Here is a 127,661-nt window from a genome sequence, read left to right on the forward strand (position 1 = left end):
TTGTACTAAGGAATGTTTTGTTTGCTAAGTGAGAAAATGTAAGTAATGTATATATACACATACATGTACATTTATATACACTAAAATTTGTCAGTGCCCCTTTAAAATGGTGAAGGTATTTAATTAGCTAAGTTTGTAAATGGGGCCAACATTATTCAGCCTCCTTAAAAATTATTGTTAGGATTTACTAGATTTATAAATAGAATAATAAGATATGTAAAGATAACAAAAAAGCCTAAAGGAGAATTCAGGTTTTTGAATTTGTAATATTAATAAACTCCCTCTCCATCTTTAAAACCAAAAATAAACCTTCTTAATAGTCTCCACTGAAAACAAAAGTCATCCTCAAGGGCACCAAAGAACAGAAGCAACAGATTCCAGGGCGGCTAATTCTTCTGGGAGAAGCAATCAGAGCCCAAACAAGCAGTCTTGCCAGGGAGGGCCAGGCTGGAGGCTGAGCTACATGAGTGAGCCCAATGTGGAAAAGGGAGAAGATGAGATGGGCAGGATGGAGGGAGAGAGGAGATGCGAGTAAAGGGTTAAATCAATGGGATTCTGAGAGGTCTGAGTGACAAATCAAAAGGAAAAGGCCTCCCCAAGGTGATTTCAGGTACTACCACTCATCTTTGGACCCCCTTTTTCATTATTCAGGGCATTCCAGTACCCATTCGAATGGCTTGTACTGTCATTGCCAAGCATTCTTCCTTTTAACGCAGCCGCGAGGCTGACTGCATCACCAGGGCCCAGGTTTGGCGAACCCAGGGTCTCTAGGCAGAAAGCTGGATGTTGGCTGGGTTCTGCAGCTCTGAACTGGTACCAGGTGCTGAAGCTGAAAGGCGCACAGGTTTCCTAGGGTTTGCTATGAACCAGGCACCGTGTTACATGATCATCTCATTCAAACCTCATGAGAACTCTATGGGAGGGTCTCAAAGTCACCTGGCTAATTAGCTGGACCTCAGAAGCCAGCCTCTTAGCCGCCATGCTTCGTGGCCTCTCCATGATGAAACTTGCTCCCAGAGACCTCACCCCAGGGCTGCACAGTGGCAGATCTGGGCCTCAGTCTACTCACGGATAAAATGGGAATAATGTATCCTACAAAGGGGACAGATGTACCAGGGCCTACAGCAGTGTGGGTGTGAGGGAGTGAGGGTGCACAGTGGGACAATCCAGAGGGGCTGCGCAAGCAGATACCCACATTTCCTGCTGTGTTGTGGGCTGCAGCACAAGAATGTGTTATTGGCAAGGGGGCACTAATTTATTTTTTTCCTGAAACTTATTCACTGTTAGGGCAAATCCGTTTGGAAAGGGTCTTATGGCCTAAAGAGAGGAGGAAATATTCCTGGTTTTGCTGTTGTTTTGGAAGATTCCGTCCTCCAAGCCCAACAAGGCTAGTGAAGAAAAGAAAAACTATCGGCCCCTCACTTACTCATCGTTCCATGAAATTACTCCCGAATAAAGTGGTGGCAGAATGAGATATTGTGCTCTTTCTTGTGCAACTGAACTTGTAGACTGAGCTGCATATTTTACAAAGAATATTAGCAAAGAGAACACAGCAGTGTGTCAACAGAGAAATATAGCATGATCAAGGGGTATTTTTTATAGAAATGTGAAGATGGTTCAATATTAATAAATCTATTAATATAATTTATTCTAGCAAATAGACTACAATAATGGTCTAAAAGAAAAATATACCCTGACCAAGTGGTATTTTTTACAAGAATAAAAAGATATATCAATATTTTTAATCTATTAATATAATTTATCTTATTAATAAGTAATAGGAAAACCCACACAATATTATTAAAAATATATAAATACATTTGATAAATTTAATATCCTTAACTAGGTTTTTAAGAATCTTAGTAAAATAGAAATGATAGTTTCATATGATTATTTTTAAATGTCTCAAACCAGCCTCAAGCATCATAGTTCAAACAACTTTCTAAAAATAATCCCATTAGATAAAGAACAATCAAAGATTCTCACTACCACAACTCATATTGGCATTGTTCTGAAACTCCTCGTCGACTTAATTAGGAGAATGCATAGGAAGAGGTATAGGTATTAGAAAGGAGTTAAAATAATCATTATTTAAACTTAATATGATTATATATTTGGAACCCCCCCCCCCCGCAAATCCATTTAAAATATTAAGTGAGTCCAGGAACATGGCCAATAGCAAAATAAACATACAAAAGTCAATAGCACTCCCATCAAACATAAAACAATTACAAAATGTAATGGAAAGGGGATTTATTCATAATATCAGCCCCCAAACCCCATAAAATAACTAGAAATAAACTTACAAAACTGTGCAAAACCTTTAAAGGGAAAAAAACTTTACCAAAATAACTAGGAATCAGTCTTGGACCTAAATATCGTGAATAGAAACATTCGACATTCCAAGTCCACCTATTTTTCGCAAATTCATGTAGAAATTTACACATTCTAATTTAAGATCTCCAAAGACCTTAACTTAAAACTCACCAAAGGAATTGTATAGTATATTTGAAAAATAAGCCTATAGGCTTTTCAGGAAAAAACTGAAAAATAAATTAGAATGGTGCTTCCCATTTATTAAGATATATTACAAAGGTTTAGAAATTAAAACAATACTTACTAGGACATAATAGATAAATGATTGGCAAAACTGAATAGGAAAATGAGAGCCACTAAAGATGATTTTTCCAAATCATTAGAAAATTGCTGGATTACTCAATAAATAATGCTAGGACGATGTCCTATCTATAATTAAGTTAGATCCATCCCTTACAAAATACACTGAAAGTGGCTTAAATTTTAAGTGAAATTATAATGTACTGCAAAATGTTCCCAACCCTTGGAATGGGAGTAGGATTGCTAGAGAAAATACACAACTAAGAAATGGTCACGAGGTTAAAGATGAAATATTTAGGATATATTTATACTAAAAAAGTATTTGTTGTTATCTTAGCTGAGTTCTTTAAAGAAGCAAAACCAGTGAAACCTTATGCATGTAAATCTGTAGAGAGATTTCACTCAATAAATTGGCTCATGCAGATGTAGAGGTGGCCACGCCTCATGTCTGTAGGTCAGATGTCTCCTGACTCACATAGCCATGGGACCAACAAACCCAAGATTGCCAGGTGACAGACAACTGGCTCAAGGCTGCAGAGGCTGATGAAGCCCAAGATCTGCAGCTTATATGGAGGCTTCTGGTTCAAGTCCCAGGAACTGTAAGTTAGATAATGGTGAGCCAGACCCAGCAAAACTCCAGCAAGCTTTGCCAGAATGTCCATATGTATTGGATGCAGACCATACCCCTAAAAAACTCCCTTTCAACAGATTGGCTGCTCATAACAGATCTCGTCAGCGAAGTGATTACATTATATCAGAGCTACGAAATAGAAGCTGACTACATCGCTCCATAACTGCCAAATCACACCATAACTGCCAAACCTCTGGGAATCATGGCCTGTTTGGGGTCAAGAGCACTGGCACCTCTCATCGAAACAACTGCAACAGCCTCCCAAATTGTCTTTCCAAATCCACTCTTTCCCTCAGCAGCCACAGCGGCCACACAACTTCAGCCATCACAGGTGTTTATCTAAAATGCAAACTTGCCGGGTGTCCTGCATTTCTATTTGCTAAATCTAGCAGCCCTGGGTAGGACAGAACTTCCTAAGGAAAACACCCAATAAGCATGAAAATAAATTTAACTGATAATCAAATGAATGTAACTAAAAACACTAAAAGGTACACAGGGCAATTATTGCAACTTACTAGGAAAAGGTTTTAAGACGATGAAAAACTGCATTGCTGAGAAAAAGGCCAGAAAACGTGTGCCAAGGAATTGTTTCCATCCAAGCCGTGCACTTGCCCATTCTCCTGTGAGATGAAGGGCTGTCCCAGGAGAACTGCCCTGGGAAGCTTCCCCTCCAAGCTGCAGTCCTGATCTTGTTCCTTTTGCCCTCTAAACTTCAAGAACATTTCAAAGGAACGCAATCCGAGTCCCGCGAGGGTGTTGACACTGCCATCTGAACGTGGCTTCACTCGGCCCAGAATTCTTCAGGGAAAGGGCAGACACGGAAACACAACTTGGCACCTGCTAGACCTGCATGGAAGAAAAACCAAGAGCCAGTGACTTCCCGCTTTGATATTGTTGTCAAATAAAGGCTTCTATGACTCTGTGGTAATTTTAAAAATTACCTAAAGGCGTTTTCCCCCTATCAGATGAGTGAGCAATATGAATTGGCCAAATCCAGTACTGGTGAACATGTGAGAGCATCGACGGGACCGCTCTCGCTGACATCACTGCACTTGCTTTCTCAACAGTTCCAAATCTCGGGGGCCTGGCTCTGATCATCTGCATCCCCACCCTCCAGTTACTCCTCAGCCCACTGCAGTCTGACTTCTACCACCATGTCACCTCTCAACGGCTGACTTGTCTTATGAACTTCTTTATTGCCGTTCACCTTCTTCTGGAAAGACTTGCTTTCCTCACCTTCCACGGCCCTCACACCCCTGTTTCCTACCTGTTTCTCTAGTTACTCCTTCACAGCTTCCTCCCTGTCCATCTTGCAAGGTAGTCGAGAGGCGCCAGACACCAAATCAGTCTAATTAGAGCAAACAGGCTTTATTGGGGTGAAAAACCCAGCCTGGGCGAAGTCCCACAGTCCACAGTGTCTGGGCCGGGGGAGTTGTGCCCCAGGCTACAGGGGTGGTGCTTATATGGCCAGAGAACATGTGACTGGGCTGTTTTAAGTCCATATAACGTAGTCAGGGATTGGGAGATACAGGTATGTCCCGGTTTCTGGAATGTAAGGTGTCTTTCTGGTTCCGGGTATATTCGTGCTGGGTGCAGAGTGGCAGGCCAAGAACAAAGCAGGCACTGAGCCAAACAGGCCGTGAGCAAAACGGGCCGTGAGTAAAAGAAAGAAAAAAATTTGCAAAGCTGCTGACAGGTTACACAGCCAGATCTGGTCAGCTCCGCAGGTGTGTGTGGGAGATTCAAGGCCACTGGCTGCTAGTTCTGTCAGCCAGCTCTGGTCAGCTCCACACAGGTGGAGGAGATTCAAGGTCACTTGCTGCTAGAAGCCGGCCTGGCACTGATCCGGCCATACACATCTCTTTAGCATTGGGGCTTCCCCATTTCTTTAGATATTCTCACCCCACAAATCGGAGACTCTGTCTCCTGCTGACATCTGTCTTTAGTAGCTCCAGGCCTACTACTCCAACTATTTGCTGGTCATTTCTACTTTGAGATTCCACATGGGACCTCACGTTTAAAAGACCAAAATGAAAATCACTTCCACCCCAGGCTTCCCTATCTCAAAAGTTTTCACCACCACCTAACCAACTGTTCAAGCCAGACGGCCGGATGCCATTCTAAGTGCTTTCTGTCTTTCTCCATCCACATCCAAGCCCTCATTGATCCTGTCCCTTAGGCATCTCTCCCATCCACCTGCTTCTTGTCATTCGCATTGCAGCTGATTGCACAGGCTAACTGCACCTCTGCCATTATCTTGTCTCCTACAGCCAGGCTCCAGGTCTTAGCTCTCGGTTGTCTCTTATCTTCTTCAATCCTGTTGCAACAACTTGGGGTCAAAGTCACTGGCATCTCACCTGAACAAGGGCAACAGCCTCCTCAGTTATCTCTCCACAGTCACTCTCTCTCTCCCAAACACTCGCACTCGGCACCCACGCCGGCTGTCGAAAGAGACATCTATCGTGTCATTTCTCTGTTTAGAACTCTGCCAGTGATCGTGCCTCCGCACACGACATTTCTGCAGAGTCTGACCTTCTGATGCTTTGTGCTGGCTCTTGATGTGGCTGTCCAGTCTCTCTCTTCACCTTCTCCCATTTTCTCTTTCTCCCTTTGTCTGCTCCCCTCTCTCTCCAGTCTTTTTCCCATTCATCTCTTGGCCTGCTCCATACCCATCTTCCACCGGAATTTGAGTCATCCAACACAAGAACTTCCTGCCAATGATGCTTCCTCTCCTAAGGACGTCCTTACCCCACCACATTTTCTCTCCCATACCAGCCCTCTCTTGACCTGGACATCTTATTTGTTCAGGAAAAGATCCCGGAACTCTCACGTTCATGTGAGGTGCCTCTCGTAGATGCACATGAAAATGACAAAACCTAATGCTAATGAAGTTCGGGGGGACTCCCATTTTTGGTATAAACTTTTTCAGAGCAATTTTTGGTACTTGTCAAAATTCTAAGTGAACAGATAGGGCAATCCAAAATTTCTCTTCTAGGAATTTATTCCTTAGAAAGATGTGGTACACTGGTACATATGAGGGCTGGAGGTACAGGGAATCCAGGGTGGATGATACCTTCAGGACCAAGGGTGTGAGGGACGATGCTGGGAGAGTGGAGGGTGAGTGGGTTGGAAAGGGGGGACTGATTACAAGGATCCACATGTGACCTCTTCCCTGGGAGAGGGACAGCAGAGAAGGGGGGAAGGGAGACTCCGGATAGGGCAAGATATGACAAAATAACGAGGTATAAATTACCAAGGGCACATGAGGGAGGGGGGAAAAGGGAGGGAGGGTAAAAAATAAAAGAGGACCTGATGCAAGGGGCTTAAGTGGAGAGCAAATGCCTTGAGAATGATTGGGGCAGGGAATGTATGGATGTGCTTTATACAATTGATGTATGTATATGTATGGATGGTGATAAGAGTTGTATGAGTCCCTAATAAAATGTAAAAAAAGAAAAGAGGAGAAAAAAATGATTAGGGCAAAGACTGTACAGATGTGCTTTATACAATTGATGTATGTATATGTATGAACTGTGATAAGAATTGTATGAGCCCCTAATAAATTGTTAAAATAAAAAATAAAAAGAAAGATGTGGGTGTCAGCACGTATGGGCCATGCAGTTCACTGCAACCCTGAGTCTGAAAGGGTTTTAACCTGTGGTAGTCCTGGCAACCTAGAGAAACAAATTCATAGGCACTCATATGTGTATTAAAAAGAGCTTTATATAAAAGATCAATTGTATATTAAGAAAACATCCCAGTTCAGTCCAGATCAAATTCATAAGTCCAATATTATCCCATATGTCTGATACCAATCTATAAAGTCCTCTTCAGACTCATGAAACACATGCAATGATGCCAAATGCAGGAAGATCACAGGCCAAGGGGTGGGAAGTCTTTGGATCCAGTGGTGGTGTAAGCATCTCAGCGCTGGCAGGGTCTCCACGTGGCTCCTTCAGCTCCAGGGCTCTGACTGCCTCACCATAGCTCCATCGGGCGCGTCAGTAATGTCTTGCATGGACTGAGTGAGTGTCCTGCCTCCAGCAAGCTATTTATCTCTTTCTTAGGGCAGTGGTTCTCCACCTGTGGGTTGCGACCCCTTTGGGGGGTGGAACAACCCTTTCACAGGGGTCACCTGATTCATAGCAGTAGAAAAATTACAGTTATGAAGTAGCAATGAAAATAATTTTATGGTTGGGGGGTCATCACAACATGAGGAACTTTATTAAAGGGTCTCGACATTAGAAATGTTGAGAACCACGGCCTTCGTGCCTCCAAATGAGGTCATCAAGCTGCAACCTGATTTGCAGGTTAGACTCCACCCCTCCACAAGTTGACACTAGATTATGTAACTACCACAATACCAATTGAGCACTTACTCTGGGCCAAGCTCTGTGTATAATATCCAGTTTCCATTTAATTCTCATAGCAGTCAACTCAATGTTATAGAAGCAACAGTCAAGAGATCAAAAGATACATTGCAAAATAATTTATAAATTATCAAGAGTTTATGAGGGAGCGGGAAGCCATGAGGGAGGGAAAAAATGAGGAGCTGATGCCAGGGGCTTAAGTAGAGAGCAAATGCTTTGAGAATGATGAGGGCAATGAATGTACAAATGTGCTTTACACAATTGATGTAGGTATAGATTGTGATAAGAGTTGTATGAACCCCTAATAAACTGATATTTTTTTAAAAAGATACATTGCATTAGGCAAATCTGCTGCACAAGACCTATTTACAGTGCTGAAAAACAAGGATGTTACTTTGAGAACTAAGGTGTGCCTGACCCAAGCCATGGTGTTTCCCACTGCCTCATCTGTATGTGAAGGTTGGATGCTGACTAAGGAAGACCGAAGGAGAATGGGTGCGTTCGAATTGCGGTGCTGGAGAAGAACATCGACAGGATTGCGGGCTGCTAAAAAAACAAGCCAACCTGTCTTGGAAAAAGCACAGCAAGAGTGCTCCTTGAGGCAAGGAAAGCGAGACTAGGTCTCACGTACTTTGGACAGGTGTCAGAAGAGACCGGTCCCTGGAGAAAGACATCCTGCTGGGTTAAGAAGAGGGGGAGAAAAAGAGAAGAGGACAAGAGGGGTGGACACAGTGGCTGCAAGAACGGGCTCAGGCACAGGAGCAATTGTGAGGACAGCGCAGGACCAGGCCGTGCTTCCTCCTGTTGGGCACGGGCTCGCTCTGGGTTGGAACCAACTTGATGGCACCTGACAAGGGAACTCAGCCAAATTCAGGTTGGTGCAGCACATGAAAGAGGGGACAAAAAAAAAAAGAAAGAGGGGACATACCTGGAACCCCCAGGGCATTCCAGAGTCTCTGTATAGGGGCTTGGAGGCAGTCAGCTGGCTGTGGGAAGGCTGCCTAGAAGACTTGTTTAGATGTTGCATTTGCACAGAAAATGTGTCTTTTTACTTAACTGGTTTGGGATAGCTGATGGCTACTTTAGGGAGGTGTGTCAGTTAGAAGCTGGCAGTGTAGTGTTTACTCAGTGGGCTACAATCCACAAGGTCAGCAGTTCGAAACCACCAGGCACTCAGAGGGAGAAAGAAAAGGTTTTCTACTCCTATAAAGGGTTATGGCCTCAGAAATCCACAGGGCAGTTCTACCCTGTCCTGTAGGGTCACATTGAATCAAAATTGAGTCGATGGCAGGAAGATCACTTAGGATTGGATTGAAACAGCAGGACACCTGGTTTGTTGTCTTTTTCCCGGAGCTGCCGAGGGCGACCCCATCACCAGCCTTCGGTTAACAACAGAGTGCTTGACCGTTGTGCCACCTTGGATCCTGGTACTCTCACTACAAGGGGTTAAAGGAGCCAAGAGGTTTGTATACTCTGTCGTCAGAGCCCACAGGTGGTCGGCTTCTGGCTTCCTGCTTGGCCGTTCTGCCTCCCGGGCCTCACAGCCACTGTCAGCAAGAAGGGAGAACAGATATGGGATAGCAGCTATTGGAATCCGCCACGGGGCATAAAGTGCCCCCCTGGCAGCAGCGCTACAACGCCTCCATAAAAAAACAACTCATAAATGATTACGAGAGGTTCCACGGCTAGCTAGTGACAGGAGAAACTGATGTGGAGGAACTCGGTCTCTTCAAAGCTCCCTTCCAGTTCCGTATCTATCCTTGAGTCGCCCTTAATTTCACCTTGGCTCCCTGAGGAGAACCGGAGGGCAGCTGGGCAGGGCGGTGGCCCTCGCAGGCTGGGCAGTAGCAGTGTGGCGGAACTTCTGCGGGCCCTCGCAGTGGGGCCTCAACTAGAGGACAGCTGAAGCCACCTGGGGACGGTAGCTTATAAACTAGCTTAGAAGCATCTTTTGCTGGTAAATTAACTCAGAAACAAACAAAAACCACCACCTGATTGGTAGCGCTTGGTGAGTTCCGTGGTGTAAATCCTCCACCGTGGCCACTTTCAAGCAAGCACGGGGCCTGAAGAGCAGCTCCCTCATTTCCTGAACGGCTACCCGTCGGCGCTCAGGAGCCTGTCCACAGCAGCGCGACCACCCACTGCTTAGGAGTCTTCCTGTGGCGACGCCCAGAAATAACTGGGGGACCCTTTGAGGGGAGTCTGAGGATCTACCATTGCATAAATGGGGTCTCGGGTCATTATAATTCGAGTATGAAAAAACCAACCAGGCCAATTTTGCATCACAAGTTGAAGTTTAGGTGCATGAACATTTTTAATACACATTCATATTATAAAATATACCGTGCTTTAGATTCATTATTCAAGAGGTATTGCTTGTACGCTTCCTCTGCCCCAGACTGTGCTCGACGCTAGGATACTGCAGTGAATGAAATAAGTTCTTACCCTCTTGAAGCTCACTAGATAGAGATCACCCAGCAAACAAGATCAGCGCATGCTTGTGACATCTACAGAACAGGAACGCCAGGGATCCACAGCAAAAACCCTCACAGGCCAAGAAATCAGGACACAAGCCCCACCGTGGAAGGGCGCAGCAGGGCACTAAGTGAAATTGACACCAGCGCCAGTGGGTGCAAAGATGACAACAGGAAATCAAGTTCATTCCGGGTCACAGGGGACCCATGTGCAAAGTTGTTTATGCCACGAGGTTCCTACCACTTCTATATCTTCATTGACATCTGCTTCCTACGGCCTCCTCACCAGGTCCTTGAAATTCCTTATCTTAGTGGGTCTCTTGGGGCATGCCATTTCCCTCTAATAAACAAGAGGTTGGGTGGGCTGTCAAGTCTAACTCCTGCTACATTCAGATCCGACATGAGCAGTTTCTGGGCAGGGATGAATGATAGTAATGGACAAGAGACTCATGCTGTACATCCACGTCTGCTGAGCCAGCAGCCGCACCCAGCAGGGCCAGCGAAGCTCTCTGCCAGCATTCAAACCCCAGGGCATGCTCCGGGTCAATATCCAGTGGGAACTCCAGTCCTAGATGCACAAAAGGCCAGGAAATGGATAAGCCAACCATTGTAATGACACCAATCAAGTTACTTGTATCACATGTGTGCTTAGCATGTACCAGGATCCCTGGTGGTGTCGTGTGTTACATGCTAGGCTGCTAACTGCAAGGATAGCGGTTCGCTTGAATTATTGAGTTGTATGATAGGTGAATTATATACCAATACAACTTTTTGGGGCAGAGCGGAGATTGGCAGGTCAGACGGCAGTCTTCTGGCTGCAAAATGAATGAATCCAAGGCTGGCAGGCAAGATGGCAGGTAGCTGTTAATAGCTGATAATATCCAAGATTGGAAGAAAATATGTCAGGCTGCTGGCTCAAGTCCAAAGAACCAGCAGTCTACGAGCCAGATGCAAGATTCAGGCCCAATAAAAAAAATCAAGTAAGCTTTTCCACATCATTCACTTATACTGGAAGCAGGCCACACTGCATCATGGGGAGTCATTAGGCCTTAACTGAAAGTTTACTTCCAATGCTTAGTGGCTATTTCAGGAGCCCTGGTGGCAGAGTGGGTTACACACTAGGCTTTAAGGTAGTGGTTCAAAACCACCAGTTGCCCCAGGGGAGAAAGATGACGCTTTCTACTGCCTTAACGATTTACAGTCTGCTCTTTACTTCAGCTGTAGACGTGAGATGACAGAGGGAACGAGATCATTTGGGAAGCGTTGCAATAAGATGCACACCTTGTGCCCCCGACGTGGCTCCACGGCCTACCAGCTACAGAAGTTGGCCTGTGGCAAACATGGCGGCCATGCCAAGCGCAAGAGTAAATATAACTAGAGTGCCCAGGCGAGAAGACTAACCACCGTGGGCACCGGGAGAATGAAACCCCTAAAAACTACATACCACAGAAGCTGCTGCAGCATGTAGCTCATCGTAAGCATTTCAACACTTAGTTGCACACTAAATGTTCTTGTATTTAAAATTAAAAAGATTTAAAGTCTCAGAAACCCAGGCCATTGCTGTGAGTTAAAATCAACCCGATGGCAGTGAGTTTAACTATCAAATCATCGAGAATCCTGTGCCAGACAAGTTGACACAAAATCTAAATGTCCATGATAGCATACATTTAATATAAATGTGGGTAAAAATTGAATATTACCTTGGCAAGCATCCAAAAAGCACTGGAAATATAAATATAATATAAATATAAATATTTCTCTAACACAAGACGCTTTCATTTATGTATCAAGTGAACTTCCTTTTTTCAGTATCTGTTGCAAGAGACATAGTGCTTGACATTATTCCACTCTGCTAATAAATGTGGTATTAGGCACATTAAGAGAATGCAAAATTCAATATTTATTATGCAAAATATGTTCCTGTTTGCAATAACGATTGTATCTCCAAAGTCACCTTCCAAGAAAGTAATAGCGGACATTTGCTAGAACACGTCATTTATATTCTATCAGAATATTTACGTATCTCTAGAGTGTAAGGGAACTGAGCAATTCCTTGAGGAAAGAAATGGCTATTAATTAATTAATTTGAAGTATATAAATACATTGTATTTTCCATTTTCCCTCAGACTGACTTTTAAAAATTGATTGATAATGTTATGACTGGTAAAACCAACTTGCTCGCAGAGAAGTGGTGCTATTGTTACATCAATTATGTATGTATCTCCAAATGTGGAGCTGAGCAATTCGACAAAGAAATAAAATATACACTTTCTAAAATTGGTATACAAAACAATTATATTTTCCTGTTCCTTTTGGCCATCAGGAATAACCTGATATTCAGCTCTTTCGATTGACCACGTGAGGATGTCCCAGCACACTGCCGTCACACTGCCGATGTAGCAGGTCCTGGGCAAAGCGAACAAAAGCGGGACTTCAGAAGGGGCATACTCTTGTATTGGTGTACAATTTCTGATAGCTCCCATTCTCCAGCAGGTATCCAAGGATGGAGGTTTGGAAATATTGTTTCAAGATGCAAAACACTCTCGAAGCTCTGCAAAGGGCCCACCAACAAGCATCATAAGGATTTCTTACTGCAAGGCACAGTCTATTTCCTTTGACGATCTCAGATGTGAAGAACAAAATTACATCTTCCAAATCCATTTCTTACATTGTGAGTCAGGTGGGGGTTCACATACGTGAATATTGATCTTGCACGCACCATTGTGAGCAACTTATCACACTTTCCAATGTCCCTCTGTTTCCCTCCCCCCACCTCTTTTTTCCATCACCTCCCTCTTGTCGAGTATTAGCTTCCTCCTCGCCAGAGTTACCACCTACCCACCCTCTAGCTTATTGCTTCCCCTTTCCACCCTCCCCCTTCAACCTCCCCCTTTCCACCCTCCCCCTTTCCACCCTCCCCCTTTCCACCCTTCCCCTTTCCACCCTTTCCACCCTCCCCCTTTCCACCCTTCCCCTTCAACCCTCCCCCTTTCCACCCTCCCCTTTCCACCCTCCCCCTTTCCACCCTTCCCCTTCAACCCTCCCCTTTCCACCCTCCCCCTTTCCACCCTTCCCCTTCAACCCTCCCCTTTCCACCCTCCCCCTTTCCACCCTCCCCCTTTCCACCCTCCCCTTTCCACCCTCCCCCTTTCCACCCTTCCCCTTCAACCCTCCCCTTTCCACCCTCCCCCTTTCCACCCTCCCCCTTTCCACCCTCCCCTTTCCACCCTTCCCCTTTCCACCCTCCCCCTTTCCACCCTTCCCCTTCGACCCTTCCCCTTCAACCCCTGGTAACCATCAAAGGCTGTTTCTTCTGGATGAAAACCTTTTCTTGACTGCTTTTTTAAATAAGTCACTTCATGCAAGCTTTGATTTTTTTTTTAAACTAATTTTCCAACATAAATTTTTGAGTTAATGTCAAAATTAGAATATAACTTTATGGGATACATTGTACTTGTTTTATACATTGGATGTAGTTTCAATTGCCTTTTTATATATAGGCAAAGTGAAACGGCAACAACTAAGTGAAACACAAAAGTGAAAGCTCAGGGAAGATAAAAGGACACGGATTTCTGAATCCCTAAAGGGGATAGCAAACTGAAGTTCCTTCCTCAACTGTAATGAACCGGAAGACACTTCTTCCATTGAACACTTGAGTGTAACGGCTGCACACCATCCCGCTGGTATACATAGTGCTCAAATTACTAACAACAACTGCTGACGTGGGACAGTGTAAGACTTGAAAAATTAATAATAATCTATAAATCATCAAGGGTTCATGAGGGAGGGGGAAGCAGGGAGGGAGGGAAAATGAGGACCTGATACCAAGGGCTCAAGTAGAAAGCAAATGTTTTGAGAATGATGATGGCAACAAATGCACAAATGTGCTTGACACGATGGACAGATGGATGGATTGTGATAAGAGCTGTATGAGCCTCCCAATAAAATGATTTTTAATTCATAATACATTTGTTCCAAATTCTGCATTCATTTGTTGCTGTATTAAAAAAATAATCATCATAAGAGGAGGGAGAAGGCTCAGAAGTTGAAACATGGCAGACGACACGGACCAGCAACAAACTACGAACGCAGTAGAGGAGCCTCTGGGTCTCATTGGCTCGGCCTGGATGAACGCATTGATGGGAAAATGCGGAACGACCCAGGGCTTCGAGGAAGACTGCATGCTGATGACCAGCATTTAAATATGATCCTGGGAGATGTGGAAGAGACTGTGACGACTATAGAAATTGATCAAGAGATGTATGAAGAGAAATATAAATCAACGAGACGGAATATTCCAATGCTCTTTGTGCGGGATGACGGTGTTGGGCTAGCTCCCCCTCCGCTGAGAGTTGGCTGAAACCAAGGATCTGTTCAGAGGGGAAGAGAGGAGCCTCCTGAATGGAGGCTGCATTCCAAAGAAGTAACCAACGAGTCGTCCTTTCCTGAAATAACTGAGTTTGCAGCTATAAATGAAATGACATTTTAATTTTTATCCCACCCTTCCAATAAATGTAATCACAAAAAGGCAGAGTTCCTTTAGCAAATAATTTCAGAACATTTTTTCTTTAAAATAAATGTTTATTCCACATGGAAGAACACACCAGCCTGTGTGATCGAGTGGTCCCAAAGGGATCAGTTACCAGGCATCAAAGAACAAAAAATCATATCATTGACTGCACACCTCCATGATAGGATCGCTGAAGACAAATGGGTGCATAAGCAAATGTGGTGAAGAAAGCTGATGGTGCCTGGCTATCAAAAGAGATAGTGTCTGGGGTCTTAAAGGCTTGAAGGTGAACAAGCGGCCATCTAGCTCAGAAGCAAATAAGCCCACATGGAAGAAGCACACCGGCCAGTGCGATCACGAGGTGCCCAAGGGACCAGGTATAAGGCATCATGCAAAAAAAAAAGATATAAGTGTGTGTATGTATGTGTATATGTATATATGTATGTGTATATATGTATATATATCATATTAAATGAAGGGGGAAGTGCAGAGTGGAGACCCAAGGCCCAAGTGTCGGCCAATGGAGATCCCCTCATAGTGGAGTTTAGGAGAGGAGATGGGTTAATTAGGGTGTGAGGTAGTATCGATGAAGAACACAGCTTTCCCCCAGATCCTGGATGCTTCCTCCCCCCAACTACCATGATCCGAATTCTACCTTGCAGGGCTGGATAGGACAGAGGCTGTACACTGGTACATATGAGGGTTGGAGGTACAGGGAATCCAGGGTGGATGATACCTTCAGGACCAAAGGTGTGAGGGACGATGCTGGGAGAGTGGAGGGTGAGTGGGTTGGAAAGGGGGAACTGATTACAAGGATCCACATGTGACCTCTTCCCTGGGAGAGGGACAGCAGAGAAGGGGGGAAGGGAGACTCCGGATAGGGCAAGATATGACAAAATAACGAGGTATAAATTACCAAGGGCATATGAGGGAGGGGGGAATGGGGAGGGAGGGGGGAAAAAAAGAGGACCTGATGCAAGGGGCTTAAGTGGAGAGCAAATGCCTTGAGAATGATTGGGGCAGGGAATGTATGGATGTGCTTTATACAATTGATGTATGTATATGTATGGATTGTGGTAAGAGTTGTTTGAGTCCCTAATAAAATGTAAACGAAGAAAAGAGAAAAAAAAATGATTAGGGCAAAGACTGTACAGATGTGCTTTATACAATTGATGTATGTATATGTATGAACTGTGAAAAGAATTGTATCAGCCCCAATAAATTGTTAAAATAATAAAAAAATGTTTATTTTCCTATTTTAGTTTAATAATAATAATAATCATGTAGAAACTGAAACTCTTTTAGAAGCTGAAATTGCCGTATCTGCAGACACCCATAAGTAACAGAAGTGCAGATCCTGCTTTGGGGAGTAGTTCGACTAGAAAGAGGGGCAAGTCATTGTCAGTCTTAGTGAATCATTTGAAAATTCATGTAGAAAATATCTGAATGGTAAACAAAAAAAATGTCCTAGAGCCAGAATAGATTTGTGGGTGTAAACCCAATGCTGAAAATTCTCAACGGGAGTGGTGCATCAGTCTAAAGCTTGTCTGGACACTATCCAGTCTTAAATCTTTGACTTCCCCATTTGCTATGAATGGATTTGGCAATTGGCACGACTCGAATATGATTTATAAACATGAGAAGAGTTCATTTCACAGAGATTATCCATTGTCAAATTTAAACCAGAGACCTAGTTTGGGCTTAACTCATGAACTAGAAACACAAAGAAGTGAAGAAGATCAGGATTGGGAAGAAGTCTTCACAAAATGAATTAGTTCTTAATTTTTAAAGTGGTTTTATTGGAATCCAAGTATGACAAAAGGACAAGTTTTAAAGCTTAAATTGTGAAAAATCCAATTTGTAGAAGGCTATGGAGGACGGGGGTAGCCCCAAACCCATCTGCAGAGTCTCTAGTCAGAGGAAGCCTCTGGCAGATCCCCTCTGGTCACAGGCCAGGGTCTCCAACAGCCTTCCTCTCAGACAGAGATCACTGTAAACTTGATTATGCTGGATCAAACTTGATACTTGGTCAGTTGACCCATTCTAAATTTGTTCTCAGCTCAAGTGTTTCTTGCTTGTTCCACGACAAAAAATTTCTGTCCAGACTTTTTAAATATCAGTGGTAGTCTTTTCTTTCTTACTCACTCTTTATGTTTTATCTTTATATTGTTATTATTTTATCCTTACCACCAAAAAAAGTTATTTATTGGGATATCCCTCACATATCATATAATTTAATCAGATTAAGAAGACCTGTGCCACCATCACCACGTTCAATTTCAGAACATTTTCTTCTTGTGTTCATTCTTATTAGCTCCCCATTTCCCTGTCCTCCCCTGTCATCCCCTGTCATGCCCTAGGCAATTAATCCAATGATTGTCTCTGTAGATTTACATATCCTGAATTGCATATTCAGAAAATCATATAAAACACAAACAGGAAACAAAAAATGACTGGACAAACATAGAAAAGCCTCAAGAAACCAGAAAATATTAAAAACTGAAACAACTATAAAATGGGTCAAAACAGAGATCAAATGCTAAGGCATTACATTATACCCTAACTACCCATAATCGACTTCACAATGCTCTGTGTCTGACAGCAAGACTAATCGCCCCTGGACGGTGTTCAGAAGGGATTCACCAGAGGCTTCATCCATGTGGGGACCCTGCAAATAGATTTTGGGCGCCCACTGTCATCCATAGCCTTCTGTCAACTGGGTGTTCAGGATTTAGACTCTGATATCACTTCCTCCTTCAGATTTGGATTTTATTATTTATGATCCTTGGACCACACCGTTGTGCTTCTTCCATGTGGACTTAATTTGTGCCTCACTTAGATGGCTGTTTGTATTAAGACAAACCTTTAAGATCCCAGACACTATTTTTTAATCATTTTATTGGGGGCTCATACACGTCTTATCACAATCCATCCATCCGTCCATCGTGTCAAGCACATTTGTACATTTGTTGCCCTCATCACTCTCAAAACATATTCTTTCTCCTTGAACCCTTGGTATCAGCTCCAGACACTATTCTTTATGCTAACTGGGCACCGCCTGGCTTCTTCACCATACTTTGCTATCAGACCCATGTATCTTCAGTGATCTCTTCGTGAGGACACGTATCCAGTAGGACCATGTCTTAAGAACTAATTGTTCTTAGACTGGGGCTAGAATTCAGTGGGAGCCCCAAGCCCATTCATATATTTATAGCTTGTATATGTCTCTGTTTCAGGTTAGAGACATTGTTATCATGCCAAATGTAATTTTTGAAGGTTTTCTTGAACTTGTTGCTCGGTTTGACCCATCTTTAGCATGTCACATCTCAAAACATAATAACACGGCAAAGAGCAACCCATCCTTTGTGTCTGAAGAAGTGTGTTTCAAAGCAATAAGGTTAATAAATAATGAGGTTCGATCAACTATTTTCAGTGAAATGTCTCAACATTTTGATGCGTCTGTAAAGGGCACACTAACGAGACTAAGGCAAGTGTGTTACCGAAAGAACTTGTCTGCGGCCATCTGATCACAGAGGCCAAAAAAAAAGACAGAAACAAAATACAAACTCACTGCCATCAGGTCAATACTGACTCATAGTGACCCTGTAGGATCACAGAGAAGAAGCTTTCTGTTCCTGTAAAGAATTATAGTCTCAGAAATCCACAGGGGCCTGTCCTCTAGAGTCGCTATGAGCCAGAATTTACCATATGGCAGTGAGTCTGTTTGATTGTTTGTTTTGCTTGGAATAAACCATGTATGTAGACACTGGAAACCTGGTAGCATACTTTTTTCACTTACTCTCGTATGTCTTCCAAAGGAGCCTGGGTGATGTAGTGGATGCTCATTAGGCTGCAGTCCACAAGGTCAGCGGTCCCAAACCACTAGCCACTACTCAGGAGAAAGACGGAGCTTTCTACTCCCTTAAAGAGTTAGGGTCGCGGTGAGCGAGCATCAACTCGGCGGCAGTGGGTTTTGTATGTTTCCCAAATAGTACAGACACCGCCACTGAGTTGCCTCTGCCTCATCGCGGCCCTGTGGGAGGTCCCCGGGACAACGGTAGGAGTAAAGCGGAGTAGTAGATGAGGTCCAAAGAAACCACAGCAGATATCTTTCATAATCGGTAGAAGGAAACAAACATAAATAGTATTTGATATTAAAACATACGCTGGCTTCCATATGAATATTTAAAATACTGCTTCCGCACTTTCATACCCACTAGAATGGCTGTGATTTTGAAAACAACAAATGTTGGCAAGGAGATGGAGAAACCCTGGCCCACCGAGAGAAGGAAGATCGAGTGAAATGGTGCAGCCACTGTCGAGAATGGTTGGCAGTTCCTCGGCTCATGAAACATCGGGTTACCATGTCGCCCAGCAATTCCACGCCTATGGAGACACCCCAAGAACCGAAAGCATGTATTCAGACAGAAATGTTCCCACAAATGACCCAGCAACACAATTCCCAATAGCCAAAAGGGAGAAACAACGCACCTGGGTAAACAATTTAAAATGTGCTATGGAGACCCAGCCTTTGAGAGCGAAATAATATTCTTCAAAGAAAATGTTCCCAGGTTTCCTCCAAGTGATTTACGAGACGTAACTGCAATTTTCTGAGAAACGGCAGATGCTCAGAAGGTTTGGCTGACACCAGAGACGGGTCATAATGAGCAAGACGATTTGTGTGCAGAGTTGACTCGTGCCCAAAGTCTGTGACAAGAAAGAGACTCACCTGTGACTCACGAAAACCCAGTTCTCTGGGTAAAAAATCTCTCTCCCCCGTCAGACTTTGGAGCAATTGGTATTTTGCCAAACTTAACAATCTCTGTTTGCCGCTCTTGCATATGCGCTTAAATCATTGTCCAGCTCTGCCCTCGGCGCTGGGATTGGCGTCCCCTGTCCTGGGCGCAGTCTCACCTGGGACGAACGCCTTGTTCGTCCAGTGGAATATTAGTTGTCCATTACACGCATTGAAGTGTGGTACATGGAGATTCTAGGTTCCCAAGTTCGCTTGCCCCACCGCGGCGGAAAAGCAGACGGCCTTGAACGAGGTGGACGGACACGGTGGTCGCACAGTGGGCTCCAGCATCCGCCGATGTCAGGGTGGCGCCGGACCGGGCAGCGCACGGGGTCATTGTGGTGGCACCTGATAACAACACCGCCCCCTCTTCAGGAAAAAATAATAATTCCTCAGCGCTTCCCTGACAAATAAGAGCTTTAGCACCAGTAGCCCATGATCCAGGATAAAGTGTAAATAGCTGCTTTTGAAGCCGCCTGGTTCCAGCAACCCCGCGTGGGTCCCACCCACTTTGGGGGAAAGCGATGCAGATGAACTTTGAAAATGGCCTGCCCCACGAAAGAAGCCGTACATTGTATGATGCCATTTCTATGGAACATCCAACACGGGTCCATTCCTGAAGGCAGAGCGCAGACGAGTGCGTGGCGGGCGCGGGCGCGGGGGCGGGAGGGGGGGTGCGGTACTTCATGCTTCCTGGGTGGGTTACCTCTGGGGTGAGGAAATGACCTAAAACCAGGTAAGTGATGCTCGCACAACCTGGGGACAGACTGCCATTGAGCTGTTCGCTGCATAAAGCAGTTAATGCTGATATGTGAATTTTACCTCCATAAGGAACATCCTTTTTTAGAAGTATAAAAGTGCTGTTTCCAGGTTGGGTCGGCCACTGGCTCAACTTGAGAAGGCGTAGCACATTGGTGAAGCCCTGGGCCCAGCGGCCTTGGTTCCAGGGTAGAACAGATCCTATGGATTTTCCACCCATTTGCCTCAGATTTCATCCGTTTGGTTTGTTCCGTTCCACTTGCATCTTCCTTTCCCTCTAGCTCACTGCTGGACGGTGCCTGGTTGCAAAAGCCCTCTCCGTCCTCGGAAGAACTGACAGGAGCAGGTCTGTCAATTCCCCATCCTCATCCATCCTCAGTACACACAGAGCTATGAGGCAATAACCTTGAGATGTTTCCCAGAATGTCCTCCACTTTCCCGGAAGTGGCATCTGATAGGGTAGCACAGGCTGTACTGGAGTGAGGGAGTTACTTTATTGTGCCAACCTGGCTGATAAACACATGTGGAGCTGATGGAAGGGCGGAGAGATAAATGGCCCAATGAGCCTTGCCTTTCCAGTTCTCAGGTCTCTTACTTTGTGATGGTCAGACCAGGTGCAGCTGCTTTAGCCAGTTTCCTGCATCAGCTAGCAAATATCACATCCTGCAAGACATCCCCAAGGAGAAGCCGCATGGACCTACCCCGATGCAGCCCTGGGTGCTGGAGCAGCCGTGTGGAAACCCCTGCCAGCGCTGAGATGCCTACACATTCGCTGACTCGGCTTTCCTCCTGCAGTCGGCATCATTGCATGTGTTTTGTGAGATGGAGGAGGACTTTGTGGATTGCCGTCGGACATATAGGCTAATGTTGGACTTGTGGGCTTGGGCAGCACTGGGTTGGGATGTTTTCTTGATGTGCATTTAACCTTTATATAAACTCTCTCTTATACGTATGAGTTTCTGTGGACTTGTTTCTCTGAAGTACCCAGGCTAACACATTGAGGCTTCACTCCCTCTGCCAGCCCTCCTCTCTCCCTCCGCTGCTTCCCTGCCCCATCAAACACCTAGTGTTGCTGTGGACATTGGCCAGAGAGCCAGCTCCAACTTGAGCATGCTTAGCAGAGCCGACTCCCGGGACTGTCAACGCTGGGAGAACCTTCTCTGTTGGCCTAGGAAGCACAAAACTCAGGGTGTAGCCACACCGGCCTCTGTCCGCTGGGGCTTGGAGAGGACAGACAGCAGGAAAACTAGCTACTTAAGCATGTGGCCTTGGGCAGTCCTGGGCCTGCTCCCAGACAGGGGTGACCAAGAGCTCAAACCTTCTGGCCAGTCCCCAGGGAAGACTCTGCAGGCAAGTACATGAAATTTCTCTGGGGACATGGGGCCAAGATGGTTTGGACTCCATTTAGGTGACCAAGAAACTGGATAGAGGACCGCTCAGGCTCTTTGGCCACAAAGTCCCCCTCTCCCCAACAGCCCCCCACTTCCCATGGTTAGAGTCGTGTGGTCTCCTTGGCAGCCCATCCTGGGGCGGTGGCAAAGGGAATTTACGGAGCACCGTTTCAGAAAGCGCTGCATGTCACAAACGGTCTGTGCCCGGCAATCTCTGTAGCAATGACACCCAGGACACCACCCTGCCCCCTTACACACACACACACGCGTGCGCACACACACGCAGAGCTCAGTTCTACCCTGTGACACAGCGGGTCCCCGTGAGTCAGAATCAACTTGACAGCAATGGCTTTGGGATTTGGGGGGATCTGTGTCAGCAGTTGGGGCACAGTGAAGCCCACAGGGAAAATGAGGCACCATAAAAGCCAGGCAAAGAACGCTGTTCAAATCCCAACACTGTCACTCACTGGGGAGACGATGCAGTGCAGTGATTTAACCTCTCTGGAACTATAAGACAGAGATAATAACTGCATTATCTTACAGGATTGTCGTGAGGATGGCATCGATCCTGCTTGTAAAGAGCTTGCGCAGTGTCTGGTACACAGGACAAAAATCAATAGATGGGACAGTTGTTATTATGCTTGCTGCTAGCTGGCCTATAATAACCCCAAACTGGAGACAACTTAAATGTCTAAGAGTGCGCGGTGAGTTAAATAATCACGTTACGCCCCCTGTACAGTGAGCTTCTGTGTCGCCACCAGAACTATAATGCAGATCCACACTTACTGACAATGACATCTGGCCATGGCTTCTTATTTAGGAGAAGAAAGCAGGTTAAGTATCACTATATCTATTGTGACCTGGTTTTAGGTTTCAGTATAAATGCACATCAATGTCTACAGCCTCTGAAACGTGTGGAATGAGTTTCACCACACCCTGAGCAGTGGTCATCACCGCAGGATAGCTACATGGATGCATCTTTTTCCCTCCTGCTCACCTGTTTTTTTCATGTTTAGTACCGTCGTGACTAAGTGGGACATGTGTAATAAAAATACTAATAAGAGGAAAGATACCATTTGGGACCTAGAACCAGGAAGAACTCCAGGTGAGGTCTGCTCAACGCCAAGCAGAGTGGAAAAGGAATGTAGTGTGTGTGTTAAATGAAACTTCATTGGCTTTGTCCTCGAAGATCATCATGCATCCGTCTATGCCTGGCCACTTTCTGAATGCTGAGTAGATGGAGATTCCACTAGCATTTAATGAGCAGTACGGAGTCTCCGAAACTAGGCCATATCCTCTCATTGTTTTAAGTAAACCCTCAAAGCCATCCTGTGAATGAAGTGAGCGCTATTCTCCCCATTGAACAGATGAGGCTGCTCAGGCTCCCAGAGACCAAGGAATGTGTCCAAAGCCGCTGGGTCAGTTAGGCAGGATGGCCTAAAGCCTGCTGTGGTAACAAGTGACCTTGAACTTTCAGAGGTTTACAGGAACACATGTGTTTTTTTCTCACTCCTGTTATTTGGACCCACAATCAGTGCTCATGGAATCAGCAGTCAAGAAATCAGATGGTTTGCGCTGGGCAAATCTGCTGCACGAGACCCACGAAAGTGGTAAAGATCAAAGATGTCCTTCTGACCCCAACCGTGGGATTTTCATTCCCTTTATATGCATGTGAAAGCTAACGGTGGAATCAGGAAGATGTGAAGAATCGTTGCAGTTGGATGACAGTGAGGAATATTGAAAGTACTGTGGACTTCCAGAAGATCCAACGAGCCAATGTCTTGGAAGTACGGCAGAATGCTGCTTCGAAATGAAGATGGCAAGACTTCATCTCACATGCTTTGCACATGCTCTCAGGAGAGACCAGTGCCTGGAGAAGGACATCAGACGTGGGAAGGCCATCCTCGGCAAGGTGGATGGACACTGTGGCTGCAACAATGGGCTCAAAGATGACAATTGTGAGGGCGTGCGGGACCCAGCAGGGCTCCATTTCTGTTGTACATGGGATCGCTATGAGCCAGCGCCCCTCAACAACACCTAACAACCTGCTGCATGTCACCATGGTCCACGCGACTCACATCTCTGTCATCTTTGCTCCGAGATAATGAACTAGCCCCTCCGTGGACATCGCTAGGCTCGTGATAGACGGAAAAGAGAAAGATGGTTCCCGGCGTGGAGTAGGGAACCAGTGGAGAGGGCTGGGAGGCTGGCCCCAGCACCATAAATTAAGTGGATTCCTCCCCCTCCCCCGAAAAGAACTTGTTCCAAAGGACGACATTGATTCTGCAGCTCTGGGAGATGGACATATCTGATCAGAGCACACGGGAGCAGATGAAGGGGCAGGAGGAGAGAGTGGAGCACAGCCTGGCCCACCAGGCCGTGAGGATGATGTTCCTGAGTAGAGCAGCCAGTCCACAGAGAGAACAACATGGCTGGCCCCACTATGAGAAATGATGCCAATCAGTGACTAAGGGCGATACAGGGGACTGCACCGGAGACACAGTGTGGGAATTGCACCTGACCTGATCCCACCACACCGAGGCAAAGCACTGGGGGAGTGCAGCGGAACAGCAAGGGAATGGAGTGGCAAGGTCCCCAGGGAATGCTGAAAGTGGACTTTGGGGCCAGAGCGTGGTGCCCCAACAGACTGGACTGGAAAATGCACCTAAGGGCCAGCAAACGATCCCTGAACTAACTACAAGCTTTTTCCCTTGTGAAAAAAAAAAGAGAGAAAGATGGTAAGTCACAGCTAGCACCTAAAACCTTTGCTGAAGTGACACCGTCATTTACACCCACGTTTCATGAGTCCTGAGTCTCGCCATGCAGAAATGTGTGATTCCCCAGGAGGGACAGCAAATAGCTTGGAAGCAATGCCATCTACCCCGGTCGCACAGCTGGGGATGCTCGGGAGCTGACAGGTGACAGGGAAGTCATGGGGGTGTAGACTGGAGGTCAAGCTGGGCCCACGGGGCAGTGCTCTGCGTTCACAAAAGTGGAAGCCCTAGTTAGGCAGTGGGAGCCTCAGAAATGTTCATTTCCAGAGAACTGACACCGGTTAAGGAGCCCTGGTGGCACAATGGCTGACCAGAAGGTCAGAGGTTCAAGCTGACCAGCCACTTGGCAAGAGAAAGATGTGGCAGCAGACTGCACCGCCCTGGAAACCCTATGGCACAGTTCTCCTCTGTCCTGTAGGCTCACTGTGAGTTGGAGTTGACTCGCGGCAGTGAGTGGGACCCGTGTTAATTAGAGTCAAAGGCGATCACAGCAAATTGGAGGTCAACCCAGGAGTGTTTGTTGGAAGGAGTACGGGCATGACCACGGGCATCAGATTGGATGTTCTTGGGAGCAGGGCCTCTCCTGGAGGAAGCTGCGCAGAAGTCCTCCCCTTCCCAAGGACATAAGACCCGAGGATCCTGGCTCCTGAGGCCTCTGTGAAGTACAAGACATGGCAGGCTTTAGGGGCGAATGAAAGGGAGCATCTTGCTTTTCCTGCAGAAAAAAGGAGCCCAGGGCCCGTGCAGGCAACATCCCCTCAGGAGCCCTGAGTAGGGAAGAGGAGCAGGCCCATTTTGCAAAGGGGAAATAGGAGGGAGATAGGCAGGGTTATGCGTACACACATGTGTACATATGCACAGAGGGGGAAACCGAAGCAGACAAGATCAGAGAAAGGTCAGGAGGGTCACCCATGGCCCCAAGTCATGTCATTGCACATGACACTTTCACTTGTTTGGGGATTATATTCTGATCCTCACTGAATATGTACAAGTCTATAATTAAGAAAAGTTTATTAAAAAGCAATTTAAGAAAAATCAGTGGGCTGAGAAGTGTCACAAGCCGACTTAAATTCCATTAAACTTCACCGCTAATTCAACCCCTTCAAGTGTCAACAGAAACCAAACTTACTGCCATCAAGTCAATTCCAACTCACTCACAGAGACCTAAAGGGAAGGATCGAATTGCCCCCTCTGGGTTTCCTTAAGAGAGCAGAAAGCCTCTTCTTTCTCCTGAGGAGTGGCTGGTGGGCTCAAACTGCCAACCTTGTGGTTAGCAGCCCAAAGTATAACCCACTGAACTACCAGGGCTACTTGAGAAATTCAATTTGTTGAGCACTCACTCTGTCCAGACTGCAAAGTGCTGCATCTCCCAGACACACCCATGTCCTTGCAGAACTGTCAGTGTGGGAACAACAGACAATCACTGAGTGATTTCGATGAAGTGTTATGGAGGCCCAAGAAATGGAGCACTGTTAAAGCAATTTCCCCCAAATTGCCCAGTGACTAAGTGGCCAGTACCTGAAGAGCCGTGTTCAAGAGTAATGCCTCTAGAGCATAGGTTCCCAAATATATTTGGCCTACCATCCTCTTTTCAGAAATAAAACATTTAAAAATTTTTGCTCAGCACCCTCCGGCAAGGAAAGCATTTGTACTGTACCCCTAACCCAGAATAAAGTCTAGGTATGGCTGTTGCAGTCCCTGCCCAGTCATTCCAGCACCCCCCAGCGGGCAATATCGCCCACTTGGAGAAACCCTGCTTTCAAGAATAATGCCAGGCCTGAATAAAAAATTCTGCATCTGTCACTCAGCTGTGTAATGTGATTGCAGACAAATTACTCCACCTCTCAGCCTGTTTCCCTATCTGTAGGTCGGGTTGCTGTCAGGTTAACTGAGATAATGCCTAGAAAACCCTAAGCTCGGAGCCTGACACACAGTGTGCCTCTGGTATTTGAGAAGCCCTCTGGCACACGGCTCGCAGATCCAGATCATCACTCTTCCCAACCGATCAGGCTGCCTCGAACTAGGACCAAGGTCTATTTGTTCAGTCTTCTGGTTCTGCAAGAAGTTTGGAGGGACCTCGTGTCTCCCCAAAGACAGTGACGGTCAGCAGCAGTCATCTCTAGGACAAGAGAATAGGGAAGGAGGAGTCGAGTGAATCATAGGTCCCTGTATATCCTCCTGAACTGCTTTCAAAATAAAATCATTCACCTGTTAGCTTTTCCGTTTGAAAGTATGCGAATGAAGTTATTTTAACGGTTTGAGTTAATGAACTATTTAGTACCCCTTCAGTGAAAAGCTCTTTCCCTCTGAGGAGCTTTGCTTTTTTTCCCCTGGAAGTCTCGGGACCATCCACATCTGAATCTGTGCTTGCCCCCACCCACAGCTCCAATGACGCAGAATTTCAAGGGGTACGGGGGGAGGCTATTTAATATCACTTCTAATTAGCGCCCCAGGTAATTCTAATAGAAACATGCTTAGGAATCACTACTATATTAATAACTTAACATATCAAGTACTTAGAAATATGACCTTCCCTTCAGTCTACCTTCACAGAGATTATATTACAGTTCAGCAGGTCAAGAGAATCCACCCATAACTGTCATGATTTATTGGACAAAGAAATTATTCACCCTGTAATTCCATTGTCCCACCAATATCACTGGGTGAAAAAACAGCCTAAACTGGTTAAATGAATGGTGGTCTGATTGAATGCTGTGTAGATATTTTTAGATGCTTTAAAGACTGAGAGTTCTTTCCACAGTCAATGGATTAATCTCTGGGACCCGCGGTAGGGTTTGAGTCTCGGCCAATGGCGCTCATGCCCCGCCCCCTCCCATGCTCCGTGGAGACTTGCTTGTAGCTTGAACGCTGTACAGGTATTCGTGGAGCCGGCAGACAGCAGCAGACCAGCAAGAGCGCAGCCTCTGGGGCGCAGCCTCTGAAAACCAGCGAAGGAACTCCCTATGGGTTGAAAATACAAAAAGAAATTCTCTGTGGACGCTAGACTTTCTGGAGCCATGGAGGGTTCCAGTGAACTCCCGAAACTATTGCCTTGAGATAATCTCTGAACGTGAAGCAGAAAGATCCGCTGATGGTGTCTGTAAGCCCAACAGTAGTTTAGCTTCGTAACCGCTGAAAGAGGCCTGTGTTGAGCATGGTACTCATGTACGAACCATCAACATGCGATCAAATGGACAGCAGCAACTTGAAAGAGGAGGGACGAACAGCTCAGAAGATCGTGAAGACGGTTGAATGCCGAGGATGGAATCAATGTTACCGAATCGTCCAGATAGAAACTGCTAAAACGGTGGGTATTTTTGCCGTGTGCATTCTCAAGCACTTGCAACACGCGCTGATGAAGATCGAGGTCTGCAGCCTTCGGTATGAATTACAACTCATGTAAAAAACACCAAAATCCACACCACTGGACGCACAGACAGCATCCTGCAAACTGGAGCGAAGGTGGACATTTTCCAGGATTTCATTTCGCTTGACCCACAGTCAATGTTCATGGAAGCAGCAGTTAAGAACTCCAACAACATAGCTCCTTGGATCAATCTGCTGCCCAGGACCTCTTGAAAGTGTCGAAGAGTCAGGATGTCACTTTGCAGACTAAGGGGCGCCTGACCCAACCTTGGCGTTTTCAAGCAGCTCATCTGCATGGGGAGGGTGGCCCGTGAATAAGGAGGATGGCATAAAAACTGAAGCATTTGAATTGTGGCGCCGGTGAAGAGTATTGAAAGGACCGTGGACTGCCAGGAGATCAAAGAAGCCTGTCTTGGAAGGAGGGAAACCAGAATACTCCTTAGACACGAGGGAAGAGGAGGGTCCTCGGGAAGAGGAAGGCCATCCAGGAGGTCCCCTGACACGGTGGCTTCGACAACGCCGGTAAGGACTGTGCAGGACCAGGCTGTGTGTCGTTCTGCTCTACAGAGAGTTGCTCTGAGCTGGACCCAACCCGATGGCCCTTAGAAGAACAAGTCTCTCCGCACAGCGATACCATTTCGAGGGGAAAACCAAAGAACCCTAATAGATCCCATTGTGCGTGGGTCGCCGTGCGTCCAGGGCTTGACTCGCGAATCACCAGCCGCTAGCAACCCAGATTACGCGCTCAAATTAAAAAGCGAGTGGGGACATTGCTTGACCGCGTGCTCATCCTTCTGCCACGTGTGCAAAAGAAACCACACACACAGGGTACAGACGTGTGTGAATATCTCTCCAAGAAAGCCCTGGTAATATTGTGTGGTTGCCTCTGGGAGGAGGCCCTGGGGGCCAGGGCCAGGGGTGCAAGAGCGCTCTTTCACAGCCCTGGACACTCACCCTCAGTTTTCCATTGGGAGCCATCTGCATGCATTTCTTTTGCAAAACTGAATTTATATTTTACAGCATACTGTCTTTACGTCGTTCTCAACCTAAGAGCCTTGTGCTGAGCTCATTCCTCGGGCTCCCCAGAAGCTCACACCGTTTTGTTTTGTCTTTTTATCTAAGACTTTCGTTCCACTGGGTCCATCGTTGACCTTGTCCACCCACAGACATCTTTTGATCAGACTGTTGAGTCAGACAACCCCTTCAGCACTTAACATTCCAGCCCGGAGACAGCAAGAGTGCACTTGCAGAAGATTCTGTGAATTTCAACTTTAGCAAGGAGCAAGAGGTCAGAAGGGAAAAAAGAAGCGAGAGATCAGGGTGCTTATGTAAGCCGACATTGCTTCTCAAATGTGACGTGCACAGCAAGGTAAGGTGTCCTTTCAGGCTGTGGGTCAGTCTGCACCAGCCTGACTTCCTTAGCCCCACAAGCAGCTGAGAGGGAGTGGAATCTGCAAAGAGAACTGAGTTCCTAGATCAATCCTAAATTGATTGTTTCAAGGGAGGAAAAGGGGAGGGCAAGTAATTATTAAGAATTTAAAATAACTTATGTTCCAGCTATTCCACCCCTGGATGCATAAAGATGAGCAAATGTTCGTGCCAATGTTCACAACTATCTCTTGCCTGTCAGTTTGTCATACTGCAGTGGTTAGGGCAGGTGGAATAGAGAAACAAATCCAGTGACACTCATTTATGTGAAAGAAAGAGCTTTAATGAGATTTTAAGAGCCCCCCCCAAAAAAATAAAATGATTATTTTTCAAAGTAAGAAGCTTTATATCAAGAATTAATTATATATCACACACACAAAAAAACACTCCAGCCCAGTCCAACTCAAGTCCATAGGTCCAAATACTAGTCCAAAAGTCCCTCTTCAGACTCGCACAGTCACAAGCAAAGATGCCAAATGCAGGAATATCACCAGCTAGTAGGTGCAAAATCTGGTGGATCCCGTGGTGGTAGACACAGCTCCAGGGATCTGGCGGGTCTCAGAGCGGCTCATCGCTTGAAGGTAAAAGCAAAGAAAATGAAGGGCCAGCCTCCAAAGAGGCATTTATGCAGGTCATCCCTCCAAAGGAGGTCATCAAGCTGTGAGAGACTAAGCTCCACCCATAGCTTCTTACAGGTGCCAAGTTGGCACACACAAAAAATCACCCGTGCTGCTGTGATGCTGGAAATTATGTCACTGGTATTTTAATATCAAAAGGGTAACTCAAAGGAAACAAGTTTCAGTAAAGCTTCCAGGGTAAGGACAGGCTACAGAAGGAATAGGCTGTTCACTTCTGAGGAATGAACCCCTGAGAAACTTCTGAATGGTGACAGACAGTGTCAAAATGGAATAAGCTGTCCCCTTTGCTGGATTAGCCACTGAAACCCTCCTAAGTAGCAGGGAAACAGGATCAGACATGGTGTTGGAAGGCACTCAATATGACCTGGGAAGAGCTGCTTCCTCAGAACAGAGTCAGCACGCCCATGTGGACTGGGCTGGAGCTTTGGGGACCTTCAGTGCTGATGGGACAGGTCTCTAAACGAGAAGAAAGAGCTGAAAACAGCTGTTAATAATCAGAGGTGAAATACATGAGGTATGAATCTAGGAAATTTTGAAGTCATAAACTATGAGATGGAACAAGTACAGATCAGTATCCGTAGCATGAGTCAGCTGAAATGGAGAGGTATTGGCCATTTTAGATCAATCATATGGTTTACTGTGTCAGGACTGACACATTCAAGAGGAATGGCATCACATCCATCGTAAATGTTAGACTAATAAATATTTCAAGATATGTGTTGAAGTAGCAATGCTGTCTCTTATAGGATAATATCTACACTTTCACCATGAAGTTCACTTAATACAACTATTATTCAAATTTATGCACCAACCACTAAAGAGAGTGATGGGTAAATTGATGAATTCCACCAACATCCTCACTGTGAAGTTGGTCACGATGCATTCAATTGAGAGGCATTGATAATTATTGATGATTAGAATGCAAAAGTTGGACACAGACTCACTACCTTTAAGTCAATTTTTTACTCACAGTGACGGTATCGGACAAGGTAAAATTGCCACTGTGGGTTTCTAAAACTGTTCATCTCTAAGGAGTAGAAAGCCTCATCTTTCTCCCTTGGAATGGCTGACAGTTTCAACTGCTGACCTACGGTTAGCAGCCCCACACCTTGGGAAATATGCCTCTGGTGATAGAAACAAGGCTGGACAGTACACAGAGAGGACCATAGGGCCAGCCCCCCCACAAGACAAGATATGCCTCACTGACCCATATTGATACTAGGGACAACATTGGAGGTACAGTGCGGGAATGGTGCCCAATCTGACACACACACACACACACACACACACACACACACACCTCCTCCACACTGGGTGTGCAACAGAACAGCAAGGAGAGCAATGCAATGAAGTCCCTGGGGAATACCAAAAATAGACTTTGGGTCCAGGAAGTGGCACCCCAGCAGACTCAACCAGAAAACACTCCTAAAGGTCAACAAACAGACCTGGAACTATTTCTAGGCTTTTCTTTTTTGTTGGTTTTTTGTTGTTTGTTTTCGTTTCTTTTGTTGTTTTGCTTTGCTCTGCCTTGTTTTTGTGCTTATTATTTATTGTCACTGCATGTCTATCTAGATAAGTTAAATGGAATAAACAATCTGAAGGAGAAAACAACAGGACCGACAATTCTGGGCGGGGGAAGGGACACAGGAAAGTGAGAGTGGGAGAAAGGAAGTGGGTGTTAACAAACCCAGGGACAACAACAAGTGATCTAAAATTGATGGCGAGGAGGGCATAGGATGCCTGGTAGGGCTTGATCAAGGGCAACATAACCAAGAGGAATTACTGAAACTCTTATGAAGACCTAACATGATAGTGGGGCAGGAGGAAAATAAAAGGAAATAGAGGAAACGAGGAGGCAAAGGGCATTATAGAGGTCTAAATACAGACATATGTATAGGTAAATATATCTATATATAATGACAGGGAAATAGATCTGTGTACACATATTTATATGTTAAGTATCAAGGTAGCAGATGGACATTGGGCCTCTACTCAAGTATTCCCTCAATGCAAGAACATTTTGTTCTAATAACCTGACATTCCAAGATGCCCAGCTTCCTGACATGATGATGACAAAAGGGTACATAGCATATGTGGTGAAGAAAACTGATGGTGCCCAGCTATCAAAAGATATAGCATCTGGGGTTTTATAGGCTTAAAGACAAACTAATGGCCATCTAGCTGAGAAGCAACAAAGTCCACATGGAGCAAGCACACCAGCCTACGTGATCATGAAGTGTTGATGGGATCAAGTATCAGGCATCAAAGACCCAGATCAAAAAAATCATACGGATGTGAAGGGGTGGGAGGCGGAGTGGAGACCCAAACCCTATCTGTAGACAATTGGACATCCCCTTGCAGAGGGATCACAAGGAAGGCAAGAGCCAGTCAGGGTGCAGTACAGTAGTGATGAATCGTACAACTTTCCTCTCGTTCTTTAATGTTCCCCCTCCACTATCATGACCCCAAATCTACCTTACAAATCCAGCTAGACCAGAACATGTACATGGGTAAGATAAGAGCTGGAAACACGGGGAATTCAGGACAGATAAACACCTTAGTACCAATATTGAAACTAGCCATACCCGGAGGGGAAGGGGAAGGTGGGGGTAAATAAGGGAGAACCGATCACAATGATCTACATATAACCTTCTCCCTGGGGGACAGACAACAGAATAGTGGGTGAAGGGAGACATTGGTCAGTGTGAGACATGAAAAAAAAAATCTATAAATTATCAAAGGTTCATCGTGGGGGGTTAGGGAGGAGAAAAATGAGGAGCTGATACCAAGGGCTGCAGTAGAAAGAACATGTTTTGAAAATTATGGCAACAAATGTGCTTGACACAATGGGTATATGTATGGATTATGATAAGAGCTGTATGAGCCCCCAATAAAATGATTTAAAAGAAACAAGGCTGGAGATTAAATAATAGAATTTTGCAAGACCAACTACTTCTTCATTGCAAACATCTTTTTTTTTTCATTCTTATTTTTTATTTATTTATTTTTTTAATTTTAACAATTTATTAGGGGCTCATACAATTCTTATCACAGTTCATACATATACATACATCAATTGTATAAAGCACATCTGTACAGCTTTGCCCTAATCATTTTTTTCTCCTCTTTTCTTTTTTTACATTTTATTAGGGACTCATACAACTCTTATCACCATCCATACATATACATACATCAATTGTATAAAGCACATCCATACATTCCCTGCCCCAATCATTCTCAAGGCATTTGCTCTCCACTTAAGCCCCTTGCATCAGGTCCTCTTTTTTTTTTCCCCTCCCTCCCCTTTCCCCCCTCCCTCATGTGCCCTTGGTAATTTATACCTCGTTATTTTGTCATATCTTGCCCTATCCGGAGTCTCCCTTCCCCCCTTCTCTGCTGTCCCTCTCCCAGGGAAGAGGTCACATGTGGATCCTTGTAATCAGTTCCCCGCAAACATCTTTTTGAGCAACATAATTAGCACTGTACACATGACCTTGACAGACAAAATGTACAAGATCAAATTGACCACATCTATAGGAAGAGATCATGGAGAAGTTCAACATTAACAGCCAAAATCAAACCAGGGTCCAACTGTGGAACGGATCATAAATTGCTCATGTGTGAGTTCAAGTTGAAGTTAAGAAAAAGTAAAACAAGTCCATGAGAGCCAAAATATGACCTTGAGCATACCCCATCTCAATTAGGAGGGTATCTCAAGAACAGATTTGACACACGGAATATCAATGACTGAGACCTGACAAGGTATGAGATAACATCAAGAGCATCATACATTCGGGAAGCCAAAAGTCATTTAAAAAACGAAAAAAGAAAGAAAAGTTCAAAGTGGATGCCAGAAGAGACTGACACTTGCTCTTGAATGTAGCATTGCTAAAGCAAATACAAGAAGTGATGAATTCAAGTCAAAAAAAAGTGATGGAGTGAAAGTTGAACAGAAAAATCTCCACGGGCAGCGTGAGAAAAGAAAAGGAAGTATGATAATGAAATGTGCAAAGACCTGGAGTTGGAAAGCCAAAAGGGAAGAACACGCTCCACATAAAATCTTCAGCTGGAAAAATCAAAGGACAAATTCAAGCCTCAAGTTGCAACTGTGGAGAACTCTGTGGGGAAACTATTGATTGTCTGAGGAAGCATGCGAAGAAGCTGGAAGGAATCACCAGAGGCCAGTACCAAAAAGAACTGGTCAACATTCTGCCATTTCCAGAAGTAGCAGGTGATCAAGAACTGGTGGTATTGAAGGAAGAAGTCCAACCTGCGCTGAAGGGATTGGCAAAAACAAGCTTCGGGAATTGACAGACTCTCCATCGTAATGTTTCCACGCACTGATGAAACGCTCGTTCACCTATGCCAAGAAATTTGGAAGACAGCTACTTGGCCATCCTACTAAAAGAGATTCTTATTTGTACCCACTTCAAAGAAAAGTGACCCAAGAGTATGTGGGAATTATCTAACAATATCATTAATATCACATGGAAGTAAAATTCATTGACGATCCCTCAACATGTGCCAGCAGTCCAGGGAGATGGTAGATTCAGAAGAGGACAGGGCCCAAGGGCTATCGCTGCTGATATCAGATGATCTTGCTGAAGGCAGAGACTATAAGAAAGATGTCTACTTATGTTTTATTGACTGTGAAAAGGTATTCGATTGTGTGGATCATACAAACGATAGATTACATTTAAAAGAGTGGGAATTCCGGACCACTTCACTGTGCTCACATGGAACCTGTAAATGGCCTAACATGCAATTTTGAGAAGAGAACGAGGGGATGCTGCGTGTTTTAAAATCAACGAAGGGTGCATCAGGGTTGTATCTTTCCACCATGCTTATTCACCCTGCGAGCTGAGCAAATCATCAGATACGCGGGACTGCATGAGGAAGAACACAGCATTACAATGGAAGAAGGCTTATTAACCACCTTTGATATGCAAATGACACAACTTTGCTTGCTAAAATCCAGGAGGACTTGAAGCACTTGCTGATGAAGATCAAAGACTGCAGCCTGCAGTCTGAATGACAACTCCGTGTAAAGAAAACCAAAATCCTCACCACTGGATCAATAAACGACATCAGGATAAACAGAGAAAGAATTGAGATTGTCCAGGATATCATTTTGCTTGGATCCACAGTCAACGCTGTCAAGAAGAAGCAGTCCAGGAATCAAATGGTATATTGCACTAGATAAGTCTGGGGTACAAGGCCTCTTCGAAGTGTTAAGGAGGAAAGATGTCACTTGGAAGATTGAAGTCAGATTGACCTAAGCCATGGGACTTTCAATCGCCACCTCTACATCTACAGCCGTACAAGGAGGGTCACTCTTCTGCATCGGTGGGAAACAGAATGATTTATCCCAAGTCTTCTCCCCCAGATAGATGTTAGACTTAGGACACTGCTTACAGCTAATGGTAAATGATTGTCAAGTCACCTCCCTGAAGGCAGTCAGTTGCCAAGCTACAGGTAAACCCACTCCCTGCTGTTAAGGGCAGTGGGCTACTTCTCCCTAAAGGCTTACAACCATTAGCTTGGTCCCTGTAAGTGGGGTTTATACCCTACTGATAATGGTTTCTAGGGAGATCCAGAGAACAGGTCAAACGGGCTCAGTGGCATCCAAAGTTAGGCTGCCATCCTGAATCTAGGATCCGCCCTTCTTGTCACATGTGTACCCCAATCCCTCTTCTTCCTGTTGTGTGTATGTCCCTAGATTGTCCCCCTCTCATTGCTGTATAACCGATAGTACAACCCCTTCCTGTGACGTTTGTCTTTACCTGTAATTAGTGGGCTTGCACTCCCCCCAAAGATATATAGGCCTGGCTTAGCAATAAAGAGATCTCTCTCGGGCTTTCCCCTGGGCCTCGCATCCAGTTCCTTCCTCTCCCGTCCTCGCTCCCCTTCCCTTTCCCCTTGTCCTCCTTCCGTTCCCCCTCTCTCCACGGGGACCACCAAGCGGGGCTGAGGTGAGCATTGCTACCATGAAATGAGTCTGTCTCCATTATTTCAATATCTCTTCTACCTCTCATGCTCTCTATGATTTTAATATAATATTTATATATCTCAACCGTACAATTGCACTTTTGAACCCAAGATTGGGGGGCAGGAGGGGGCTAGCACCTTCCCACCACATGCATCAATTCAAATTCATGCGTTGGAATTATGGTGCTGGCCAAGGATATTGAAAATACTGTGGACCACCAGAAGAGCAAATAAATCCGTCTTGGAAGAAGTACAACCAGAATGCTACTTGAAGCAAAAATAACTAGACTTGATCTCATTATGTTGGATAGGTTATCAAACGAGACCAGTCCCAGGAAAAGGACACGGTACTTAGTAAGGTCCATGAAAAAGAGGAAGGTTGTCAAGGAGTTGAATTGATGCAACGGATGCAACACTAGGCTTAAGTCTGACAAGGATTGTGAGGATGATGGAGAACCCAGCTGTGCCTCCCTAGGCTGTGCATCGGGTCACTGTGAGTTGGAACCAATTTAGCAAACAGTACCTAGCAACCATAATGTCCACTCGTTTGCAGTTTTATTTTAAATAAGCCCAAACCAGAAACAACCCAAGTGCCCATTAATAGCTATATATAAATTATGGCAAACAATGAAATATTAGATACAGATAGAACAATCACTGTCAAGTTGACTTGAACGCATAGCAATCTTATGTATAACAGACGTCCAAGCTGCCCTGCAGGTATTAGCAAAAATAAACTTCAGCAGAAGACAGACTATCAACTGAAATGTTTCTGGGCCCTGCGTCATCCTCAGGTTAGCTAGTATGTGCGTCTTCACCAGGAAGAATGTCCTCTTCCAGTGATGAATTCCTTCTCAGAATGAGACCAATGCAAGCAAGTTGAAGTTCTTCTCCGCAATGTTTTCTTGACCTGACCTTTCGAAAAACGAGTTGGAAAGCACACTTGGCACTTCTGGGGATGAAAAGACTGAAGAGTCAAACCTCGAGTTGCAATAGTGAAGGATCATAGGGCCAAGTCCTGAGCAACGCAGGAAGCATCAAAAGAAGATAGAAAGAATACACAGAGTCACTGCGCCAAAAAAAGGATTGGCTGGTGTTCAACCATTTCAGGAAGTAGTCTATGGTCAAGAAGTGATTGAAGGCCATACTGCACCAAAGGCGCTGGTAAACGTTCCAGGAATTCATGGGATCCCATTTGAGCTGCTTCAGTAAATGGATGGATACAAAGCTGGAAGCAAACACTATCTCTATCAAGAATTCCAGAAGACAGCTACCTGGCCAACCAACAGAAAGAGATCCACATCTGTGCCCATTCCAAAGGAAGGTAATCAAACAGATTGAAGAAGTATCAAACCGTGTCACTAATATCACATGCAAGTAAAAGTTTGCTGAAGATAACTAAATATCAGCTGCAGCAGTGTATCCACGGAGAACTAACAGACTTGGCTATAGGATGAGGGATGTCATTGCTGGGGTCAGTTAGATCTTGCCTGAAAGCAGAGAATACCAAATGTATACGTGTGTCTTATTGACTCTGACCTTCAACTGGGTGGATCCTAACAAATGAGAGCTAACCTTGAAAAAAGTATTAATTTCATAAAATCTAATTGTGCAAAGTCTGGGCATAGACCGAAAGACCACTGTTTGGAGAGCGCAAGGGCACCTGCGTGATTTAAAACGAGGGAGGCTGTGCATCAGGATGTATCCTTTCACCGTAGTTCCTAAGAGAGTTAGTTGATTGTGCCAACCGGCCAATAAACGCAGGTGGGGTTCATTGAAGGGCGGAGGGATCAATGGCTCGGTGAGCCTCGCCTTTCTAGTTCTCAGGTTTCTTGCTTCGTGATGGTCGGAGCAGAGTGCAGCTGCCTTAGCCAGTTCCCTGCTTCAGCTGGCAAGACTCACTTCCTGTAAGACATCCCCAAGGAGAAGCCGCATGGACCTACCCTGATGCAGCCCTGGATACTGGAGCAGCCATGTGGAAACCCCTACCAGTGCTGAGATGCTTACACATTCACTGATTCAGCTTTCCTCCTGCAGTCGGCATCATAGTGTGTGTTTTGTGAGATGGAGGACGAATGTGTAGATTGGTGTCGGACATAAGGGCTAATGTTGGACTTGTGGACTTGGGCAGCACTGGGTTGGGATGTTTTCTTGATGTGCACGTAACCCTTTATATAAAACTCTTATACATGAGTTTCTGTGGATTTGTTTCTCTAATGTGCCCAGACTAATACAGTTCTTCAATCTCTGTCGTTGTCCTGGAGCCCTGGAGACAGAAAGGGTTAGGAGCTGGACTGCTAACCACAGAATCAGCAGTTCAAACCCACGCGCTCCCTGCTTCCATGAGGCTTTCTGTTCTTGTAACAATTCCTACAGCAGTTCTATCCTGTCCATAGGCTCTCTCTGAGTCAGAATTTCCTTGATGTCGGTGAGTTTGGTGGTTTGTTGCTTTGTTTGGTGTGGTTGGTAAGTGCTAGTGAGTTGTTTCCAATGCATAGCACTTAACGAACCACAGGGTCTGCTCCTGTACCATCTTTACCATGTTCAAGTCCACAGCTGCACCCCATCCAGGGTCTTCCGTCCCATTCAGGCTCTTCCTCTTTTTCACTGCTCGGCAACTTCACCAAGCATCATGTCCTTCTCTGGGGACTGCTCCCCACTAATAACAGGCCCAAACGAGAGGAGACAGAGCCTAGCCTTCTTTGTTTCTAAGGAGCATTCTGGCTGTACTTCTTCCAAGACATAGCTGTTCATTCTTTTGGAGCCCGTGATATGTCTCATATTCTTTGCTGGCACGATAATTCAAACACATTGATTCTTTGGTCAGTCTAATACATTACCCGGCTTCCCCCGGATGGAGAGAAAATATGGTGGCTTGGTCAGGCACACCTTGGTCTTCAAAGCAACAGCCTTGCTCTCTAACCCGTTCAGAGATCTTTGGCAGCAGATGTACCCAATGCAATATGTCCTGTCATTTCGTGACCACTGCCTCCCTGGACGACGACTGTGTGCCCAAAGTAAATGAAATCCTTGACACTTTTCATCTTTCCTCTGTTGATCAGATGTTGCTTATTGGGTCAGTTGTGAAGGTGTTTGCATTCTTTACGGTGAGGCATAATCTGTACTGGAGGCTGTCGTCTTTGGTGCTCGCTCACCTGTAAGTGCTTCAAGTCTTTTCACTCTTAGCAAGCAGCGTGTGTCACCTATAGATCACAGGCTGTTAATCCTGATACCACAGACGTCTTCATCTGGGACACATTCTCTGACGATTTGTTCAGCATACAGATGGAATAAGTATGATTAAAGGATACCATCTTGTCTGCCGGTTTGACATGCTGATATTAGCCTATATGTCCGATACCAATCTATAAAGTCCTCTTCAGACTCACGGAACACTTGCAATGATGCCGAATACAGCAAGATCACAGGCCAGTGGATGTAAAGTCCTGTGGATCCAGTGGCGGTAGAAGCATCTCAGCACTGGCAGGGGTCTCTACATGGCTCCTCCAGTTCCCCGGGTATAGGGTCTATCAGCGTAGTGCCATGTGTCTTGTCAGTAGAGCATCTCTCAGGGAGTGAGTAGAGAGAGAGTGTGTGTTTGCCGCCTCCAAGGAGGAAATACAGGAATTCCCAGATATTCAGGGGAAGGCCATACCCACACAGAGGCCTCATTGGTTATGACCCAATTGACAGCCTAGACTCCCTCTCTTCACTCTTAATCCTCTCACGTTCCAAAATGACACCACATTATGTAACTACTATACCACCTAAGGTGCACCTATTGGTCTTTCCCTAGTAAGAGGAAAGAAGAGATAAAAATCAAAGCCTCTCGGGGATGTGAAAAGCCTGCTATCGTGCACAGAGCATGGCACAGTGGGTGATGGCACATGTGGTTACAATTTAACACCTTATTATGTGATCTCCCTTTTGACTCATTTTTAAGTTGTTAGAGTTTTTTATATTTTCTGCTTTCTTTTCAGCTGAGATTTTTCTCTATTTCATTTTGTTACCGTTTCTTTCGTTTTTATGTGTTTTTCAGCATATGAAATCGAGGATGGGTGAATCTATAGAGACAGTAGCTGGATTTGTGATTTCTTGGGGACACAGCAAGGGAGGTTGGGGGAAATGGGGAGCTAATAACCATAGCCAAAGAAAGAAGAAAATGTTGTAAAATTGGCTGTGGTGATGCTTGTACTGTTCTCGGTATGATTAAACTATTAAATTGTACGTCTGTGGATCATGTTCCAATAAAAGGCAAAGCCTCATGAAAGCAATTAATCTCCAACAAAAGTTGATGAGACAAGAAAAACTAAGTGGTGCCCAGCTGTCACAACCAACTTTTCTAAAAGGGGTTACTCTAGAAGGCAATCCCTGGAAAGAATGGGAGAAAAGTGTGGAACAAAATTCAAAATTATTTTTAAAAGTCCAGGCTTACTACTGGTTGAATAGGGACTGGTGGGACCCCCTGAGGCTATGGCCCTTAGTCACCCTTCAGGACTGGAGATGAATTCACTCTCAGGCTCAATTGTCAGTCAAACAAACTTGTAAGAGAACAGTAGCACTAGGAAGGTACACACATCTTAAAACAACTGACCATGAGAGATCACAAGGGCATCACTGACCCCAGGGCAAAGTTCAGAAGGACTAGGAAATAAAGGTGGAATAGAAATAAGAAACAAGGAGCAAATGGGAAGCATGAAGTCACATGGTTGGGATTGCAACCAATGACGTGAAACAAAATGTGTACAAGTTGTCTAATAGAAAAATGATGTGCTTTATAAACCTTCACCCAACTCAAAAAGGGTTGTTTTGCTTTTCTTTGTTTTTAACCTTTAGTTTTATTGTCTATCGATTCTACCTGAAAAGAAAGAAAAGGAAAAGGCTGTTTTTATTTTTTAAAGAATCTTGGGATATTCTGTGGAACTTAGGGCATTATACTTCTCAGTTTGAAGGATATATCCTACAAAGGAGATCCAGCAAGGTCATAGAAAAAAGGGATAAAAAGATAATAAAATTTTTCCACAAATTTTCCCACCTTTGACTCTCCTTCATGTATCTTGATTGTAGTTGTAGTGACAGGATTATATATATTTGTCAAGGTCATCAAATTGTATACTTAAAATCGGTGGGTTTTATTGCAGATAAATTACACCAATAAAGTTGATTTTTTTTTAAGTCAGGTGAAGATACTCTCTCCATCTCTGCCTAATTCTGTAAGTCACCTTCATTCTTCTTTCTCCCTGTTTCTCCTGGCCAGTGGAGTTCTTTCCAGTTCTCTGGCCCCACAGGCAGAACATTCAGCAGCCTCAGGCGCCCAAGGAGAGCAGCTTCTCTCTGAGTCAAGGGAAGGACTGCAGTTGGTCCACTTGGGATCCGTTGTTCCGCTTTCCCTCAATTATTGAAAACGATTGACTAGTCCCGCAGGCACTGTGATCAGCCCGGGCTGCCGTGAAGCCGACTAGACTGTGGGGACACAGACGCGCAAACAAATGAAGACACACTGCCCTTCAGATGGCAAGCAGCTCTTGAAGGAACAAAAAGGGGAGATGGGGACAGAAAGTGATTGAGGATATGCGGCTCTCCTAGATAAAGTAGTCAGGGATAGTCCCTGAAGGTGGCGTGTGAGCAGATATGCAGGCTGTCAGCTCTCCAAAGGGGCGGCTGATGCTCCCAGGCGAGGGAGCACCAGATGGAAGACTCTGAGGCTGGGATGGGTGGCTGATGAAGGAGTCGCCCGGGCAGATCGTGTACGGAGTTGCCAAGGGAGAGGAACTGACAGTTCATTCCAAGTGTCTTGGAAAGGGTCCGGAGCAGCTGCCGCAGAGGCTCGGCTTCGTGTGAGTTTTTAAAACGCTCCTCTGGCTCTTGGGAGCAGGATTGAGTGTGGTTGGAAAGCAGTAGACGGCTCGCCCCGTTGTTGCACATATTGAAGGGACAGTCTGCGGTTCTTAGTGATGGACTGGATGCTGGGGAGGAGGGAGGAAGGCAACGGGAAGAAAGACGGTGTGGGAAAGGAAACGAATGAGTTGGAATCAAGAGTGGTAGAGCAGAGCACCGCTTGCTAACGAGGTATTTCCCACAGTGATTGTGAGGCTGAAGGTGGAGATTCGAGTGGCCACGCGATCAAAGTAATAGGGATCTATTTTAAATGTTCTCTGAGTCTCACTGACCCGGCCAAAGGGAAGGTTGGAGTGGCTTCAGGGGTTCTCAGTGGAAGCGAAACCACTGTGACAGGGTCTTATAGGAATTTGCAAGGGAAGTAACTCATTGCAACGATAACTAGGGGTCTCTACAGGGACCGCACATGTATTTTCTTTAGTGTAGGAGGTCCCACACGATGAACGCTGGCTCCATGCCCCCTTGGCCAGGTACGCAAAAGAAAAATCTATGAAAGTATCTGAGCCTGGAATCTGGCTCCATTTTACGGGCAAACACAAATCCTCTTTTCTATGGTTTTAATATACTTTCCAGGAATGTAACTGAATGAAAACCAAGGGGCTTGATGGATTGGAAATTTACCCCAGGTCACCAGCAGCGTGCTCATGGTTTCTGAGGCGCCACACCATGTGACAGTCTGCAGGGACCGTGGTGGCTTGCACGGCAATACCACAGACAGGTGCAAAAGTTGAACTATGCCCGTCTCTTTGCGGAGAATCATACCCAATTAAAATGCACTTTATTATATACTATGTTGCTTCTTTTAATCAGTTAGGAGATGGTGATTCTAAACACTTTATATATATTAAATGACATACATAAACACCCTCTCCTTACTTATTGGCATAGTTCCCAAAGGCCAAGTTCATTTTACAAAAATCTGCATGGCGTGAAGTGAAGGATGATCACATCAGATCACAGGTGGAAGATGACTATATCATTACACAACTGCCAAATGACATCATTACATAAAGGCTAAATCATATCACAGAACTGCCAGTTACGGCCCGGAATCATGGCCCAGTCAGGATGACATGTCATTTCATACACCATCGTTCCTCTTACCGTGCACCTTTGCCCTCATTACTGTCAGGCACACCTCGTTAATATGCAAACTAGTCAGCCGGCAGATTGTTTTACTGGTGTTGTCAATGCAAAATATCCGACAATGAGACAATCAGTAAGTAAGAAGAGGGTGCATGTGTGAGGGTAAGCTTAAAAAAAAATTACATGAAACCATAGACATTTTTATTAAGCAAAAAATCAAAATATGAAGCTACTGCTTCTTGATATACCCTCCAAATCGGTCTACACACACGTCTGAAGGTGGCCTTTCCATCTCTCCAATCCTTCCCCAAAGAGCTCTGCACTCTTCCATTTATAACACGTCCAAGCGACCATCTTGGCATCCTGGAGAGATTCAAATAGTGTTCGTTTTCAATGTCCTTTGAGATTGGGGACATAAAGGAGCCCGAAAGGGCAATAGCAGCAGTGTAGTGTGGATGGGGCAAGCCTCCCAATGAAATTCTCATAGGATTGCCCTTGCTACCCTCTGAGATTGAGCAGGTCCATTACATGAAACCAACAACATGTATCGGGCAGTAATGAGTGCTGGGGTCCAGGTGAGGGGAACCGTAATGGTTGAAACTGTGTGTCTGCTTGGTTTGGTAATTAGATCATTTAATTTCTCTCAAACTTACTGCCAGAGAGTTGATTTGGAGATAGGGACCGAGGTAACGACCCACAAAACCTACTTCTAGAAAAGATGCAATATAGACTTGTCCGTGCACTGCTGGTGGAAAGGTAGCAAGTGGCCCTGTCTCAACCAAAACCCAGCAATCTGACCCTAGGAGCTTCAAAAACGTCCCCATCCACTGATAGATTCTGACTTGCCTTCAGGCAGTCTTTCCTGTGTGTGTGTGTGTGTGTGTGTGTGTGTGTGTGTGTGTGTGTGTGTGTGTGTGTTGGGAGGAGGGTGTGGTTTGGGGTTTTTTGGGGGGGTGGTAAAATACACATCACATAACATGTGTGAGCCTGCAACGCCATGGCATTCGGTCCACTCACACTGCGGTGCAGCCATCAGCTCTAGCTCCAGAAAATGCCATCCCCCAGAAGGAAAGGCCACCAGACTGAGCATAAACATATTCCTCCCGGGGTTATTTACGGCAGTGAAACAGTTAGAAATCACCTTAATGCCTAACATTCGGGGAGACAAAGACAGCTTCAGCCCTCCAGGGCACTCTGTCTTATCAGAAAAAAAACTACAACCTCAGCAAATTCCAAGACGTGGCATCTTCAGAGTGCCAGGGAATCTCAGAAGCAGAATGGGGTGGGTGCCAGGAGAAACGTTGAAGATTCTCCCCTTCCCCCTGAGAGGAAGGTGTCATTGAGATTCGGGCTGGATGGAGTAGAGAGCATGGTGAGAGAACGATGAGTGGAGAACTGGCTTCTTTAGTGGAAAACTCAATGTGGAGAGGCAGGAAGCGCTAGAGCCAGAAGGGCCTTTCATCTGAACACTGGGGGCGTTTCCAGAAGACAGCTAACTGCAGGTCAGCAGTTTGAAACCACCAGCCAGTCCGAGGGAGTGAGATGGGACTTGCTCCTCCTTTACAGAATTACAGACTCAGAAATTCACCAGGAGTTTCCATAGGGTCCTGTCCTGGAGGGCCATTGGGAGTCAGTATTGACTCAATGGAGTGGGGTTTTGTTTTATTTTGTTTGAGGGGTTTTTTGTTTGTTTGTTTGTTTGTTTGGTTTTTTGGTGTTTAGGAAAAATCACTGTGAAAGCCACATGAACTATGGCAGTGGCTCTAGACACACAGAGGATAATTAGATTGATAGTCACACATGAGTGGGGAATCACATCTATTTTGTTCATTTCTGATGCTCCGTCTTGGAATAAGTATTGAGCTCAGCACGTAACCACGATTAACATTTCTTGCTGCTTATTCTGTCTGGTTCTGATTTAAGTGCATCACTCAGAGTCAGTCACCCCATCCTCTCCACTCCATTCTATTACTATTGTCGTTTTAGATTTCAGAACACTGGTGAAATGTCCCAAGGGTACAAGAAAGGGTCAAATGGCAGAGCCAGGGCTTGAGGCCTGTGGGGCTAGCCCCATGGCGCCCTGCTCTTATACAATGCAGTTAGTCTTTGCTGAAAGGCGGGACACTAACTGAGACGGTCTGGATTGGGCGCCAAGGGTTAAAGTGGGGTGATGGAGAAAAGAGAGAAATGCAGAATGGCTCCCGGGTATCTTGCTCTGATGACTTAACAAGATAAGGAATCTGTTATCTACTGAGGCAGGAGGAAGAGGACAGGACCAGCTTTGGGGTGGGGCTTGGAAGCTAGGGAAAACATTAACATATTCTTGAAATGGGTTTGAATTGCCAGGAGATAAGCAAGTGGTATGTCTGCCAAAATGCTGAGCAGATATTTCCAGCGCTCTGGAGAGAGGGATGAACTGGAATTACAGTTGGGGAGCTGTCAATAAATAGACTCAGTGTCAGGGCTTTGGATGAACGTGTAGGAAGGAAAATTGATGAACCAAACCAGAGCCCTGGGGAACACTGGAATTCAGGGGGGGGGGGGCACAGACGGGAGGAAAAGGAGCCTTCATTGGGGAAAGGATGTCAGTCAGTCAGGTGGCAGAGGGCAAAGGAAGTGAAGCAAAGGGTTGGTGTCTGTGCTGCGCAGAGATAGCGAGAGGGAACTGATGTGCTGTGGCCAGAGGAGGTGTAGAAGAGCCATCTCATTTCAAGGGAGAGAAGAGAGTTAAAGTTCAGGAATTTTACAAACCGACTGTTAAACACAGCCATTGCTTACATTAAATTGTACAGCCATACAGTTAAGTGAATTGCATTTAAAAACAAAGGTTGCAGATATGGAATCTGTAGCTGAGAGTCTCTATGAAGAACTTTCTCCATTGTCATCAGACCAGAAGAGTTGGATGATGCCCAGCTACCAGCACTGAGCATTTTGATGAGGATTCAAGAACATCAGTTAACATTTTCATGTGGACTCCAGACATTCTGGAGCCAGGAAGGTTGGATGAATCCCTGAAACCATTGCCCTGACATAATCTTAAACCTTAAGCCAAAAATATTCCACGAAGTCTTCTTAAAACCCAAGGCGTGTTTAGCTTAACTAATAAAAACTGCCTACTGTTAGTTCTTTTATTTATTTTTTAATCGTTTTATTAGAGGCTCATACAACTCTTATGACAATCCATACATACATCAATTGTGTAAAGCACTTTTGTAGATTCATTGCCCTCATCATTCTCAAAACATTTGCTCTCCACTTAGGCCCCTGGCATCAGCTCCTCAGTTTTTCCCCTCCCTCTCCACTCCCCGCTCCCTCATGAACGCTTGATAATTTATAAATTATTATTTTGTCATATCTTGACCTGTCTGACATCTCCCTTCATCCACTTTTCTGTTGTCTGTCCCCCAGGAGGTAACATGTAGATCCTTGTAGTCGGTTCCCCCTTCCCAATCCACCCTCCCTCTACCCTCCCAGTATCGCCACTCACACCACTGGTCCTGAAAGGATCATTCGCCCTGGATTCCCTGTGTTTCCAGTTCCTATCTGTACCACTTCCAGTGTACATCCTCTGGTCTAGCCAGACTTGCAAGGTTGAATTGTATCATCTATCTGTATATAATTTAACGGTTCATTTCTTGTATTATATATCTATCTTTATAAATATATTTTTATATAATTACTAGCAATCTGGTTTGTCTCTCTAGAGAACCCTGTCCAACACAGTGGGGGGAGCATTTAGGAACTAGAGGAAAGTTGTATGTTTCATCGTTGCTACATCGCACCCTGACTGGCTCATCTCCTCCCCAAGAACCTTCTGTAAGGGGATGTCCAGTGGCTGACAAATGAGCTTTGTGTCTCCACTCCTCACTTCTTCTCCCCTCATTCACTGTCATAAGATTTTTTTGTTCTGATGATGCCTGATACCTGATCCCTTCGACACCTCGTGATTACACAGGCTGGTGTGCTTCCATGTGGGCTTTGTTGCTTCTGAGCTAGATGGCCGCTTGTTTGCCTTCAAGCCTTTAACACCTGAGACGCTATATCTTTTGATAGCCGGGCACCATCAGCTTTCTTCACCACTTTTGCTTATTCACCCACTTTGCCTTCAGCGGTTGTGTCAGGAAGGTGAGCATCATAGAATGCTAATTTAATAGAAGAAAGTATTCTTGCATTGAGGGAGTACTTGAGTGGAGGCCCAATGTCCTTCTGCTACATTAATACTAAATCTATAAATATATGCACATAGATCTATTTCCCCATCCTCATATATAAATATATTTGCCTATGTACGTGTCTTTATCTAGACCTCTATAAATGCCCTTTGCCTCCCAGCTCTTTCCTCTATTTCTCTTGACTTTCCTCCTGTCCCACTGTAATGCTCAGTCCTCCACCTGGGTTTCAGCAATTCCTCTTTGTTACATTACCCTTGATCATGCCCTACCAGGCCTCCCACACCCTCCTCCCCACTGATTTAAATCACTTGTTATTCCCTTGTCCCTGGGTTTATTAACACCACTACCTTTCCCCCCACTTTCCCCTCTCCCATGTCCCCGTGAAACTGTTGGTCCCATTGTTTTCTCCTCCAGATTGTTCATTCAGCCTATCTTATTGAGACAGACCTATGGAGATAATAATATGCACAAAAACAAGACAGAGCAAAACCAAGCAACAGTATACAACAAAACAATGACAAAACAAAACAAGAAAGAAAGCTTGTAGTTAGTTCAAGGATCATTTGTTGGCCTTTAGGATTGGTTTCTAGTCCAGTCTGTTGGGGCACCACGCCCTGGCCCCAAAGTCCACCTTCAGCATTCCCTAGGGACCTTGCCACCCCATTCCCTTGCTGTTCTGTTGTACCCCCTTAAAGCCTTGCCTCGGTGTGGCAGGATCAGATCGGGCACAATTCCCACACTGTGTCTCCGGTGTTGTCCTCTGTAGGGCTATGGGTCAGTGAGGGGCATCATGTCTCATAGTGGGGCTGGCCATGTGGTCCTCTCTGTGGACTGACTGCTCTAATTAGGATCATTGTCCTCATGGCCTAGTGGGCCAACATGTGCTCCACTCTCTCCTCCTCCCCCTTCATCTGCTCCTGTGTGCTCTGATCAGATATGTCCCTCTCCCGGAGTTGCAAATTCAATGCCGTCCTTTGAAATAAATTCTTCTGGGGGGAGGGGCAGGTGTCCACTTAGTAGCTGGGATTGGGGCCGGCCCCCCAAGTTCTTTTACAGAACTACCTATATGGGATCCAATTGACAATAGCAGATAGCAACTTGAAAGATTAGATAAGAACTTTAGGGGACTTTAGGTTTTATGTTAACCAGTGAGGAACAACTCAGAAAAGATGAGCATTGTTGCACAACTCAAAGAAAATAAACAGTGTCAGTGAATTGTACATGCAGAAACTGTTGAATGGCTGTGTGTTCTGCTCTGCATATTCTCAAGAGCAACAACAGAAAGTTTAAAAATTAGAAAACAAAAGCAATATTTCTAAAAACTCATCATGCTTAATCATTTTTCTATTGTTACTAATATCTATGCCCTTGAAGGTCATCGCTCTTTGTGTGTCTGTACAACGCGATGCCACTGTCTATCTCTCCTTAACGCTCTACTCAGTGCTACCACACGGCAACTTGACATTGACCATGGAAAATGTTACAAACCATGGGGTGGTTTACAATGTTTTATTGATGGCCTCAACTTTGGAAAGTAATGGAGAAAACGTTAGTAATGCAGACCCAAGGGGGCATCATGACGAAAATTAGCACAAAATTGATTTTTAAATTAAATAATGAACCAGAACATAACATAGGTGTAATGTTTTAGGACCTAGGTTTTAGCAATGGGTACTTAGATATGACCCCAAAAGCGCAAGCAACCAGAGACAAGATAGATCAGTTGGACTTCATCAAAATTTTTGTGCATCAATGAATTTTATCAGCAAAGTGAACAGATAATTTACAGAATGGGAGAAATGCTTGGGAATCACCTATAATTAACTGTCCAGAATATAGAAAGAGTCTTTGGACCTCAAGGAGAAAAAGACAAAGAACCCAATCAAAAAGCGGACAAAGCCAGGCAGAAACCACCCTCGAGGCCCGGAGAACCCGCAATGGTTTTCAGCAGCAGTTTCTGGGGGTGTCCTCAGGTTGGGCATCGGGAGGACTGCCCAGGGGATTAATCAGCCATGACTGTGAGTCCCTGGGCTGGAACTGAGCAACGCTTAGTTCTCGTACATGTGAGGTCACTACGCGTAGGCAGCAACTTGACAGCGCCTAAGTGGAAGACTAGTGAAAACTGGATCTCTCCCGATTCATGATAAAACGTGGGCCTGGCATGTCTCTGTGTATGTGTTCAGGCAAATACGTGCTTTGGACGCAAGCTCACTGCTATCGAGTCCATGGTGACTCATAGCACCCTCCTAAAGGACAGAGTAGACCTGCCTCTGTGGGTTTCTGAGACTGCAACTCTTTCTTTTTTCCTGTATGTCTTTCTTTTATTTTTTAAAATGTTTTATTAGGAGCTCATACAACTCTTATCACAATCCATACATGCATCAATTGTGTAAAACACATTTGTACATTCATTGCCCTCATTCTCAAAACATCTGCTCTCCACCCAAACCCCTGGCATCAGCTCATTTTCCCCGCCCTCCACCCTCACCTCTCCCTCATAAACCCTTGATAATTTATAAATTGTTATTTTGTCATATCTTGACCTGTCTGATGTCTCCCTTCACCCATTTTTCTGTTGTCCGTCCCCCAGGAAGGAGGTTATATGTAGATCCTTGTAATTGATTCCCCCTTTCCAAACCACCCTCCCCCTGCCCTCCCAGTATTGCCACTCTCACCACTGGTCCTGAAGGGGTCATCCGCCCTGGATTGCCTGTGTTTCCAGTTCCTGTCTGTACCAGTGTACATCCTCTGGTCTAGCCAGATTTGTAAGGTAGAATTGGGATCATGATAGTGGGGGAAGAGGAAGCATTTAGGAACTAGAGGAAAGTTGTATGTTTCATCGTTGCTACATCGCACCCTGACTGGCTCATCTCCTCCCTGAGACCCTTCTGTGAGGGGATGTCCAGTGGCCTACAAATGGGCTTCGGGTCTCCACTCCGCACTCCCCCTCTATTCACAATGATATGATTTTTTGTTCTGATGATGCCTGATACCTGATCCCTTCAACACCTCATGATTGCACAGGCCGGTGTGTTTCTTCCATGTGGGCTTCTGAGCTACATGGCCACTTGTTTACCTGACTGTAACTCTTTATGGGAAGAGAAAGCCTCATTTTTCTCTTAAGCAGCAGCTGGTCATTTTGAACTTTTTTTTAAAATCATTCTATTGGGGGCTCTTACAAATCTTATAAGAATCCATCATACAGTTGTGTCGGGTGTACTGGTACATATGTTGCCATCAACATTCCCAGGGCATTTTTTTTCTGCTTGAGCCCTTGGTATCAACTCCTTTTTCCCTTCCGTCCCACTCTTGAATCCTGGTCCAATTACATATTGTTAGGTGTTGAACTTCTGACTTTGCAGTCAGCAGCCCGACATGTAACCACTGTGGTATCAGGACTCCCTTACTTTGTACTCAAAGAAAGCCTTGCTGACATCGGGTCCATGCCAAGTCCTAGGGACCCCCTGTGGGTTTCCAAGACTGTAACTGTCCATGGGAGTGGAAAGCCCAGTCTGTCTCCCATGAAGCTCCTAGTGGTTTTGAACTGCTAACCACAGACCACAGTCCAACGTACAGCCACTGCATCACTCTTTGTACTAGGGGACCTCAAAAACTGTGTGGGGACATAGAATTACAAGATAATGACTCTTCCCATGGACTTTTGAAGCCCTCTCATATGGCATTGCATAGAGACAAGAGGTACATTGGAAAACAGACTCAGAGAGGAGAAGTGTTAAGCCCTGAGTTACACCACTAGTTAGTGTAAGAGCTAGGTCTCAACTCCAAGCCTCACATGTGCACCTATATGCTTTCTCCTCCATCAGTCTGCTAGTGCACAAGGCTTATAAATCGTTCTTTTTCCTCTTTGGTCTCAGCCGCAGAAGCGAGATGACAAGGGAACATCATCCTTCGGAAAACGTCGCAATCAGACGCACACCTTGTGCCGCCGCTGTGGCGCCGAGGCCTGCCACCTCCAGAAGACGACCTGCGGCAAGTGTGGAGGCCCAGCCAAGCGCAAGAGAAGGTAGAACTGGAGTGCCAAGGCTGAAAGACGAAATACCACCGGCACTGGTAGAATGAGACACCTGAAAACTGTGTGCCGCAGATTCAGACATGGATTCCGTAAGGGAACAACTCCTAAACCCAAGTTCATCTTAAGGATGTCAACACTTAGTTGTGCAATAAATGTTCTCGTATTTTAAAAAAATCGTTCTTTTTCACCATGTGCATAAATCATTTGCATATGTTCATTTGTATATTTAAGATTGCTCAGTACATGGAAGCCAAGAAAGATGACCCTTCAGAAACAGTAACAGGGATAACGTTTCCCTAAGGGTAAGAGAAGTGGGGGGGAGGGGCGGATAGGGAGCTGATCTCATTGATGACTGTATAACCCCATTGGATGGGATCAAACAACAGAATTGTATGCGAATGGATACATTGGATTGTGTAAGATATGGCAAAAGAGAAAATAAGGGTTCCCAGGTGGCAGAGTGGTGGGGGGAGGGGATTAGGGGAGCTGATATCAAATTGTTCAATAAGAAAAAAAATCTTTGGAAACTGATTGTGGTAGCAACTGTATGATACTGCTTGATGTGATTAAACTATAGAATAATCTGCTATCTGTAAGAGCCCCCAATAAAATGATTAAAATAATGATAATAAAATAAAAAGTGGACAAAGAACAACTTGAATATTTCACGAAGGAAGATACACAAATGGCCAGTAAGCAATTTAGAAAGATGCTCAACTGGTGCCTTCCCCTCCCCTCCAAAAAATCCTCAAGTGTAATCAATGCACCTTAATTTCTCAGGAAATCCCACACAGCAGTTACTCAAAAAACCAGGGACATTGCACCACGTATGACATGGCATGGTTGGACCTTAAAAATATTATGACATTGGAGCAGCGAGGAATTACTAAACCCAAATGAAGGTAAAACATGATGGTGGGACAAGAGGAAAGCAAAAGGAAATACAGGAAAGAGCCAGGAGGCAAAGGACATTTATAGAAGTCTAAATACAGGCATCTACACATGCAAATATATATATAACGAGAGGGGAATAAAACTATGTATTCATATCAATATATAAAAAATTAAGGTTGCAGATGGACATTGAGCCTCGACTCATGTTCTCCCTCAACACAAGAACACTTTGTTATAATAACCTGGTATTCTGTGATGCTCACCTTCCTGACACGATCACTGAAGACAAAATGGGTGCATAAGCAAATGTGGTGAAGAAAGCTGATGGTGTCCGGCTATCAAAAGATATAGCATCTGGGGACCTAAAGACTTAAAGAAAAACAAGTGGCCATCTAGCTGAGAAGCAACAAAGTCTACATGGAAGAAGCACACCAGCCTGTGTGATCATGAGGTGCTGATGGGATCAGGGGTCAGGCATCTAAGACTCAGAATAAAACCATATCCAAGGTGAGTGGGGCGGGCATGGAGTGGAGACCCAATGCCCATCTATAGACAATTGGATATCCCCTCACAGAGGGGTCACAGAGAAGAGACAAGCCAGTCAGGGTACAGTATAGCACCAATGAAACACACAACTTTCCTCTAGCTCTTTGGTGCTTCCTTCACCCCACTATCATGACCTCAATTCTACCTTACAAATCAGATTAGACCAGAACATGCACACTGCTACAGATAAGAGCCCACAACACAGGGAATCCAGGATAGGTAAACCCCTCAGGGCCAACAAGGAGAGTAGAGATACCAGGAGGATTGGGGGAGGGTTGAGGGAGAAAGGGGGAATTGACCACAAGGCTCAACCTATAACCCCCTCCCAGGGAAACAAATAATGGGAAAAGTGGGTGAGAGGCAACGGAGGATAATGTAAGATATGGAAATAATAATCTATAACTTATCACAGGTTCATGAGGGAGGGCAGGCAGGGGAGGGAGGGGGAAGAAATGGGAAGCGGATATCAGGGACTCAGTGGGAAGAGAATGCTTTGAAAATGATGATGGCGGCATATGTGTAGATGTGCTTGACACACTGGATGAATGTATGGATTGTGCTAAGAGATGTAAGAACCCCCAATAAAAGTATTTGAAAAAAATAATAAAATTTAATAATAATGAACTAATACAGTAAAACAAGTGATGCCTTAGTTAAAGAATGTAAACTTTTTCAAGTTTTTATACTTTTCAGTATTTTCTAAGTTTCCTTACACCTATGAATTCATGTGAAAAGCAGTCATCATGGCAAAAATTGATCGTGGTATGCTTGCACAATTCTTTTTAATATGTTTAAACCATTGGATTGTATGGTGTGCAAATTATGTCAATAAAAATGTTAACATTTCAAAAAATATAATGACATGAACTGTAAAAATCACTGCACTGACTGAAGGCAGCCACAAAAGAACAAATATTGCATGGTATCTCACTCAAAAACTCACTGCCACCCTGTGTCCCACCTGGTAGTGCTGGCTGCCCTCCCCCCCACAGGGCCAGAGTCCTACAGCAGGATCTGTGTTCGACACTTATGACAGGAATCTTCTGGAACCTTCTGAAATCCTGGGGTCTCCCGGCCCCACACTGCCTCGCTGCCCTGCCAGCCCCTCCCACTGCTGGTTTGTCTGGCCTGCATCTCACTCTGGGTGTCTTGGTTTTTTATTATTTATAAGTCATTTGTATCTCTCAACGCCCATGATAGTAGCTTCAAACTGGAAAAAGAATGAAATAAAAAAATACATCTGGGAAAAAACAACAACCTTACTGCCGCCACGTCAATTCTGACTCATAACAAACCTGCAGGACAGAGTAGATCTGCCCTTGTGGATTTGATTTCTGAGACTGTAACTGTTTTCAGGAGAAGCCTCATCTTTCTTCCTCAGAGTGGCTGGTGGTTTTGAACTGCTGACCTTGTGGTTTACAGGCTGAAACCAAACCCTCTACACCACCAGGGCTCCTTAGCATGACCTCACATACATGAAATATCTAGGAGAGACAGATTCATAAAGACGGAAGTTGATTTGTGCTTCCCAGGAGCAGGTAGAAATAGGAAATGGGGATGCATTGCTTAAGGAGTACAAAGTTTCTGTTAAGGGTGATTTAAAAAAATGAAAGAGGATGGACTGATGGTTGCACAACGTTATGAGCATAAGTAATGCCACTTTGCCATATCACACACATGTCAACGTGGGGAGCATACATGATGTCACTTTTACACATCATACACATAACATGCTGTTTGTGATCCATATTTCATCACGATGAAAGAAGAACTTCAGTGTATCATGGGTGGAGGCATTCCACTGCCAACAGTCCGAACCTGTGAGGAGAGTCTCCCGGTCTTCAAAAACAAGGAGCTCGTTCCACAGTGCAGAACAGCGAGTGACGTTCTGCAATGTCTTCACTGCTTACCTTTGCAACTCTTGAATAAAAGCAAGTCCCAGCCAACATTTACACTGGGCTCATCAACTGCAACCAGCTGTTGGCTAGGATCTAAGAGTTCAGCAAAACTCAAGAACAGCATTGTGTGAGAACCAACCAGCTATATAAAATTGACCATGAAAATGACTTTTATTATGTGTAAAGTATGTTACACATCTTTGATACACATGTGCCACTTCTCAGTCTTCCGGCTAAGATTAGGGCTAAGATGTGTAGGAGCATATGTGTGTTTCCCTCAGAGGGTGTTAGATACTTTCCAGCACAGGACTGAGTCCGTTAGAGGCCGGACTGCCCCACTCCCATGGGCACGGGCGCTTGGTGTTAAGGCAGTATGCATTCCCTGCTGAGGGGCTGGAAGAAGCACCCGCTTCCCCTGAGGCGTCAGAATGATGAATGAGGTGGGCCTGCAGGATCCCAGGCCTTCCAATATGGAGGTGACGGGAGGATGGCCGAGGAGTGCGGTGCAAGAGAGCAGTGGTGACCAAGATGCCAGAGCAATGGTCTGGAGGTAACCGTGACAGGCTGACCCCGGCCCCACTCCCACGGGCTTTGGGGTACACAGATCGTGAAAGAATGAGTGGCCTCCATGTTTAAGTCACAGCGAAAGCAGCGTCCTGAGCCTTAGGGAACAACCTGGCTTTGGTTCATAATAATTTCCGTTTCCTGCATGCAAGGAGAGTGTTGCCCAGTGGTCTGAGCTAGACACTTCAGCTTAGAATTCTGGCTCTGCTCGTGACGAGACGTGTGTGTGACTAGGCAAGCCACTCGCCGGCTTGGAGCCTCCAAGTCCTAAGCTGGAAACGGAGCCCAGATGGCCCCACTCCAAAGACGCAATCCGTAAAGCGCTCCGCTCTGTGCCTGGCGCGGGGTCAGCTTTCTGTGCGCGCTCCTCTGGGCCGTGCCGTCAGTGAAAGGACAGGGCGTGTCATGCTGCTGCGCGGGAGAGGGACGAGGTGGCAGGAAAGCTGCCATTCATAAGGTTCATGATGACTGCCCTTGAACGGCAGGATAAGGAGGGGGAGGGGTGACTCAGGTCCTCGCTACTTGCGGAAATTCCTAGTGTTCCCATTGTTAATTCAGAGGCAAAGGGGGATATTTTTGAAGCCAGGAGAGCGCAAAGAAAGGACCGTCTTCATTGCCTTCACACCATTCCCATCGGAGAGGGGCTGTCGGGCCCCTTACGTCGTTGTCACTGGAGTGCTGGGAAGAAACGCCTTATCTCAGAGTAAGAAAATGCGACCGTGTCTGCTGTCAAGACACACCGGCCTGTCACCTGAGCAAAGGATCGCAAAGAACGGAACACCACTTGCAGTTTGACTCTTCCAAGTTATCTTTCCATTAAAAAATTGGTAAACTCTGGGAGGGAGGAGGGAAGGTGAGGGAGAAAGGGGAAACAGATGACAAGGATCTACATATAACCTCCTCCCTGGGGGATGGACAGCAGAGAAATGGGTGAAAGGTGACATCGGACAGTGTAAGATATGAAAAAATAATGATAACTTATAAATTATCAAGGGTTCATGGGGTGGGGGAGGGGAGAGGGAGGTGGGAAATGAGGAGCTGATACCAAGGGCTCAAGTAGAAAGCAAATGCTTTGAGATTGATGAGGGAAACAAATGTACAAAAGTGCTTGACACAGTGGATGGATGGATAGTGATAAGAGTTGCTCAAGCCCCCAATAAAATGATTTTTTTTAATTGGTAAACTCAAAGGTTGTCTCCTCTATTTTCTGTCTCATTCCATGATTGTTTGGATTTTCAGAGGCCTTGCAGTAATGAAAAAAGGTATCATCAATTAACCTGACCATAAGTCAAATCTTTATGCAATCATTAAATTTTATCTGTTATCAATCTTAGGGTTCCAAGTGTTAATGACAATTGTAAATGAAAGAAAGTCAAGCAACCATTTACATAAAAGCATTAGAAGATGATTAATTGGTGTTTTGCATGCAGCTGTAATCTGTTCTGCACTTCTGGATTTGGGAGGGGGAAAGTAAACTGACATTTACCTATGCTAACCTTCATGAAATTAGATAATGCCCTCTGGCTTCCCATCTACACAGTCACACAGAGAGAATTTTCTTTATTGGGGCCGCACTTCATATTTTCTGGTCTTAAAGGGTATTACAAGAGCAGACCCTTGAAAATTAGGCTGATTTCCACATCATTTCGTGGATCCTTAGGTGTTGCATTCCAAGAGGAAGATACTAATTAAATCTACTCTTAACAAATTCCCACTTGTGTGTTTTTGTGTGATTTGGAGAATATATTCCGATTCCAAGAGGCCTACACTTGCGGTGTCCTACAAAATAAGTCACAGGGCTTAGCTAGAAGAGTGTTTTCAAGGAGGGGGAGGGGGGGACTATCTATGCTGAATAAAACTGATAGCCTGGCAGCTCAGATTCAGTTACGATTGCTGAAGCATGTCCAGAGTGGTTATCTAATGCCTCGGCAGGAATTAGGCCACGTAGTCATACTCTGCAGATAAAATCAATTTGAAAATGTCTTAAATCAAATACCAATCCTGGAGCAATACTCTTGTGCAGGAGAACCAGCTACCAGTAATAGGAAGCCAATTATCAACTATAAACCATTCTGCTCAACTGTCCTGGATTGTTGCTGGTAGAACTCATTACATAGTTTGCAGAAGTTAATTGCTCGGGCTAGACAGAACTGTTTTTCTCTCTCTCTCAACATAAAGATGCTGCACTAACCTGGAGGGGAAAAAAAGCAAAAATCTACAGCAACATCCTGAAAAGAACGGCTCCCCATATCTTCCCACTGTGGCGCAGTAGGGCAGCAGAGACAGACTGGATTCCCATACTAGCCCTGCCGTCTGCTTAGTCTCACTTCTCAGAGTCTATTTCCTCAGCTACAAAATGGGGTGAACAAGGAGGCCTGTGTGGCAGCCTGAAGGTCAACTGAAATCGTGGCTTAATCCTGAACATAGTAGAGTCAGCCAATGCTGGCTAGTGCTGGCCCCTTGATCTTCTGGTGACTGCAACCAAAAACAAAACAAAACAAAAAGGCACTATCAGGGCCATGGCTAATCCACACTGTTGGTACACTTGCCAGGACACTTCTCTTGGGTGGTTGACGGGATAGCGAGCAATGAAATACTTGGCTTCCTCTGAATTGTATGTGAAAGATGGAGGTGGCTGTGGGGGGAGACCAGCCCCCCAACAACTATCACGGGTTCGTAGGCGCAATTGCCTGGCTATAATATATAAAGATCATAGTGAAGTCATAGAGAGTAAGCGAGATAGAAAAGTAAAATAAAGGAGTCAGACACATTTCATGGCCGCATACTCACCTCAGCCTGCTTGTTGGTCCATGTGGGGAATTGGAGACCCAAGGAGAGCGAGGGCGAGGGAGTGGGGAAGGAGGGAAGGAGGACCACAGGAGAAGGTCCCGGTGGAAAGAGCATCTTTATTGTTTTGAGGCTTTCAGAGGTAGCCATTAGTCATGCATATTCAGGAGTTAGGTATGTCACAAGGTAGGTGGTGATCACAGTAAAGTCCCTGAGCTCACAGGTGAGGAAACCCAGTACCTGCACTGGGGAAAGGCATGAGCGGGGATGGGTGCCTCAGTGGGAGATCTGCAGGGAGACAGAATCAACCTTGTGCTCACTTTCAGGCAGCATAGCTGTTAGGGGAGAATCTGGGGAGTGACATTTGTTGGTTTCCCACAGGTGGCTTTTGCTTGTTTCACTTTGTATTGTGGAAGTTTACCAAGCAAAGTGGTTTTCCATTCAACGATGAAGATCCATGTTGATGTGGGGATATTGAGCGCATCTCTCACAATGGAACCTGTCTCTCCTGTTTACCGTTTCCACTCATCCTTCTTGCCTATCCCTTCTTTGTACCCTGGCGAATGCTGCCCTTTGGATTCCATGTGGTTGACTGTGCTAAGGTGTACCTTTTGGTGTTGTTTACTTACATGCCTGTGAATTGTTTCACCAAAAGTTGAGCCACTGAGTGAGTTTGGTTCCAGGCCTGAAGAGAGACTAACAGGCCAGTCTCTGGTGATCCACCAATGGATCTCACATCAGCATGGCTGCTTGTATGTCGTATTTTGCACATCCCCCTCCCTCCCACCCACCCCCATTCTAGCCTGGACATGCTATTGTAAGCTCTTTAGAGCAGTCAGCATGATAACCTGGCACCATCTCGCTCTTCTGGTGTCTGGGCTGTTGGGACGAGGGATCCTAAGTCAGCATTTAGGACTGGATGTTTCCCTGCAGCTTTGATTTTCTTCACTCCTTGTTCTAGATGGGGAGGGACCAATAGCTGCACCGTAGATGACCGCTTCAAAACTTTTTAAGGCCCATGGGAATGGTTTTATAAATCTTTCTCCGATCCATTGAAATGTGAATGCTGATACCTTTCATATAAGATTGAAAAGATGTTTACTCCCTTAATTGAAGTGCCAAATCTTGTCTTAGAGCACTATAACCCATGGCCTAGCTGGTATCTCAGCTAATTTATTCTTTCTCATTCATCTGATAACTTAACTCATGCCTACGCACTGAGTTTACAAAACAGAAAGCCCAAGGAAGGTGAAGGAGCTTGCTCTGTAAAATTGGTGCAGACATGCAACGCACAGATACCTCCTTGAGGAGAGAAAAAATGTGGCCATGGGTTGAAAGCAGCAGTAGGTGGTAGGGCTGCTGCACCTGAGTAGTGAGTGAGTCCAGGGAGTGAAGTCCAAGGAGACAGAGCAGAGAAGAGCTCAAAGGACCCAGCCCAGGAGTGGCCAGTGCATTAGGGCAAAACCCAAGAAGGTGGAGGCCTAAAGGCCAAAACCTGTTTTCTGTTGCTAACAAATTACTACAAATCCAGTGTCTTAAAATGACGTGGCTCGCACTGGGATAACACCAAGGTGAGTTCTTTTCTGGAGGCTCTGAAAGAGCTGTTTCCTTACTTTTCCCAAGTTCTCAGAGTCCCCTCTCCCCATCTTCAAAGCCAGCAACGCTACATCCTTCCAGTCCCTTCTCACTCGAGCCGCAGCCCAAAAAGGTCCACCGTGCAAAACGGTTCTTACTCCAAACTCAACTGCCATTTGGTCAAATGTGACTGATAGGGCTTAGAGAACACAGAATTGTTCCTGTGGGTTTCTGAGGATTTTAACTCCTTATGGGAGCAGAAACTCACCTTTCTCCTACTGAGCAGCTGGTGGATTTGAACTGCTGACCTTGCTGTGAGCGGCCAAATGCATAACCAACTACACTCCCAGGCCCAGATCCACTTCTAAAGACCTATGTAATTAGACTAGGCCTACCCAGAAAATCCCACTCGCTTGTCATTTCATTTTCCTGTGGCGGCTAGCACATTGCTATCTCAAATACCAACAGAGTCAACAGTAGTTTCAACCAAGCTCCAAGGAGGAGACTTGGCCATCCACGGAAACCCTATAGATGGCAATAGAACATTGTCTGACTTGCTTATTTTGGATACATTGCCAGGTGAGGACATTGCTTCGTTTTTGGTCAAGCAGAGAGCCAACACAGGTGAGGGAGGACTCTGGATGGGGTGCCTCGACACAGTAGCAACATCCAAGGATATCTGCCAGGTACTTCAGGAAACTCCTCCTACTTCAAAATCCTTAATCACAACTAAATCCTTTTTGCCATGTCAGGTAATATTCGGAGGTCCCAAGAATTTAGGAGTCAGATATCCTAAGGGCCATTATTCTAGTTACCAGCAGTAAATACAGTTTCAGGGGAGGGAGTCATCCACTGCCACTTGAGAATCAACCTCTGGATTAAGTACCAAAATTCTAGTGACCTTGACTAGGGTCACTGTAGTGCAGTCAAAACCTGCATTGGAGTGGGTTCAAAACAGTGGCCAATCTAAACGGCTAACTCTTGAGTCTATGAGAACATAAAACGGGAGTGGTTAGATAAAGGGAGGGAGAGAGGGAGAGAGGGAGGGAGGGATAAAAGAGGAGCTGATAGGAAAGACTCAGATAGAAAGTAAATGTTTAGAAAATGATGGCAACGTGTGTACAAATATGCTTGATAAAATTGATGTATGGAATGTTATAAAACGAATTAAAGGGGGGGTAGCTGAAAGGGCTAATAATGTAGGGCCGAACAAGTTTTTTAATATGGAAGGAACAGTGTGACTATAGGCTGACGGGAGTGATCTGGTAGAGAGCCATCAATAAACAGGATAGAAAGGGTTTAAGCGCTAAATTAACACGTCTGAATAGCACGAGATAGAACCCAATGCAGAACAGCTTGCCTCCTGAAACAGGGCAGGCAGAGCATACAAGCACAGATGCAGGTAGGTGAGAAGTGGTGGTGGAGTTGATGGAATCTCCTCATTTCTATTTCTAAGTTTGTTGGGGACGGGAGAGTTAGGAGGTAAGGGGCATTTATAGAGTTCTAAAGGCATGTACATATGTAAATATGAGGACATAGAACTACGTACATATATTTATAGGTTTAGTATTAAGGTAGCAGATGGACATTGGACCTCCACTAAAGTATTCCCTCAATGCAAGAATACTTTCTTCTATTAAACTGGCATTCTATGATGCTCACCTTCCTGACACAATCACTGAAGACAAAGCGGGTCCATAAGCAAATGTGGTGAAGAAAGCTGATGGTGCCAGGCTATCAAAAGATATAGCATCTGGGGTCTTAAAGGCTTGAAGATAAACAAACGGCCATCTAGCTCAGAAGCAACAAAGCCCACATGGAAGAAGGACACCAGCCTGTGTGATCACTAGGTGCCAAAGGAAATCAGTTATCAGGCATCAAAGAAAAAAAAAATCATTGTGTGCTCACCTCCATATGATTGCTGAGGGCAAATGGGTGCATAAGCAAGTATGGCGAAGAAATCTGATGGTGCCCAGCTATCAAGATATAGCATCTGGAGTCTTCAAGGCTTGCAGGTAAACAAGCAGCCATCTAGCTCAGAAGCAACAAAGCCCACCAGCCTGTGCAATCACGATGTGTTGAAGCAATCAGGTTATCACGCATCATCAGAACAAATATTCATATCATTGTGAATGAGGGGTATGGAGTGGAGACCCAAAGCCCATTTGTTAGCCACTGGACATCCCCTTACAGAAGGGTCTCGGGAAGGAGATGAGCCAGTCAAGGTGCGATGTAGCAATGATGAAAAATACAACTTTCCTCTAGTTCCTAAATGCTTCCTCCCCCACACCACTCCCATCATGATCCCAATTCTACATTGCAAACCTGGCTAGACCAGAGGATGTACACTGGTACAGAAAGGAACTGGAAACAAAGGGAATCCAGGGCAGTTGATCCCTTCAGGACCAGTGGTGTGGCAATACTGGGAGGGTGGAGGGAAGGTGGGTTGGAAAGAGGGAACTGATTACAAGGATCTACATATAACCCCCTCATTGGGGGACAAACAGCAGAAAAGTGGGTGAAGGGAGACGCCGAGCAGGGAAAGATGACAAAATAATAATCTGTAAATTATCAAGGGTTCATGAGGGAAGGGGGAGCAAGGAGGGAGGGAAAAAATGAGGAGCTGATGCCAGAGGCTTGGGTGGAGATCAAATGCTTTGAGAATGATGAGGGCAATGAATGTACAAATGTGCTTTACACAATTGATGTATGTATGGATTATGATGTTGTATGAGCCCCTAATAATTAAAAAAAGACAAAAAAATTTTAAGATTCTTAAAAAAATAAGATTTGTCTAAGAAAGTAAGAGTACATTCATGGAGGTCTAGACAAAGACATGTACATGCAAATATATATGAGGATGGGGAAATAGATCTATGTGTCTATATTTATAGGTCAAGTATTAAGGTGGCGGAAGGACCTTGGGCCTCTACTCAAACACTCCCTCAATGCATGAATACCTTCTTTTATTAAATTGGAACTCTATGATGCTCACTCTCCCGACACAACGGCTGGAGCCAAAGTGGGTGAACAAGTAAATGTGGTGAAGAAAGCTGATGGTGCCCGGCTATCAAAAGAGATAGTGACTGGGGTCTTAAAGGCTTGAAGATAAACAAGCGGCCATCTAGCTCAGAAGCAACAAAGTCCACATGGAAGAACACACCAGCCTGTGTGATCGAGTGGTCCCAAAGGGATCAGTTACCAGGCATCAAAGAACAAAAAATCATATCATTGACTGCACACCTCCATGATAGGATCGCTGAAGACAAATGGGTGCATAAGCAAATGTGGTGAAGAAAGCTGATGGTGCCCAGCTATCAAAAGAGATAGTGTCTGGGGTCTTAAAGGCTTGAAGGTGAACAAGCAGCCATCTAGCTCAGAAGCAAAAAAGCCCACATGGAAGAAGCACACCGGCCAGTGCGATCACGAGGTGCCAAGGGACCAGGTATAAGGCATCATGCAAAAAAAAAAAAAAGATATAAGTGTGTGTATGTATGTGTATATGTATATATATACCATATTAAATGAAGGGGGAAGTGCAGAGTGGAGACCCAAGGCCCAAGTGTCGGCCAATGGAGATCCCCTCATAGAGGGGTTTAGGAGAGGAGATGGGTTAATTAGGGTGCGAGGTAGAACCCTAATTAAGAACACAGCTTTTTAAGAACACAACTAATTAAGAACACAGCTTTCCCCCAGATCCTGGATGCTTCTTCCCCCCAACTACCATGATCCAAATTCTACCTTGCAGGCCTGGATAGGACAGAGGCTGTACACTGGTACATATGAGGGCTGGAGGTACAGGGAATCCAGGGTGGGTGATACCTTCAGGACCAAGGGTGTGACGGACTAAGCTGGGAGAGTGGAGGGTGAGTGGGTTGGAAAGGGGGGAAGGGAGACTCCGGATAGGGCAAGATATGACAAAATAACAAGGTATAAATTACCAAGGGCACATGAGGGAGGGGGGAAAGGGGAGGGAGGGGAAAAAAAAAAAGAGGACCTGATGCGAGGGGCTTAAGTGGAGAGCAAATGCCTTGAGAATGATCGGGGCAGGGAATGTATGGATGTGCTTTATACAATTGATGTATGTATATGTATGGATGGTGATAAGAGTTGTATGAGTCCCTAATAAAATGTAAAAAAAGAGAAAAAAATGATTAGGGCAAAGACTGTACAGATGTGCTTTATACAATTGATGTATGTATATGTATGAACTGTGATAAGAATTGTATGAGCCCCAATAAATTGTTAAAAAAAAGAAAAGAAAATATTAACAGCAACAAATAAAAAAAGAAAAGTTGGAATCCGAAAAAAAAAAAAAGAAAGTAAGAGTAAACAGAAATATAGGGCTGTCGCATATAGTACAGTTCATTTGAGGTCATGACTTTAAACAGAAGTTTTATCAGCACCTTCAGTTGCACAAGTGCAAGGGCAGAGGTGGTAGAGGTCAACCACAATGGAGTATGGCCAGGCAACAAAGGGTAAGGCAATCAACATGTGCAGCCAAGATTGATTTTTAACAATGGACCACAGACTCTAACCCAGGTGATGAAGTACACTGGGAGGTGAAAAATAAGTCAGATCAACAAGTTGACCAACTGTATACATCTACATATCTGACACCACCATCTAGACTGAGGTCCTCCAAAATGGGGACAGTGTCTTCTCATTCTGAGTACTTCAGCACAGAAACATGTTGGATGGATGGGATATTTGGCTAGCATTTAAGGGAAATTCCCAGCCCCACATCTTGTGATATACAAATTTACTATGTCCTCCCTGCTCTTTAAGAGTTCAAGGAAAGTTTCAATGCTTTTATCAAAACTTATGATGGCAAGTAAAAATGCATTTAACACATAATTCCTGAGCTGAGGTCATACCAAACCCAATGATGCATACACCATTAAAAAAAAAATCCAGATAGTACCTGTACTGACATTTCCCTTCTCCACATCCCCTCAGATGCCTTTAAGGCCCATAGAGGGGTGGTGGAAGAAAAAAGAGACATATCAATGCGAGGCCAGGGCACTAATCCACTCAAGGAGAGGATATTGTTTATATCTCCACAGGAAAGGGAGAGCAGACCTCACCCAGGTGCACCAATCCCTGAGGGCGATGCTCCTGCTCTGAGCAGCCCACTCAGAGAGGACTGCAGGGTCAGAATCAGCCTGGGACATTATGTCCCCTACCTAGATGACAGCGCTGCAAAGGACAGCCCTGAAGATAGTTCAGGGAGAGTAGCCAGTCTGACCCACTCACATGGAGGCAAACCAAGAGGGGAGTGCAACAGATCGGCAATGGGAGCAAAGCCAGTCCCTGAGGAATCCCGATCATAGCATTTGGCATCTCATCTGTTCTGGTTGGAAGTTACTCATAAGGGAACTATACTGAAAGCCTAAAGGTATTAACATTGGTGAGGTGGGGGTGCACCAGACCACTCCATCCCTGACTGCAGAAAAGATCAATGAGGACTTGTAGGATGCAAACTTTTCAGACATGAATGTTGAGAATAGGGCACACATGCTGCTAGGTAAGTGGGACCGGGGATATGGAACCCTGAAAGAAAATGGGATAGTCAGGCTGATGGGAGTTTATCAACTGTGAGCCAGGATATGTTAGACTTGAAACTTCATACTCATTTTAATTGGTGTCCATCTATACAAGATAGGCAAGAATGGGCAATTCCAAGGAGACACAGCAATAGGAGGCAAGGGAAGGGAGACGGAGGAAGGAGGTGAGCACTGAGCCAACAGGGACGGGTAATAACAAGGGTTCTAAAATTGATCGTGAGGTTATAGCATTCCTGGTCCTGTCTGATCAATCAAAATGCATCCAAGAGGAATTAAGAGTTGAACAATGGCTAAGCATGAGAGTGGGGCAGGAGGGAAAAACAGGAAAAGTAAAAATTATATATAGAAGTATAAACAGATATGCACACATATGTAAATACATGAGTATATTTATACATGGTATATATGTAAACACAAAGTAACAGACAGACCTTGGGCCTCCACTTAAATCTTACCTCAGTACTGTTTGTTCTAATGTGTTGTACAATACTTATCTTCCTGACATGACCGCAGAAGACAAAATGGGTGCCTAAGCAAATGTGGTGAAGAAAACTGATGGTGCCTGGCTATTTAATATCTGGGGTCCTAAAGGCTTAAAGTGGCCATCTAACAGGGTAGCAACAAAGCCCACATGAAAGCAGAACACCAGTCTCTGTGATCATGAGGTGTTAACAGGAAAAGGGTATCAGTTCACAATCAATCCAATAGATGTGAAGGGGCGTGGACAAAGTGGAGATCCAAATCCCACCTCCAAGACAATTGGACAATACCTCATAGAAGGGCCACACAAAAGGGATGATAGTTTAGCACTGATGAAACACGGAACTATTCTCTAGTTCTTTAATATTTCCTCCCCTTACTATTAGGGTTTGTTTTACTCCATTAGATCTTGTTAGACCTGGGTAGATTTATTTGTATTATTGATTGTTCATGCAAGAAGCCAAGACAGATACCCGTAACCCTTCAGAAACAGTAACAGCAGTAATGAGTCCGAGGATATGGGGAGGAGGCAGGGTTAGAGGAGGGGGCTAATAGCAAAGATGATTGCATAACCCCACTCGAGGGGAGTCAATAACAGAATTGTAGGTGAATGGTTTTATTGGATGGAGTAAAATATGGCCCCAAAAAAACATTTAAAAGAAAAATAAAATATATTAACAATAAGGCTCCCTGGGGGTAGGGTGGGGATAAAGGGGAGCTGATATCAAGGAGGTTCAAGTGACTGTTTGAAAACGGTGGTAGCAACTTAACAATTATGCTTGACCTAAGTGCATTATGGATTTATTAACTGCACAAGCTCCGTTAAAAAATTAAATTTAAAAATTGTGATGGAAATTTTTTTTTTTAATTGTGATGGAAACAAATCCTTCGGAATGGGACAGGATGCTAAATCCCTACTATGTGTCCATAAGCCAAACCAGGAAATATACCAGATGTAGCCCTAACTGCATTAAGTTTGCCCAAATTTAACACCTGGGCACCATAAAATCTTTGAACTCCCAATTTCATTTTCACCTCACTTGAAGTAAGCTGATAACTGAAAACATGCAAGCTTCCCCAGCAGACAAGAATCAACAAATGCACAAAGAGCATGTAAAATATGTTTTATTGTTCTTTAAAAGGGCTCAGGGGGTTGGTTTGAAATCAGGCTGCATACCTCCTTATCAGTCTGACATCTCTCTCTCTCACCGTATCAAACTGGCTTTAGCTAGCAATACTTCATGAAATCCAGAAGGAAGAAAAAAAAGGTCTAATTCTGAGGGGGAAAAATCCAGTTCTGAGAACAATTAACATCAGTCTGCAATCTCAAACAGAATAAGGGCTTAATAGTTCATGTTGCCTTATACACCCGTCTCCTCACACAGATCCAGGAATGTAATTTTCCTAACTCAGGCAGGCACTGATACTGACTGGACACTGCGCGCACACCCGCACATACACACACACCCTCCCCCCAAATCACAAAACTCACAGCGTTGTCAATGGGAAATGGTTTGCTGTGGTATTGATCAAAACCCTGGGAGTCAGCAGACAGGCAATCTGAGCTTAGAGGGGAAGTTGTTTTGATCTTTAGCCTACGATAAAGGAGTTTACCATCGTGTCTAGAAGTAAAAGCATTTTGGGACAGTACCATCATTTTCATTTGAAAAACCTAGAAACAATTTCAAAAAGCATTGTTTTGTTTTGCTTTCTGGGATGAAGAGAAGAAAATCTGCATGTTTGCATTTAGTTAAAAACCAAAAAAACTCCGGCAATGGAAAATAGGCAGTTCATGTAGCTGGCCAACATCTGAGGTATCATCAGTGTGAGACACGGTCCTGGTCCATCCCTACTGGCCTTGCCTGATCCGAAAACCATGGAAGTTTATGGCTCTGCACAGCAAATTCCAGCAGGACAAGACGACCCCAAAGCTGTATTCAGAGCCTTCGAAGCAGAGCACTACTCTCTATGTACTATTTAGGTGAAAGAGCCTAAGAGCCCCTGATGGTGCCCCTCATCTTGTGTTGTCAGTGCAGCCTGGCCACACCTGCCCCGACAAAGGGGCAGAAACAGCTTGTCTAGATGAGCACACTGAACAAGCAAAGGATCTGTACAAACACGACTACCCCACTGCACAAACAATACAGTCTCCTCTTTGTTACTCTGTGAATTGCTCTCTGTTTCTCTTCTACCCTGTATGGCCTATGGACACATACTCACTAGGCATTGTTGGTTTTAAACCAGTGATTTTTTTTTCTTAATCTCAAAAAGAACCTAGTAAGAAAATAACAAGGCAATCAGTGGTTAAAACTGAACTGTACATATAAGGGGCAGTTGGGAAAATACCCATCACAGGTATTTCTCACGTCTAAAATATTGAGTCTTTGCTCCTCCTCCTTTGACCATTTTCTGAAAAGTCTGAGTATAACTCGGTCTGAAATTAACATTTCGAACTACCAGGATTCTCTAGTGACTTCGTTGACCAGCAGACCCAAGCCAAGCTACCACAGTACTGCGCAGTGCACACTGAGGGCTGGCTCTGCCCAGGTCCTCCATCAGCGATCCCCGGAGTCCTCCTCAGAAAACAAAGGTTGCCAAGTCACCCACTTAGCTTTGTTGGTTGGAAAAGGGAAGAATTCATTTCTCTCAGCTAAGTTTTTGAGAAGAGAGATTCCTCTCTTACAATTCTACTTCCCCACTAATTTACCAAATCCAAAACCAAGGGGCTTTCAGCTACTTTGACTAGCATTGGATTATTTCAGAAAGAAACTAACACAAATACCCTTATCATCAGTACAGACTAAAAACCACCTGGATCATATAATATGTAAATCACTGCTTCTTTTTCTCGCCCCCCCACCCCGCCCCACACCCCAAGCCCCCCCCCCCTTTTTTGGTGTTTTTGTTTTGTTGTTTTCTGTAAGCGCCCAGGTGGGCATAAGGCTGCCAGACTGCATGCACATCTACAACCACGAGGCCTTCTCCTATTCCATCTACAACCTGTATCAGGGAGGGAGGAAGAAGAAAAGAGGGGGTGAACTATACCCTCCCCTCCAAAAATTAAAGGAAGAAAAAAGAAAAGACAGCCGACTGCAGGGAGAGCGATGTGCCTAGCACAATGGAAGCATGTGCCCCCCAACAGAGGGTCTATCCAGGCTAATCTTTGCTGGTTTTCCTTAAGAGACCTACATTGTAAAGGTTGGGGGGGAAAATTTTTTTTAATAATTCAATCCTGGCAGGAATTCAAACTGCAACATTAGCAAGCTCATCCTTCACCAAATTAATCCCCTTTTCCTTTCTCTTTTTCTTTTCTTACACATTTTATTCACGTTATAGAGGGATTTCATTTTTGTTTGTGATCCAATCATCAGGAGTGGTTGAGGAGAACTGAATCCATCACTACTTCAATGACACAGTTAAGATTCCAGATTCACATTTCCAGGTACCAAGAGTTCCCTCCCTCTAAATGCCACAATCAAGCCAGCCTTTGTTGACATCTCTTTCTACTGAACACAGCAATGCCCATTGGTGTCTTTGAAGCGCAATCGCATCTTCGGTCGGTATTTCTCCAGGTAAAGCAGCTGTTTGGAATTGAACGCTCCCCTTCTCTTTCTGAAAATACAAGAATGGCCTGCGTCACTACAATGCAGTATTTTTAGGACCCAAGGCTTTTCCAACTTCACCACACACAGCTGGAAACCAGCATACCTCCCATACCACACTATTTCTTCAAGTCAAATAGCTCATTTGAGGCATCAATTTTTCTGAGCCTTCTGAGAAATCTGTTTTACTTTCACTAGAGTCTATTAACAGTTTAATAAAGTTAAGAATAGTTTGTCCTTAGATATATATTCTCTTCCAAGATCATTACTAAATTCTCCAGATTAGAACCGGCAGCAGAGTATGTGGGATGTTGAAGAAAACAGCATGAAGTGGAAAAGGTGTGCTCAGGATGTATAGATAACTCTCTAAAATACGTCGCTGCTCCCAGAGCTGCTATCATTTGATGCCTTCTGCCACAAATAACCTTTTTAAAAAGGAATGAGAGGGAAAGGGCAAGGTAATGATTGCCAAAGAATTCTGCACAACAAAATAACATGTCCCGTTACTCCAGACTGATGCCAAGATTCCGTGTGGATAGCATCATCTTGATTTTGCGCCAGAAAAGGTCATTGTGGAGTCCTCTGTGATTAGTTGCTCCTCTGTCGATTTTTCCATGCCCCTTAGTCACAGGATCTAAGAATTACACTCATGAAAAGGAACCCAAGAGCAACAAGACCCTAATATCTAGATCAGGCATCCTCAAACTATGGCCCGTGGGCCACATGCGGCCCGTTGAGGACATTTATCCGGCCCACCGGGTGTTTTTGCCCCATTTTTTTACTTCAAAATAAGATATGTGTAGTGCGCATAGGAATTTGTTCATAGTTGGATTTTTTTTTTAAAACTATAGTTCGGCTCTCCAACGGGTCTGAGGGACAGGGAACTGGCCCCCCGTTTAAAAAGTCTGAGGACCCCTGATTCACTTTCAAGATCCCTAGATTCTCAAATGATACACAAGACAGGTTCTATAATTTCCAAATTCGCCACTAACATGAGAAAATCTATAAAGCTGGGAGCCTATAGAAAAATCTAAGTCTCTTTACATTTGCTTTGCTTTTTAAATCTTCAATGTTCTAAGCCAAAAATGGAAAATTATCTTATTCTACAACTGGATGCTTTCCAAAACTCCTCCTGTTTGATCTTACAATAGGTTTTGTGTTTCTGGGCATAACATTCCATACTCACTGTCTTATAAACTGAACTGCATCTTCATACTTCATTCCACATTCAATCAGAGCAAGTGCAACCAGCACAGGTGCCCTGCGGAGAAAAATCCACTTGTAACTATCCACAAATCATCAGAATTAAAAGATTTTTAAAAAAACACCCTAGATTACATATTATCAGAGCAAAACTAAGCGTTGGGCCTCTTTCCTAAAACATCTGATTTTCTACAGTATAATAACTCTACCATTATTCTCTATTCTTAGTAAAGCAGTAAACCCTAACACCATTATTTAGAGATCTTTACTCTTTAAAATGTCGCCACATTAACTCTAAATTTTCTCATTATCATGTCAATCAAAAATTCTTCTCTGAACTCTTACCTATCAGCACAGTAAAATAAATAACCAAATTCATTACCTCAAACACCTCAATATTTTCACCCCAAATTAATTTTAATATCATTTCTTCATTAGACACTTAAAAATGCTAAACTTCTACAACAAAATCCTTTTGGTGAATTAGGAAAGGGACAGAGAATTCATTCCAGGCAGTTTGCTCTCTCTGTCTAGCTATCTATGTATTATTCTAACAAAGGAACAAGTTAGTATATTTGTTTGCTTTTTTTTTTCCTTTTTTTTTTTTTCTTTTTGGAGTTTGCTTATTTTTTAAGTACATTACAGGGCACCAGCTTTGGACCACCTAAGACAGCTTATGTTAAGTTACATTACCCTCAGCCTTCAGAAAAACAGCAAACAAGAGCGCTCAGCAGAGCTAACAGTCTGAGTCACCACTACCTAAAGGCAGCCAGCAGCCTGCGCTAACGTTTGAGTCAAGTGCACATCTTAAATTGGCATTTTATCTGCTGCGCTGCTGCTGAGTGTTTCAACACCAATCCAAGTAATGCTACAGAAAAAGGGTTTTACCACCAAGGTCAATTCTCATTCTTCACTGATCTCCTTTCTGAGAGGGTAAAGGTCACCCATCCGCTCTCTACCTAATAACTTCCCAATCATCTCAGTTCAAGAATAAACCGTGTATAGATTCTTCTTCCAATTCTAAAATAGCTTTAATTTTGTTGCCCATTTCAAAGACCTGAACCTTTGATGACTTGATAGGAGGGGGGGGAGCATACTGAAATAAAACTCTATTTTTAGCTCAAAGATAAGATAATTACATCAGCTTCTTCAAAGCGACTGCTGAACCATCACCTAAACCTATGATGGCATCAGAATCAGACAGCCAGAGACCTCCAAAAAACAATCCATCTTGGGGAATCATTACAGTCGTTTTTTATTCATTTCCTTTCCTTTCAGGCAATTTACTATTTAGTCTTAGAAATGCCAACGTTCAGCTGACTTCCATAAGGCATAATAATGAATTCAGAGACAAAAGGGTAAGAACTTACCGTCCTAATCCTGCAACACAATGCACTGCGACACAGCAACCTGGCTCTTCACGAAATTTGGTTTTTAAGAGGTTGAACCAATCGTCTACTATCTGATTAGGGGGTGGAGCTCCATCATCAAATGGCCAATCCTGGAACGAAAAGGCCTTTGGCATTAAATCAGTATTTTTCTATAAGACTGCCATCCTGATGCACGATGAACCGCACGTAGTACACAGGCAGACCTTTCAGAATTAACTGTACAATTACTGCATATTCTTAAAAACAGTTCTGGTTGCTAAACAGTTCTGGTTGCTACTGAAAAGGAGTCGAAGACCTAAATTCAAGTTTGCCAAATAAATTCATCTTCTCAATGAAATACAGTCTCATAAGCATCTAATTTTACTGTATATGAACCTCTTTGATCAGAGTGATAAGAAGCTAGAGGTCTCTCAAATATCATATGTAATACAAAAGTAATTCCACATAATAGAGAACACTAATTAAAGCCAAGACAGAGGATACAACAAATATAATTTTGGTTTTAAAGTCGACTCTCACAAAGACTATCTCGTGTCTCATTTGGATCTGAAAATATTTCTGGTTATCCTCCAAATGACTTTAAGACTGACAGTTTTTCTTTGGAGAAAGGTTCCTTGTGATTTAAAAAAAATTGTTGGGCGATAAGAGAAAAATACTACCATCTTTGTGTTTATGGATGAAAAAAGAAAAAACAGGTGCCAAATATTCTTAAAGCCCCACCTAAGCTAATAATACCCCACTTAACAAATACAATGTCACAAGATGAGATACTGAACAAAAAAATCTGTTTGCCTTCTTTGATTTAGGCTGTGTTTCAATGAAGACCAATCCTGAGCATCTTTGCTGCAAAGCCAGAGGTAATGAGGAAGCAACCTAACAACTTTCGAAGGGGGAATTCACCTTTTGCATGCCCTCTCTTCTCTAGTTTAAGGAATAGAAATGTAAGAACACTGGGAATTTCCTGTCTAGTCTAATGAGACTGGGTAAGGATACATTAAGATACTAGAAGAGAGAACAGTGGCAGTGCACTGAACTGCCTCCGCAGTCATTTCAGCACTTCCGCAGTCATTACGGCACTGCTGAAACACTTCATATCAGGGTTTGTAACCTGTTCGCGTAGAGCCCCTGCTGAGAATTTTCAGTTCCATGTATTCAGGACTTCAAAAAGTTTGTGGACAAATAGAATTTTACCTGGGCTTTCTGAAGTCCCTCTCCCCCAATACTAAATCAGAATCTAGATTTTAACAAGATGCCCAGGTGATGCTTATTATGCAAACTTGTCAAAATATAGAGTTTAACTCAGTAGATGGATGAGTGGAAATGCAAATTCTCAGCAGAGGTCAAACCAGAATGAACCGATTCAAAGGCCAAATTTCTGCTGCCTATTACCCAGGACAGTACCATATGTCTGAGTTGTCACCTACACAGTATTTAGAGGACTGTAGTGGGTGATCATCATTATAAAAAATGTCACCAACTCCAGTTTGCCAATAAATAGCAGCAAAACCAGTAGGCATATTAATTAAAAGGTTTCTCCAGTATTTTCTAAAACATACTTCGTTAAGAGACAGTAACATAATTCAGGAGTTTCTAGCTAACAAATTAAAATATCAATTTGGAAACATCTGAACCTCAAATTGACACTGCTGAAATCACCATTAGTCTATTCTGATGTGTCTCAGATTTGTAAGGACATTCAACGGACTGAATGATCTAATTATCAGACTCTCTCATGGTACACTGTCCAAGATCCTCTTCACCTAGAAGAACACTAAGAGAAGTATACAAATGAGTTATCTTAAAATTGTGATGTCTGGGAACAGCAGCAGCATTCCTGGCTGAATCCTAATTGATCTTGTTTTTCCAAGCTTTAAATTAGACCTATAATTTTATCTGAGGGCCACAGTTATTGACAATAAAATCAAACAAAAATGTAGACGGAAAGACCTGAAATAAATTTTTCAGACCTACTATTCTCTTCTACAAACTAGTTCAAGTTCTTCAAATCACTTCGATTTAACAAAGATGTGTACCAACATTCAAACAGACCACAGTCAGTCAACCATCGATATATACCGTATATACTCAAATATAAGCCGACCCGAGTATAAGCCGAGGTACCTAATTATTACCTGGGAAACTGATTGACTCGAGTATAAGCCTAGGGTGGGAAATGCAGAAGCTACTGGTGAATTTCAATAATCAAAAGAAAAGAAAATTACTAAAAATTGAGACATCAGTGGGGTAATATATTTAAATATTTATTTTTAGAAACATAAATAAAAGGGCAAGTCATTTAACATTAGTAAACCAGCACAGTAAGTGGAAAATAGGTTCAACAAATACAATAAGATATCAACAATGATACCTTAAGAGTACTATTCCCTGAGCTCAATCAGCAACCAAGCTAAAATGTAAAGAGTTAAAATCCTACAAAACTGGATTCCTCCTCATCATCCATATCCCAATGCAGAGCTTCAGCTAGTATGAGGTCATCATAGACACTGTCCTCGCTGGGGCACCACTGACCCGTGTATAAGCCGAACCCCAGTTTTTCAGCACATTTTTGTGCTGAAAAACTTGGCTTATACACGTATACGGTATATATCTGTCACCATATATCTGTCAAACGAGCTGACTTAAAGCCACTGAAGAATATTCTCACAACACAGGAAAAATTTCAAGCTTGTACTCGGCTCTATTTCAGGCACTTACATTTTTTTTGTCTTTTAAAAATCTTGGCTGAATTATGTGTTAAATGTTTTTTTATGTTCAGCTTCTTGATCCCCTTTGCCTAGTCTCTCCACATGTCTCTTCATGCTTTCTAGAGACGGCCCATTCCTGTCTGTGTGTGTGTACGATCAAAACATTACTTTCACTCAAAAAAGGTTACTCGACTTATCAAAATAAATACATAATAAAGTATAAAATAATTCCTAGTAATTCCTAGAAATTCCCAATCCAGGTAGTTTGTTATTTGGTATAGGAATGTAGGCAAATTATTACCGTGTCGTACTCTTAAAATAACAGTAATGATAAAATGCTTGACTGTTTGGTTTTTGTGTTTAACCCCTACTCAAAATGGAAGCTTTATGGATCAGGTCTGAAATGTCTGCCTTTATCTACAGAATATTCATTCTCTGCATGAACTGCCTTCCCAACGTCACAGTCCACACAATGGCCTGTCAACACGAAACAGAGGCACAACCTCATGCTAATACTTCCAGCTTGCACCCCTCTCTTAATAACTCCCAGCTCTCTTCCTTGCCTTCCCACAAAGAACCGTCAAGCCACCTACATTTATAAGGGTAGTTCATTACATGCTGATAGCTGCCCCAAAATGGTGGCGGAGTGGCTCATGCAGTGGGCTACTAACCACAAGGTAAGCAGTTTCAAACCATCGAGAGAAAAATGAGGCTTTCTACTCCTATAAAGATTTAGTCTCGGGAAACCAGAGGGACAGTACTCCTCATGTCCTTTAGAGTTACTGAGTCAGAATCAACTTGATGGCAGTAGTGTTTACGATTGTTTTGTTGTTGTTGTTTTTAAAGAAAACTACTTGGGGAAAATGTATATAAATTTTGCCTGAAGCTCCTGTTTTCTATAAAGAAACATAATTAAGAATAATTTGAAATAATTCCAATCATTTTATGATCCAAATGAACTGCGAAAGAAATCTAATCATGCAAAAACTTCTCAGAAATCTGCCCCCAAAATATCAGAACTTTACTCTTAAAAAATGGGTCTTTCTTACCATTTCCCTCTGTTTGCCCCCTAGGAGTTACCCACAAACATTAAATAACTAAACAACTAAGAAAAAAATTTAAATAATCTTTCCCTTTCTCTTCCCCCCAAAAAACACCCCACAGTCATCAAGTCAATTGTAACACATAGCAACTATACAGGACAAAGTAGGGCTGCACCTTAGGGACTAAGACTATTAAATCTTTATGGAACAGATAGCCTCATCTTTCTCCTGTGGAGGGCTAGTAGATTTGAACCACCAACCTTGGGGTTATAGCACCCCAGTGCCTAACCCACATCACCAAAATGGAACTGTTCTATGAACTTTCTGAGTTCAATTTCAAAAGGACAGAACAGAAATGTGGGTAAAGGGAGACAACAGTGTAAGACATGAAAAAACAATATATAATTGATCGAGGATTCAGGAGGGTGGGAGGGGAATAACGAGAACTGATATCAAGGAAAAGTTTTTGAAATCTTGATGACAGCATATATATAAGTCTGCTTAATATAATTGAATGATGGATTGCTAGAAGATTTGTAAAAAGCCACCCAGTAAAATGATTAAAAATAAATTAATATAAAAAATTAATGTGCGGAGCTGATGCCAGGGGCTTACACGGAGAGCAAATGTTTTGAGAATGATGAGGGCAACGAATGTACAAATGAGCTTTATACAATTGATGTACAGATGGATTGTGATAAGAGTTGTATGAGCCCCCGATAAAATGATTTTTTTAAATTCCCGAGCCCCCCCCCCAAAAAAAAGGGTAATGGAATTATTCCACGAAGTTCCCTCGTATGTAACTTAAGTGACAAGAATATCTGATACATTCTCCGCCCCATGTGGTGAGTAGCACCTAGGGTCTCAGGAGCTTGTGAATGGCCAAGTAAGATACAGTTACTATATCTCTGCCCAGTGAAAAAGAAAGGATGAAACCAGACTACAGGTGGCGGTGCTGTGAATTACTGGACAGGGTCTTTCTAACCAACAATCTGTGTAACCACCAAATGATGGGGCAGAACTATACAAATGAGGTGCTTGTGGCTCACCAAGGGAACTAAATAGCTTGCTAAGTACTGTAAATAATATCCAGGGCACCCATGCAGATAGGGGGGAAGGGGGACAGACAAGAAACAATGGCAACAGAATCAGGGGACTGGCAGGAGACAAGAGCGGTGGGCTTCCCGGCCCACAGAATGTGAACGCTGGACCCTTCAGGTAGGAGGCGTGCTGGCAGAGTGGCATGCCTCGGGACACTTGTCTAAGGACCTGGGTTTGCAGACCACACAATCAGAGCTGGGCAGCGCCTTTGGACCTAGGCTTACTGGTGGCGTGATCACTTAACTGAAGAGCTAAAAGAACTTGGTAACATTTGCCTGGACAGGGCAGAGGCAAAGGCTCCACGAGGCCTGAGTATGTCAGCAGGTACTGCTGAGAAGATGCTGTCATGACTGTTTGATGTACCCAGAGTGTTTCTGATTCTGAATTGTAACTTATTTGTTCCCTAAGAGGCCCCATAACTGCACTGTATGTTTAGTTCTATGTGGCTGTTACAGTGAATTATCAAACTCAGCAGAGAAGTAAAGTCATGGGACGGGACAGTTGGTATTAAGTTTGGTAAAAAGACTGAAGAATGAAGACATGCCTAACCTTAACCTCACAAGTCTCAATCTTGAGCTCATGGTGATAGTGACCCTTCCTCACCCTCCATGAAGTTGGGGAGGTCAGATGCTGCCCCCAGCCCCCCGTGCCATTCTTACAAAGACTAATAGTCTACAATGAAAGCATTAGATCTGGATGGAGCCCAGTCATTACTACCAGGCGTTCTCATCAGGGCCACAGTAAATTAATCCTGATACAACAGGAGAAAAATGGGGCCTCAAACTCAAATCCTCAATAAACCCAGACTTACTGTACCAGTTAAGACTAGAGAACTCCATTATTATTATCCAGTGATAGTCTTTAAATCTTAAAAATTCTGTTTAGCTAAGTAGATTGGTTCATAAAGTAATATCAACTGTTAATAATGAGCTCCTCTAAGAATCAACTATATGAGACCAAATGGTCAAAATTTATTGTTCAGCCAAGATGAGAAGATAAGGGGGCAGGGAAACTAAACCACTAGGAAGGACACAACCAGAACAGAATGAAAGAGAATGCCACATTGTGAAACAGGTAATCATAATCACGGAATATTTTTGGTATTGTTAAATACAAACCTAATTTGCTAGGTAAACATTTACCTTAAGCACAATAAAATATTAAAAGGAAAAAATGTCTTGAGGACATTACTTTCGATTAGATTCAAATCAGTAGCCTAGAAACAAGAACTAAATATGTTTCCTGAAGAAAAGTAATTTCCAATTTTCTTTAAATAAGGCTACATTAAAGTTTCTTTCAGTATTGAAAGTGCTCTACATTTGTAGACAATACAACTGCCAAATTACCAATCCAAAGGAAGTCTAAGATCGTTATGAGCACTGCAATCACTTATTAAAACAAGCTTAAAGAGCAAAATTACTTTGTGCCATATTTTATAAATATGCTTGAAAGAAACAAGCTGCTTGTAGTAAAAATTAAAACACTGCACACTCACTAGAACGTGGACTCCTTCTTTTTCAACTGGAGCTTTATCATACGTAGCATCACAGACTCGAACCAAAGTTGTCACGCCATACTTCTTAAGTTCCTTTATAAAGAACAAGCAAACACAAGGGGACTTACATTGGGAAGTTGCAACCAATCTTTTAGCAATATACTGTTATCAACTGAAACAAGATTTCATTGTTATCCTATCAAACAAGGTTCAAAATCATTCTCTTTGTGACAAGACACTCATGTACTACCAACAGAACCCTATGAAGAAGACTAGCCTTAAGGCAACATGATAGTATAGCACAAAACTCTAAAAATAAATATACACACACTTTGACCTAGGAAAGGCTACTTCTGAAAATGTATGCAAGGAAGTAAGTAATTAAAGATACTCATAAAGATTTAAGTACTAGAATAAAATCACCACAGCTGTCTGGAAGGGCAAAGGGCTGGAAAAACAGCATTGTCCAAAAACAGGGGAATGAAGAAATCCATTATGGATCATCCAGACTGTGAAATATTATGACAGTAATTTTAAAATACCAAGGAAATGGGGGACATCTGTTTGTTTAATGTACCTAAGAGTCCTGTCTATACTTAAGATACGTATATGTATCTACGTGTGTTAACAGTGTTAACAGTCAGGTGTTTTATGTAAAAACCAGCTCACACACACACACAAAAATCCAGCGTGTTGTTACTTTAAAACCCAGGGATTATCTATTTTGGAGGTGCCACCAATATCTTTTCATAGTTACAAGACAGTGGCCTTTGCCACTTTAGAAGTTGATGGGCCAAGGAAATCGAGAGACTAAAAATAGTGAACACATAGTTCAGCCAGGCTTAAAGGTGACTGAACCACCTGAGGGCATACAGGCCTGGAATCAACTTGGACACTGCGTACCCTGCAAGAAGTGGCTATCACTTAGGTATCTACAAGAGCAAAGTTATTTAATAGCTGGAGCACTTTGTTTTTCACAGAAAACTATTCTTATGGTAGAAAAGAATTTTTAAAACACATTTTAAAATGCAACTAAAATCCCCATTAAAATGAACTCCATAGTAACTGTTTGTTGAAAAGATTATGGTACAACTATTTATGGTATTTGTAACCTTAAGCCAAGTCAAAATCTCTTTTGGCCTGTTTTGTCATCTGTGAAACTAGAGTGGGCTTAGAATTCAATACTCTTAAAGTCTACTCTATAAATAAAGCAAAAGAATCAAGTAAAATCACACTTTAGGTTACTTAATACCTCTTCTTTTCTAAGTTACTGAAGTGTATCTATCCATATGATGGCTGCTGGTCCTACACGGTTCTGGTGTAGCTCTTCACTCCAAGAACACTTGGGACATTTGAGGTCAGACATGGGCTTTAGTGTCCTACCTAGTTTAAGTATCGCACCCAGTTCTATCACTTACTGTGGGGCCCTTTAGGCAAATTACTAAATTGCCTTTCAGCTGCCTCGGCTGTTAAGAGGGAGAAAACAGGGGTAGCTACACTTCACAGGATTACTGTGAGAAGTAAATAATGCAAACATTGCTTGTCATGCATAGTGCCCAATACATACTTTTCCATCAATGTTTCCATTATTTGAAAGTATAACACAAGATGTACTGACAAATGCAGAGAGGGTGCAAGAAAAACCATGGCATTTTAAATGTTATTTTAAAAATGTGTTGTAAACAATCCCACCCAATTCGACGGAGAAACCCTAGCATAGCCAGAGCCAATCACAGACGTAAATAGCTTTAAGAGATTTCTTTATAATGGTGTTAATTTTTAAAGATTTTTTCCCTAAAATCAATCCAGACAGTAGACCAAGCGACAATCTTACCTCTGTGAACTTGTTGAGGGTAGCGTTGGTAGGGTTGTGAGTTATCAGAAAACGCATATTCTCATAGGAGATCTCCACTGGGGCTGGACGGTTCATTATGGCAAATAAAAAGAGCGTGCGCACGCGCACGCAGTGTATGTGTGGGTGTAAAAGTGTGGCGGGGAAAATGGGGAGGAAAAAAAAAATCAATAAATCTTGAAATGTTTCACAGCAGAAAACATTAAAAAGACCACTAGAATGCCTATTATCAATCAGTGTTTTCTCTATTCAACTTGTTTGTTCCTTAAGAAGCTTCTCTCTTCAAGATAAGCAGAAGTATTTTGAATCCACTCGAGTCCAAATTCAACTTGGGCCTCAATGACTGTAGATGGATACCTTCGGACTCCAAAAAAATCCAACTACATACAAAAATGTAAGCAGCCGTTACTACATTTAGGCACTAGTGAGGCAAGTTAAAAGTGTAGGTCACTTTCCACTTTTGTTTACTTGAAGCTTAATTTTACTGGAGTCATTAAAAGAAATATGCTTGCAATTAAAAAAAAGCCAACTATTTCTGAGGCCAGTCTCGGTGTCCAGAGTCTTCAAGGCAAAGTTAATTATGGCACATGGATCCCCCAAGCTCACTTGTCAGCGAAAATGCTGTGCTGAGCCTGGCAGAAGTCTGCCCTCACGCTCAGAATCGCCATATATGTGCAGCGTATATTCCAACGAAAAACCTGCAGGGGAAGAAGCATAAGTAAAATGAACTGGAGGTTGACAACAAAGTAAACACTGACAACAAAGTAAACACAATGCCAGAAGTCAAGAATGCTTTTCTTATAAACGTAGGCATCTGACATGTGGCCAATTCTAAATTGCTGCCATCTAAGAATTATGTACCAAGAGTTTCAAAAATCAAGCATGCCTGTCTTTCTTCAGAATAAAGGTCACATGCTCCTCATAAAGTTCACACAGCTCTATTCGTTCTCCTTAGCACTTTCATATACACTCTGCTTCAACCAGCAGTTCTCAACCTGTGGTCGCAACCTCTTTGGGGCTCCAACAACCTTTCACAGAGATTGCCAAAATGTAAGAGTAGCAAAATGACAGTTATGAAGTAGCAACGAAAATAATTTTATGGTTGGGGGTCACCACAACATGAGGAACTGTATTAAAGGGTCGTGGCATCAGGAAGGTTGAGAACCACTGGCTTAAATATAGTATACCTGAAAATGGGTGAAGGATGTTTATCAATATTCTCCTGAGGATGTAAGCTATTTTCTATCCAAAGTATATGCAATGAACCCCAATTATGATACAGTGCATAATGCACTTCGCAAAAATTAACCCCTTTTCCTCACAACTGAGTACTTATGCCGCCCATTGAAGAACGAGGAAGTAGAAAGTGAAGTGATCTAAGACTGCACAATGGATTCTCTGAACCCAAATTCAAACCCCATGTTTCTGTTAGTCCAGTGTTCTTTCCTAATTGACTCAACTACTGTATAAATCCCTCCCTCTCCTTTCTTGTTCCATTAACGGCTGTAATATTTCTCACATCACTGACTCCAGAGTACAAAAGCAACTAAAGGTCATTGACTCACACAGCTTTCCTCTTCCCAAATACTAATTCCTATGAAAAACAAAGTGAGAGAAGTGTCAGAATTTTAAATATTATTTTAGGTCTGCTGCTTTGAAACTACAGTAATCTTTACAACTGTCCCAGTCCAAGACTGTCAATATAATTATAAATTCCTCTGAAGGCCTGAACCAGGTCCAGTTCAGTCACCTGTCTTCCTCAAGCCACCAGCTAAACTTATTAAAGGAGTCTCTATAAAACAGGAGAGTGGTCAGACAGAAAAAGACATGGTAGAAAATTATTATGGGACCATATTCAGGAAGAAACAGAGATTGAGGAAAACTCTCAAGTTTGTTCATCACCCTCAATTATTTTTTATAATATCCATACAGTTATTTATTTTATACGTTGGACACGCGATTACTATGGGTACAAGAATAAAACAAAAGCATCTCTGAAATAAGATACACAAGAAATTCAAAATAGCATTCCAGGAACTTCAATTATACTTCAGCAGAATTAATCATCCACTACTGTAAAAAACACCGTATCAAATTAAAAAAAAAAAAAAGGTAACAACCACCAGCCTAAATGATAATTCTAAATGCAACCCCAAATACAGCCACCTTAGAGTTTACAAGAAAATACTTCAGAGTGTCTAGCACAGTAATTTCAAAGCTAGAAAGAACTGCAAGATTAACAATTCTGGTGCTCCTTTTGAAAAAAATGAAGATGGCTGGGGTGTAAAGAGGTTAAAATGATTTACCTAAGATCATACTGTTAAGTAACAGATCAAGGACGAGAACCTAGGGCTCCTGACTCCCTATTCATGTTTCCTTCCTTTTAAGCTAATGGAGGTACCAACATACATTTCAAGTCACAATCTTTTTCACGCAAGTGTAACTTTTCTTTAACTATTTACTTGAATGTTGTCTGCAACTCTGACCTTACATTGGGGGAAGATAATAAAAGTAACCACTCAAAGAACAACTGTCTGCATGCAGTGCAAAGCAAAGCACAAGGAAATTCTGACTCGTTTGAATGCCTTTGGTGCAATGATGCTATCAGAGCTAATGTGTGTCAGCTGAGTGCAGGCACTGAAGGCCCGCATTGTAGTGAAAGGCAGGTTGAAAAGGTTATGGTGCTAGCATTTAAGTATTCTACCTGGTCTCCAGTGTTGGTCCACTCAGCGAACAGAGCAGGCTTTATTCCATCTTATTCTTCAAGTTCAGTTTGGAAGGACCATTTCCAGAGATGATAGTTCAATATTACATTTCCAATTCTGAACACCATACTGAGATTCCCCAGAAAAGGAATGTTTTCCAAAGGAAACAGTATGTTCTATCTATGCTAACAGATACAGATAAAGCAAGCTTCTGTTCCCACCAATGTTCAACTATGCATCAACAGTTAAATTCTTACACCTGTCAATTCAGATAAACTAATGTGAACTCTCTTGACATTCATAAGAATGTAAAAGACAGGCTGTAAAGTCATAAACCACCACCACAGCTGGAAAATACTGGAAAAGTTGCAGAGCCCTGTTTTCCTGACTGTCGGCACCTATAATACCTACAGGAAAATGTTCTTAAGCTGTCTCTCTGGTATTAATCCCACCCTAGCTACTGAAGTAAAAACAAAGTTTGTTTTAATTTACTAGTTGATGAAAAAGAGGCAGGCTTACTTGACATGGAAGAGCAGTCAGGTTCTAATGTGCGTCCAAATGCCCTCTCCACAGGTACCCTGGTGGCGGACGATGCAGTGGGCTAAGAGTTGGGTCGCTAACAGCAGGCTATGGCAGTTTGAGTCTGCCAGCTCCTCAGGAGGAAGAAGAGGAAGGCAACCGAACCTAAGAATGTACAGCCTCAGAAGGTCTAGGGGCAGTTCAACTCTGTTCTATAGGACTGAGGAGTCAGAATCTACTCAATAGCAGCAGGTTGGGGGTCCTTGCCACCTTTAAGAGAATCTTAATTTCTAAAATGTAGAATTTAGGATCTTTCCATTTCCTAGGCAACAATTCTTAACAAAAAAATAATGTAACTTCACTGAATAGAAAGGACAATCTGTGAGAGATGGATCCTTTTCAATTAAGAGGAAGTAGCAGGAAAGAGAGAAGGCAGGCAGGCAGTGAGTGAGGGCTGGAAGAGCACTGAACCTGTGAAGCAGTTAAACCAATCGATGACACCATCCATGGAGGAGGGAGTGCTAGAAACAAGGCATCCTAGGGGTGCAATGGTTGGATAAGTGCTTGACTGGCGATGGAAAGGTCAGTGATTGGAACCCACAATTGTTTGGCAGAAGAAAAACATGGCAGTTTGCTCCTGTAAAGAACACAGCCAAAGAAACCCTATGGGGCAGTTCCTACTCTGTCCTACACTGTCACTCCAAGTCAGAATCAACTGGATGACACTTAAAATGTGAGAAATGGTTTCAAGTCCAGCGAAACATCTAACGTACACCTATATAAAAATAAAAATGCCTGCGGGGCCGGCCCCAATCCCAACTGTGGACACACACACACACACCCCTCAGAAGAATGCACTTCAGAGGACAGCACTGAAACTACAGCTTGGGGAGAGGGGCACATCTGATTAGAGCACACAGGAGAAACAAAGAGGGATGGAGAGGGAAGGGAACACATCCTGACTCACCAAGCCCCAAGGAAGATATTCCTGCTAGAGCAGACAATGCACACCGAAGGCCCTAGGGCCAGCTCCACCATGAGATACAACATCCCTTACAAACCATAGCGCTACGGAAGGACAGCACTGAAGACACAGTATGGGAACTGTGCCCTCTCTAACCCCATCACACTGGGGCGAAACACTGAGGGTCTGCAGCAGAGCAGCAAGAGGCGCAAAGTGATGAAATCTCCAGGGAATACCAAAAATTGACTTTGGAGACAATGTGGCACCCCATCAGACTGGCCTGGAAAACACTTGTAAAGGCCAACAAACAGACCTTGAACTATTTATAGGCTTTTTGTTAGTGGCTTTCTTTTTTGTTATTTTGTTTTTCATTATTGTTTTGTTGGTTTTTACTTCTTTTGTTGTTTTGTTTGGCTTTGCCAGGGTTTTGCGCTTATTAATAATGTCTATGCACGTCTATCTAGTTAAGATTGGCGGGATAAGCAACTCGGAGGTGATAAGAATGAGAGCGATGGTTGGGAGATGGGGGATACGGGCGAAAGGAAAGGCACGACCAACCCAGGGACAAGGGAAAAACAAGTGAACTAAAATCATGGAGGGAAGGGCCTAGGATGCCTAGGTAAGGCTTAATCAAGGGCAGTGTAGCAGCGAGGAAAGTAAAAGGAAATAGAGGAAAGAACCAGAAGGCAAAGGACATTTATAGAGGTCTAAATACAGGCATGTACACATGCAAATATATTTATATATAATGAGAGGGGAATAGATCTATGTACTTATAACTATATGTTAAGAATTACGGTTGCAGTTGGACACTGGGCCTTAACTCAAGTACTCCCTCAACACAAGAACACTTGGTTCTAATAATCCGGAATTCTATGATGCTCACCTTCCCGACAGGATCACTGAAGACAAAATGGGTGCATAGCAAATGTGGTGCAGAAAGCTGATGATGTCCAGCTATCAAAAGATATAGCACCTGGAATCTTAAAGGTTTGAAGATAAACAAGCGGCCATTAGCTGAGAAGCAACAAAGCCCAAACGGAAGAAGCACACCACCTCCCGATTCCTTAGCCCTCAAACCTAAACGGTGGTCTGAGTAGCTTAAAGAAAAAAGGAGGGAAGTGAAACTGAAATGGACTTGGAGTCTAGTTACAAACAAGTTCACTTCATACAATAACACACAAAAAAAGCACACCAGCCTGCGTGATCATGAGATGTCAATGAGATCAGGTATCTGGCATCTAAGACCCAGAACAAAATCATACCAAATGTGAATTGGGGGTGGTGGGGGCAGGGGGAGAAGGGCACATGGAGTGAAGACCCAAAGCCCATCTATAGACAATTGGACATCCCCTCACAGAAGGGTCACAAGGAAGAGATGGGCCAGTCAGGGTACAGTATAGCACCAATGAAACGCACAACTTTCCTCTAGTTCCCTAATGTTTCCATCCCCCCACTATTATGACCTCAATTCTACTTTACAAATCAGATTAGACCAGAACATGCACACTGCTACAGATAAAAGCCCGAAATACAGGGAATCCAGGACAGATAAACCCCTCAGGGCCAACAATGAGAATAGAGATTACCAGGAGGATAAGGGGAAGGTGGCGGAAGAAAAGGGGAATCACCTCCCAGGGGGATGAACAACAGAAAAGAGGGTGATGGGTGACAGAAGACGTTTTAAGACATGAAAATAATAATCCATAATTTATCACTGGCTATTGAGGGAGGGCAGGTGGGGGAGAGGAAAAAATGAGGAGTTGATATAAAGGGCTCAAGCAGAAAGAAAATACTTTGAAAATGATGATGGCAGCATATGTACAAATGTGCTTGACACATGGATAATTGTATGGATTGTGATGAGATATGAGCCCCAATATAAGTATTTAATTAAAAAAATTAATTAATTCAAATGTACAAAACAACAAAAAGGCCATCACTTTATCATGGTACATTTGTTAAATGAAAAAAACTGCAGTTTAAAAAAACAGTAAAACTATGCAAGTTAAAAGAAAATTTTAAATATGAACTGACAGTCTAAGTAAAGGCACTAATTAAGTGAGAAAGGCAAGGTGCCTAACAGTATGTACAGTTTGGCAGAAATATTTGTCAATGCTCTATGTGGTTATCATTTCCATGAACTCTCTGGGAGATTAAAAGACTGCTACTGGAGATAGAGGATGAGCTGGTAGGCTGCAGGTCATGAGCATGATTTACTTCATCCTAACATACCTTTTGAACTGCTCTTGTGTTTTCTGTTTTTGTTTTCCGTGTACAGATATTTAAATTATCTGAAAAGAAGTGATAAGAAGTCCTGCTGTCATTTATAATTTCACTACTTTCTCAACAGAGGTTTTCTCACATAGAGCCTCAAGACTAGTCTCTCAGTCCTGGGCAGGCCTACAACTAAACTATTCCAGAAAGAGAGCTTTTATTTTGTCATGTCATGGCCACTAAATAAGTAAAGCATGTCCTGTAAGGCAACTGTAATTCTAAATTCAAACACAGAAAATTCAAGAATGTGAGGGAACTATATAATCAAAGTAGCCCCATTTAATAGCACTCAATATGCCTTGGCCTCCTTTGAAGAATCCTGCTAATCTGCTCCAGTTCAGCATTTAGTAAAGAAACCATCTATTTCCACAATAAAGCCACATTGTGATAAAAACACGGAGAGAGAAAATTCTTAATCTAAAGAAGTAAAATAAATAAGTCTACAGTGAAAGCAAGCATACATTTACTGTTACTTTTCTTATCAGAAATTCTACAGGAAGTCTTGCAAATGTGAATTCACTTAGGTTCTATAATCAGGCAGCATGAAAGGAAAATACTGTGAGGTTAAGCCAAAAAATCGTAGAGCCCTCGTTAAACAAGAATTCCAAAATGTGACGCTGTTTCTCGATATATCCTCCCTTTAAGTCTAAACACTTCTGAAAGCTGTGTTTCTTTATTCTCCAAGGGTGACAGTCTTCCTTATTGGTTCATCTTTGAAGTTTTTCCAACCTTCCTAAAACACCTGACCATTTACTGAATATAATCGAGTATAAGCCGACTCGACCATCCGTTGAGGCACCTAATTTTACCACAACAACTGCCTTAAAAATGTGCTGGAAAAACTCAGCTTAAACACGAGTATATACGGCATGGGAGGCAGCATCCCTATAAATATAAACATGCTGCAACACACTTGAATAACTTAGGAGGTCCATTTCATTTTATTTAATATTTGATACAAGCTCTGACCTCAAAATAATTTCTTTTCCATGGCACAAAAAATAGATCATTTTTTTCCTGATGGGACTTGCTTCAAAGAGTTCACAGACAAAAGCAATTAAAAGATATTAACATTTTCCCACAAACTTCTTAAAGGGCTCCCTAGCAGTGAATCTGGTTTGATTTTTGTATAAGACTAAAATTTTACAACCACTTTTTCCCCTGAAACAAACATACTTCCCCTTAATTAAGTATAAATTATCTAATCTAACAACTGAGTCCTACAGGCACTGTGGGTTAAGGGCTGGACTACTAGCCAAGGGGTCAGCAGTTCAAATCCCCCAGCTGCTGTGAGGCAGACGGATTCGGCTACTATCTGTTCCAGGAAAGATCCATAGTCTAAGAAGCCCTTTATAGAGCTTAAACCCTACGGCAGCAGGTTTGGTTTCTTGGGTTATCAACTGTAAGAACTTATCTTCATGAGGAGCTGGGCTTGTTCTTTACAATCTGGCTAGTCAAGAACTTTTTAATACAACCAGTATTTGTTTGAACATTTACTATGAGTCATACATTCATATATTTTTTGGTGGTGGGAGGGAATCATACATTCTTAAAGATGCAATAAGAGTAGGGAACCAAACAAGTTTCCTGTCATGAATCTCACATTTTAGTACACATTAAAAATAAATAGAATATGCCTCTGCTATGGAGAAAAATGCAAAGTAGAGGACTCTGCAGTGGCAGAAGGGAGGGAGGAGCTCCAATGTTATATAGGGGATCAGAAAAGGCCTACTAGGGGGGACAAGTGACATTTATGTAAGACTTGAAGGGGTGAGCCAAGTAGGTACTGGAGAGAAGATTCCAGGCAGAAGGATTAACTCTAGCAAAGGTTACAAGGTAAGGACATGCTAGTGTTCTAGGAACAGCAAGAAAGGCCAGTGCTACTGGAGCACTGAGGATGAGGAAATGAGTAAGAGGGCCGAGAAATACAAGGGGCTTCAAACAATCTGGGGGGGGAAATTATGGAGGCACAGGAAGACACTGGGAGGAGTACAAATTTAAAGGCAACAAAGACAAATACTGTTATTTACACTACCCTACAATAACTATGATTTACGAAGAGGCATGGAAAGGCATGTAGGCTAAATGAGAGTATACCCAAGATTAAGTCTGACAGAAGAAATTTGTACTTGAGTTTCATCTTTGCTGAAAATATGTCCAACTGCATAGAGGTGGGAAAATTATGACAAGACAATGAATCAGTGGGCCTGGGAACTCAGGACCATACTCTCAGGGGACACACCAAGGTCAAATGGCATAACGGTCTACAAAGACAATGTTCTATAGCCTACTTTGGATGACTACCAACTAGAGTCTTAAAAGCTCGTGAGCAGCCATCTAAGGTGGAAGTACTGGTCTTTCCCCATCTGGAAAACAGAAGAGTCATGATGTTCAAAAATGCATGGAAACAATTAGTCCAATAGACTGATGAACTACATAACCATGTGTCTCCACGACCCTGAGACCAGAAGAGCGAGATGGTGCCTGCCTACCACTACCAACTGTTCTCCAAGGGGTCACATTAGAAGGTTCTGAATAGGGTGGGAGAAAAAGGTAGAACAAATCTCAAAACCATAAGATTTTTCAAAGACCAGGCTTACCAGTCAGATAGAGACTGGTGGGACCCTCAAGACTGCAGCCCTTAGTCACCTTTCAAATCTGGAAAGGAATTTACCGTATGCTCAAGCATAAACCGACCCAAATACCCATCAAACCAACTAATTTTACCACAAAAACTGCATTCAAAATGTGCTGGGAAAGTCGGCTTATACTCGAGTATATATGGTACTCTCATGGCTCCATTTTCAGTGAAATAAGAAAGCAACAGTAAAACTAGTGAGGTAAGCACACCTTAGAATAACCAACAATGAATATAAAAAGGGGGCATGTACTCAAGGACAAGTTCAGAAGGGTTAGGAGAGGAAAAATGGAAACAGGAAACAAATGAGGAAGTGGGATGTGATGTCACATTGTAGGAAGCGGAACCAATGGCATGAAAGGAAATGTGCATACATTTGTTGAGTGGAAAGCTGATCTGTTCTGTACACCTTATCAATTCACAATAGTTTTTGTTTTGAATTCGTGGAAAAACTCCATGATCTCCTTCATTTCATTTTTCCATGAACTATCTGAAACCTTTCATGAAGGCCATTATTCAGCCTTTGGGTTTTATTTTAATAAAGATGAGAAGTCACTGGAGGATTTTAAGCGAGACACAGCTTACATTTTTAAAAGATCACTCAGCTGCTTTGTAGACAGATTGAAGAGAGGGCTGAGGGACACCCTGTTGCTATAATCCAGGAGAAGATAATAGCAGACTGGACCAGGGCAGTACAGTAAGTAAAGGGAATAAGAAAAGGCCAGTTTCAAGATACACTGAGGAGGGCCCAAAGAGATTTAGCCACCGATTGGTTAGAAGTTTTATGTAAAAAGAACCATGACCCCAAGAAACCAAAAGAATTCATAAAAGCCTAACTTAATACTCAAGAGATTAATAAAAAATAAGATAGTAAACCCTTCTCAATCAAGACAGAAAAATTCCTCTGTAAAGTACTATCATACATATTGCATTTTGATCTTTAAAGTAGCTGAAGTCTGATAAACTAAAGGCAACTCAACTTTACTAAATAAACACTCCTAGCCAAATGGCCTCAAACTAGTACTTCTTGACCTACTCCCAAATCATCAGAGTCCTACAGAAACAGCAGCACCAGCACCACCTTCAGTGCTGCCTATTGGGGTTCATGCCTCTATCTCTATTGTGGAGGCAAATTAAAATTGACTACACCTGGCTCCTTGAAATTTCAGCGATGTAGAGTACCGTGTCCTCCCTGCCATTGACCAGTCCTAGGAAGTCACTCAGGAAAAAGGTGCCATTAAATCCTACACAAATTAGGATCCAAAAGCTGAAAGTGGGGGGAGAAATTTTTTTCTTTTGTGTTTTGCCCACAGTTTAAAAATAAAGTCTCATGGTTACTGCCTTGGCTATTCCCACTTTTCCACTTCCTCATTTAAAGAAGGAACTTGAGAATCAAGTTCCAGTACAGAAATCAATAATCAGTTCTATAAAAAGAAATTATGACCTTGATGGTGGGAAAATGTCTTAGCATTTCAGACTCAGCATCAGATACAAGGCCTGCCACTCAGAATGGAAAGGAAAGCAATTAACCAACAATCATACCTGGTTCTAAGTGTCAGTTATTTACTGAAGTCTCGCGGGCCCTGTTCCCACCCAAATGAGAAGGAAGTGGTTTCCAAATTTGCTATATACCCTGGTGTTAGAAGTTGGTGTCCTTTTTCAACACATTTCTCTCTACAAACAACACAAAATCACAGTGAATATTTTCATGCCACACTTGAAAATATTTACTTTTCAATTTTGTATTCTAGTGCTCCTTTAAAGGTCCACAATTCGCAATAAATCTCTTGTCCAAAGATTATTTCATGAATTTAAGTTTTGTTTTGATTTACATCACTAGAAATATTAGTATTAACCTAAGGACCACTGACTCAATTATTTAAAGAAATAATTTTCAGATTCTGATTTCAATTGTATTAAAGCAAATTCGGTCATGAAAATCCAAGAGGACACCTGGATTCAGCTTGTCACCACTCTGACATGTTTTCTGAGCTATATCAGGACAGTGAGAATGATGGTAGCAGCTGCAAGCTGCCTGAGGTTGCAAAACAGAGACTTGGGAAAAGGTTATTTGAATCACCTTTCAAAATAACCTACAGCACAGGAGCAACATGCAAAGCAAAAAACTTCCAGACTATTGTTAGCTTTATTTAAAATATACTGTGTTTCAGAGTTTAGTAGTTTATAGGTCAGTTTAACTCTTTCATTTCCCCATTTTGTCAAGTGTATGAATACATTTAAAAGTCCTGTTCCAACTACTCACCCCCTAAAGGGGGAAGAGAAGCTCTTAATGAACCAGATACAGAATTAAAACTTTCCAAATGCAGCTTGTCAGCACAATCTCTTTTGCTTGAGCCCAAATGTTTTCTGCTGTTAGGGCAATCTGGTTCAAATTTCCCCCTAAAACTGGGTAAGTTACACTTTACTTCCTCTCCTAAACTTTTTTTTTAATAAGTCACACTATAGTTCAGACATCTTCCTGTGTACTGACTAGAGGACGAGCTAAGGAGACACAAACACATTTTATCTGGAGCTACTGGTGGCCCTTGAAATATATACTGTCTTCTAATTACGCTCATGCAAAACCTATACAAAGACCTAAATGTTCATATATAACAAGGAGATATATTACATGGCTTTAAAATCAAGGAAGGTATGTGTCAATCTGCATGTTGAGCAAATAATCCAGGAAAGCAACTGTATAAAGAACACAAGATCAGAATTTGAGGAGGACTTGCTCACAACATGTGATATGCAGATGGTAAACCTTGTGAGGAGGACTTGAAGCACTACATCAAAGACTACAGCCTTCAACACAGAACACAAAAAACCTCAACTGAACCAACAAGGAACATGACAGTAAATACAGAAAAGATTAAAGTTGTTAGGGTTTCTTGAGCAAAATCTCTTTAAAGTGTTAAAAAGGAAGCGATCATAACTTTGAGAACTAAGGTACAACTGACCCAAGCCTAGGTCTTTCTAGTCACCTCAAAGGCATGTAACAGCTAGACAATGTACACGGAAAACCAAAGAATTAATGCATTTGAATTATGGTGTTGGTAAGAAATACTAGAATATAGCATGGGCAGCCAGAAGAATACATCTTGCCTCAGAAGTATGGCCATAATGCCCCTTTAAAGCAAGGATAGCAAGAATGTCTTACATATAACTTTGGATATGTTGCCAAGGACTACTGAAAAAAGTACAGGGTCATTAAAAAAGTACAGGGTCTTGTTGAGACCCTCAACAAGATGGACTGGCACAGTAGCTATTCAAACAGGGCAACAACCGTGAGGCTGGTGCAGGACTGAGTAGTGTTTTGTTCTGTTGTACACATGGGGTCGCTATGAGTTGGCATCGACTGGACAGCATCTAACAGCTTTAACAACCACCCACCAACTAACCAGTGGTTTAATGTGTATTTTCACAATGCACAATTACATTCACAATCCTTAAAAATTCTACAGCTAGTTTGCAGTACATATGAATACAAAATAAAAAGTCGTGTCAAGGATTAGTCTTTGCTCATTAGCTTTATTCAACCTGGATTTACCATCCTTTTTTTTCCAATAAGGGACATAAAATTCTACTCCTCCCCCACCTTCTTTTTCCAAATATTTACTGAGATGAGGGCGAATACACTAGCCCTGAGTAACAAAATAAAGTTCATCCTAATTCAATCATTCAACAAACATTTGCAAATTTCTACGTGAACACAATATAGGCACTCTCCAGTAGTACCAAGATTCTACAAAAATCAATGTTGGTGAAAAACACTTATGATGGGCATTAAAATTTTATATTCCTGCTATATACTTTGAGGAGACAAAGAAGCATAAGTAAAATGTAGTCATTAGGATTAATTAAGGAAGACTTCTAAGGAAAAATAACACTTTAATAAAGTGTTGATAGAAGATTAGTAAAATCAGTGAAGGGTCGTGATAGGAACTTGAGGAAGGAGCTGGGAGACCTAACTATGCTGAGAATTTCAGACCAAGTCAACGCAATTAAAGTTATTAGGAATTTAAGAGTTGTCAGTCAGAAACCGTTATGCTCTATGAAAAAAAATATTAATCACGTTGTTGGGCCATCCTCGGAGCTACTGAGCCAATACACTTAAAAAAATACTCTCAACTTACTCAAACCTTCCTACTGGATACAGTACTTTTCCTAATAAATAGAATTTATCTAAAATTCTACTTGATGACCTCCAAAGGAAAATTCTATCCCACCAGAGAAAACAATTCAGAAGACCATATATCTAAACTCAGACTGAAGTGTTTCTCACCCAGAAAGACTCAAATAATTTGAATAATTTAAATCACCAACAGGAAGCGTGTTGGTAACCATGTGTGCAATGAAGGATGTCACTAGAATCTATTGTTTCTCCATCTCATGTCCTTCTCAATTTGCTGACAAATCCTGCTGATGACTCATATCCTCCTATACTAACCAGTCATCCTGTTCTCTCATGATAGGCTTTTCACCAGAAAATGTGTTCTGCTACTAAAGAGTTAAGTATCAATCAATATATGTGCATAAGCCCAATTTACAAATTCGGTGGTAGTGCACTCTTATAAGTGAGTGCTATAAAACAATACAACAGCCACCCAAAAAATGACTCAAATCTCAACTGAGAAATAAAGACAGCTAGAAGAAAGCAGATCTGTTTGCAGATTTGAACTCTTGTCAAGCAATACATTAGTTAAGGGCCAACCTTTTTGGCTACTACAGAAACAAAAATATCAAGTAATTTATCTGATCTGCTAAAGCAAATATATCATGCGCACATTTTAGGCCAAAAGAATTAACATTTTCTGAGAAGAATGAAACTTCAACCCAAAAATGCTATGAAAAGAATTAAAGACACCCCATCTCTAAAGGTAAAGACTGTTCTAATAGTCAAAATATTTTTTCAAACCAGGCTTAACTAGCAAAGAAAGGGCCACAGAAAAGCTTAATCCTAAAATTCTCTAAAGTCAAGCTTGCGCCATGGAAACATATTCAAATGATGAGATTTCGTCCATACGCCACTGAAACTAAAATGGAATCCACGTTATAAAACAGAGGAGTAGGAAAGTGCAGGCAAATAAAAAATCATTATTCAAGTCAAATAAAAACCATAATATCATCTGTCAATTCCCCATCTTTCCATGAAAGATTATGCTGCCCTGTAAATCTATACTGATGGACCAGATCCTGTGGAAGCGCGGTCATTTTCTCACCCGTGTCCTGGTAAGGCCACAAAGAATAACTGTGTAAAGTGAAGACAGCCTGCAGTGTGGCTTCCTCCAGGAGTGCTTAGGGGAGTGGCAGGTCACCAGACAGTTCAGCTTACACCACTAGGACTCCCAGGAGCAAAACATTTACATACAATACTCACTCCAGCATTACACCAAGCAATCCTGTCTGGTATTAAGTCCCTAAGCGAATAACCATGAAGTCCAAGGAGTTGGAGAAAGTGGTTTAACCAGGAAAGCAAACAACTAAGTGGACAGAACTACCAGGTGCCTTTATACAGGGTAACTCTAGTGTTTAAAATGGCTAGAAGGCTCTTCTCATATTCCAGATTAGCGGACTAAAAACACTATTTCTCAAAGTAATTACAATCCATGGCATTCAACAAATCCAAGATACAAAATTATCTGACTTTTAAGATCAAGGATTCCCGCTCCGCTAAATTAGTACATAAACATCAATTTCTTAAAAGCCAGAAAGTGTCCCCAGAAAAACCTCAAAGCAGTATTCCCAAAAGAGGGGTTAAAAAAAGGTGTGAAACGAAGTACACTAAAAAAAAAAAGCCTAAATTTCAAGTAAATAAAGACCCACTTCCTCAATGTCTGCTGAACCCTTACATACCAGAACCCACTGCCATCAAGTAGATTTCAACTCAGAGGCCCTAGGTCCTGTAGGCCTGTAACAGAACTTCCAAGGCTGTGAACCAGTGATTCTCAACTGTCCTAATGCTGAGACCCCCAACCATCAGAATGTGTTTTCAGATGGTCTTAGGTGACCCGTTGTGAAAGGGTCATTTAACCCCCAAAGGGGTCGAGGAGCCACAGGTTGAGAACCTCTTCGTAAATCTTAAAAGCAGACTGCTACACCTTTGTCCTAGAAGAGCAGGGCTGTTGAGTTCTATCAGCCGCTGAGCACTTTGCCACTGTGTCACCAGAGCTCCTGAAAATGAATGCTCCACAGTTAAATCAATTTCTGTAGCTGTACAATGAAACAGAAGAAGAAAGACTTCAATTCACCTCAAGATTCGGCATCCTAGGGACACAATAGGTCAGGGTAGAACTGCCCCGTGGCTATCCCAGACTGTAACTTAGTTTACAGGAATAGAAAGCCTCATCTTTCTCCTGAGCAGCAGCTCAGGAGTTGGTTTCAAACTGCTGACTTTGCAATTAATAGTCCAACGCATAACCAGGGTTCATTTAAGGATTACTACCAGGTTTTAAATGAGATGATTGTGCCTTAACACAAGGGAGGCTCACAAGAAAAGCAAATTGAACAAGTGGGCTTCAAAAGTTCATGGGAAATTTTCATTACTTTGAAATTCCGTTTTTCCACAAACTTCATGTAATATTGGAATTCAAAAGTAACCCAAGACCCGAAGACTTCTAACACTACCCTGACTCGATATATAAACTAATCCTCCCTCCAAGTTAAAACTACAGATCCTGTTTTCTGTTAATTGAAAAAAATTTTTTTACTCAACAAAAATAGCAGATACAATCCTAGAGAAACTAACTTAAGATCACTTCAGTTTCATTGTAACTTAAGTTTCATTCTTCCAGGAATAACAGCCTAAAATATATGCATTTTACTTGTAAATGTTTTTCCCAGAGGCTTCACTGGTTATCAAGCTGACAAGTCAGCGAAAAAGAACAAATACAGCTAAACCTTTTAAAATAAATCCCTGCGAAATTTCAGTTCTGTATCTCAAAACTGTCAGGAATTCTGTAAGGAATGATTAAAAATTCATTCTTTAAAAAAAATACATCTAATTTACCTTCTACACACAAATGCTTTTCAAGTATAATATAAATCTGAGGATTTTCAGGGTTTTTTTTAAGTTACATGCAAAAGCACACAAGCATTTACACTTCCCCAGTGCTACCAAAGTTCAGTGGTGTTGTAAATGGTTTCTGCCTGTAAATTTGGTTCGTGCAAATTCAGTAATACTGACTAATGGAGTGAGTGGTTTGACTTTTGCTGTTGAGTCAGAACATACCCGGTTCAGTTTTAAACTGTTATTTTTCACTTGTAAAGGTGTTCTAAAATACCAGCCTTTCCAGCTACTAAATATAATTAGGCTGTTGTCTTAATAGACAAGTCTTGGTGTTAATAATATTTTGAATCTGTAGTTTAATTTCTAATTAAGTGTTTGTGCACAGAGTTACTCATTTGATCTTCATAATCACCTGAGGCAAGTACCCCACACAGTTGCACTGGGTCTTGCACAAAGTGACAACTTCCACTGACTTTTAGCCCCCAAAAACCCACTTAGCTTTCTCCCTCACCCCTTCACAGCACCACCACCCACCCACCTACCCACCCACACACACATAAAAGACTGCTGAGTTTCTTTAATCAGACTTTCTTCTCCCAGACATATCCCAGGTGTCTCATAAAAACTGTCTCAAAGCACACACCTTGGGGCCCCAAGAGTTTCCAGGCAGCACCTCCTACCACATTAAAGTCTAGCTTAGGCCCAAGGAGCCTCAAGTCTGCACTCTCCTAAATGATCCCCCTTGCTTCCAGCCTAATTTAGTCTTCTGCTTTAACTTCAACAGTTCTTATCCATACACGTACACACTGTGAATGAGTGACTACAAAATGAGACAACCTAGTGGGAGGTTAATAGTCCAGTTTTAAAGGTAGACACGCCTGGGTTTTTAATCCAGCCGCAATTCTAATTATCTGTGTGCCCTTGAACACGTCACTTGACTGCTCTGTGACTCTATCTTTTTGTGTCATCACTCAACTCAACTCTGCCAGCCAGTGGAATCTGACTCATAACAGACCTTTTAGGACAGGGTAGAACTGCCCTTGTGGAGTTCGGAAACAGCAACTCTTTAGGGGAGCAGAAAGCCCTATCTTTCCTCCATCTATCTCGTCACTCCACTATAACTCTATGAGAGTCATCACTGTGTCCCTCATGCCTGACCAACAGAAGCCGCTCACTACCTGCTGAATGAATGCAAAGGCGGCTCTCTACTGGACCCTTTACAGCAGCCGTAGAAAGGAAGTCAGTCTAAAAACCACCTGGTACGTACTATACAGTATTTCAAGTGATTCCAACTTACAGTGACCCTACACAGCGTGGGCTTTTGAGGCAAGAGATCTTCATGACAGTAGCTAACTTCATTTTTCTCCTGCAGAGCTACATAGTGGGAACTAATTAGTCCCTCCTCCCACTGAGTGGTAACAATACTATTTAAAACCATTTCTGAAAGCAGAGAGCATATTAATGATTGAGGAAAAGGACTCTCTTCCCTCTGGGTCAATGTAAGCAAAAAACCTATCATGTAGAAGGAAGGCCAAACCTAAACTATGTAATTCCTGGCTTCTAATTACATAACAGCAATGTTTGTTTGATCTGTAATTCTATTCAGTCTAATACCTAAAAGGACCACCCTACTCCTTGGCTGCCACACAGAAAGCCCTCCCATGTGAAAGTCTACACCCTTAGGGTTTCCCAACATACAAGAGTAGAACCCATACCAAGGTCCAACTGTTACATTACAGGAATCTGGGCCAAGCCCATCATAGCCAGGTCATTCCATAAAAATTCAGGATCCCAATACTGGGTCACCCTTCCCACCGTCTTTATCAATAAAACAGTATGGTGGCAAGTGATTCTGAAGCCCTCCAAGTGTGCCATGTTGTACCCTGCATTTCCTTCTGTATATAACAGGGCGCTTCACTCACTTCCTGCCTAAGCTACTCTAAGAGGGAGCAGGCAGCAAAGAGTTAACATAGTGGTAGCAGTTAGGTGACTCCAAAGAGATAAGCATTTGAAGGCCTGCAGTGTTCCTAGAACTGCTAGTCACGTTGAAGGTTTCTTCACAAATACCAGGAAGTAGTCAATTCCCCAAAGCTCTTTTTCACATCACTTTACATGATTCCCATATTATTTCTCAGGAACTAGTCTCCAGACTAGTGCGGTGGGTTAAAGCACTGACGGGGCTGCGACTCTAGAGTGGGAGCAGTTCACACCCACCACTCCATCCTCATGAGAATCGCCACCTGCCCCCAAGAAGATGTAGTCTCAGGAAACACAAAAGAGCCGTTCTCTCCACCGTGCTAACGAGTCAATCGCCTCATCAGTGGGTTTGTTTTGTTTATATTTTCCAAAAGGATATGTGCGAAGAAGAAAAAGGGCACAACTTAAAAGGTATCCCTTCAATTGAAAAATCCAGAAATCGCCCCACACTTTTTCGACAGTCTATGCTTCCCAACCCCCTACAGTGGGTAAAGCGTTTAGGCTCCCAAGCAATAGGCCGGCTGGTGTGGGGAGCTCTCCAGTCTCAGGCACCGCGGGACGGGGCAACTCTACCACTGGCAAATTGAGGCGTCTGTCTGAAGCGTGGAGGCAAACACAGAGTAGGTGAAAAGTTGGTGGGAGGAGGGGAAAAAATCTACAAAAAAGGGAATTGGGCGAGGAGGGCATACTGTGTGAGGGAAATTAAAGAAAGTGACATTTTGAGGGGATGATTCAGAAGGTGACTGAAATAAACCCTTCGGCGTTTACCTCAGGCCTGAGCCCCAGGACCCTGGGACGACACGCTCCCGAGGCGGCAGCGCTCCCGCCGGCCGCGCACCCCGTTCGGGGAGAGGGCCCACACGGCGGCCAGGCGCCGGCACACCGTGCCCCGCTCCCTCCTTTCGGCACTCACCTCCTCCCCCAAACTCTCCCCACGTCGCCCTCCCTCACGGCCGGTCACTCTGCCCCAGGGCCCCCACCCCGCCACCACTCTCCCCTCAGTCGCTCGCTCTCCCCTACCTACACACGTCCCCCGCTCCCGGCACATGCACACGGCCCTCTGCCCTCGCGTGCACTCGCTCAACCTACACACGCACGCACACCGGCACACTCCCTCCCCTACTCACCCACCCCGGGGCTCCACGCTGCCCGGCCGCGCTCCTCCCGCCCCCGGCCCGGCCCTTCTTCCGGGGACGTGTCTCGGGCCTGCGCTAATGGCTGCGGCGCCTCCCGCCCTCCCCTTCCGAGGCCCCCGGAGCCGGCGCGGGGCCCGCCCGGGAGGGGCGCACTCACGCTGGCGAGCTGGGGACTGGGCATTGAAGTCCAGCGGCGGCGGGAGCGAGGAGGCGCCTCTCTCCTCAGTCACCTCGGCGGCGGCGGCGGCGGCGGTAGCGGTGGCGGCGGCGACGACTCCCCCCCAGCCTCGGCGCGCGACACCCGGCCCGGCCCGGCGGCGGCGGCGGCGCGTGTCCACGAGTCCGTCTTGCTGCTGCTGCGGCCGCCGCTGCGTCTCCTGCTGCCGCCGCTGCCTCCGCTGCCGCCGCTGCCTGTGGCGTCGCCTCGCGCCGTGCCCGGCCGCCGCTGCCGCTCCAGCCGCTACTGGACGGACGACGGTTACAGCTCGGCCGATCGCGCCGCCGCCACCACCACCGCTGCGCGCGCAGCCGGAACCAGCTCCCGCCGCCGCCCCTCGGAGGGCGCTGCGGGGCGCGGCGCGCGCGCCCTGGGCCCGCCCTCCGCGCCCGCTGATTGGCTGGCGGGCCCGCAGGCGGCGCGTTTGGACCCACCCATCTGCCCGGCGGCGGAGCCCTGACCTACTGCCCTCGGCGCCTCCCCCGCTTCTCCGCGTGGTTCGTTCCGCTCCCCCTGGCTAGGAAAGGCGCTTCCATGTGACAGGGGCGAGGGGTTGGAAGGTGACGTGCAAAGTCTTTCGCCCACGCTACGTCCGCACCTAGGCTAGGGCAAGGGCCGCAAGAGCAAAGGACACCCCAGCCCCGGCCCCCATCCCTACCCCCCCCACACACACACACACGCATCCCGGGGCTCACGGGTCACAGGCCAGATCCCTACGGGACAGGGAGGCGACCGAAACTTCTGCTGGGGGATTTCCGACTTCAGAAGTGGGAACTGGTGCAGCTTAGTTCTTGGCTGCCCTTCCTGGAGGCCCCAGCTCTCCCCTCCCCCACGGCTAAGCACCGTCCTGACCAAAATTCAAACTTCCGGGATGTAAGATTGAGGCAAGTCATTTCCTCTTGAGTATTCTCGGCTATCAAATGGAAATCATCAACGACCTCATGGGGTTCTTTCCATGAGCCGATGATATACGTAACTCCTGATCAAGAAGAGCCCCTGGGTTTCAGGGTTTCTAATCGAACGGCCCCTTTAACCACGAGGCGAAACCTAGAGATTCCGGTTTTCTCTTGTCAAAGGGTTTTGTTTCCCGCATTTGACAACTGGCCAGCAAGCTTTGCCAGATCATGCAACCAGAGCTTTGATTTGAAAAATGTGGTCACTGGTGAGTTAGTAAACTGGTCTGGGCCACTGCCAGACTGCAGCCAGAAAGTGGCACTTGGGGCTGGTTTGGGGGAAGGGGAACACACTGTGCTCCTTGCCCACCTTGCCAAGTCTCACCATCTGAGAACTTACACCTACTTGCAAGTGACTTTTGCCCTTTTGGCTGCCCATCCCCTGCCTCCCCACCACACAGGTACATCAGGCCTGGTACAGTCATCACCAGGCCTTCGCCACAAGTTTAGACCTGGGGCATTCCTCCTGACCAGGCGGCTTCTATTATGGCTCAGCAGTTAAAGAAAAGTCTTATGACTCAACCACATCAAGCCACAGCTCATAAGGAAGGATATTCACCACCAGCAGGTGGCCGAGGGAAGGGGTATTCCAGGGCAAGGCTGCCTGGCAGGGCTGTGTGGGAGTTGAGAGGCCTTGAGCTCCAGTAGCTGCAGATCAGCATCAAGGTCCTTGGGTGAAACTTAGCTGCTGCTTGCATTCAACCTTCCTCCAGCCAGCAACATTTTCCACTGCCACAAAGTACTGTCCTGGACCAAAGAAAACCTATCTTCTCTGCAGAACTTGTTTGGAGTGCCTTGGTTATTGCTACTTCCACTAATGTCTCAAAGTGTCTTGTACAATCTCCTGTCTGAGCACTGGGAGCTCGGTGGCATAGTGGTTATGAGGTTGGCTGCCAGCCTCAAAGTCGGCACTTTGAAACCACCAGCTGCACTGAAGGGAAAAGATGAGGCTTTCTCTTCCTGTAACAGTTAGCTTTTGAAACCCACATGGGCAGTTCTAGTCTGCCCTATATAGACTAGCTATGAGTTGCAAATGACTAGACAGAAGTGAATTTGATCTTAGCACTTACCACGTTGTACTCTAAATGCTTATTTTCATGATTCTCCCCTTAAGTTCAAGCCTAACCAGAAGCGCTGCTGGGTTTCTACCTAGGAAAAAATTTTTTTTTAGTCCTTGAAAACCCTAAAGAGGCAAGCGGCCATCTAGCTCAGAAGCAACAAAGCCCACATGGAAGAACACACCAGCCTGTGTGATCACGTGATTCCGAAGGGATCAGTTAACAGGCATCAAAGAACAAAAACTCATATAATTCGGTGCACACCTCCATGATAAGATCACTGAGGATAAAGGGGTGCATAAGCAAATGTGGTGAAGAAAGCTGATGGTATCCAGCTATCAAAAGAGATAGCGTCTGGGGTCTTAAAGGCTTGAAGGTAAACAAATGGCCATCTAACTCAGAAACAACAAAGCCCACATGGAAGAAGCACACCAGCCTGTGTGATCACTGGGTGTCAAAGGGATCAGGTATAAGGCATCATCAGAACAAAAAAATCTTGCCATGAAGGGGGAAGTGCGGAGTGGAGACCCAAAGCCCATTTGTCAGCCACTGGAGATCCCCTTGCAGAGGGGTCTAGGGGAGGAGATGAGTCAGTCAGGGTGCGATGTAGCACCGAGGAAGAATACAGCTTTACTCTAGTTCCTAAATGCTTCCTCCCCCCCAACTACCATGATCCGAATTCTACCTTGCAAGTCTGGATAGAGCAGATGATGTACACTGGTGCAGATAGGAGCTGGAGGCACAGGGAATCCAGGGCGGATGAGTAGCGATACTGGGAGGGTAGGGGGAGAGTGGGTTGGAGAGGGGGAACCGATTATAAGGATCGATGTGTAACCTCTCCCTGGGGGAGAGACAACAGAAAAGGGGGTAAAGGGAGACATCGGACAGGGCAAGATATGACAAAATAATTTGTAAATTATCAAGGGCTCTTGAGGTGGGGAGGGGGGAAAAGAGGACCTTATGCAAAGGGCTTAAGTGGAGAACAAATGATTTGAAAATGATGAGGGCAATGAATGTACAGATGTGCTTTACACAATTGATGTATGTATATGTATGGATTGTGATAAGAGTTGTATGAGTCCCTAATAAAACGTTTAAAAAAATAAAGAAAACCCTAAAGAGCTCAGTTCTACTCTAACACACACATTGGTTTGTCATGAGTTTGGGGGCTGACATAAATATGGCAACTGGTGTGCTTTTTTCCCCCCTCACTTTGAACTCTGTGGAGCAATCTAGCAGGTGATGGAAAAAATAAGTGAAATCTTTTCTACAACCTACCTCCATGTGGCCCTAAAATGTCATTAACTATAACAATGCAAAAATAAAAATTGAAAGACACAGTTGCCCTCCATGTTGATTCTGACTCACCGTGCCCTGTGTGTTGCTGAACAGAACCCTGCTCCCCAAGCTTTGCATGGCTGCATTCTTCCAAGAGCGGCTCTACGGGTCTTCCGTACAAAGAGCCTCTAGGCGACTTCACATCACGAGTCTTTTTGTGACTGCCATCCAAGGACTCCATAATGACGTAAGGACAGTAAACAGTTATGATGCCGTTTGTGCCGTCAAGTCCATTCCGACTCCTCGCAACCCTAAGCACAACAGAACAAAACGCCGCCTGGTCCTGCACCGCCCCCATGACCTATGATGCTGGAGGCTATTTTTGTAGCCGCTGTGCCAAACCATCTCCTTAAAGAGCTTCCTCTTCTCCACAGACGCTCTACTTCACCAACCATGATGTCCTCCTCCAGAGAATGCTCTCTCCTGTGAATCTGTTCACTGTCAGTCTCACCAGCCTCACTTCTAAAAAGCATTCCGCCTATCCTCCTTCCCAGGCAAGATGTGTTTGTTCGTCTGGTTGTCCAGGGTATAGTCAATATTCTTCACCAGCACCATCATTCCAATGCCGCAATTATTCTCCAGCCTTCCAAGTTCATTGTCGGGCTGGCCCATGCACATGTGATGATTGAAAACACCATCATTTGGGTCAGGCTCCTTAGTCCTTCAAGTGACATCTTGATTTTTTAACACTTTTAAGAGATCTCTCACAGCAGATTTTCCCAATGCAACATATCCTTTAATTTTCTTAGCTGATGTTTTCATGGTCATTGATTGTGAATTCAAGTAAAATGAAATCCTTGACAACTTTAATGTTTGTTTGTTTATTTGTTTTCAATAATCGTGATGTTGGTTGATTCCACTGTGAAGATGTTTTGTTTTTTAATTGAGGTGTAATCCATACTGAAGTCTTAGATCTTTATCAGTAAGTGTGTCAAATCCTCTTCACTTTCCACAAGCAAGCAAGGTTGTCATTTGCATATTGCAGGTTTTTAATAAAGTTTTCCTCCAATCCTGATATCGCGTTATTCATTATATGGTCCAGATTCTCAGATTATTTGCTCAGCATACAGATTGAATTAGTATTTCCATCTATGGGGGAAAAAATTATTATCATTCAGAACAAGGCTAGGGGCCAACTGTAGAACAGACCAGAGCTTATATGCAAATTAAATTTTAATAGTAAAGTAGGTCCAAAAGGCAACCAAAGTACAACCTTACATAATCCTACCCGAATTTAGAGATTGTCTCAGGAATAAAGCTAATGCATTGCACACCAGTGACTGAAGACCAGACTAGTTAGGGGATGACAGCAAGATCTTTAAAAAGACAGGAAAGAAGAACAAAATGGATGTTAGAAGCAACTCAGAAGCTTGTTCTTTAACGTAGAGGAGCTAATGGAGGGATTGCTGGAGTAAAGAGCTGAACAGAACATTCCAAAGGGCAGCTCAAAGACCTGGAGTTAGAAAATCAAAATGAAAGAACACATTTGGCATTTTCCCAAGCTGAGAGAGAGAGAGAATTCAAACCTTGACTTGCATTGAAGGATTATGTCAGCAAATATCGAATAACACGACAACAGCAAAATAAACTGAAAGGAATACACGAGATCACGCACCAAAAAGAACTGGCCAGTTGGTCGGTATTCAACCATTTCAGGAGGAAGCATGTGATTCAGAACGATGGTACTGAAGGAAGAAGTCCAAGCTACACTGAAGGGGTTGGCAAAAAGCAAAGCTCTAGGAATTGACAGAATGCTAATTGAGGTGCTTCAAGAAATGGATGTAATGCTGGAAGTACTCACTCATCTATGCCAAGAAATGTAGACTACCTGGCCAACAGACTGGATGACATCTGTACATGTGCCCCTTCCAAAGAAAGGTGATCTGAAAGAAGGCAAAATCAATATCATTCCAGAACAAAAAAACATATCAATGGGAATGATGGGGAGTGCGGAGTGGAGACCCAAAGCCTGTGTGTAGACAATTGGACATCACCTTACATAAGGGTCACAAGGAAGAGAAGCACTACTCAGGGTGCAGTATAGCACCAATGAAACATACAACTTTCCTCTAGTTCTTTAATGCTTCCTCCCCTCCCCTCAGCCCCATTATCATGACCCCAATTCTACCTTACAGATCCAGCTAGAACAGAGGATGTACACTAGTACAGATAAGAGCTGAAAACACAGGGATTCCAGGCCAGATAAACCCCTCAGGACCAATAATGAGAGTAGTGATACCAGAAGGGGAAGGGGAAGGTTGGGGGAGAAAGGGAGAACCAATCACAATGATCCACATATAGCCCCCTCCCTGGGGGAAGGACGACAGAAAATGGGTGAAGGGAGCCATCGGTCAGTGCAAGACATGAAAAAATAATAATAATTCATAAATTATCAAGGGGATGGGAGGAGGGGGAAAATGAAAAGCTGATACCAAGGGCTTAAGTAGAAAGAAAATGTTTTGAAAAGGATGATGGCAGCATATACACAAATGTGCTTGACACAATGGATGGATGGATTGTGATAAGAGCTACACAAGCCCCTGAGAAAATTATTTTTTAAATCAATATCATTAATATCACATATTATAGATTGAGTTGTGTCTCCCAAAAAATGTATGTTGTAAATCCTAACTCCTATGTCTGTGGTTATAACCCCATTTGGGACTGGGTTCACTTAGTGTTAGGTGAGTCTTAAATCAATCTCTTGAGATATAAAAAAGACTCAATAAGCAAGTGAGGGAAACAGAAGTGGGAAGAGAGACACCAAGCCACATGAAGACTGCCCAAGGGGAGAAGGTCAAAAGAGACAAGGATCTATTATCCAAAACTTTCAGAAAAAGCCTTCCCTTAGAGGAGTATCCTGAATTCAAATTCCTAGGAATTACATCCTAGAGAAGATACATTTCTCTTTGTTAAAGCCACCAACTTGTGATATTTGGTTATAGGAAGGTTAAGTAAATAAGAGCATGCAAGTAAAATTTTTCTGCAGATAATTCAAAAACAGTTGCAACACTATGTCCGCAGGAACTTCCAGGAATACCAGGAACACTATGTCTGCAGGAGCTTCCAGGAATTGGCAGAGGCTGTGAAAAAAGGGACATCATTATTAATGTCAGGTGGATCTTGCCTGAAAACAGAAAATACTAGAAAGATACTTGCCTGTGTTTTATTGACTATGTGCAGATCATAATAAATTATGGATAGCTTCAAGACTGGGAATTCCAGAACACCAAGCTGCACTCATGCAGAGCCTGTACATAGACCAAGAGGCAGTTATTTCAACAGAACAAGGAACCACTGTATGATTTAAAACCAGGAAAAATGCACATCAGTAAAATCTGATGGCTACCATTTATCAGCATTGATATTATGCCAAGTCCTGTTTTTAAATTTACTCTTCAAAATAACCCTATGAGGAAAGTACTATTATCCTCATTTTTAAAGGAACTTAAGCTTTCAAGAAAACTTACGATGGGCCTTTCTACTCCCATAGAGAGTTACAGTCTCGGAATACCACAGGGACTACCTTATCCTATAGGGTTCCTATGAGCCGGCATCAACTTGATAGCAGAGAATTTGAGATTTTGCTCTTTTGAAGCTCAGAGAAGTAAAATGACAAAAGTAGAATTCCAGCCCATGTGTGTCTGCCTCCAGAACCCAAGGGAAGCATGGTGGTAATCTGACTGGTCAATAACCACGTGGAGTAAGCTGGAAATCCTTCAGAGCAAAAGGCAAGAGTCAGCCCATATATCACATCACTACCATCTCTACTCTAGTACCTCCAGGTGGTGGCAAGGGGTTAGGAGGGTACACTCCAACCCTAACCGGAAAGACTTCGTCTGAAATGGTTTTCAAAGGAAGGCTGTAACATAGTTCTGCTCCCACCACACCTCAAACAGATCAGTAACTGGGCTCCAGGCACCTTTTTTTATTATTATTATTACCGTGGGAGAGTTTCACACGTAATCAGTGCCCTCCGTCTATTCGGTGCTTTTGCTGAAGAGTTCCAAGTGCCATTAGCTTATTAATCCTCCCTGTAGGCCATGCTGGTAATATTCTTAGCTGCCTTTTTAGAGAGTTAGCTCCTTGAGAGCAGGAGCTATGTGAACCCCTGCCACCACAGAGGTTCCAGAAAGAAATAATGGTGCTGTGGCAAAAAAAAAAAAATTAACGCCCTTCAAGAAGCATTTGTAGACAGAGGCAGGACAGAGGCCAGGTGGCAAGCTCCCAGTTTCATCTAGCAACTCCACACTGCTGTATCACCTTGGAGAGTTACTCTGCCCCTTTGAGTCTGGGAATGAAAATTGTACCAGAAGATACTATAAGGCTGTTATGGGCATTCAAGGAGTTTGCATATGTAACTCACAAGCACAGCACTGGACACCTGGTGAAATAAGACCTCAGAAACCAAACTCACTATCATGGGGCCGATGCTTATTCCTAACGACCCTGTGGAATTGCCTCTGTGAGTTTCTGAGACTAACTCCTTCAGGGGGTAGAGTACTTCATCTTTTTCCCACAGAGCAACTGGTAATTTCAAACTGCTAATCTTGTGGTTGGCAGTCCAACACGTAACCACTACACCAGGGCACTGTGTTAGCTAGGGTTCTCTAGAGAAACAAAACCAGGACACTTGTGATTATATACACGAGGAGGTACCCCCCCAAAAATGGAATTGCACTGGGTCGTGTGGAACTTTCATAGCATCTTCCCACTAGGCCAGCACCCACCAAGTCTCTGAGTTAGTGCACCCAGAGGCAACTTTAAGAGAACAGCATGCAGCTGTGAAATTTTGCTTCCTGCTCAAGAAAAATGCTGCAGAAAGTCTTGTGCTGTTGAATACAGCTTACAAGGACAGCACTATGGGAAAAACTCAAGTGTACAGTGGTTTTCTCATTTCAAAAAGGTGAAATGTTGATTGATGACAAAGTTCATTCTGAACGTCCGTCAACTTCCCGAACAGATAAAAATGTCCACTCACAGTGCATTTGGAGTTTGTTCCACCAGGTCAGATTGTAAATCAAGCTTTCTATTTAGAGGTTCTAAAAAGAACCTGGTATGAATAAGCATCTACTCTATGACAATGGGTTTGGTTTCTGAGTTTGTTTTTAACCAGGTGCGACAAAAAAAGGCCTGTTTAGTGGCGGACAGGGGACTGGTTTTGCCACCATGACAATGCACCTCCCCAAGCAGCCATCTCAGTGTGCCAATTTTTTACTAAAAACAGCGTGCCTCTCTTACCCCATCCACCTTATTCACCTGACCTCACTCCATGCAACTTCTGTCTCTGTGAATGAAGAGGGACATGAAAGGAACAGTGATTTGGCCACATAGAAGAGGTGAAGAAAAACACAAGGGAGGTGCTGTCAGCCATCCAAACAGATGAATTTGAAAAGTGTTTCCAAGAATGGAATCGCGGATTTGACAAATTAAGTGTAATGGAGAGTACTTTGGAGGTGATTACGTTGTTTTGTAAGAAAAAATTAAATATATATCTTTGAAAAAAAATTCTGGGTTTTTTTTATACACTCTCATATAAAAAAGGTAGGTTTATATAGCAAGAAGGAATATAACAGCTAATTAATCTATACAGCAATATAGAGGGCTCAGTTCAACTCACTTTAGTGGAACAATTAATATACTGAAAGTCCCTCAACTCACTCAGGCTGCTGGTCCAAGGTCAAGGAAGCAACAGCTGGAGTCTTCCCTCAGGCAAGACAAGCAGGGTGGGGCAGCAACAGCAGGCAGGTGAGAAGTTGAGGAGTAGCAGAGGCCAGTAGCTTGGGAGCTTAGCCAAGCAGTCCCAGTGGAAGCTCAAGCTCCAGCGATGCAGAGTGAGGCAACAGGATCCACTGGTTGGGTTGGGTGGGTCCACAGCAGCGCACCAAATGGGTCAGCACATGGTTGAAACAAAGAACTACCTTAGGCAATAGAGCACTCACCAGCTTGAAAGAGGGAAAGGGGCTGACCTTGGAAAGCCATTTATCTCGCCCTCCAGTCAAGCTTCAATCCAATTAAACTCTGCCCACATGTTCCTATGGAAGCCTAGTTGACACAATAAATTGTGGAGCACAAGTATAGTTCAACTGGGTTAGGGCTAGAATAGGCTGTGGAGAACCAAAGTTTGAGGTGGGCCTAAGTTTCGGTTTCTCGGAAAGGGCCTAAGGTTCAGTTTCAGGTTCCTGGACAGACGTAAACCACTGCCTGATGTAGCCCGACCCAAGCTGACCAATGGGACAGTGTCCAACAGGTGATCACCCACCGTCGGCAGACCAATCGGGCAGTTACTGCTGGACAAGACTGGCACCAGAAATATTCTCCAATAAATTTAAAGAATAATAGCCCTGGACTGCCCCTTGCCCCCTAACCCTATAAAAGCCTGGAGAACAAAGAACTCGGGGCTGATCCCCTTTGGACGCTGGGTCCCCGCTGGGCTGGGCAGTGGAGGGAGCTAGGAAAATAAACTCCTTTTGCCGTTTTTGCATCTCAACTGGTTGTAATTCTTCTGTGTGCCCAAGGTGAGCTCGCATTCTATTCCCCAATCTAACAAAAATCTAACTATCACAGTCCACCCCTTGCCGGCTTGGCACTTGTACACAATTCTCTCTTTTTTATATATATAAAAATTCTTTAGCCATATATAATTTCCAGACACTATTGAAATCACACTTATGTCTAACATCATATATCTATCATATATGTAATTTAAAACACACTCAATCTATTTGTATCTGGTATATTGTATATGAACAAAGGAAAGATATTCAATAAGCACATATAAAGAAGAACTACAGTCCCAAACCTTGCTTTTTCAATTGATCACGTAGTCATGACTGATAGGTAGAGCTAACTTCTTCCACTTCCCATTGTGTATCTCCTTTGCCCTTGGCCAGCACCTCAGCTGGCTGTGGTTCTTTGCCTGGTGGGGTGACTCAGAGCTTCACTCCTGAGGGATCTGGGTCATTAGCAGTCCAGTCAGGATTGGGGTTGCTGTAGTTTACCATTTACATTAATCACAGGGCATGGTAGTACTAAGAGATGGCTTAGGGTAGCAGTTCTCAACCTGTGGGTCACAACCCCTTTGGGGGTCAAACAACCCTTTCACAGAGGTCGCCTAAGACCATATTTCTGATGGTCTTAGGAACCGAGACACTGCTCATCTGTCAATCTCCAGGCGGGTCCGCCCACATGCAGATACGCCCACAAACGGAGTCACAATAACTTGAGGAACAGTATTCAAGGGTCTCAGCATTAGGAAGGTTGAGAACCATTGGCCTAAGGGAATCTCCTGGATTCCAGATATATTCTTCTTTACCTCCATTATGTAGCACCAGTCCAATTTCCCCTTGTTAATTAGGATTATGCATACCTCTCAGTACAGTGACACCCTTCTTTACCTGTTGAGCCAAAGGCATACAGAGCCCAAAGTGGCCAGGGGGCATTCTTAGCTGCCACTTCAGTGGAATCAGTGCTGTGTTTCCAGGTGGGAGAATTCCTTCCTTCAGAACTAGGACCTCCAGGCTTGGAAGAGCATACGTTGTTGAGAACTTGTGATGGGCCCATGGTCAAAGGCAAGGCGGCCATTGGGCACCCTGGTGAGGCTAAACAAGGTGCGGCCCACACTGAGTTGACAAGAATCTGACCAGATGAAGATAAGAGTTTTGAAACTGTGAATTGGTGCGTATTGCTGCTGACTTTATGGACAGGCTCTCCTGTTTTGACTTTTCTTATAGATGTGGAGTCACAAGGTTCCAACTGGAATGAAGACCCTTTAGATCAAAGAACATGCTTGTCTCTGAGCACTGGGTTGATATAAGTGGGCAGTATAGAAATTGGATACCCAAAGTGGGGAGGATAAAGGCATGAGTGGCTGACTTCTAAACTTTAATGGTTGGGGAATATGCTCATAGGATTATAGGATTATGGTGTAGGTGTTCACATAGCTGCAATTATTAAGTATGGAATACTTTTTGTTTTGTTCGCTTCTGGAATATTATGTTTAAATGTGGCTGACACATTCTGAGTTATATGGATTTTAATTTTGTCCAATTAGGTACAAATATGATTCTAATATTGTCTTGTTTAAAAATTATGTATAGCTAAAGAGTTGTATAAAAGTGTCAAGTTGACAGGTCTGTGGTTAGTTATATAATCTTGTGTCAACTTGAGGCTATTCAGAGTGAAGGGATGGGGTCTAGCTAGTCAATCAGGGCACAGCCTAATGATGTACCCTTGTGGGCATGGCCTTTTCATGATGATTCTGGGAACTTTCTCTTTGCCTTCGTCTACCTGTGGACAAGCCATGAGGAGCTATGCTGAGACCTGAGCGAGCCATGAGGCAGAGACCTACGGAGACAGCCCTGTGATCTTCCTGCATTTTGGCATCATTGCATGTGCTATGTGAGTCTGAAGAGGAAGTTATGGATGAATATCGGACATATGGGCTAATATCAGATTTATGGGCTTGACCTGGACTGGGCTGAGGTGTTTCTCAGCATACAATTGCTCTTGGATGTAAAGCTCTCTCTTACACATATTGGAGGGTCCCTGGATTTGTTTCTCCAGTCAACCTGGCCTAACACAGGCACCTAGTAAGTAAGTGCTCAAGACATGATGACAGGTAGTAGCGCACTTGTCACTGTGGACTGTGTGACCCGAAGGAACTTTGATACCGTTCGCTCTAGATGTTTCTTTCAAACTTGTAGGCTCTGCCACTTACTATTAGCTTTGTGATTCTGTACAGATAGCTTCACTTCATGAATGAATGTCTGTCCTCATCTGAGAAATGGGGCGATGACCTCACAAGTGTGAGCTTCTTAGTGCTCTGTAAATGGCGAAGCGTGAGGTAAATAGCAACTGTGGTTTTAGGAAGAGGACTTGCTTTGTGTACAGGAATGGCTGTGTAGATTCTCCAGCTCTGCCCTTCAATCCCTGACTTGGGTCACCCACAAAACCTCTAGCATTTCTTCACGTATAATATGGACATGGTGATCACATGTCTCATGTGACAAAGTAAACAATTAAACAATGAAATCAAGCAAAATGTTACCTTTCAATAACCTAACGTAAAGGAAGCAGTAGGGAATGGTGGGAAACTCCTGGGACCAGTTGAGTCCGGATTACTCCTGGCTCTGCCACCGTGTGAACTTGGGCTGGTTACCTAGCCTCACTAAACCTTCGGATAGATTCCTTCCCTCCAACAGAAGACAAGGTATTCCTACATTCCAAAGTTTGGGGTAGGAAAAGAAAGACTGACTCAGCACAGATCTTGCTACATCAGAGGAGCTTGTTCAGTGAATGAGAGCTACTAAGGACAGACAGGGGGTGGTGCCCACAGAACACACTCAGTAGCTAACCTAAGGGTGGGTTTCTGAGTCCACCCTGGGTATGTAGGAAGAAAGGACTGGCAATCTACCTCTAAAAAAGCCAGCCATGCAATCTTGCAGTGCATAGCCCTACTTGGATACACACGAGGTTGCCATGAGTCTAGAATGCAGACAGGCTTAGGAGAGATCCGCGCGGAAGGAAGCAATCATCCAACCGCTTCAAGCACTCAACTAAATGGAGTCGCGAGCTACAAAGTAAAGAATGCAGGATCCACAAAACGCAGGGTCCCACCCAGCCTCCCCAGGCCCTCCAGTGCCGCCGCCCCCACCCCTCAGGCCCTGCACTGCTTAACTCCTCTAGCCCCCACCAGTGGGCAGGTCAGGAGAAGGCCACCAGAGGACCCACCCTCCCAGAGAGATAACTAGGGAGGGGGAGGCAGGGGGAGGAAGGAATGTACTGATTCATCGCCCCACCCATCCTCGGCCTCTAATCTATTTTCCGGAATTTTATAGCCCTCCTTTAAAGGGGTGGGGGTGAAGGGGTGGGTGCAGGGCACAGGTTCCAGCTGGCTGCAGGAGCGGCCCCTCCCGATTTGCCACGCAGCTTTGCAGGAAACCCCTACCCCCAAGCCTTGCTAGCGGGGAGTTCCGGAGGCGGCCGGCAGGCAGGCAGGCAGGCACCGGGAGCCCAGAGGGGCGGGAGGAGAGCGGTGACTTCCCGGAGACTGAGGATCCGCTTCGAGGCTGGATCCGCCCGCCCAGGGAGAGGTCTGGCCTCCTCCTGCCCGGGAGCTGAATCTCAGCTCGGGCCGGAGTGAACTGGCAGGCCGGACCTCCTCAGGACACGTCTGCAATCTAGATCCCCATCGCCACTGACTTCAGGTCCAACTGGTTTCGGCCAGAGGAAGAAGGACCAAAGGGGATTAAAAAAGGCGGCAGGAATGGCGATGAGGGAGAGGGAGAAGTGGAAAGCCAAGCCATCGCCAAGCCTCCTTATTTACGGCAGCTTACAGAGGTCCCAAAAGTTTGGAGATTCGCCCCTAGGACCCCACAGACTATCTCTGGGCAGCGGGGCGGGGCCTCCTGTGTTCCAGCCACCGCAGGCCTGCCTGCCCTGATTCATACCTTGTGACTCACTTTCCCTGCTTGGCAAGTAGAGAAATATCAAATGCTGTATTACTAACCGAAATAAGAGCTGCTGGAAATGAAGCCGCAACTCTCAGTACACGACGGAGGGATTAAGAGGTGATGGAGGGGCCCTGGTGGTGCAGCGGTTAAAGTGCTCAGATCCAAAGATGGGTGGGAGAAAGATGCAGCAGTCTGCTTCCATCAACATTGACGGGGGAGGGGGTGGGGGCGGGGGGGGGGGGAGCAGTTCAACTCTACCCTATCACCCCGTGGCATGGGTTTGGTTTCAGTTGAGAATGGTCACAGCTGACAATTATTCAGGTCTTATTACGTGTCCGCCACTATTGTTTGAAGCAAGTAAACATGAACTAATTCCATTTCCACAACTCTTCCAGGAGATGGGATTTTTTCTTATTCCCAGGTCACATATGGGGAAACTGAGGTAGGCTGCAGCAAAGCTACTTGACCCAGGTGGCCCAGAAGCAACAGATATGAACCCAGGGACCCACACCGCTGACAACTTTATGCCATCGGCCTCCTGACCAGAATACCACCTAACCAATCTACCTGGATTCTGGTTTCACAGAATAAACTCTTCTCGTGGAAGCAATCTCTTTCAGATTGGCTTAGATTATGTGCACGTGTATAAATGTTTAATACATACGCTCTGCCCATGATAATGTTTCTACACAGACATCAAAACGCCCGGTGAAATGGGGCAACCAAGGTCACATTGTGAAATCGAGAGGATTCCTTCCACCTCGTGCACAGTTTGCGTCCTGCTGCCAGGTGCTGTGGACAGAATCCTGTCTTTACCCAGGGTAGGTCCACTTTGCCTTTTGGTAACCTGGAGTGCCCACCCCTACATGAAGGATCCTAACTTGACCTCTGTTTTCAAGGATACTGAAAAAGGATTCCTGACCCTATCCCCCAAACATACCCCTACCTTGCCCTCAGTTTGTATGTGTCCAAAGGACAGATCGAAGGTTTCTTTCTTGGTTGAAAGCCGAAATGATATTTTATCTACTGTTAAAATTGCAAACATCACAAGAATGAAAAATAAGCTGGCCCTTAACAGCCTCTGACACTTAATGAGAACGATGATCAGATCTCCCCTAAAAAACTAGTTTGGCTAGGAGCGAGAGCAGGATAGGAAGGCATTCACCCGAATTAATGTCTGAAAGAACCTCACAAACTATTCAGTGCCATTTTCCTTTTATCCCAGATGCCGTGGAGTGCATACCCACTCATAGCGACCTTACAGGATGGAGCCGGACGGCCCTGGAGTTCCCGAGGCTGTAAATCTTCAGGAAACTGCAGCATCTTTGTCCTTCAACCCTTCCCTTCGCAGCCAGGCCCTTTCACCACAGCACCACCTGGGGTCCTTCTCTCTGCAGAGACCCAGCCAAGCAATGGAGTTTCCAAGTCCGCTCAGAGAGACATAGTGAAAGCCAGAGGAGGAGCCAGGTGGGGCACTGGTGTGGGCAACGCACCAAAAGGACAGGCCAAGGGACTGAAGACTAGGTGAGCCACAACGTCTGAAACCTTTCCTTTTTGTGTGCCTGTTAATTTTTTTTTCCTGGCCTTAAAAATGATACACGTAAAAAATAAAATAAAAGACAGATTAAGCAAGCCGAGGAACAGCCGTGGTGGGAGTGGGGTGGGGGGAGAGTAAAAGGAAGGAGAAGAGAGAGACTCTGGAGCAGGGTGGAACTGCGCCTGCGGTTTCCAAGGCCGTAACTTCAGGGGAGAAGGAGAAGGCTTTCGACTGGAACAAGAATCACAGTCTCAGACACTCCCAGGCATTGTAGGCTGGCCTGCAGGGTCGCTAGGGGTGGACATCGACTTGCTGGCAGTGAATTCAGCTTTCTTGTTTGTTTGTTGTTACTCTTTATGGGAGTAGAAAGCCTAGTCTTTCCTCCCTCGGAGCAGAGGGTGGTTTGGAGCGGCCGACCTTTGGGTTAGCAGCCCCACAGACTACCACTAAGCTATCAGGCTGTCGCATTAGGGGTGAGTGAATTAAATGTTTGTTCAAATATATCCGGCTAATTTTTAAATTGATAATTTTGTAGGGCCCAAGAATGATGTTATAACTATCCAAATGGCCCTGGGTGAAAAAAAGTCTGCCCACCCTTGCCGTGGAGCCGACTACACCTCGAACTCCAACTGACAGTCTACCGGACTCGGGGAGACAAATTTCTACTTGCTAAAGAAAAGGCATTTATATATAAAAATTATACTCTAAAAAAGTTGTTAACAATCATACATGCTTACTTTTTTCTTTTTCTTTTAATTGCAGGGAGAGATCCTTAATAAAAGTACCCCATAATCCTACATGGAGAAAGAAGCATTATTAACAATTTGGATTGTATTATTCTTCCAGATTCCCCCCCCATATTGTTATTTGTGTGTGCACACGCGCGTTAACAGAAGTGTGTGTGTGTGTGTGTGTGTGTGTGTGTGTGTACAGGAATGAGATTGCTTCCCTTAACAATATGTCTTGGGCACTTTTCCACATCAGTTCACTTAGGTCTACCTCTTTCTTTTGAAGGCCTGCTCACATCGTGTGGCCGAGCTATCATTTATTTACCAAGCTCCCTATTGATGGATATTTGGGTTGTTTCCAGGTTTTTGCTATTCCAAACACTACCGAAATGGAAATTTCTGCACATACACTTCGGGGCATTTTCAGAAGTCTGTAGGATAAGTTCCCAGAGACACTCTGCCTTTTGAAACGATGCTTCCAGGATCATCCGTTTCATCTTGCTCCAAATCACCTAACCACTGGTGCTGACCAAAGTCACAGCAAGGCCTTAGCATATAGCTCCCATTAAGTGGTAGGTACCCTGTGGTTAGCATCGCCACTATTTCAGGATGCGATAAATCCAGCAGATAGAAGTTTATTCCTACAGGCAACCCTTACTGAGGAACTTCTGCCGCGTGATGGGCCTGAGGTTCCAAGGATGCACACATGTAGCTCCTGTCCTCCAGCTGTTGATCGGCCAGGAAAGCTAGATGGTAACTAGGCCAGAGAAGGGGAAGCTTCAAGTAGCAGTTACAAGGCAGCCTTAAGTACTTCCGGGAGATTAGGGCCCATGGAGGAGGAACATTTCACCTGCTTACAGGTCAGGCCAGAAAGGTACAATGAGAAAGCAGGCACAACTTACGGAGGAAAGGCAATGAGACCCCAGCCCTAAGAGGTATCCAAGCAGAAGACAGGACACCCTTCATCTCCCAGAACCACTGTAAGAGCTGTAAACCAGAGCCAACCCACTGGCATCTAGTCAATTCCAACTCACAGAGACCCTGTAGTACAGAGTAGAGCTGCCCCTCGGGGTTTCCAAGACTACATCTTTATGGGAGTTGAACACCCCCTTTCTTCCAGGAGTGACCAATGGGTTTGAATCCCTGACCTTGTGGTTAGCAGCTCCATGTGTCACCCATGACTCCAGCTTTAATAACGCTGTTAAAATAAGATGTGCTTAATAATATATATCTTTGTAATTGCAAAGAGAGACCCTTGATAAAAGCCCCTTCCTATCTCACCCAAAGAAAGAACCACTATTAACAGTTTGGATCATGTGGTCTCCTTCTTAAACCCGATCAGCGTTTCTCAAATGTCTGTCTAGGACTAGGAAATGGGGAAGGACGATAAATCAGAAGAAAGAGGTAAGTTTTCATGCACTAAATGTTTATCAAAGGTGAACTCAGCCTCATGGCCATTGAACGATGCTGACTCATAGCAAACCAGTTTAAAGGGCAGCCTCTCAAAAGAGCTCCCTGCTATCCAGCCAGTGTCCTTACAGAACATTCGGAATCTCTTCATTCTGAGGCTATGTGTCTTTTTTTTGTATGAAAGTTTCTTTTATGAAGCAGCATGAGTAGTACTCCAGCTTCCCTCCCTCCCCACCCCCACCCCCATTTAAAAGCTGGTAACTTTATCTAGCACTCTCGTCAATTTAAAAACCTTTAACTACTTGAGGGTATCTGAAAGTCTGGACGCCTTATAAGGCAAGTGACGGTTGTGATTATTAGATTCTCTGCTCAACAATGATGAAGGCCTGAAGCTAAATTGAGTTTGGAATCTGTGAGCCAATCCTTTTCAACAGGCCCAGGGTAAAAATAAGTACCTAAGTCCATGAATAAATAAAAGACAGACAGACAACAATTTAGTGTATCCTCTGAAATACTTTTATTTTTGGTTCCCAAGCCACTAAGAGCACCTGGTGTTTCCAGATAGACTCCCTCCCTCATCTGTGCCCTTGCTCCCAAAGTAATGCAGCCCCAAAGAAGGAAAACCACAGATAGAACTGATAGGGGAAATTCAATGTGGCGCTTTAACCTAGCACGATTTACCTGATGATGGAGTTTCGTGGCCAGCACAGCAGAGTTTCTGGGGGTTCTGCTGGTTTCTCTGAGTGGGTGGGGAAGGAAAGGGGGAAAATATGTATTTTTTTCCCTCTCCCCTTTCACTTCTAAGAAAACGCAGACAATGAGAAGCATCGGTCTGTTAACGTCTCATAAAAGGAACACAACGCAGGAACTGGCACAGGCAGGCCTTCCCTATCACCACTGCACCTGGCCCTGCTGTTACCATGGTGACTTCTCACCTTCTTTTACACTCCTTGACTTGGGGGGTTGAGACTGGTCGGCTGAGTCACTTATCTACCCCTGCTGTAACAGAAACACCACAAGTGCACCTCAGCTTTAACAAACAGAAATGTCTCCTCCTAGTTTAGGAGCTGAGAAGTCAAGGTTGAGAGGGCTGGCTCTAGGGCAGAATGGGGAACCTTGGTTTTTTTTTTCCTGCCAAGGGCCATTTGGAGACTTATCACATCATTTGTGGGTCATACAAAATGATCAGTTTTAAAATTAGCCTGCTTTATTTGGCCAAACATTTCATTCACACCCCAAATGTGCTGGCTGGAACGGCTTCTCTTTGGTGAGGCATGCGATGTTCTTTGGTACTGATTTCTTCGAGGGGAAGGCTCTGGACCCTAAACCCTCAAAGCCTGTGAATGAAATGAGCGCTATTCTTCCCATTGAACAGATGAGGCTGCTCAGGCTCCCAGAGACCAAGGAATGTGTCCAAAGCCGCTGGGTCAGTTAGGCAGGATGGCCTAAATCCTGCTGTGGTAACAAGTGACCTTGAACTTTCAGAGGTTTACAATAACACGTGTTTTTTTCCTCACTCATGTTATTTTGGACCCACAATCAGTGCTCATGGAAACAGCAGTCAAGAAATCAGATATTTTGCACTGGGCAAATCTGCTGCATGAGACCCATTAAAGCAGTGGTCCTCAACCCCTCCTCATGCCGTGACCCTTTAATTCAGTTCCTCATGTGGTGGTGATCCCCCCACCATAAGATTATTTTCATTGCTACTTCATAACTGTCATTTTGCTACTGTTATGAATCAGGTGACCCTGTGAAAAGGTCGTTTGACCCCCAAAGGGGTCGCGACCCACTGGTTGAGAACCACTGGCTTAGAGGCAGGGGGCTGTTGGAGGGGAAGGCTCTTTCTGTGTACTCCGGAGGACAGTCCTGCTTCCAGGTTCTTTGGGGATCTCTAGGTGTTTGGGCCTTTATCTCACTGCATCTCTGCTCTGCTCAAGGGTTGCTTGCTTCATTTCTTTTATATCTCAAAAGAAGGGGATTAAGAAACCTTATTGTAATCCTGATTTATTAACATAACAAAGACACCCCATTCCCAAATGGGATTATAACCACAGGCACAGAAGTTAGGATTTACAAGGCATATTTTTAAGGGACACCAATCCATAGCAGGCTACCTTTGAGTTTTCCTTTAGTCCTTTGGTTTCTGAAACACAAGGCAGGGTGCGGGGAAGGATTCTAAATCATCTTGAAACATGTCTTGTCTAGTCACTCTTCAGTTTGGGTAACTAAGAGGGTGGAGGGGAGGGGTGCAATGTCCTGCAGCAGGGTGAAGAAGTAGGAAATGGAAATGGCATCAGCAACAGACCTAGGTTCGATTCCCAGCTCCTCCATTAATCCATTTCTTCATTAAGACAACCTCTCCTCTGGCCCAGACACTAGTAGGTCCAGAAAGGTTGCTGAATAGCCAGAGTCTGGTCTCAGGTGACATTCAAAGCATGGTCAGCAGGAGACCATAAAGCAAAACAGGTAATTTCATAGAGATAAGGGCTGGTTCTCTCACTGTCCAGAGGGATGACCTCATGGGGAGGGGAAAATGATAGGACCCCCAGAATACATTGAGAAAGACACCGAGCAACACGCATCTCAAGGCACAACACACATCTTCATTTGGATGTCTTCCCACTGAACTCTGAATTGCAGGATGGTTCTGCGAGTCATTCTCAGTACAGTTAGAAGCCACCGCTTCTCCTTCTGTAGACCAATGTTCACAACAACTGTGACCTGGGAGAAAGCTGGGGCTGTCTGTTCCCATAAAGATGCACAGCCTCAGGAACTCTACAGAGGGGGGCTATGAACGGGAATTGACTCCGTGGCCACGGGTCTGTGTTTCCGTTATAATGTTGAGACGACTGCGTTAACTAGTTCGTGTGATAAAGCAAAGATTAGACAGATTGGGTTCCAAACACTGACTCTTCCAAGACCTGACTGAGTCAGCTTAGGTGCCTTATCTTTAACCCTCTGAGCGTCAGTCTCCTTACCTGAAAAGGTGGAATCATGCATGGATGTATTTGAGGCTATTATGCCAAGTGAAATTAGTCAATCACAATGGGGCAAATATTGTATGAGATCAATGTTATTTTTTTTAATTCAAGATAAAAATTCTCTTGCCAACTCCACTCCTGATGCCACATTCTTCTTCATATAATCTAGCTTCTCTGATGATTTGTTCTGCATACTAATTAAATAAGTATGATGAACGGATACAACCCTGATACACACAGGTCCCAACTTGAAATCATGCCGCATCCTCCAGTTCTGTTTGCACACCTGCCTCTTGGTCCCTGTGTGGGCTCCTCATGAGCACAAGGATGGGTTCTGGAATTCCCATTCTTCCCAAGGCCATCCATAGTTTGTTAGGATCCACATAATTGAGTGCCTTTGCATAGTCAGTAAAACACAAGTCAGCTTTAACAAAAAAAGTTCTCTTACCAAAAGAAACACACTTCGATGGATACCAGGGGTGGGAGGGGAAGGGAGAGAAGAGGAAGCAATTGGCTGGAGGGTAGACAGGGAGATAATGCCCTGTAAGGAGGAGGAGAAAGGAGGAGAAGTAGGGGCAGGGGCAGGACAAGCCATTAGGAGGTTTGGTAAATTATTTAAGTTGTTGAATAGCACTTATGTTGCAAAAATGACGATCAGCTATGTAAACCACCCCCTCCCCAATTCACAAAAAGGCTTCTTGTCCTTTTTATTTATTTTGTTTGTTTTTTTGTTGTTTTTTTTTGTATTTTGGAGGGCTTCTTGTCTTTTTTTAAAGGCAGTGGTTGGGTAGATTACATGTGGAGTGGGGTTGATGAGGGGTTTGAACTATTGAATGCAGAGCTGATGGTCTGAATGTAACCACCACCTCCCCAGCACACACACCTAATTTTTAAAATAATTACTTAACAAAACCCAAATGGAATCATGTGTAGACTAACTCACTGGGGTGTTGCTAGAATTAGATGAGATGGTGCAGGTAGCATGTAGGCACAAAGCACACAGGAAGTGCCCAGTAAAGTGATAGTTTATTATTCTAGGGGTAGAGGCCAGGGTCGCCTGTGACCTGATTCAGATACTGTTACTATGAAATGTCCAGACACTCCGAATGGTGCAGATGGCCCGACGCTTGACTACTAGCTGAAGAGTGGGCAATTCGAGCCCACCCAGAAACTCCTGAGAAGTCAGGCCTGGCGATTTGCTTCTCAACGTTTGGAGTAGTTCTTCCACAGGCAGTGCCCTGGGGCCCCTGAGTGGGACTCTGACAGGCACAGCAGTGTGGTGGCAGAGCCCAGCGCCTGGTTGGCGCGCCATAAACTTTGCGCAATCATTCTCCAGCCTGTGCAGACACTGAGCTCTTGTGCCACCCCTCCTGTGCCCTCTCTCCAACTTTCAGATGCCTGCCTGGGGGTTGCTGAGTGTGGGCTGTCAAGGCTTGCCCTGCAGCCCCACTTTGGCCTCAGCCGTAGCCAGCTCCCTGCCCAGTGAAGAGGAGAGAGCCAGAGCTGCCTGTCCCCTGGCCTGGCCACAGCGCCCTGGAGGGCAAGGTGGGGGGGGGGGGAGGGAAGGCAGGACTTGCGTCAGTCCTGATGCAATCGCAGGCTCAGCCTCGCTGCTTGGCCCACTCCCTCTTCCCTGGGTGTTTACCGGATTCCAGAAGAACCCTTGAAGTGTGCACCCACAGTGGGGGCAGTGGCACAGGAGATTGTCCCTGCTTCAGGGACAGCTTAGGAAGAAAGTGATACTTTGCCTGCCTGGGCCTCGTGAGCCTCAGGCTCAGGGACACAGGAAAGAGATACCAGGTGTCAAGTCCAGAGGGAGGGGCCAGGAAGGCAGGCCTGAAAAAGGAGGCATGACCAACCAGGGACAAACCACGGGCAGATGCCTGGGCCAGCTTCCAGACCGGCTCCAGGCTCCAGGAAGGCCAGTGACTAGGCCCTTTATCTAAACTAGGGAGGGGGCCAAAGAAGGGGTCTCAGGTGACAGGAGCCTCAGAACAAGCTCAGAGGACTGTGTCTCTTCCTTCCCAGCAGAAAGTCTGGCCGGAGAGAACCATCTGTATAGGACTTTGTCCTCCAGCCATTGGCCTAAGCTCTGCACCTGGGAGGCACCTCGCCAGCCCTCCAGGCTTGGCTGAAAGAAGTTCAGGGTTGCCTTAGGGTTCAGAGCAAGGGCTTGGGGAGCGGAGGGGGAGTGTCAGCTCTCCAGTTTCTGACTGGCTGTTCTAGCAAACGTTTCAAACATCAAATCCACTTCCACCACGTTCATTCTGACTCGGTAGGACCGAGTAGACAGAGTAGAATTGCCCCTATAGGTTTCTGGGCCTGCAAATCATTATAGGAACAGACAGCCTCATCTTTCTTCCACAGATTCCCTGGTGGTTTCAAACTGCTCATGTTGGGGTGAGCAGCCTGAGGTGTTCCAAGTTGGGCTGCTAAGCACAAGGGGAGTGGTTCCGTGGGAGGCAAATGAGGCTTCCTGCTCCCGTAAAGATTTACAGCCTCGGAAACACACAGGAGCAGTTCTACTCTGTCCAATAGGGTCGCAGTGAGTGCAAATTGACCCGAAGGCATGGAGTTTGGTTTTGTTTGCCCCAAGCAAGTCACTTCGCCTCTCTGTCACCTCCTGTCAGAGGGGCACAGAAGTAGAGTTAACAGTAAGCATAAAACACCCTAGGGTCAATAATGAGAGTAGAAATACCAGGAGGGGAAGGAGAAGGTGGGGGGAAGTAGGGGGACCTGATCACAATGATCTACCTAGAACCCCCTCCCAGTGGGACGGACAGCAGAAAAGTAGGTGAAGGGAGACATCGGTCAGTGTAAGACATGAAAAACAAATTATAAATTATCAAGGGATCATGAGGGAGGGTGGATGGGAAGGGAGGAAGTGAGATGATACCATGGACTCAGCTAGATAGAAAATGTCCTGAGAATGATGATGGCAACATATGTACAAATGTGCTTGACATAATGGATGTATGCACATATTGTGATAAGAGCTGTATGAGCCCCCAATAAAATGATTTTACATATATGTATGTATGTATATAGCAGTAAGCATAAGAGCCCTGTGATAGAGTTGGTTATGCATTGAGCTACAAAACACGAGGTCAGCAGTTCTAAACCACCAGTCACTCTGCGGAGGAAAAATGATGCTTTCTACTCTCTACTGTAAAAAGTTAGTCTTGGAATACCACAGAGGCAATGCCAGTCTGTCTTGCTGGGTCGGTCCCTGCATATCCGAATGGACTCAATGGCAGTGAATTTGAGTTTTGAACCTCAATTAAAGCCTCATAGCACAGTGCCAGGCACATGGTGAAAATGTCCCCTATTAAAAAGTAAATAAATGTTCACTGCCATCCACTCAGAGCGACCGTATAGGGAAGAATAGAACTCCCCCAGACAGGCCCCTTTTTCCTCCTGTGCAACAGCAGATGAGTTTGTGATTCGCAGCTCAATTCTTAGCCCACTCTGCCATGGGGAGTCCCCTTAACGATTTGAAATGGTTGTTTTTACCCAGCCTTTGAGGGGAGATGGAGAAGAAAAGCATCCCAGTATCAGCTCTTTGCCTCCAGATCCAAACCCTGGGTCCCTTTAGGGCAGTGTTTCTCCAAGTAGGGGAGACCAAGCTGGCGCCATCCAGGGGCCCTGCGAAAGCAGAGACCTACATTTGATCCTGGATTGAGGCGGTAGTGCAAAGGCTTTCAATTGCCAGGGGGAGTGCTAGGTGGTTTTTTGTGTGTTTGTTTGTTTTCTTAAAAGGGCTAAAATCAGTTTGAGAACCTAAAGTCTAGTGCTTGGCAGCCTTTCCCCCTGAAGGTAGGGCCCCATTACCCTCTTCCTTCCATGTTTAATGACTGCTCCCCACTCACCCAGAAAGCATCCAACCTCCCATCCCCCAGCGTGGTGAAACTGTTCAAAGGTCGCTCACACTCCTGAGTCATTCAGCAAAGCAGGCTTACAAACAGATGCAGAATGGGGAACACCCAGGCATAAAGCTGGGGCCTCTTTGTGGGGGACTTCCCTCTGGTGCCCCCTCTGGTAACCTTTCATTCTGGAGGTCCACAAACAAGACAGGGCCTGGCCCCCCAGTTCTTCCCTAGTGCTCCTGAACTCAGGAGAAGGTTTTGTCTACTCCTGGGTCACAGCAGCAGGAACTTTCTGTGCGGGGAGTCTCATTGGGCACCAACTCCTTGCCCTTGGACTCTGCCTCCACACTGCAGGGCTCAGGAGTCAACGCCTGGTCTCCCATCCTCCTGGCCCAACCATTCTCAGCCCCTGTGCTCCGAATGCCTGTCCCTCCTTGCACGCATTCTCACCACCTTTACAAATCTTCTCTTACTTGACTCCTCCAAGCCCCCGAGCCCAGGCCTTCTTTCTTGCCCTCTCGGGACAGTTGGTGGGGGGGCTGTGGCGGCTTTCCTCGCGCCCTCCTGGGTTCCTGTGAGGCCCCAGCATCCCCGGGACGCGCCCCCCTCGAGGCCAGTGCTACTTGGAGCTGGTTACTGGCTGCTTTCCAGTTCTTAAATGCTGTTCCTCTTGGTTTTGCCTTTAGCCTGGAATCGTCCCTGGCTCGTCTTCATTGTTGCTGCAGCTGGGTGTCGTGGCACCCTTTCTGACGCACAGTGACCCCAGCATGACGGGGTGGCACTGCCCCGAGGGCGTTCCAGACTGTAATCTGTAGGACAGCACGTCTCCAAGTCTTCCTCGCCGAGAATTTGCAGGGGGTGTGAACCACCAATTGAGCGTTTAACCTTCGCCCCACCCCCGGCTCCTTTTCCTGTTCCACGGGCCTTCCCAAAGGTCATCCCTGTTGTGTCTCCATATCCCGTATCTCTCTTGGAACACCACCGATCGATGGACCTATGGATGAGTGGCCATACTGCCTGACCCGGGCCGAGCAAACGCACCAGGGAACTGCTCTTTATCTGCCCCAAATCCGTTTCTCCTCCTGTGGTCTCAATCTCCACCCTGTCACTCAAGTCAGAAGCACAAAGGCGGCCCTGGGCCCTCTTTCCCAAGCCCACAAATCACCATGTATCTCACATCTCATACCATCTTATAGCCCCGTGTGCCAACCCCCGCCCCCGCCCCCCCTCCCGTGACTCCCCCTACCACATCTGCTTCCGCTCAAGCCTTCAGCACGGCCCGAAACCCGATTCTTAAGCTCTTCCTGAGTGAGTTCTGGGCCCTCCCCCCTTTGTTCCCCCCTTTGTTCGAGAGCCCTCGCTGGTGTCTGCTCCGCCATAGCAACTCTTGCCCGTGAGCCTCGCCAGGCCCCCAGAGTGCATGCTGCCATCTCAGAAGCCTGCCTTGCGACTGCCACCACGAGGTTTTGAAGCAGCGGTTCCACCGGGCTGAATTCTCTCTCCAGGGACTCTGAACCGGGGGCAGAGCGACTCTCCACCGAGGCCTCCCTGGGTCACGGGGGTAAAGAAGCCCAGAGCAGCAGCCCAGTGAGAGACAGCGGGGAGAGGTGGCGTGGCATGTGGGGGAGGGCGCCAGCCAGCAGCTGCTCCTGGGCTCTAGAAGACGGTTGCCATGGGAACAGCGGCACAGCATTGTCAGATAGTCTCATTTTCTAGATCTTTATGTGGATTTTCCTGATTTTTAAAGACCAGGCACAAATTCATCTTTCAAATGTACAGCTAAGCGTGTCGTTGGTGTTGGTGTTGTCGTCGCCGCCGTCGTTGCCCTTTACTCTGTGTCCTTCCTTGGCCTTCAGGGCGGCCAACTTGCAAATGGCACCAGGGAGGCAGGCTCAGGCATTGGCCATCCCCGTCATGTGTGCCCATGTGTACCGAGGAGCAGAGGACGGTGTCGGCCCAGAGGGAAGAACAAAGCCGGTTCCTTGCTCCTCAGGCCTGCCACATGTCACCGTTCTTGGTCCAATCCCCCCTGTCCCCCTCGAGGCAGGGCCCAGGATCACGCAGATTTGGAATGCACAAGATGAGAAGTCAGCTAGTTCGAAATTCCAGGGCCAGCTCTGCAACGCCCCTACTGCAGGCTCTTGAGAAAGCCATTGTCATTCTCTGAGCCTCGGTTTCCTCTGCCATCAGTGGGCAAATCCTAGTAGGTGCTTCATGGACTTTGTGAGGCTTAGGGCCCCAGGTGGCACAAAGATTTTCACAAGGCTACAATAAAAAAGGGTATGTGCCTGCGGCTGACCTCCACTGACTTCACATGAGGGGAGGAGAATTGAGCTCAAAATCAGCCCAGGGCCAATTCCTATGAAGCAGGCATCAGACATGCCTCCACCACTCCCCAACCTTCTTGCCAATTCTGACACTGGCCCTCCCTCCTCTGGCACTCTACATGGCTGCTGGGCTCCGTAGTTCATTGCAGGGGCCACACGGAACTCACAGACCATGCACACAATTATGGGGCTTACTGGGGAAGTTACCAGGTTTCAATTCAACATCAGAAAAAGTCAGGATACAGTCCTTTGGTTAGGATAACCTCTTCTCTGCTGTGCACACTGACTGGCCTCTCAGCGTCTGCACTGCTTGGCCAATGTTACAAAGCTCTTTTAACTCTGATGACACATGTCCAAAGGGCACTTCCTCTTGTCATAAGCTTCAGTCCAAAGATGCTCAGCTCTAGTTCTGTGGGTCAGAGAACCTAAGCTCCCAATTGAGTGCTTAGGGACACGCCACTCCACAAGTGAACCTCCTGCCCAAAGGCCCTCAGTTTTTACTGAGTCTCTGAGCTGAAAAACCCATTGCTCTGTCTCACGCTCTTCATTTTGCTGCTGCCACTGCACTGCACTGCTGCTGCCACTACACTGCTGCCGCTGCCACTGCACTGCTGCCACTGAACTGCTGCCACCACTGCACTGCACTGCTGCTGCCCCTGCACTGCTGCCACTGCACTGCACTGCTGCTGCCACTACACTGCTGCCGCTGCCACTACACTGCTGCCACTGAACTGCTGCCACCACTGCACTGCACTGCTGCTGCCACTGCACTGCTGCCACTGCACTGCACTGCTGCTGCCACTACACTGCTGCCGCTGCCACTGCACTGCTGCTGCCACTGCACTGCTGCTGCTACTGCACTGCTGCTGCCGCCACTGCACTGCTGCCGCTGCGCTGCTGCCGCTGCGCTGCTGCCACTGCGCTGCTGCCACTAAACCTCTGCTGCCACTGCACTGCTGCCGCCATTGCACTGCTGCCACTGCCACTGCTGCTGCTTCTCTGGGGTCACAGCTCTTTCTCTGTGGATTAAGAGGGTTAGATGTTCGGGAAATTGAAACTCCGCAGGGCATACTGCACTCCGAGCTTTTCTTTCGCTGGTACTGACATTCCTCCTGCCTATTCTGAGATGGCTCATTTCATACCCAGCACGATAAAAATTGATCAATTCCCATGTTAGAGCTCCAGGTTTTTGCAATCCTAATTAACTCAGTTAACAATCAACTCACAAAGGAATCATATCATCCTACCAATATCTGCCCTCACCTTCTTTTACCCAGGCCCATCAAGAAAAATGTCTCTTGGTGGGGGTTACAAAGAAGATGGCTAGGAGAGCCATGTTAAGTAATTCCCTGCACTGGAGGTTCTGACTGAAGGATTGGTCATTAGAATCCATCTGGCGGCACCTCAGGAGAAAGGCCTGGTGATCTATTTCCATAAGATTAAACATCCACTGGGGCCAAGTCTATTCCCACTCACAGAGGTCCTACAGGCAGAGCAGACCTGTCCATCTTTGCGTTTGCTTGTTGTTAGGTGCTGGAGCGTTTAGCTGTGCCATCCAAGGACACTCTAACGACGTAAGGATAATCATGACATTGACGATGTTGTAAGGTTGTTAGGCGCTGTCAAGTGAGTTCCCACTCACAGCAGCCCTCTGTCCAACAGAGCAAACACCGCCCGGCCCTGCTCCGGCTCGCCAGTGTTCTTATGTTTGAGGCCATGGGTGCAGCCGCTCTGTCCACCCAGCTTCCTCTTGTCTGCTGCCCCTCTGTTTTACCAAGCCCGATGTCCTTCCCCAGGGACTGGACTTTCCTGACAACACGCTAAAGTACATGAGATGGAGTCTCACCATCCTCAATGCTAAGGAGCCTCCGGCCTATACTTCCTGCAAAACAGATTTGTTTGTCCTCTGTCAGTCCATGGTACTTTCAG

The 127,661-nt window shown here is 44.6% G+C and overlaps 1 protein-coding gene, 1 long non-coding RNA gene and 1 pseudogene across 3 annotated transcripts; 2 read left to right on the forward strand and 1 right to left on the reverse strand.

Annotated features, from left to right (window-relative positions):
• The first annotated feature begins 14,143 nt into the window (after nt 1–14,143).
• On the forward strand, nt 14,144–14,451 carry LOC142434178 (U6 snRNA-associated Sm-like protein LSm3 pseudogene; annotated as a pseudogene).
• Nucleotides 14,452–66,347: 51,896 nt separating this feature from the next.
• On the reverse strand, nt 66,348–99,375 carry PTP4A2 (protein tyrosine phosphatase 4A2). 2 transcript variants are annotated; one of them, XM_075553412.1, is made up of 6 exons: nt 99,018–99,375; nt 79,615–80,330; nt 77,781–77,873; nt 71,416–71,561; nt 70,029–70,103; nt 66,348–68,852 (listed from the first exon to the last, which is right to left on the reverse strand). In XM_075553412.1, the coding sequence occupies exons 2-6, from the start codon at nt 79,708–79,710 to the stop codon at nt 68,744–68,746; spliced, it is 519 nt and encodes a 172-aa protein (XP_075409527.1). In that variant the 5' UTR covers nt 79,711–80,330; nt 99,018–99,375; the 3' UTR covers nt 66,348–68,743. The 2 variants fall into 2 exon arrangements, with proteins under 2 accessions (XP_075409527.1, XP_075409529.1); XM_075553414.1 differs by having other exon boundaries at nt 71,416–71,546; nt 99,018–99,370.
• Nucleotides 99,376–112,437: 13,062 nt separating this feature from the next.
• Nucleotides 112,438–115,214, forward strand: LOC142434187 (uncharacterized). The gene is made up of 4 exons (XR_012781135.1): nt 112,438–112,997; nt 113,574–113,701; nt 114,106–114,404; nt 114,953–115,214. It is a non-coding gene; the product is annotated as an uncharacterized LOC142434187 (long non-coding RNA).
• Nucleotides 115,215–127,661: the final 12,447 nt, after the last annotated feature.

Source organism: Tenrec ecaudatus, chromosome 1 (genome assembly GCF_050624435.1).
Source record: "Tenrec ecaudatus isolate mTenEca1 chromosome 1, mTenEca1.hap1, whole genome shotgun sequence".
Taxonomy (NCBI): Eukaryota; Metazoa; Chordata; class Mammalia; order Afrosoricida; family Tenrecidae; genus Tenrec; species Tenrec ecaudatus.

What these genes read in the sequence shown, in the direction of transcription:
- PTP4A2 (XM_075553412.1), bottom strand. Translation starts at nt 79,710, where the DNA reads ATGAACCGTCCAGCCCCAGTGGAGATCTCCTATGAGAATATGCGTTTT. An exon ending in CCCTCAACAAGTTCACAGAG is followed by an intron (nt 77,874 to 79,614) that starts GTAAGATTGTCG and finishes TTCTTTATAAAG; the next exon opens with GAACTTAAGAAGTATGGCGT. An exon ending in TGTGTTGCAGGATTAGGACG is followed by an intron (nt 70,104 to 71,415) that starts GTAAGTTCTTAC and finishes TTTTCTCCGCAG; the next exon opens with GGCACCTGTGCTGGTTGCAC.